This window comes from Scyliorhinus torazame, chromosome 12 (genome assembly GCF_047496885.1).
Source record: "Scyliorhinus torazame isolate Kashiwa2021f chromosome 12, sScyTor2.1, whole genome shotgun sequence".
Lineage (NCBI taxonomy): Eukaryota > Metazoa > Chordata > Chondrichthyes > Carcharhiniformes > Scyliorhinidae > Scyliorhinus > Scyliorhinus torazame.
This window is the reverse complement of record NC_092718.1, coordinates 152,337,208-152,481,386: the sequence shown is the minus strand read 5'-3', so window position 1 is coordinate 152,481,386 and position 144,179 is coordinate 152,337,208.

The following is a 144,179-nucleotide window of genomic DNA, read 5'->3' as shown; positions in this document are numbered from 1 at the left end:
TGTAACCATCACCCCTTGACATTCATTGGCTTCACCATCACTGAATCCCCCACTATCAACATCCTGGGAGTTACCATTGGAACTGAACTGAATTGAGCCATGTAAATACTGTGACTACCAGAGCAGGTCAAAGGCTAGGAATCCTACAGCAGGTAACCCACCTCCTGACTACCCAAAGCCTGTCCATCATCTACAAGGCACAAGTCAGGAGTGCAATGGAATAGTCTCCACTTGCCTGGATGAGTGGAGCTCCAACAATCCTCAAGAAGCTCGACAACATCCAGGACAAAGCAGCCCACTTGATTGCTATGTCTTCCACATTAAACATTCAAATCTTCACCATAGACGAACAGTGGCAGCCGTGTGCACCATCTACAAGATGCACAGCAGGAACTCACCGAGGTTCCTTCGGCAGTTCAGTCCAAATGCATGACCATCTAGAAAGACAAGGGCAGCAGATACCTGGGAGCACCACAACCTGTAGGTTGAATGCAAACAATGCAGTTCAAAGCTTTGAAAACGTCAAAGGGGAATGAAATTGAATGTGAAAAAAGCACTTCAAAGATTTCCAGCACATCAAAGAGAAGTATTTTACCTTCACCTGACAGATCATTGCTACTGATATGCTGGGAAAGACATCAAAGGCTTGAAGGCTACAGTGGGAAGCTTTTTACTTTCATCTGACAGATCTTTGAACTTGACATGCTGGGAGAAAGTGTAAAGCTTTTCAAGGCTACAGAGAAAAGATTTGCCACATGAAGGAAATTCGACATGTCCACATTGACTCTTACCAACTTTTACAGGTGCACTATAGAAAGCATCCTATCAGGCTGCATCACAGCCTGGTATGGCAACTGCTCGGCGCAAGACCGGAAGAAACTACAGAGAGTTGTGAACACAGCCCAGCCCATCACACGAACCCCGCCTCCCATTAATTGACAGTATACACCTCCCACTGCCTTGGGAAAGTAGGCAGCATAATCAAAGACCCCTCCTACCCGGCTTACTCACTCTTCCGACCTCTTCCATTGGACAGGAGATACAAAAGCCTGAGAACACGCACGAACAGATTCAAAAATAGCTTCTTCTCCAGCTGGCTCTTGACTCCTAAACGACCCTCTTATGGACTGATCTGATCTCTTCACACATCTTCTTTACTGAGTAGTAGTACACCTGCATGCTTCACCCGATGCCTGTGTCTATGTATTCACATTCTGTATTTTACGTTTGCCCTATTATGCATTTTCTTTTCATGTACGGAATTATCTGTCTGAGCTGCACACAGAACACTACTTTTCACTGTACCTGGATACACGTGATAATAAACAAATCCATTCCAGTCCAACCACCATCCCAGGAAATATCCCGACCTGAGCTCTTCCCCCCCCCGTACCCCCCACCTCCCTTGATAGTTCCCCCTCGGCACCCTGGAGGTAGGTGTTGAGGGTACTAACTCTGTTGTTCCCGCTCAGAGCTCACGTCACCTGATCCCCGCTTTTAAGCACCAGTACTGATTGGCACCCGTGTGACCTACAGCAAGGGGAGCATTATGGGAGGCCGCAGCATTCTGCTTCAGTCTCGTTCATGAGATTGAAATGGATGCTTTTTTTATATTTTAAAAAATAAATTTAGAGTACCCAATTTTTTTTTCCCAATTAAGGGGCAATTTAGTGTGGCCAATCTACCTAACCTGCACATCTTTGGGTTGTGGGGGTGAAACCCACGCAGACATGGGGAGAATGTGCAAACTCCACACGGACAGTAACCCAGGGCCAGGATTCGAACCCAGGTCCTCAGTGCCGCAGTCCCAGTGCTAGCCACTGCGCCACATGCCACCCTGCTTTTTTAATATTATTATTCATTTTTATATATTTTTTATTTTTTTATATTATTATTCATAATTCTATGATTCTATTTACAGGATGTGGGCGTCGCTGGGTAGGCCAGCATTTATTGTCCTTCCCTCGTTGCCCTTCAGAAGGTAGTGGTGAGTTGCCTTCTTGCGTTGCTGCAGTCCTTGAGGTGTAGGTACGCCCACTGTGCTGTTAGGGAGGAGTTCCAGGGTGTTGCCCCACCGACAGTAAAGGAACGGCGATATATTTCCAAGTGAGGGTGGTGAGTGACTTGGAGGGGAACCTCCAGGTGATGGGGTTCCCAGGTATCTGCTAATCTGTCCTTCTAGATGGTAGCGGTCATGGGTTTGGAAGGTGCTGTTTAAGGAATTGAGAGTTACTGAGGCAACAACTTCCAAACTCACGACCACTACCATCTATAAGGACAAGAGCAGCAGATACCTAAGACCCCCACTACCTGGAGGTTCCCCTCAAGTTAATGAGTTCATGCTAATGAGTTCTGATCAGGCTCTCGTTGTTTCTGGGCAAGAACCTGGGGCGTCATTCTCCGACCCCCCGCCGGGTCGGAGAATGGCCGTTGGCCGCCGTGAATCCCGCCCCCGCCCCCGCCGAAGTCTCCGCTCCCGGAGATTGGGCGGGGGCGGGAATCCGGCCGCGCCGGTTGGCGGGACCCCCCGCTGGATTCTCCGGCCCGAATGGGCCGAAGTCCCGCCCAGGAATTGCCTGTCCCGCCGACGTAAATCAAACCTGGTATTTACCGGCGGGACCAGGCGGCGTGGGCGGGCTCCGGGGTCCTGGGGGGGGCGCGGGGCGATCTGACCCCGGGGGGTGCCCCCACGGTGGCCTGGCCCGCGATCGGGGCCCACCGATCCGCGGGCGGGCCTGTGCCGTGGGGGCACTCTTTCCCTTCCGCCTCCGCTACGGCCTCCACCATGGCGGAGGCGGAAGAGACTCTCCCCACTGCGCATGCGCGGGAAACTGACAGCGGCCGCTGACGCTCCCGCGCATGCGCTGGGAAACTGACAGCGGCCGCTGACGCTCCCGCGCATGCGCCGCATTTCCGCGCCAGCTGGCGGGGCAACAAACGCCATTTCCGCCAGCTGGCGGGGCGGAAATCCCTCCGGCGTCGGCCTAGCCCCTCAATGTTGGGGCTAGGCCGCCAAAGATGCGGAGACTTCCGCATCTTTTTGCCGGCGCGATGCCCGTCTGATTGGCGCCGGCTTTGGCGCCAGTCGGCGGGCATCCCGCCGTTGGGGGAGAATTTCGCCCCTGATCTTGCCGGGGTAGCGCGCCGGGAGACTCGCAATGGATTTGATGCCTGGCGAGAATCCCGTTTTGGTCTCACGGCCGATTCAATGGTCCTGTAGGAATGGGGCTAAGGGCCCTGGAGAATTGCCCCCCATGTTACATCCGAATTTGGCTCACCCATAGGATGGTCTTTGACAGTCACAATAAAAGGTAAACTAGAAGCAAATTCCTAATTACATTGATTAAGGAAAGTCAAGCAAGTGATTATGCAGGCGGGAAATTCCCAAGAAGGATTCCATAGAGAGAAAAAACAGATTGTTGAAAAATACAAAAAAAAGACAAACAGCAAATCAAAACAGAAGTACTCTCTTATATTTTGCAAGTCAGAAAATAACAATCGCTAATCATAACACAACTAAATGCCTCAGCCAATATAAAGTATGAATTTCGGCACTGATTCCTCATTGCAAACATGTGCATTTACACATTCATTATCCTCCAAGATCTTGTGTATAAATCCAACCCCTCAAACAGCTTTCCACAGGCCATTTGATTAAAAGGCTCAGTTTTGACACAGCTCATCTGAACTGATCCTATTTGGGTCAGCTCAGTTTTTTTGAGCAAGCCTTGTAGGAGTCCCTGGTGTACAATTATTTCCATTTTTCTTCTTGCACTAAAACAGCTTGGCAATGAATTCAGAACTGGAGTTCTTACATTTTATTTTATTTTAATTGAGACACACTTCTTTAAAAATGCATGACACCACACAGCAGAATATTTTACTAAGCAACTTATTTTCAGTACTGTCAATTGTAATTACAAAATGCTATCAGTAATATTTTCACCAGTCCCAGTATTTCAAAAGAAAACTGCATTTTGACCTAGATCTACAGTCAAAAAGTATTTTGTTTGTTTAAAGCTATAAATGGGGTTGTCTATTAGTAGCAGGAATGCTTCCTGCTACTAATCTTCCAATTTTTCATTTGCGTTTAAGATGAAATTGTTGGCTGGAAATATTTCTCTGTCATTGGGATTTTTACCTTTCTTTTAACTAGGTGGCAATTTCTGGTGTTGCAAATTCACTTACTGCAAAATCAGCCACTATGATTTATGGGAGGCCTGCCCTCAGTTCCCATTTCCATTGAAGCAAGAAACAGACATGAATACAAAAAACAAGATGAGAAAACTTGCATTCTAACTGGTAGATGTATCTTCCCAGCAGCGACACTGTAAATTTATAACCTGGCAAAACTAGATTTAATTTCATGCCTCAAAAACATAAACCATCACAATATTGGTTAAGTTGGTTCTTGATACAATAATTTGCATCTGTTTGATGCCTTCAACATAGAAAAGCATGCCAAAGTGCTTCATACAGTTATAATAAAAGAGAATGCCAAAGGAGAAAGAGAGACATTAGATGGGGTGATCAAAGGCTTGGACAAAGAGGTGGGTCTTCAATAGGGTCTTAAAGGAGAAGAGGGCAGTCAAGAGTTGGAGGAAGTATTGGAGGCAGTTCCAGAGTGTGAGACCTAAGCAACTGAAAGTGTGGCTGCCGATGATAGATGGCAGATGCATGTACCAGAGCCAAAGCTGTTCATTACATGCTCAATAATCAATGATGTGCAGATTTAGTACAGTCCCCACCACTTAAATGTCCATGTCTGAAATGAGCAGCCACCCACATCAGCTATAATGTGATAACTATTATCCATTTGCTTTAGTATCAATTTTAAAGTTGCCGGATACAACGACTTGAGTGCACCGTTTATTTTGGGTCCAGCAAACTGTGTTAAATCACAAGTTTGTACCTTGCTAGGGTGCACTGAATACAAGGACAAACAGAGGTAAATATGTAAATAGCTTGAAGTGTTGGGTGTTCTGGATCACTTACAGGTCACCAAAACTGGAAATAGTGCAACACTATTTTATTGAATCATTAACTGTTTAAACATACTCAGACTGTGGGCTAATACGATACTAGCTTTAACTAAAGACCTTTGCCTTGTCCTAACCAGTCGATGCACTCAGCACATGGTGAATGTCTGTGTCACAGGCTGTGAGCTCTGTCCTCCTAGCTAGCTGCAATTCGAATGAGCGGGCACTCTGATGCCCCCTGTCTTTATCGTGCGTGTGCTCTCACTGGTGATTGGCTGCGGTGTTGTGTGTGCTGATTGGTCCCACTGTGTGTCCATCAGTGCGTGTCTGCACCATGATATACTGGTGTATCTTATGACATAGCTTTTGCGAATTTGCAATTACTACTGCTGTATTTAAATCCTTATAATCCATCTAAATATTGCAGGATACAGTTAGTACTAAGCACCGACTGCAATCAAATTAAGCCAAATTAAGCCAAAGTGGAGCAGGAACTGAGCAAAAAAGTCACCACTTCGAAGGAACATTCTTGTTATATACTAACAGCGCTATGACATTTTATAGCTCATCACGTGTAGTGAGGAAATTGCATTAACACAAACACACTCGCTATCAGTGGTGAGGATTGTATTTGATTTTTTTTTCATATAGGACCCCATAGCAGCTATTGCAACAAGGATTGGTCCTCCCAGAACAGATTACTTCAAGGTTAAATCCCAGGTTCAACTGATATGAAAACTAATTTACTCCCAAAGAGTACTTGTTGATGGTTCTCAATATGACCGTGGTTCTGGATTAGTGGTTCTCCAACTTCTTGAGGACCCCTTGCGAATATAACTACATGCCTGGGTACACCTGCAAACACTGGAACATTCCCGGGGGCCCTCAACTTGAAAAGATAGCATCAGCAATGCAACCAGCTATTTATGCAGAAAACATATTTTTTCTATGTAACTATAATAATGTATTAAATAAATGAACAGTTGTGGAAATGTAACATTATTCTGAAATATCACACGGGACGAGTTTGGAATCTATATTGTGGATAGTTACAGATGGAACCACCATTCATCAGAGTCAGTCTTACCTTCCAAAAGTGATACTTTATGTACAGCAATTCTTGAGCAGCACTGGCATCAACTGGAAGCTACACCCTGTTCTGTTCTGAAAGAGAATGCATCAGAGAAAAAATAGGAACTATACAAAAACATAAGTAATATGAAAAAATATCTCTGCAGGGTATTCATATTACAAGACGCAATTCAATAGCTACATTACTCAGAATTCTAGAAGTTAACTAGCCAATGCAGGTTGGAAGTTTCATGCTGTCATGCTTCTGTTGCAGGCCAATTTTTTTTCTCCAATCCACGGGGAGGAACAACTAGACAGAATTTTAATGCACCGAAACAGCACTTTGGCCCAGCTGGTCTATACAAGTGTTTATGCTCCACATGAGCCTTCTCTCACCTTACTAGCATATCTCATATTTCTTCATCCTTCACACTTAGAAGCATGTGTCAGCCCCCCAAAAAGTGCAAACCAGTTTAATACCACCTTCCAGATTCCCCTAAAATGCATCAATGTGATTCAGCTCAACTGAATTGAGGCATGTGATAGCAAGTTCCATATTTTACCCACTCTCTCCCTCTCTGGGTAAAGCCATCTCGGGATGAAGCCCACTTGAATGAATGAAAACTGCCAGTCGGGTGACAGGCAACGAGGTTTCCGATGGAGTCGAACCTGTTTGACCAACCTTTTATTGAGAAAATGTCCAGGCATTTTATAGTAGCAATTAAAAAAGCAAAACCTATAGTGTCAAAACCTTAGAGCTCAAGCCTATTCTGTTGAAACTGTGTAGTGCTCAGGCCAGGCCTTAAATACTGCATTATTGTTCTGGTCATCAGGGTTCAAGGAAAACATTTAAGCCTTGGAGATCAAAAAGATTGATCCCCACTTTTAGAGAAAAGGTCATGCAAATTTGGAGTTTTTCCAGTCAGCGCTCTTTCAAGTTAAACTATTGCAATTGGGTAAGGAGGCAGCTAGGTGATTAGTCATAGTCCACGAGACACGGTAGGCATCTCTCTAATTGATTATGTAGCCTGAGGGGCATTACTCAGCACCAAGCATGGGGGGCGAGGCAAGGAGGCAGCCCCGAAGTCTACCTCAGCTGGAACAGGAATTGAACCTGTCCTGTTGGAGTTATTCTGAGCCTCACATCTGGAGAACTGAACTAACCAGCCTCCAGGGCAAACGATTGAAGTAAACTTGGTGAATAGAAACATATTCAGCACCGTTTTCAGCAGTTACTCCTTTGTACAAACTGTCAGTACCTGAAGCAATCTTCCTAATGGGGTAACAAGTGCCCAATCTCCCAAACAGCAGAGCATTGGACAGTGTGATATTCCAGAAAGCCAGTTGTGAAGAATAGGACAGGAACCAATTTTGACTCAATTTTATAAGCATATATTTATAGAGATGAGCATCATAGCCATTCACTTCCTAACCCCACAACAAGTTTCTGCTTTCCCCTTTTTAAGAGGTTCACAGATGAATCCTATGATCCCCTCAGCCTGCATACAATTAAAAACAATGAGCAGATGTTGTGATAGCAAGGAACACAGGATTTCTATGCGACGGTCTACTTGTACATATATTTGTGATCAAATATGTAAGTCACACTTTTAGTCAATCCTTAGAATGAAAAATTACCACTTATTTTTTGAATGTTGCTATCAGATAACCAAAATCTGATTCATTATGGTCAGAATGAAACATTACCAGTCAAACAACAAAAGCAACACAAAACTAACCTTGGGCGTCATTCTCCGACCCCCCCGCCGGGTCGGAGAATGGCCGTTGGCCGCCGTGAATCCCGCCCTAGCCGAAGTCTCCGGTACCGGAGATTGGGCGGGGGCGGGAATCGGGCCGCGCCGGTTGGCGGGACCCCCCGCTCAATTCTTCGGCCCGGATGGGCCGAAGTCCCGCCCAGAAATTGCCTGTCCTGCCGGCGTAAATTAAACCTGGTACTTACCGGCGGGACCAGGCGGCGTGGGCTGGCTCCGGGGTCCTGGGGGGGGCGCGGGGCGATCTGACCCTGGGGGGTGCCCCCACGGTGGCCTGGCCCGCGATCGGGGCCCACCGATCCGCGGGCGGGCCTGTGCCGTGGGGGCACTCTTTCCCTTCCGCCTCCGCCACGGTCTCCACCATGGCGGAGGCGGAAGAGACTCTCCCCACTGCGCATGCGCGGGAAACTTTCAGCGGCCGCTGATGCTCCCGCGCATGTGCCAGGAAACTGTCAGCGGCCACTGACGCTCCCGCGCATGCGCCGCATTTCCGCGCCAGCTGGCGGGGCAACAAACGCCATTTCCGCCAGCTGGCGGGGTGGAAATACCTCCGGCGCCGGCCTAGCCCCTCAATGTTGGGGCTCGGCCCCCAAAGATGCGGAGCATTCCGCACCTTTGGGCCGGCGCGATGCCCGTCTGATTGGCGCCGATTTGGGCGCCAGTCGGCGGACATCGCGCCGTTGGGGGAGTATTTCGCCCCATTTCTCCACATCTTAACGGTAATTACCAGAGAAGAACCAATTAATAACATTCACTTGGTGTAAATTCAGGGAGTGAATTTTGAAGGTGGTGGATGGGGTACTGATCAAGCAGGTTGCATTACCTTGGATGGCAACAGGCCTCTTCAATGCTTTTGCATCCGCACTCCTCCAGTTAACTAGAGAGTATTCCATCACACTCCTGACTTGTGGATGGTGGTCAGGCTTTGGGAGTCAGGAGGTCAGTTACACAATGAAGAATTCCCAGCCTTTGACCTGCTCTTGTAGTATTTAAATGGCTAATCCGATTAAGTTTCTGATCAATAGTAATACCCAGGATGTTGATGCTGGGAGGTTCAGCAACACCAATGCTATTAAATGTCACTGGGAGATGGTTGGATTCTCTCTTGTTGGACATGGTTATCACTTCACACTTATGAAGCATGAATATTATTTGTGTGGCAATCACCCCTTTAAGGACAACACAGCAGAGTAAGGATCAGATTGCTACTTATGAGCCTGACTTTTGTCCAGGTCTTCCTGCACGTGGGCATGAACCCATTCATTACCTGAGGTGTTGCGTGGGGAACGGAACACTGCAACCATCAGCCAACATCCCCATTTCTGACCTTATGATAGAGGAAAGGTCATGAACGAAGCTGTAGAACATAGTTCTACACTGGCCTGAGGAACTCTTATAGCGATGCCCTCGGGCTGAGATGTTAGATTCCAACAAGCACAACCATTTTTGTTTGTATTAAGCAAGATTAAAACTCGTGGAGAGATTTTGCAATGATTCCTGTGAACTTTATAGGGACGGAAGTAGGCTACTTAGCCCCTTGAGCCTATTTTACCATTCAATGAGATCGCCGTTTGTGTAGTATAAGGGTCTGGCACATATCAGATTAATGTGGGACTGAGATTAGTACCGCCCACACCTAGGGGTTAGTTTGTGTTGGACAGAGCCACATGCAGTCACAAGCATGGAGTCAGCTCCTATCTTGTACACTTTACTATGGTCGAAATCCATTGGCCATGCTATGCCCGAAAAGCAGCTCACCAGAGCGCAGCTTAGCCGATAAAAGGCGGAAGACCCTACTTCCGGGATCTACCCAGCTTGCAACGCCTTCAGAGATCCAACACGATCTCACGAAACATTGCAATGTAAATCATGACCATTGTGGGAGGAATCACTTTTTGGCAAATCTGCATATTAGAGCAAGACAGCTAGTCTCACTCTAATGTGCACATTCCCGAGGTTTTTGAGGCTTTGACATTCATCCCCTTTGCCTCTGAGACCTCAGGTGAGTGCCATTTAGCACTGGTCTCCACAAACAGGGACCAGACATAACGGCACTTGTGGGGGTCTTCCAGGGTATCGGAGGCACTCAGCTGCATGCCCTTTGGGCAGGGCCGTTCCCCTGGTGCCACCTGGGCACCTTGGCAGTGCCAGCCTGGCACCTTAACAGTGCCCCTGCCAGCTGCCAGGCTGGTGCACAGGTGGCACTACCAAGGTGACAAACTGGCACTGTCAAGGTTCCAGTCGGCTATTTGTTGCCTGCGTGCAATCAGGCCGGGGGCGCCCTACGTGTGGGGAACAGGCTGGAGGTAGGTCGTGGGTCGCTTCGGGGGTCTCGGAGATTGGGATGCCAAGGAAAGAATTTGAAGGTTCATAAGGAGGAGGTGATAGCAATTCTGGAAAGTGTGAAAATAGATAAGTCCCCTGGGCCGGATGGGATTTATCCTAGGATTCTCAGGGAAGCTAGGGAGGAGATTGCTGAGCCTTTGGCTTTGATCTTTAAGTCATCTTTGTCTACAGGAACAGTGCCAGAAGACTGGAGGATAGCAAATGTTGTCCCCTTGTTCAAGAAGGGGAATAGAGACAACCCCGGTAACTATAGACCAGTGAGCCTTACTTCTGTTGTGGGCAAAATCTTGGAAAGGTTTATAAGAGATAGGATGTATAATCATCTGGAATGGAATAATTTGATTAGAGATAGTCAACACGGTTTTGTGAAGGGTAGGTCGTGCCTCACAAACCTTATTGAGTTCTTTGAGAAGGTGACCAAACAGGTGGATGAGGGTAAAGCAGTTGATGTGGTGTATATGGATTTGAGTAAAGTGTTTGATAAGGTTCCCCACGGTAGGCTACTGCAGAAAATACGGAGGCATGGGATTCAGGGTGATTTAGCAGTTTGGATCAGAAATTGGCTAGCTGGAAGAAGACAAAGGGCGGTGGTTGATGGGAAATGTTCAGACTGGAGTCCAGTTACTAGTGGTGTATCACAAGGATCTGTTTTGGGGCCACTGCTGTTTGTCATTTTTGTAAATGACCTGGAGGAGGGCGTAGAAGGATGGGTGAGTAAATTTGCAGATGACACGAAAGTCGGTGGAGTTGTGGACAGTGCGGAAGGATGTTACAAGTTACAGAGGGACGTAGATAAGCTGCAGCACTGGGCTGAGAGGTGGCAAATGGAGTTTAATGCAGAAAAGTGTGAGGTAATTCATTTTCGAAGGAATAACAGGAAGACAGAGTACTGGGCTAATGGTAAGATTCTTGGGAGTGTGGATGAGCAGAGAGATCTCGGTGTCCATGTACATAGATCCCTGAAAGTTGCCACCCAGGTTGAGAGGGATGTTAAGAAGGCGTACGGTGTGTTAGCTTTTATTGGTAGAGGGATTGAGTTTCGGAGCCATGAGGACATGTTGCAGCTGTACAAAACTCTGGTGCGGCCGCATTTGGAGTATTGCTTGCAATTCTGGTTGCCGCATTATAGGAAGGATGTGGAAGCATTGGAAAGGGTGCAGAGGAGATTTACCAGAATGAAATGAAAATGAAAATCGCTTATTGTCACAAGTAGGCTTCAATGAAGTTACTGTGAAAAGCCCCTAGTCGCCACATTCCGGCGACTGTTCAGGGAGGCTGTTACGGGAATTGAACCATGCTGCTGGCCTGCCTTGGTCTGCTTTCAAAGCCAGTGATTTAGCCCTGTGCTAAACAGCCCCTGCTGGTTGCCTGGTATGGCGAATGTTGCCTGGTATGGAGGGAAGATCTTATGAGGAAAGGCTGAAGGACTTGAGGCTGTTTTCGTTAGAGAGAAGAAGGTTAAGAGGTGACTTAATTGAGGCATACAAGATGATCAGAGGATTGGATAGGGTGGACAGTGAGAGCCTTTTTCCTCGGATGGTGATGTCTAGCACGAGGGGACGTAGCTTTAAATTGAGGGGAGATAGATATAGGACAGATGTCAGAGGTAGGTTCTTTACTCAGAGAGTAGTAAGGGCGTGGAATGCCCGGCCTGCAACAGTAGTGAACTCGCCAACACTAAGGGCATTCAAATGGTCATTGGATAGACATATGGACGATAAGGGAACAGTGTAGATGGGCTTTAGAGTGGTTTCACAGATCGGCGCAACATCGAGGGCCGAAGGGCCTGTACTGCGCTGTAATGTTCTATGTTCTAAGCTAAAGTCAGAGATTTTAAATTCCTTACTGCAGCAGAAGACATCAGGTGGAATTTTCCAGCCTCTGCCACCAACAGGATCTTCCAGTCCCACAAAAGCCAATGAATGTTTCAATGGCTCACCACATCTGTCACAGGGCTAGAAAATTCTGGCCTTAATTTTTTTTTTCTTTAAAATTTAGAGTACCCAATTCATTTTTTCCAATTAAGGTGCAATTTAGCATGGCCAATCCACCTGCCCTGCACATCTTTGGGTTGTGGGGGTGAAACCCATGCCAACACGGGGAGAATGTGCAAACTCCACACGGACAGTGACCCAGAGCCGGGATCGAACCTGGGAGCTCAGCACCATGAGGCAGCAGTGCTAACCACTGCACCCTTATTCTAGCCTTAATTGCAACTCCTTTGGAAATCTAGCGTACAAATCCCAGACTGCAGGATCAGCAGGATGAGCTCATTTAAAACAAATTCCAGGCTACAGCAAGTCCTGAAAATCTTTAAACAGCCAGAAGTGCAGTTTGAAAAAGCCCGTCGCTAAAATCTGACCAGAGCCCAAGCTCACTCCAAAATGTGACAAAAAGTAATGAATTGAATAATCCAGGAAAATCACAATTTTTTAAATCCAGCAAAAAGCAAGCAAAAGTCAGGATTCAACAAATTAATATAAATACTGAGCAAGAGAACTCTGCAAGCAATGTTGAGAAAAATATTTTTCAAGCTGAAGGCAATTGCCATTGTTGCTGAGCCTGCCAAAACGATGGCACAGTGGCACAGTGGTTAGCATTGCTGCCTCACAATGTCAGGGACCCGGGTTCGATTCCGACCTTGGGTGACTGTCTGTGTGAAGTTTGTGTGTTTTTCCCGTGTCTGTGTGGGTTTCCTCCGGGAGCTCCGGTTTCCTCCCACAGTCCAAAGGCTATCTGGAATGGCCATGCTAAATTGCCACTGAGTGTCCAAAGATTAGGTGGGGCTAGGGATAGGGCGGGGGTGCCGACCTAGGTAGGGTGCGCTTTCAGATGGTCAGTGCAGACTCGATGGGCTGAATGACCTCCTTTTGCACTGTCGGGATTCTATGATGATCTATGATAAAACTGCAAACATGGGAAATTCCTTTGTCTCTGAGTGAATGGTGTTGCCATGTTGAAATTTAGGCAGCCAAAGCAGTGCAGAAAAGCACCTGTACAGGTGAGATCAATGTCTTGCCCATTCAGCCCAATTCTTCCAGTGCAACTAAATTGGATAATAAGACAACTCCGCAGGCCAAAAACTTACTTGCACATGGTAGAAGCTAAATATATTCACACACATATTCTGTTCCTTGCAGACAGAAGGAGCATGTCCATGCATTGATCCTTTTTCAATTCAACAGAAACTTTGATGACATAATTTCCTGGTTCACTCTCCAAGGCAATGCCCTGACCGATCAGAGTCAACCTGCCTGGTTCTAATTTAAGCAAAAGCTTGGCAGTTAACTGTTCCCTGGTGCATTCCCCATGACAATGCCTCTATCAATCAGAGTCCACTTGCCAATTAATCAGCATTCTCTTCTCATGCAGTATAAATTATTGTTCCCTTACAATTAGTATTCTTGCATATCTGTCCTGGTGAGTGCAAGATGAAACGCTTCGGCAGAATGTCTTTTTCAGCAAAACTCAATGAGATAATAGCTGATTTGTGATTAACTCCTTGGGGCATTCGTCATTTGGATAAATATCAGAGGTAAAATTTATAATTGATCTAGCGTCAACTGCCGTTTACAGATTTATTTTGTTTGTACAAGTGTTTCCTAATTTCACTCCTGTAAGATCTTGTTCTAATTTTTAGACTTTGTCCCCCGAGTCCTAGACTCCCCTACCAGCAGAAATAGTTTATTTTTATCGACCCTATTCTGCTAAAGATCTTGAAAATTTGGAGTAAATCACTGCTTAACCTTATAAATTCCAGGGAACACAATTCCAGTTTTGTACAATCTCTCCTTTTAATTTAACCCTTTAGAGACCAGTAATTCATTAACTTTCCTGATTATTTTCTGCCGCTGTTCATGACATTGTAATGATCTATGCACTTAAGTGCTGAATATTTTGAAATCCCAGCACAGATCCTTGAGGGACACCACTTGGCACACCCTTCCAATTAACGGAGCTGCCCATTATCCTTACTCTCTGTTTTCTGTTGCTCAGTCGATTTCCTAACCAGTTCAATAATTTGCCTTCATTCCCCTGAGCTTCAACTTTATCTAATAATCTCTAATGAAGGACTTCATCAATTGCCTTCTGGGCAGCTATCGAAACAACATTATTGACAATGCTCCGTCCAGTACTTTAGCTGCCTCTTCGAAATATTCGACAATGTTTGTCAGACATGACCTACTCTTACAAATCCATGCTGGATCTCTCTGATTAGCTGAAAGTTTTGAGGGTTTTCAGTCATGTTAACATTATTTGACGACTCTAGTCATTTCCAACATATGTGTGAGGCGAATGGGTCTATAATACTGTTTTTTCTCTCTTACCTTTCTTAATGAGGGCTCTTTGAAGCCATATTTTGGTTAAATGTTGTCCTGGTATCAAGGGCAGGCATGGTCACATCACCTCTGGAATTCAGCTCTTCTGTCCACATCTGAACAAAGGCTGTAATGATGTCTGGCTCCAGACATCATTACAGCCTTTGTTCAGATGTGGACAGATCCCAAACGCAAACTGAGCATTTGTGAACAGTTTCTTGCAAAGTAAGTGTTTCTTGATAGTTGTGTCAATTTTACCTTCCATCCTTTTACTGATGATTGAGAGTAGGCTAATGGGGTGTAAATGACCAGATTGAATATGTACTGCCTTTTTCTGAACTGGACATGCCTGGGGAGATAAACGTCAGTGTTGCAGTTCCACTGTAGCAGCTGGCTAGAGGTATGACTCACTCTGGAATGCAAGTTTCAGCACTACATCGATACATAGAAGATAGGAGCAGGAGGAGGCCATTTGCCCCTTCGAGCCTGCTCCGCCATTCATTCCGATCATGACTGATCATCCAACTCAATAGCCTAATCCTGCTTTCTTCCCATCGCCTTTGATCCCATTCTCCCCAAGTGCTATATCCAGCCGCCTTTGTAAATATTCAATGTTTTAGCATCAACTGCTTCCTGTGGTAATGAATTCCACAGGCTCACTACTCTTTGGGTGAAGAAATGTCTCCTTATATCTGTCTGAAATGGTTAACCTTGAATCTTCAGACAGTGACCCGTGGTTCTAGACACACCCATCATTGGTAACATGTTACCTGCATCTACCCTGTCTAGTCCCGTTAAAATTTTATAAGTCTCGATGAGACCCCTCCCTCATTCTTCCGAACTTCAGCAAGAACAATCTCAACCTAGTCAATCTCTCCTCAAATGACAGCCCCGTCATTCCTGGAATCAGTCTGGTTAACCTTCGCTGCGCTCCCTCAAGTGCAAGAACATCCTTCCTCAGAAAAGGAGACCAAAACTGCACACAATACTCCAAGTGTGGCCTCACCAAGACCTGTATAATTGCAACAACACATCCCTGCTTCTATACTCGAAACCTCTCCCAATGAGGGCCAACATACCATTAGCCTTCTTTACTGCCTGCTGCACCTGCATGCTTACCTTCAGCGAATGGTGCACAAGGACACCCAGGTCCCGCTGCACACTCCCCTCTCCCAATTTACAACCATTCAGGTAGTAATCTGCCATCCTGTTTTTACTTCCAAAGTGAATAACCTCACACTTATCCAAGTTATACTGCATTGATTTCCCCACTCGCCCAACCTGTCCAGATCATGCTGTAGGATCCCTGCATCCTTGTCACATTTCACCCTCCCACCTAACTTGGTATCATCTGCAAACTTTGAGATGTCACATTTTGTTCCCTCATCCAAATCATTAATATATATTGTGAATAGGTGGGGTCCCAGCACCGATCCCTGTGGTACCCCACTAGTTACTGCCTGCCAATTTGAAAAGGACCCATTAATTCCTACTCTTTGTTTCCTCTCTGCCAACCAGTTTTCTTTCCACCTCAATACATTTCCCCCAATCCTATGCACTTTAATATTGCACAATAATCTCTTATGCAGGACTTTGGCAAACCCCTTCTGAAAGTCCAAATATACCACATTGACTGGCTCCCCCTTGTCAATGGGGCTACTGGTTACATCTAAATGTTCCGCTATAAAGTCCTTGATAATGGATTCAAGCATTTTTCCTACTACTCCTACTACCGATGTTAGGCTGACTGGTCTATGATTCCCTGCAATAGGGACATTGTCAGGATCCATGGCCTTTGCTGTACCCAGTGCACTCAGCTTTCCCTTGGCATCACATGGAGTGAATTGAATGGCTGAAGACTGGCGCCTGTGATGCTGGGGCCCTCAGGAAGATGTCAGGATGAATAATTCACTCTACACTTTTGGCTGAAGATGACGGTAAACCCTGCAGCTTGTACTTGCACTCACATGCTGGACTCCACCATCATTGCAGCTGGGAACCTTTGTGGAGCCTCCTCCTCATGTTCCTTATTTTGCTGCTGGAGGATGTTGAGGATGTGCTGTCCTATAGTGGCATGATTCTTAATGTAGGTATTGACTTTAGGCAGGAGTCATGAGTCATGGCATGAGTGAATATCTCTTGTTTGCAAGTAGTCAACCTTTGACTTACCCTGATAAGTCAAATATAAGTGAAAAAAAGGACCACCACACAGTGAAAAAGTCATGACTGTCATTCACCACCATAATATGCTGTCTGTAGTCACTCACCAACTTGACAGATCACAAAAATGGGCAAATGCAAACTTCTAAGTCAACTTCATCTACTCTATCAGTAAGTTTAATTCTACTCATGAAGTGCAAAATATGGGCGCGATCTAATGGCCACACTGCGCCTGGAAAGCACCTCGCCATGGCGCAGCATGGCCAGCTGGCATGGGCACTGCCCAGTGCCACGCTGGCATTTTCTGTGCACGTGCGATCAAGCCAGGGGTGCCCTGCGTGGGTGGTGTGCGGACCCTCCCTCCCATAGAGCGTTCGGGCTGGGGGGGCGCTTCGGGGGCCTCAGAGATCAGGACGCCATTTTAAAATGGCATCCTGATCTCTCGCTATTCTGCGGAGTTCCAGCGAGCAGAGTTTCTCAGTGTGCAAAATGGGACTATGTGCGGCCTCAGCCGCACGTTCCTCGCTGGGGCCCCTTATACAACCCGAGTCACGTTGCATAGCCACGTGTTTCTCGGCGCTGAGTGCTGGGAAACACGCAGATAAATGTGCTCGCTATGGTACTTTGTTCACAATTAGTTGAATCGCACCCTACATTTTATTTTCGTTTGTATTGTAATTTATTTGTCAGATGCAAATGCTAGCCAATGATATTTAATACTAGAGTTGGTAGCTCCCTCTCAGTCCACAGTTCTCTTAGCTAATGTATCCTCTATGCATTGCCTTGGAGGTTCGCTTTGATCCTACAACAAAAACTTGCATTTAAACAGTGCCTTTAAAAACAGTAAATTGTCCCACGGCATATCACAGAAGAATTATTTTTTAAAATAAATTTAGAGTATCCAATACATTTTCTCCAATTAAGGGGAAATTTAGCGTAGCCAATCCACCTAGCCTGCACATCTTTGGGTTGTGGGGGCGAAACCCATGCAAACACGGGGAGAATGTGCAAACTCCACACGGACAGTGACCCAGAGCCGGGATAGAACCTGGGACCTCGGCGCCGTGAGGCAGCAGGGCCAACCCACTGCGCTATCGTGCTGCCCCACAGAAGCATTATTGACCAATATTACATACTGTGGCAACTAAGGAGCCAGAGGGAGAAGCAAGAAACTTGACCTACATTACAAAAGTGACTACACTTTGAAAGTACTTAATTGGCTGTGAAGTCCTTTGTGACCTCAAGTGGTAGTGAAAGGTGGTCTGGAAATGCAAGTCTTCCTTTTTTATAAATTTTGTTTAAAAAAAAGTAAGTTTTAAGAAGCATCTTGTAGAAGCAGAGCGAGGTAGGTATCCGGAGGTTCAAGGAGGAAATACCTTGGGCTGGATTCTCCACTGGCGGGATTCTCTGTTGTGCCAGCAGCGCCCCCACGCCCAGGGAATTCCCGACGCCATGCAGCTGGCCACAACAGAAACCCTAGTGGCCGGCTGGCGGGATGGAGAATCCCGCCCTTAGCTTTGGGCCTAGGCAGCTGAAGGCATGACTGCCAATGGTGGAGTGATGAAAATTAGGAGAGTAAGAGAGGCGAAGGTTGGAGAATTGCAGAGATCTCAGGGGGTTGTAGCACTGGAGAAAGCTAGAGATTGGCAGCTTCCAAATTACATCATAGAACATCGAACATAGAAAATACAGCACAGAACAGGCCCTTCGGCCCACGATGTTGTGCCGAACCTTTGTCCTAGATTAATCACAGATTATCATTGAATTTACAGTGCAGAAGGAGGCCATTCGGCCCATTGAGTCTGCACCGGCTCCGGGAAAGAGCACCACACCCAAAGCCAACATCTCCACCCAACACTAAGGGCAATTCTGGACACTAAGGGCACTTTATCATGGCCAATCCACCTAACCTGCACATCTTTGGACTGTGGGAGGAAACCGGAGCACCCGGAGGAAACCCACGCAGACACGGATGAGACACGGATGTAAAATAGAGAAGTTTCAGACATGCAGGTCTTCCATTGGCTCACTATTACAAACATACAAGTTGATTGCTTCTTCCAGTAGCTCGAGGTTTTGTTTTTCAAATCCCTGTTCTCTTACCAAATATTCGCCCCCATCTCCACTGCTGTGCTTTACTTCCCATTATGGTTTGGGATGAGATCACACTAAATATCAAACCAAGCTTCCAATGTGAGACTACCCACGAGTATTGCCACAGGGGGTCAGTTGTTGTCAGACATCATAGATAAAACAATCAATCTGAGTGACAATAAACGTATCTGCATCAAAAGAGCTGGGATCAGAACTGACCTACAAAACTCAAATGTATGAAGCTGACTGCAATGTTTTCATCACAGCAAAAGACCAGCAATTCAAATGGTATTATCCACAATCATTTGCTTTGAATACTGTAATTTGCTTCATAAGGTCATACAATTTTAAAATCCTTTGAAGTCATTAGATGCTGAAGTGCCTGTGATTTATTACAGAATTAATGAAGGGAATTCAATTTTTTTCCCCTAAAGAAGCATGAACATAAATATCATGATGGAATTCATCCTGTTAAAATGCCTTTCATAGTTTCCACAGGGAAGTCTAGTGGAACTCTGCATAGTCTTATACATTATGGATCGGCTGATCCCAGTCAAGATTGTTCCAGATATTGAAACGCAAACCTTCGTTTTGTGATCCAGTATTAAGTTATTGCAAGTCTTGAATTACCATCAGTTAAATATTTGAGTGTAACACGGTGTTAATGGCATTTTGAAAATGTTGTAAAATGTAAAAATAAACGCATAAATTCTTTGCCATGCCAGTGGGATAAATATGTCTGTTTGAAATAACAGTGTGAAAGGCAGTGGAAAACATAATCATAAAGAATGAGCATTTGTTTAAGTGTTGCTACTAACAGAAGAACAATCATCTAATTTCTCAAATGGTAAATGGAGTCCCAGGCGAATGCTGTTGCGTGCAAACGCAAGATACCATAATCTCTGACCGACATTTTAGAAGAAAGATACATCACTGCACATATTCTTTGAGCAGAGAAGTTATGATTAATTTCTAAATCCAGTTTTCTCTCTCCATATCAAGATCATTTTAATAGTTTTGATGTGTAGCACATGCACAAAACGTATTATTTCTGTTACGATCACTGTGGGAATCCAAAAACCAAAATAACCAAATGAACCTCCCATGAAGGAATTACCAACAAGATTTCACTTTTTAGAACATTTACTTTACCATAAATCAGAATTAATATAAATTAAACATGAGTTAACAGGTAAATGATCCTTCACATAAAAAGGTAAATATCACTTTAAATAGTAAGACAAAGCTTACTGAATCATACGTATCCACATTACTCATCTCACACATACACTACAAAGTTCCAAACTCAGCCTCCGGTTTTGTAGGATCTCTTATTTCTCGCATAATGGGCGTGATCTACCGGCCACGCTGCGCTCAAAAAACGGCACACCATGGGGCAACATGGCAAGTAAATGACGGGAGACCCTATGCTCAGGATCTAAACGGCTCGTCACACCTAACGCGATTTTGCGAGACGGCGCATTGTGAAGCCCGCCATTGTGGGCGGGATCGCTTTCTGCCAAAACAGCTCATTAGAGCGAGGCAGCTAGTCTCACTTAAATATGCAGTTCCCTGAGGCAACCAAGGCATTGGGATCTATCCCCTTTGCCTTGGAGACCTCAGGCGCGCGCCATTCAGTACTGGTCTCCACTAAAGGGGACCAGAAGGAATGGCACACATGAGGCAGTGGATTGGAGGCCTCGATATGCATTCCCTCTCGGTACGGTGGAACCTTGGCACAGCTGGTGCCAGCCTGGCACCCTGGCAGCATCACCTGAGTGCCAGACTGGCACTGCCAAGGTGCCCAGATGGCACTGCCAAGGTGTCCAGATGGCACTGCCATCTGGCAGGAGCACTGACAGGGTGCCAAGCTGGCATTTTTTTGCACGGCGATGATTGAGTAGGGTGGTGCCCTGGCGGGCCTGAGGACCCCCTTACAATGAGTTGAGGGGTTCGGGGGTCACGTTGGGGGCTTGAGAGATCGAGGCACCATTTCAAAATGGGGCTGGATTCTCCGCTGTCGGGATTCTCCATTGCGCCAGCAGTGCACCCACGCCCAGGAATTTCCCGATGGCGTGGGCCTGTCCACAATGGGAAACCCCATTGGCTGGCTGGCAAGACGGAGAATCTCACCGCCGGTGGGTGTGCGCCGTACCAGAAAACTGTTGCGAGCCGGGTAGATCCTAGAAGCGGGGTCTCCCTGCTTTTATTGGCATAGCATGGCCATTGGATCGTGCCCATGGTTTCTATCTTGTGTTGTTGGCCTCTAGCTCTTCCCCTCAAGTGTAAAATGCTGGGCTGAAATTTCATCTCCTGACTCAGAGCAAACAAAAGTTGGGAGGGCCAAAGGGGAGATTTACAGGCTGCAATTCGGAATTTTCCTGATGAGTCCAACTGCCTGTTATTTTTGTCGACTAGGTGTCATTAACCCAGTACTCTCTTAAAATGACATTGGGTTGGCAATTTAAATTGCTTCTAGAAATTAACATTTTCTTGCCTTTGGTGTTTTTGTGCAGGCAGGTGGATTCCCAAAGGATGTGGGAACTTTGCCAGATAAGTGATTTTGTGAACCCTTGGGGGAAACCTGCTGATTCAGGAAACCATTGACAAGCAAGTTTTAAAGTTGTTGCCAATACCTGCTCATATCTCCCATGCCTTTTCCACACCCCTGCCACCCCCCCCCCAAATGCCCCTGAACCTCCTCACACCTCTCACTACCCTTTGCCTCCTCCATCCCCCATGCACCCTCCATTACCCCCATGGTCCTTTCCTGCCCCATCTACATCTTTCATGCTCACTCTCCCAGTATCCACTACGTACAGAAATAAAGAACCACTGGCAAGTCTGCGGAATGCTCCTGAAACTGACACTATCAGCAACGAGGCTTTGAAAACCTCCATTGAAAAAAGTATTCAGCTTACAACCTCAAACGTTTCAAGCAGCCACAGCCAATCATAACATCAATGTCAAATGCTTTCATCAACATTACACCTCTTAATCTTGTGTAAATAAACACACACATTGAAATACCACATCAGAGAGTGAATAGATTATTGCAAGGTAACAAAGATGTCCATCACACAAAGCCTACCCTGCAAGCTTGTCAACAGACCCCTGCTGAGTACATAATGATAATAATCTTTATTCATCTCACAAATAGGCTTACATTGACACTGTAATGAAGTCACTGTGAAAATCTCTTAGTCGCCACACTGTGACGCCTGTTTGGGTACACTAAGGAAGAATTCAGAATGTCTAATTCACCTAACAGCACATCTTTCAGGACTTGTGAGCGGAAACCGGAGCACCCAGAGGAAACCCATGCAGATACAGCGAGCATGTGGAGACTCCGTACAGACAGTGACCCAAGTCGGGAATCAAACCCAGGCCCCTGGCACTGTGAAGCGACAGTGCTAGCCACTGTGCTACATTAGACTGTATGAGCCATTCTTGAAGCATTCATAGTGAGGTCATCTGGAAAATAGATGTCTAGTCATCTGCCCTATCTGCCTCTTTGCCTGCCCTTGTTCCTCAGTATCTCAGAAAGTCTGAGAGAGTGGAAACAAGTGACAGGCTTGGGATCACGAGGTCAGGAAACAACTCACCTCCCATTTTCCGAAGCAGAGCCGACGATCTGGCCCACTCTCTGTGTGCCTATTCTATCAAAACGTAGCATAATTTTGGACTTGGTTCCGCTCAGCCCTCAGACTTCTCTGTACATCTTTTCTTGATAAATATGACCTCACATTTCATGCATAATCTTTGTAAATCTTTTTGTATCCACTCCAGGGCCTCTCTATTATATTTATAATATAGTGACAGATTTTTTGTCGGCATCCTTCCATCTACATTTGAATTATACATAGTACTTCAAGTGTGGTCTAACCTTGGTTCGCTACATACTTAGCATAATTCCTCTACTTTTCAATTCTATTCCTCTAGGAATAAACCCTACTGTTTTGGTTGCTTTTTAATAGCCTTATTGATCTGTGTCGCTACTTTCAGTGATTTGTGTATTTGCACTTGCAGGTGGCTTTGCTCCTTGGATACTTATTTTCTGAGGAAGAAGTCTTACAACACCAGGTTAAAGTCCAACAGGTTTGTTTCAAATCACAAGCTTTCGGATCGCTGCTCCTTCCTCAGGTGAATGACCATTCACCTGAGGAAGGAGCAAAGCTCCGAAAGCTCGTGATTTGAAACAAACCTGTTAGACTTTAACCTGATGTTGTCAGACTTTTTACTGTGCTCACCCCAGTCCAACGCCGGCATCTCCACAGCATATTTTCTGAGTAATATGCATCTTCCTTATTTTTCTTACCAAAAATATCTAAATGCCAAAACAGTTACGTGGGTCAAAAGGACAGTCTAGGTGTTGGACACTCAATGGTGGGATTTTCCATGGAACCTGCTGTGAAGGCTGCCCGCCATTGGCCGGCTGTGGGATCATCGTTGTCAATCGGCTTTCCTGTGAAATGCGCCACTCAGTGCCATGAAATCCATGGCGGGGGGGGGTGCACCATTTGCGCGACTGGATGATCCCGCTGGTGTTAGATGTAGCACACTCCTACATCTAACTCAGCACAATCTGAGTTAGACATAGCATACTCGTACATCTAACTCAGCACTTTGTGTGCGCGCCAATATTTATGCTATCCAAATTGATTTCGTATCCTGATGTGAGAGGGAAGACAAACAGAAAAGTTCCTTTATGAACTCCTCTTATTGAAGATAAATGTAGGAGGATCGATTGGCATCATCACATCACCCAGCAGGGAAAGTAAGTTATTCCCTTTCATTTTTGGGAACCGACTTCTAAACCCGTTTTTCTCCTCTCATGTATGAATGGATTATTCGTAAATCTAACAACTTCAGTCCGCCCCACAGCTTAGAAATCATCTATGTATGTTGAGTTGCACTACATTTGCTAGTAAAGGGAGGACTTGCCAAACTTTCAGGTGAACATATTGTACTAACCATTCACCACTGTGTTGCACTGTATCATGCTGTTGCCCATGTGGGCTCCACCTATGGACCATTGTACGATATTACACAGAATGTGTCATGTTGGTGCCCTTGTGGGCTCCGCCCCCTTGAGGGGAGGTACATAGAGCAGCTGCCCTGTAGGCGGCCCTCACTAGCAGAGCAGTCGCAGGCAGGCACTGTTCTCGTCGATTAAAGCCACTGTTCACTTCAACTCGCTGTCTCGCGTGAATTGATGGTCGCATCAAACTTCACCAATGATCTTTGGTGAAAAATGTGCATGTGAGCATCTGGCGGGAACAGAATTGGATTCAGTTTCAATACTTGCTCTCTGTCAGTACTTATTGTACATGCCCACATGTGGCACCCAGATTAGGAGACAGGTATGAAACTGTACCTCAGTGTGTGTGTGTGCATCTCAATATCCGCCACTAAGTTAAAAAATGGTTCATCTCTCCCTCATCTCTATTTATTTGCCTTTGCTCCATTTCCCTTGATACCCTTACACAACCCAAATCTGTCAATCCCAGTCCTTGAAAGTGGCCCAACATCCACAGCCATTTGGGGAATCATTGTCCTAGCTTTTTATTATATTTTCTGTGAAGAACGGCTTCATAATTTAATTCTTGAACGGACTGGTTCTAATTTTAAGATCATTCTCCGTTGTTCTTGATTCCTCTACTTTCTGTTTCTACTCTATTTGTCTGGTAAAGACCTTGAGTAATTTATTTCTCAATCTTCCTATGTCCAAGTGAATACAAACCAAATTTATACAATCTGTCTTCATAAATTAACAATAGTTCTCGATCTATACATTGATCAGTAAGTAGCAGCTATCGCTTGATACACAATGTGACACTTTTAAAATTGAAAATGGCCAACTATAGGAGTTACAACAGGTACTTATGAATGTTTAAGGAAACCTTCACATCCCATAAACCAAATTTGATATGTAACATTAAATAACAAATAGCTAGCGATGCATAGCTCTTGGAATATAGAATATGATAAACTATGTAATTAGTCCATTATTAGGAATTAACTTTCTTCAAGAATTAATTAATTAAATACATTTAATCTAAGCAAGGCAGTACTTTATAAATGCTAATAAAAAAGGGCAGCACGGTGGCACACGGAGGCAGCCCTGCTGCCTCACGGCGCCGAGGTCCCAGGTTCGATCCCGGCTCTGGGTCACCGTCCGTGTGGAGTTTGCACATTCCCCCCGTGCTTGCATGGGTTTCGCCCCCACAACCCAAAGATGTGCAGGCTAGGTAGATTGGCCACGCTAAATTGCCCCTTAATTGGAAAAAATGAATTGGGTACTCTAAAAAATAATTTTAAATGAATGTTAATAAAAGTGAAAAAATGTTATGGAAATACAGCATTTTCCGCATTAGAGACCTAGGGCGTCATTCTCCGACCCCCCAGAGGGTCGGAGAATGGCCGTTGGCCGCCGTGAATCCCGCCCCCGCCGAAGTCTCTGAAGGGAGAAAAGTCGGCGGGGCGTTAATGTCGCCGCTGCCACGGAGAATGGCACGGGTCTGCGCAAGGCAGCCGATTTTCGGCCTGCCGATATTCTCCCTTCCGGATGGGCCGAAAGTCCCGTCGACGTGATGACCGTTCACGTCGACGTAAATTAAACCTCCTTTTCATCGGCGTGACCCGGTGCTCCAGGCTCACGCCGACCAGCGTGGAGGTGAGTGACGGCCTGGGGGGTTGGCTCTGAGCAGGCAATGGCGTGGCCGCAGTCTGAATGCGTGAGGAGAGGTGTGTCTCGGGTTGTGTGTGGCGCGGCGGGGGGGGGGGGGGCGGTGTGTGGTTAGAGTAGGCTGGGCTCCGGGGGAGTGCCGGGAGGGGGTCCGTGCCGGGGAGGTGGATAGGGGGTCCGTGCCGGGGTGGAGGTTGGGGGGGGGGTCCGTGCCGGGGTGGAGGTTGGGGGGGGGGTCCGTGCTGGGGTGGAGGTTGGGGGGGGGGGGTCCGTGCCGGGGGTGGAGGTTGGGGGGGGGGTCCGTGCTGGGGTGGAGGTTGGGGGGGGGTCCGTGCCGTGCCGGGGTGGAGGTTGGGGGGGGGTCCGTGCCGTGCCGGGGTGGAGGTTGGGGGGGGTCCCGTGCCGTGCCGGGGTGAGGTTGGGGGGGGGTCCGTGCCGGGGTGGAGGTTGGGGGGGGGTTCCGTGCTGGGGTGGAGGTTGGGGGGGGGGGGGGGGGGCCGTGCCGAGGGAGGGGGATGGGAGGGCAAGTGAGTTGGTCCACCTGGCCAGGTGCCAGCCTCCAACAGTTGGACCCATGCGGTCCATGCCACCTGGCTGGGGGGAGGAGGGGATATGGGCAATGGTGACATGTCGTCGTTCCCCTCCCCCCCACCAGGCCGTCATGTTTTCAGATCATCCAGCGATGTTGGCCGCCGTGGTGGCAGCCGCTCATGTCTATGTTGCCCTGGATGAGGAGGAGGAGGAGGAGGAGCGTGCCAGAGAGGCGGCGCATGCTGCCGCAGAGGGGCAGGCGGCAGCCGCCCAGGCTGGAGGGACACCTGACCGACAGGACGAGGAGGGGGTGGAGGACGTCGCGGCCCCACGGCAACGGAGGCACCCGAGGGCGCCCCGTGTGTACCGGCCCCGGCAGTCATACCAGGACCTCACGGACCGGGAATGCAGGAGGAGACTCCGGATGAGCCAGGAAACCGTGGCACACATCTGCCACCTGCTGGCACACCTGTCACCGCGTGGCACTGGCGGGGGACACCCTCTCCCCATGTCCGTCAAGGTTACGGTGGCCCTGAACTTTTATGCAACGGGGCCATTCCAGGCACCGAGTGGGGACCTGTCCGGCATATCGCAGACTTCGGTGCACCGGTGCATCCGGGCAGTGACAGATGCCCTTTATGCCATGGCCCACCGCTACATCTGCTTCCCCGTGGACCGGGCCAGCCAAGATGCCCGGGCCGTGGGCTTCTCTGCCGTGGCCGGGTTCCCCATGGTCCAGGGCGCGATCGATGGGATGCACGTCGCCGTGCGGCCACCTGCAGATAACAGGGCCGTGTTCACTAATAGGAAGGGGACCTATTCGATGAACGTACAGGTGGTCTGCGACCACCGCATGATGATCCTGCACGTCTGCGCCCGTCACCCAGGCAGTGTACACGACTCATTCGTGTTGTCGCGGTCATCCATCCCCGGCATGTACGAGGGACGCTATCCCCGGCTGAGGGGCTGGTTGCTGGGCGACAGGGGCTACCCATTGCGATCGTGGCTGATGACGCCTATACGGAGGCCACGCAATGAGGCGGAGAACCGCTACAATGATGCCCATGTAGCGACAAGGGGAGTGATCGAGAGGTGCTTTGGCGTGCTGAAGATGCGCAGGTGCCTGGACCTCTCTGGGGGCACCCTCCAGTATCGGTCAGATAGGGTCGGCCGCATCATTGTGGTGTGCTGCGTCCTGCACAACATAGCCCAGCAGAGGGGCGATGTGCCGCAGGCAGAGGAGGGCGGAGTGGAGGAGCAGCAGGAAGAGGCCCAGTCCTCCCTAGATGAGGGGGATGGGGGCAATGGTCAGGGCAGACGGGGTAGACACAGACGGGTGGCTGTCCACCGTTACTGGCTGGCCCAGCGGGCACGGGACAGACTGATAGACGCCCGCTTCACTGACTAGATGGGCGTGGGAATCGGGTAGTATGGCCACAGACCGCACACCATGGCAACAGCCGACCACCCACACCCCCCACCCATCCACCCACCCAGCACCCTCACCCCCCTCCCCAACCCCACCCACCCCACCCGCATGCACACCACCCCCTCCCCATTGCCGATCCACCTGCGGCACAACGGGCCGGGCTCACACAGTTGCGGGTGGACGCATGTCTATAGCAGGCCATGGAGGATGATGACAACCCGCCCTGCGATGAGCTCCTGGCTCTACATCGTTGGACTATGTCTGACCCATGGCCACAGTACCACCATCCACCCGGACCATCCCTGCATGCGGCTGTGACACTGCAGCGCACGGTCCCGTCCTCTGCCCGGGGGATGTTGATGGCGGCCCAGGGGGAAGGGGGCAGACTCACCTGGGGCTGAGGTAAGACCACCCGTCACACACACACTTGCGCTCAACGTACATGACACGCCCGCACACTTTGGACAGAGCACAAAGGCAGCTTCTGTAGGTGTAACATTGACTTTAATAACCAAAGGAGTTCATGCACGTGCCCTAGCCCCTAAAACTCATCTGTGCCCTGCACCCGTGCCAACTTACTCAGTGTCTAATTGTTTGGCCTTACGGGCCCTTTGACTACGTCTACGTGGTTCCCCAGACGGTACAGCAGAACTGGAGGTGGACTCCTGTGATTCCTGCCCTCTGACACTGGATCCCTTTGGCGGCCGTTTCCTGGGGCGTCCTGGCCTAGATGGGCCAGGCTGCGGCCCGGGCGACTGGGATGGCGAGCTGCCAGCCTGTCCTGCCCGTTGCCCACCCGATGCACCTGGGATGGAAGGGGGGGGGAGTCCGAGGTGTCGCGGTGTTCCCGGACCTCCCCTACAGGGGGACCCGGGACGGACCACACCACCTCCTCCTCCCTCGGGGTGCCCGATGGCCCCCAGGCCTCTACATGGGTGGGGGATGCGAACGGACTGGCCATCCGACGCCCCCCCGACATCTGGCACTGCCAGTCCTGGAGGCCCTTGCTGGTATCGACAGGGGTCTGCAGGTTTGCAGCCATGGAGCCCAGGGGGTTGGCAAACCCTGTCTGTGACAGTGCGACGCCGGCTCGCACATGGCCACTGGCGCCGATGCCCTCAGCGATGGCCTGCAGAGACTGGGCCATGGCCTGCTGAGACTGGGCCATGGCCTGCAGAGACTGGGCTATGGCGTTGAGCGCCTCTGCCATCTGGCGCTGGCACTGGCTCATGGCCTCCTGTGAGAGGGCAGCCATTTCCTGGGCCACAGACGCCGCCTGCACGGAAGGCCCCAGGCCTCGCAAACCGTTCCCCATGTCTGACACCGTCGCGCCCATTGACTCCACCGCGGACGCCACCCGTGCGGTGTCGGCCTGGGTGGCACGCATGACCGGCACCACTCCCAGCTCCTGGACGTGGGTGGACTCCTCCACCTGCGACTGCAGCTGCCGCAAGCCGCCCGTCACCCTCTTCGCTCGTCTCCGGGTCGGTGGTTGCATCGGATCTATGTGTGGGTGTGGTAACTGCAGGAACCCGGGATCCATCTGGGCGGCAGATGTTCGCTTGGGCTGGGCTGCCCTCCGACCGCCCGGTCCCTCTGCTGCTCCTACCTACACCTGCTGTACCAGGACGGCTGTGTTGTGCGCACCAGTGAGTGTACCAGACGCCTCATCACTAAAGTGCCCAACCGTGGTGAGTGTTTCTGCGATGGTGGAGGGTGTTGGTGACAGCAGTGGCGTTGTGTCGTGCTCTTCGTCCCACTCTGAGTCCATGGCACTTTGGGGTGGGGGTTCGTCTCCACCCATCCACTCTGAGTCACTGTCCGGTATTTCGTCTTCCTGGGTAGTGCTGTCCTGGGTAGGGGTGTCCTGGGTAGTGGTGTCCTGGGTAGTGGTGTCCTGGGTAGTGGTGTCCTGGGTAGTGGTGTCCTGGCTCGGATGTGACGGGGGCCTGTGGCTGCCCCCCTCGTCGCTGGGTGGTCGCTCCCGCACGTGACGGGGGTGTCGTCTCCCTGTTGCTCCAGGTCTCTCCGTCTCCCGTGGTGTGCGAGTGGCATCCTGCGGGCGTCGCATGCTGAAGGGTCCGGGTCTCTCCGTCTCCCGTGGTCTCCGAGGGGCATCCTGCGGGCGTCGCATGCTGGAGGGTCCGGGTCTCTCCGTCTCCCGTGGTCTCCGAGGGGCATCCTGCGGGCGTCGCATGCTGGAGGGTCCGGGTCTCTCCGTCTCCCGTGGTCTCCGAGGGGCATCCTGCGGGCATCGCATGCTGGAGCGTCCGGGTCTCTCCGTCTCCCGTGGTCTCCGAGGGACATCCTGCGGGCGTCGCATGCTGGAGGGTGCGGGTCTCTCCATCTCCTGTGGTCTCCGAGGGGCATCCTGCGGGCGGTGTGCATCTGCGGGGATGGGTCCCTGGACGTTTGGTCCTGCGATACACAATGAAGCATGCATGGTTAGACATCAGGCAGTGATCAGGTGATACGGGGGAGGGGGATATAGGGGAGGGGGGATATGGGGACGGGCTGTCGGTGGCTCACTCGCTAGTACGCCCCCGACCTCTGCATCAGCAACCTCCCGGTCCTCAGGTCCGCCAGCCAGTTCCAGGGCCCTTTCCTCGTGTACGGTCAGTGGCCTCTCATCAGCGGGCCCTCCTCCAGTCCTCACATGCTCCCTATTGTTGTGTGCGCGCTTCTCCTGTGGGGGGGGGGGGGCAGGGGTAAAAGGCAACAGTGTTAGGCAGGTATATGAATGCACGCCATCGGTTGCGCGTGCATTGCAGAGGTTAAGGTTAGGGCTGGATTCACTTGGGGATATGGGGGATATGGGGAGGGGGGATATGGGGGAGGGGGGATATGGGGGAGGGGGGATATGGGGGAGGGGGGATATGGGGAGGGGAGATATGGGGGAGGGGGGATATGGGGGAGGGGGGATATGGGGGATATGGGGAGGGGGGGATATGGGGGAGGGGGGATATGGGGGAGGGGGGATATGGGGGATATGGGGGAGGGGGGGATATGTGGGAGGGGGGATATGGGGAGGGGGATATGGGGGAGGGGGATATGGGGAGGGGGGATATGGGGAGGGGGATATGGGGGATATGGGGAGGGGGATATGGGGGAGGGGGGATATGGGGAGGGGGGATATGGGGGAGGGGGATATGGGGGAGGGGGATATGGGGAGGGGGATATGGGGGATATGGGGGAGGGGGGATATGGGGGATATGGGGGAGGGGGGATATGGGGAGGGGGGATATGGGGAGGGGGGATATGGGGGATATGGGGAGGGGGGATATGGGGGAGGGGGGATATGGGGGAGGGGGATATGGGGTAGGGGGGATATGGGGGATATGGGGGAGGGGGGATATGGGGGAGGGGGGATATGGGGGAGGGGGGATATGGGGGAGGGGGGATATGGGGGAGGGGGGCTATGGGGGAGGGGGATATGGGGGAGGGGGATATGGGGGAGGGGGGATATGGGGGAGGGGGGATATGGGGAGGGGGATATGGGGGATATGGGGGAAGGGGGATATGGGGAGGGGGTGATATGGGGAGGGGGAATATGGGGGATATGGGGGAGGGGGGATATGGGGGAGGGGGGATATGGGGGAGGGGGGATATGGGGGATATGGGGGAGGGGGGATATGGGGGATATGGGGTAGGGGGGATATGGGGTAGGGGGGATATGGGGGAGGGGGGATATGGGGGAGTGGGATATGGGGGAGGGGGGATATGGGGAGGGGGGTATATGGGGAGGCTCACCCTGCCTGCTCTGACGAGGTCGTTCACCTTCTTATGGCACTGGGTGCCTGTCCGTGGTGTCAGGGCCACAGCGGTGACGGCCTCTGCCACTTCCCTCCACAGACGCCGGCTGTGGCGTGGGGCAACTCTGCGGCCGTGCCCGGGATACAGGGCGTCCCTCCTCTGCTCCACCGCGTCCAGGAGCGCCTCCACATCGCGTGACTCGAACCTCGGGGCTGAGCGACGGCCAGCCATCCAGTCGGGTGTTGCGGTCGGCTGTTCCGGTCGGGTGGGGGGAGCAGCACGGCCTTATGAGCCGTCACGCCGTGCAGCGCGTATGACGCTGCACGGCGTGGACCACTGCGCAAGCGCGGATCCCGTTACGTCGCTGCTAGCCCATTTCGGGCCGGAGACTATCGACCCATTTTTCCGACGTGACGCAAGTCGGATTTGCGCCGTTTTTTGCGCCGATTGGTGGACTTTCCGCCGATAACGGAGAATTTCGCCCCTAATATCAATATAAAGACTTGAATGCAAAATTAGATGCTAAAATAAAGTTTGCAATAAGCTCCCACACAATGTGGCCCACGTAAACCTCAAAATTACCAGTGATGTCTTCCATTTCTCACACCCATGGCCTCCCTCCATGGGTCACTTACTTAGAATTTACAGAACAGAAACAGGCCATTGGCCCACCACCAGCCTCCTGCACACTCCTACGTCTAACTCAGCACAATCTGAGTTGAAGTGGGATTTGTGTGTGAGCCAATATTGAGGCGATCCAAATTCATTTCACATTGGATCTATACCCAGATGTGAGAAAGCAGACAAACTGAAAATTTTCTTTGTGAACTTCTCTTACTGAAGATAAATGCAGTTGGATCCATTGGCATCATCACATCACCCAGCAGGGAAAACAAGTTATTCTCTTTCATTCTTGGGAACCAACCTCCAAACGCAATCTTCCCCTCTACCCAAGAATGGATTATTTGCAAATCTAACAACTTCAGTTTGTTCCACAGTTTAGAAATCATCAGGAATCGAGAACAAATATCCTTTTGTAATTTTCTTGAAGGAATGCTTTCACATTTTCTACCATGCTGCTCTGGGTTTTTATAAATGTTTGGATTTTCCAATCAGTGCCTGTCAATTCAATTTGCAGCTCGAGAATCATAATGACAGTCAGCCAACATTTTAACAATATGTATGTCATAGCATTCAGATAGTATTTGTTGACATACTGAAATATCTAAAACAGCAAAATAAGCTAGTTTGGTGCCAGCACTGCATTGTCAGTTGGCATTCAACATCAAGTACGTACTCTGCCAATTCCTTCTCATCTTGCAAAATATGCTTAAGATATAAAATATCTGTAAAACATACCTAATAATTACAGCGTATAAAAACATAAAGTAACTTTGCCATGAAGTATTTTACTTGGACTACAGTTTCTAAAAAGCTGGAGATAAAGGTTCGCCTGAGCCTTTTGTGAGGTTTCCCTGGAAATAACTGGAGGGAGTCAGTAACAGTGCCAGCACATGAATTCTATTGATGCTGCTTAGTTTGGGTTCTGCCAAAACCACTCAACTCAAGACCTCATCCCAGATTTGAATAAAAGAAAGTCTTGCATTTACTTAATCTTTCACAATCTCAGAACATCCCAAAGTATTTTCCAGGCAGTTTAGTGGTTTGATGTGTAGGCATTGTTGTAATGTAAGAAACATGGCAGCCTATCTGTGCACAGCAAAATCTCAAAGAAAATCTGATTTAGTGAAATTCGTCTGGGGTCAATAATCGGCCGCAACACCAAGGACGACACTCCAAAACCTTTTCAAATAATACAACGGGATAGTTAACATCCAACTGAGAGGGCAGGAGTATCGGTTTAAGGTCGTATCTCAAATATGACACTTCCATGAGTGAGGCATTCTATCAGTCATATAACCAGAGCCAAATTCCTACCTATTGATATGTTGGGGCAGGGGCCACCAGCAATCAGAAGCTGAATGGACTACACTATCAGAACAGCAGCCTGAGTACTCTGCAATGAGTGGCTTGCCTCTTGACCACTTAAAGCCTGTCTACCATCTACAAGATGCAAGTCAGAGTGTGATGAAATACTCTTCACTTGTCTGGATGAGCACAGATCCAACAACACTCAAGAACCGCAATATAATCCAGCCCAAGGCTGCCTGCTTGATTTGCAGCTCATCCACCACCTTAATCCACCATTGCCACACAGTGACTGCAATGTGTACTGTCAGTTCCCCTCAAAGTCAAGTACCATCCTGACTTAGAAATATGTCCACCTATGTCCACCTCTCGATCACTGTGATTGATTTGAAAATGTGGAATTCCCTTCCTAACAGCACTCTGCGTGTACTTACACCACATGGACTGCAGCTGCTCAGAACCACCTTTCCAAAAGGCCATTGGGGATGGGCAGTAAACACTGCCTAGACAGCAATGCCCACATAGAGTGGCATAGTGGTCAGTACTGCTGCCTCACAGCTCCAGGGACCCGGATTTGATTCCCGGCTTGGATCACTGTCTGTGTGGAGTTTGCACTTTCTCCCCATGTCTGCATGGGTTTCCTCCGGGTGCTCCGGTTTCCTCCCACAGTCCAAAGATGTGCAGGTTAGGTGGATTGGCTATGCTAAATTGCCCCTTAGTATCCAAAAGGTTAGGTGGGGTTACTGGGCTCCAGGGATACAGTAGAGGTGCGGGCTTAAGTAAGGTGCTCTTTCCAAGGGCCAATGGGCCGAATGGCCTCCTTCTGCACTGTGAATTCTATGATTCTATATCATGAATACATTTTTTAAACACATCATTTGACTGGGGAAACTCTCAACATGCCTAATATCTTGGTGCCCACCACAGAATTACCCCCCTCCATGTCACTGAAGAATGGATTATATACAGAATTTGCTACAACAAACTTACCAAAGAACAGCATGTCCCACTTGTGTAACCTTTACACAAAGAAGGACAAAAGCATAATTTCATGGTTGCACCTGTCGCCTGCAAGTTACCTTCCGATTTACATTTCAATGTAACTTGAACATGTATTGCTATTCCTTCATCATCTTAGGAACAATGCCGTGGAAATCCTATGTAATGCCAAAACTGGAATAGCAAAAGGATTGCAATGGTTCAAGGGAAGACACAAATGACTTCTCCAAGGAAATGAAAATAGAAAATAAGTGAGAACTTGTCGGCATGCCCACATCCTGAAATCTTTTTGTCTAAAGCAAGGGATGATGTGAGGGTTTGCAGCTGGGAGGGATATTGAAGTCAGATCCTGGGATAACTGGTAGCTGGGGATTGGGCTGAGATTCTCCTTCACCCTAGGCGAGCTGATTTTAGTAACCTTAATTCACAGCTAACACTGGGATGACTGCAACACGTTCAGGAATTTGAGAAATTCATGGTGGGAGGGAAGAAAAGAGAGCAGAGACAATTTGCAAAGAAATTGTGCTTATATAGATGTGAATGTGTCATGCAAAGAGAATATATGATGAAGATGCCCAAAAATATGATCCCTATCTCATTCATGGATTGACCAGAACACACTTGTAAACCAGTTCATGTCTCATGGCTTGTTCGGTACATAACAAAAACGACACTAATTAGTAGCTTACAAAAGGGTTTTCTGAGCTTATCTATTTCTGAGGCAAGACTGCCATTAAAATGAGTGGTTACAAGGGTAATTGGTATGCGAAACAGGAATGTCATATCACTGCAGTAAGGAATGCTCTTCCACTGCTGGGATTAGGGCAGATTAAAAAGAGCTTTATTCTGCATCTACCCTGTGCTAAATCCAACACAGGATTGCCTGATACAAGTGGTGATTGCATAAGCGTAGAAACATTTTCTAATTAGAGGAACTAAGTTATTTTTCATTGGCAGGAAGAGATATAAATAGGAGTTATTGAAATCAACATCTGGCCAATGCAAATTATTGCAGCACACCCCGGGGAAAAACAAGCTTCCTGTCCTCTCATTCAAAGAGTAATTGAGTAAACATAGGAATATAAGATTTAGGAACAGGAGTAGGCCATTCAGCCCTTCGAGCCTGCTCCGCCTTTCAATAAGATCATGGCTGATTTGATTGTGGTCCCAACTCCCATTTTCCTGTCTGCCCCCATAACTCTTGTCTATCAAAAGCATGTCTTGAATAAATTCAATGATTCAGCTTCCACTGCTCTCTAGGGAAGAGAATTCAACTGACTAACGACCTTCTGAGACATAGAAATTCTCCTCGTCTCACTCTTAAAAGGGATGATGTGGAGATGGCGGCATTGGACTGGGGTGGGCACAGTAAGAACTCTTACAACACCAGGTTAAAGTCCAACAGGTTTGTTTCGAATCACTAGCTTTCAGAGTGCAGATCCTTCCTCAGGTGAATGAAGAGGTGAGTTCACACCTCTTCAACCTATGATTATCCCTCTCTCCAGTCGCACCGTCTGAACCTGTAAAGACTTAATTACCTGCAAAGACTTGCATTCAAAGTACCATCTTGCATCATTGAATTTGTCTATATATGTGCTTGTGGAACCCACCTCTTCATTCACCTGAGGAAGGAGCTGCGCTCTGAAAACTAGTGATTCAAAACAAACCTGTTGGATTTTAACCTGGTGTTGTAAGACTTCTTAAAAGGGAGACCTCTTTATTAAACTATGACCCCCAGTTCTAGTCTCCCCCATAAGTGAAAGCTTCCTCCACCGGTATCTACCCTGTCAGGTCCTCTTAGGATCTTGCAGGTTTCATTAAGATCACCTCTCGTTCTTCTTAGCATGAAACCTATCCTAAAATAAAATCAAGCTACTTATCCATTCCTAGACGACTGGACATGAACTACATCTCTGAAACCTGCAGAGCAATTGAGCAATTCCTCTGAATTTTAGAGACGTACTGCACCACAGAGCCATCCCATATTTATGGAGATTGTAATCTGAAGTCTCCATCATATTCACCTAGATCACAAGTGTGGCAAAGGATGTGGATCAATCAGACTCATTGAGGATTACCACAGTCTCAAATAAACCTGACTTTTAAGTGTCCATAAGAAGTTTGATAAGTAACCTCCACGGCAGGAGCAGATCACATTCCCACACAGATGTACTACTTTCCACCTTGGAGAAAAATTGACCTAGCGCAACCAGATAAAACTGTTCATCATATCTTTTTTTCCAATTATAGGCTGTGCTTTTGACATTTTCTACGCAGTATCATTATGTTTCCCGAAATAGGAACTATTCTTTGTCCATTCTATGTTGTTGCTTTTTAACTACCCCAGCTATCTGCAACAACACCATGATGTTAATCAGAGTCAGACTGTCTGATATCAACTTTTGCATCCTTGCTGCAAAGGTGTGTTTAAAATACAGTTTAAAATATATTTGAACACACACTATATATACTATTACCGCTAGTTTTATGTGTCTTCGATTTAACAGCAGCAAAGATTTTGCTTCATAAAAGTCACTAATCTGAGTAGAGAGCAGTGAAATCTTTGCTGCTGTTAAATCCAAGACTCATAAAACGAGCGGTGATAGTATATATAGTGTGTGTTCCAGTACAATGTATGGAGTAATACTATTGCTCATCTCGGTAGCCGTTCTCTATTATCAAATTGTTAGGAAGCTATACCTCTATTTTTGAAATTTGGAGCACAATTTTCCCAAAAGGTTTATAAGTGTTGACCCCCAGCGGGAAAAGTGGTGAGATTCCCACGAGGGGATCGGCACGATCCAGATCGCAATCCATCCACCATTCGTCATTTTTTTGCAGCTAGGGGAGATTCCCGTCAGAGAAGAGATGTGCAGGACCTAAAGACACTGCCCAGGCCAGGCCAACTACCCAAGAGGTTAATTGCACCCCGATCTCCAGACAAGCCTACAGCCCTGATGTGCCATCAATTATACAAAGACGAGTTGTGGAACAAAACTGTGGCTTTAATAAACTAAACAAGGACCTGCTGGCAACTGATCCCGAACTGGGGCAGGGCCAGAGGTCGACCACATTTATACAGAGCCTGAGGGGAGGAGCCACAGGCGGTGCCAGCAGTGACAACAAACAAAATATACAATACAGTAACAGTGGTTTACCACAATATATACAAGACAGTAACAGTGGTTTACCACAATATATACAATACAGTAACAGTGGTTTACCACAATATATATAATACAGTAACAGTGGTTTACCACAGGCCCCCCATCCCCCATTCTCGTCAGCAGAGATCTGCACCCACTCGCAGGCATCAGCCCCCCACCCCAAGTGACTGACACCTGCTATGGGGTCGCTGAAGCCCCTCCCCTTTCAGACCTCCATTCCATGCCCTCCCTTTCATGCCCCCCCTTTCAGGCCACTCTTTTAATGTTTCCCCCTCCCCCTTTCATGTGCTCCCCCATAAGGCAGCACCCCCCCCCTTCCAAGCTACTCTCCCACAGGCCTCCCTTCATGCCCCCCTTCGGGCCCTGTCCCTGAAAACCTGGCACTGCCAATCTGGCACTGCCAGGGGACATGCCAGGGCGCCAGGAGACAGTGCCATGTCCGAAACACTTAGGGGTTCCAATCGCCTCTGAGTTCTTGAGAATGGCCATCATGTCGGGTCTCTGTTTTTGATGCGGGGTGGGGGTGGGGTGGGGTGGGGAAGTGTCTGGGTGAATCCAGCATACAACTGAAAATCCATATTTAAATGGAGATTTAAACATGCTAATGATAACGTCGCCGGCCAGGGAAAGTCTCAAAAGGGGTTATCCTTCATAGAATCACAGAATTTACAGTGCAGAACGAGGCCGTTTGACCCATCGAGACTGCACTGGAAAGAGCACCCCACCTAAGCCCACACCTCTAACCTATCCCAGTAACCCAATAACCCCACCTATCCTCTTTTTTGACACTAAAGGCAATTTAGCATGGCCAATCCACCTAACCCGCACATCTTTGGACTGTGGGAGGAAACCGGAGCACCCGGAGGAAACCCACGCAGACACGGGGAGAACGCGCAGACTCCGCACAGACAGTGACCCAAGCCGGGAATCGAACCCGGGACCCTGGAGCTGTGAAGCAACTGCGCTAACCACTGTGCCACCGTGCACCCCCCAACCCCACCCCGCCACATATTACATATGGCCCCTCCCATGAAATTCTCCAGCCATATCACGTTTTGAGCTTGGGTGCGCGGCGCCGGAGAATCGCCCCCTTCATTTTTAAAACCTCCAAATGACTGGAAATTCTGCAAGTTGAAATGAGAACAAACTACGTTAAAATTTGAGGCCACCCCCTGCCCCCCCCCATGACCACTACTGCCCTCCGCAAAGGGATTGTGAAGAGGGAGACATTTCTGGTAATTTACAGGCAGCAAAATTTAGCACTCTCTGAGGAAGCCAAATTAAATATGAAGTGCCGGATTTTAATCAACTGTGAGCTTATTAAGACAATGGAGAACTGCTGACCTGCCAGCATATACAATTTGCACTCCACCCAACTGGGAACGACACTCAAACAACCTCCCTCCCTCCCACTGTAATGAGGTTTCCAGGAGAGCCTCATATGTGTTATCCCGGCTGAGGAGGGATAAACTGGCTCCCTTTCGCCCAGCCCCCTTGGTTGATCACAAGAAGATTACTTTAAAAGGATCCCTTCCCTTGCGGATACCTTTTCCAATTTTCCGAGCCCAATATTAACGTTTTAAAAGGAGACAATTTAACTAGGCTTTCTTGAGTTAAAGAAAGAGTTTATTAGCTACTAAATGCAATAAAAATGATGCAGAACATGCATATATATTCACACAGATTAGAAATGAGGATTGAGTACACCAAGAAGTAAAAAAAACTGGATCGGTCTTGGTCTTGTCATATCATAGAATTTACAGTGCAGAAGGAGGCCATTTGGCCCATCAAGTCTGCACCGGCTCTTGGAAAAATCACCCTACTAAAGCCCGTGTCTCCACCCTATACCCGTAACTCCACCTTTGTTTTGGACACGAAGGGCAATTCACCTAACCTGCACATCTTTGGACTGCGGGAGGAAACTGGAGCACTCGGAGGAAACCAACGCAGACACAGGGAGAACGTGCAGACTCCGCACAGACAGTGACCCAAACCGGGAATCGAACCTGGGACCCTGGAGCTGACAAATATAAATTTCTTTACCCGTCAGTCTGGCCTCAATAAAAGTCGAGATGGATTTGCAGGTACAGCATTAGTTATTTAATTTGACTTGCAAGTCTGATTCATTTCACAGAGGCACAGGACACAGAACTAGTCTCCTAGACCCTTGGAAAACGAATGAAGAAGGAGACAAAGGGATTTCTACAAATACATTCAAATGGCATCAAGTTTCACATACACGATTCCCATAGGTCATCCTATACCCCTCCTGACCTGGCCATACATCCTAATTGGCTCACTTCCAATCCCTTCCTCTGGCCCCCTATGACCCAGCATCCTTTTCTCCTCCTTTGCTGGACACTCCTCCCCCTTGCTTTGCCATGCGTTCTGAAATCCTTTGTCTGTGAACTCACCAGAATGAGACTGGCCTATCTCTACATTACAGTAACTAATATTTCTAAAACAGTTATTTTATATCACATTCGTCAGAGCTGTGAAGCAACTGTGCTAATCACTGGTTGTCCATGAAGAGTGTTCTGAAGTTTGGCTGAGACGTTGCCCTGTTCCTTTCAAGCTGTGGCTGTGCGGACATGGCTTGCTTCAGCAAGAGAGACGGAGAGAGCTAGAGAGAGAGAGAGAGAGAGAGAGAGAGAGACAGACAGAGAGAGAGAGACAGAGGCAGACAGACAGAGAGAGAGAGAGAGAGAGAGAGACACTCCTGTGTCACACCGTGACGCATCCAACATTAGTCAACCCTGACCAAGTTTTTTTTAGCTGCCTTTCAACCTCGTCTTTGTATATTCCTGGAAAGTGAAAATCTAGAAACCAGTCTGGGACATTGCTCCCAGGATATCATTCCTGCTGAGATGACAATCAGCTTCATTATGGCCACAGGAAATGGCAGTTAGCTTCTGTAAGACTTTCATACTTTTGATGTGTCCTTGTCTGGGAACAGTGTGATTCCCTTGTCTCTCTTAGTATCACTCACCAGCAATTCAGCCAGTGACGGAATTTACATCCTCAGCCATCTCTGGCTTGCATGTCCACTTTTAAAACCACAGATCATATTTAAAAGTTCAGCATGTTTGTACGTAATTCAGGATTTTTGCTCCATCATGTTAGGAGTGTAGAAGATCCCTGTTGGCTTTTACTATCTTGAAATGTGTCAATTGTTTCTGAGATGAAACATCAAAAAATGTTCACCTGTTCTACGATACAATAACTTCAGCAGTCATGGTAATAGAATTCCTCTGGAATATACAGCCCGTAGGACTTTAAGAACTGATTTTTCAAGCCACAGGCAGAGATCATCAGAGGAGAGATTTTTTGAAAAGGACTTCAGCAGAAGGAGTAGTCTGAAGTGGTCTCTCTCTCACACCTGGGACAATTTCAAGAAGTGAGCATTCTAAAATCTACCAATGAACCAAGGTCTCTTAAGAATTGCAACAACATCTACATCCAATTGTATCTAAGGAACCAGCATATTTAAATGGGTCACAACATTTAACAATCTGTGCCACAAGGATAAGCAAATGACACCTAACCATATATATTTTTAAAAAATTTATTTGGACTCTACCTGTTCTTTCTTCTGATACCTGCGTGTGTGACATGGAGGCGAGATTCTCCGATATGGATGGCAAGTGTTTGTGCCGTCGTGAACGCCATTGCGTTTCACGATGGCACGAACAGGGCCCGGGCACGACCTATCCTGGCCCCCACAGGGGGCCAGCACGGTGCTGGAGTGGTTCACGCTGCTCCAGGGGTGGACGGCGCCGTCGGGAACCTGTCGTGTTGTAGCGGCCGCTTGGCCCACCCGGGCCGGAGAATCGCCGCTCACCGGTTCTCCGAGTGGCACGGTGCGAATCCCGCGCCGCTGGTTTCCGGGGGGGTGGGAGAATCGCGTGCAGGGGTCGGGGCGGTGCGTGAATCGCGCGCCGCCCCGGCGATTCTCCCACCCGCGTGTGGGGGGAAAATAGCGCCCCACACCTTTTAGGTTTTTTTTTCCTTAGGTTTAGTGGCTAATAAACCTCTCAGTCTTTGACTCAAGAACATCTCATTTGAGGTCCGTACTGTTCACTAATAGGTAGTAAAATAAAATCATTTGGATTCAGAAAAAGCATCTAAGTGAAAAATAAATTGAAAACTATAGTTATAACTACCCGAGATGGCTGAATAGAGGGGAGCTATTTCACTCCCCCTCACATGGTCACAATACTAGACAGCTGATGGAATCCTAGGAAATTTGGCAAATTGGATCTAGAATTGGCTGAGTGGCGAGAAGCAGAGGGTAATGGTTGAGTGGTGTTTTTCTGACTGGAAGCCTGTGTCGAGTAAAGTCTTTTGGTGTTTCTGGTTTATATAACTGATTTGGACATGAATGTAGTTGGGTTGATCAGTAAGTTCGTGGATGATAAGAAAATTGTTGGATGGTAAATAGTGAGAAGGATAGCATTAGATTACAGGAGGATATAGATGAGTTGGTCAGATAGGCTGATCAGTAATTTAATCCGGATAAGTGTGAGGTAATGCACGTAGGCAGGACAATCAAGGGAAGGGAATAGATGATGAATATCAGGATCCTGGAAGCACCAAGGATCAGAGGGACCTTGGTGTGCATGTACATCGGTCCCTTAAGGAGCAGGTCAGGTGGATAAAGTGGCTAAGAAAGCATATGGTATACTTGCCTTTATTAGCCGAGGCATAGAGTTTAAGAGCAGGGAACTGTATAAAATTGAACTGTATAAAATGGTGGTTAGGCCATTGCTAAAGTATTGCATGCAGTTCTGGAATCCACATTATAGGAGTGATGCATTAGCCCTGGAAAGGGTGCAGGGGAGATTTACCAGGGATGTTGCCTAGGCTGTAGAATTTTAGTTGTGCAGAGAGATTGGATAGACTTGGGTTGTTTTCCTTGGAGCAGGGGAGACTGAGGGGGGACATGATTGAGATGTATAAAATTATGGAGGGCATGGATAGAGTAGACAGGAAGAAGCTTTTCCCCTTGGCGAAAGAATCAATCACCAGGGGGCATAGATTTAAGGTAAGAGGCTGGAGGTTTGGAGGAGATGTGAGGATAAGCTTTTTCACCCAGAGGTCTGGAACTCAGTGTCTGGAAGGGTGGTAGAGGCAGATATCCTCATAGCATTTAGAAAGTATTTAGGTGTGCATTTGCAATGCCAAAGCATAAAGGCTATGGACTAAGTGCTGGAAATGGGATTAGAATAGTTAGGTGGTTGTATTTGACTGGTGCAGACATAATGGGCCAAAAAGCCTTTTCTGTGCTGTAGACCTATATGACTCTATGCACAAGCGATGTTTATGCTGTAGACCTCTATGACTCTATGCACAAGCGATGTTTATGCTGTAGACCTCTATGACTCTATGCACAAGCGATGTCATCTCTCAAGGTCATGTGCCCACAGTAACTAACAATGGACATCGCAAGTGCTGATAAAGGCCCATCGGGGTTAGTTGCCGAGAAAGATTGCAGGTCTCTGTATCCCATGTAAGCTGCCAGGCGGTTATGCAGCCATCCACTGTAATGCTTCTTCAACTAGGGAAATACAAGTTCACCAAGAGTGAGAGTCAAATGCACACTAAACCCACATACCACTAACATGGTACAATTTGCTCAGATTTATCCACTCACATCTTTTAGTCTGTGATTCTTTCATTCAGCAGATAAGAAATAACTGTTTGAAAGGAAAAGAAGATTATTCCTCAGACTCTCCAATGTGATCACTGGAAACACCCCATCGTATTAAAGTTGAAGGTCATGATAACCTTCACTGTCACTGGTAATATGTTATGAATGGCTGACTGCCTCGGCAGATTTTCATGGAGCAGATGGCACATTTCAATCACAGCCTCCCTTGTGAACCAAATCATCATAGCCAGGTAGCTGACTTTGCTACAGTGGTCCCACTTGCTGGGGGTTAATACCTGTAAGTGAAGTACTGCCTCCCCAACTCTCCCCAACTTCTTCCATTCCTTCCCTGAAACATAACCACCAATGGCTGCTATATCCGCACCCGCCTCTCTTTTTAAACAGAATTTAGAGTACCCAATTCATTTTTTCCAATTAAGGGACAATTTAGAGTGATCAATCCACCTAGCCTGCACATCTTTGGGTTGTGGGGGTGAAACCCACGCAAACACGGGGAGAATGTGCAAACTCCACACGGACAGTGACCCAGACCCGGGATCGAACCTGGGACCTCGGCGCCGTGACGCAGCAGTGCTACTCACTGCGTCACTGTGCTGCCTATATCCGCACTAGTAAGAAACAAAATCTCTGCTTGTACAAAGGTGAAACGTCCAAATCTTCCTTCTCATTATGCCCTTTAATGCCAGGTCAGTTATAGAGAACCATTTTTTTTGAATTGGCCATATATACATACACATGTGAATTGATGCATGAACACACCATTCAGGAAAAAACAAATCAGCTTTCCAGTGTACTCTTCAATCTGGGATTATGAACCACAAAGTAGCATGAAATATAGGCCGATGGTCCAGTGGCACTCTCCACTGACATCACAAAGTTGGCAAGCAAACAAAATACATCTCTTCATTTCTCAACAAAAAACAAATTTTGACAGCAAAATCTTCATTTTCAGGAGGACGTTCCAAAACGAACATCTTTCCACAGAAGTCTGCCCAGTTTGATCCACAAAAAGAGCTAGTAAGGTGATAATAAAACTGAGAAAATAATGCAAAGAAACAGCAAAAGAAAGGATGAGATATATCTGAAAAGGTAACTTTCTAAAGAAACTGAAACAAATGCTGGACATATGCAAATCTTCAGCTTGGTTAGTCAACAGACTCTGCTAAAGAAGCACATCTGTCAGTTCTACTCTGGTAATCTGCTCGACATTAGTGTACTGAGATAATGAAATACTTGCTAAACATGAGTATTTTATATACAGTAGAAGTGCTTGGCAGTCTGCAAGGCTCAGTGTAGCAGAAAGCAACTCAAGCCTGCTGATAATTCTAAATATTTTATAAAACCATCAAGTTGCCTGCGAGGCTCGAGTCCACAGCATAAAATTGCTCAATATTGCCGAAGAAGCATTCAATTCCTCTCCATTTCCTTCCAAGGATGCTGATATATATTGAACATGCGCAATTAACAATGATTCGCTAAACATTATACCAGGTATTGAGGTACACTTTTCACTTTTATCCATTTTTCGCCATGATTGACTGGTGTCTACGACACTGTCACCTGGATTTCCAGTCATTGAATTTGAGCTTCAAGTGCAAACCGGCTTTTTCTGATAGTAATTAACTAGTCTTTGAAGTGGCCGAGCAAACCACTCCTTATATCTAACCCTATTTTGGACAACTAGAAATTGGAAAATCATGTTGAACTGGCAGCAACACCCACATTCTGGGAATGAATAAAACATTTCTCAAGTAATTGACAAGGCTCCATACAGAACAGCTGGATGTCAATCTCAGCAAGCAAGAGCTGTCCAAATCATCCCTAAATCACAATGTTGGAATAAGTGCGGAGGGAGTATTCACCCAGACACATCTGTCCATCATGAAGAGTGGTTCATTAGTACAATGACTGACCAAGCTGGCCGAGTCTGGACGGACATATGCTGTCAGGCTGGGTCTGTTAGAGGTGGTGAGGGAAGAAACAAGTGGGGCATAGCTACCTGCTCTTGTCCTTTGTTGAGTTCACAGAAGCGGTCACACAGGAAGCTTAGTGAACAAAAGACTTATTTACAGAAGAACAAAGACTACGTACACTGGTCCCAGCCCACACCCGGGCTGGGGTTTTTATATTCTGGTTTGCTCTCCCGCTGATGAGGGGGCTCTGCTCCCTTAGCAGGGAAGCTTGTATTCCACGAGACTCTTGGGGAGCCTAATTGGCTTGGCCCGTGGGTATCATGTAAATTACAACATTCCTCCCCCTAAAAACCAAAAGCGGAGAAGCCCTGCACCTCTTTTCCTGCGACTGCCTCTAAGGAATCAACGGGGCAGGACCAGATAGAAAATAGAAAAAAATAGAAAATAGAAAAAATGGCGCATAACAGTTCAGCAATTGACGTTCCTCGTTGATGGACACGGCAGTACCACCATCGTCAGAAGACTCGCCACTGGAAGCGTCCAGCGGTGGCATCCCAATTTTGGGGTCTGAATCCTCAGCATCCACCGTCTTGGCGTCGAAAGCCCCGCGGGACGGTTTCTGCAATGACGGAGACATAGGGACATCCAGGGGCTGTGTCGGGCCCTCTGAATGAGTATTGTACAATATGGAGCTCCTACCGCAGAGATGATCAAGGTGCCTAGTTAATTCCCTGTCCCACATATAAACCCGGTACGACACCGGCCCGGTCTGCAGAACGATAGTGCCCGTAGCCCACTTGACACCGACTCCGAAATAGCGCACATGGACCATGTCGCCTGGAGTGGACAGCATAGGTGGTGCATATCCAGCAGGGCAATGCTCCAGCTGTTCCTGTCCATGGTGTAACTTCCCACCAATATGGGCTAACAGCAGGCTGAGGCGGGTCTGAAGCTGACGTTCCATAAGAGGTTCCACTGGTACCACGCCGGTGGCAACGTGTGTCGTGGTGCAGTAGCAAAAAAGGAACCATGCCAAATGGCCCCGTGGTCTGTTTGATCCTTCTGTGCTTGAATATCTGGGCAGGCAAACCGTTGGAAGTGGGGTGATATGGGGAAGTGCGCATGTGGCGCACTCCATTGGTCCCCGTGAAAGTTTCAAACTCCATACTGGTAAACGGTGTTCCATTGTCAGAGGCCAGTACCTCCGGAATGCTGCGAGTATGGAACAAGAGCCTGGGCCTCTCGACTGTCACCCTCGAAGTTGTCGATGACATCCTGTGGACATCCAGCTACTTTTAGTGTGTGGCGATAAGGAGGAGGAACATGGACTGCTGGAAAGTGCCGGCAAAATCAGCATGGAGGCGTACCCATGGGCATCCCAATCACTTGGTGTACAGTTCAGATTGTTGGGATGGAATGAAGCACTGTTCTACAGAGATGGGCGATCATGTCATTCTTGAACTTTCATGAGTGCTTTATATGTTGTGTCAGAAGTAATGTTAAATTGATATTTTTTCTCACTTCAAAATAATATATTATGTGCACACACACAAATTTCATGAGCGAGAATCTTCAGGTATTTATTCTTACAGTTACTTATGCTTTTCATGGGACAAATTAAATCAGGAAGCCATCTATTGATGAATCCTTGTTTCTCATTTCAGTAAAGTGCAATAAATCACCCTTTGGCTTGAAGGAGAAACAAATCTACTTTGACAGCATATGTCTGGCAGATTAATTCACCAGCTGTCAATTGTCAGCAAAAAGACAGCCTGAAAGGTTTCTAATACATTGCTGTAATTTCCTCAGTTGCAGTACTGCAGGAAGATCTAACAAATCTGTTAGTGCTGTTGCGTTAGCAAGCAGAAAGGAGTGAACAAGGCTGAGAGTGACAAAACCCATAACGGTGGCCTCCCACGATGGAAGTGAGGCTTTGTTAAAATATACAACCTTCCACGAAAAGCTCAGAAACAGCAAAGACACATGGGCCTTTGACCTAAAAGGAGTGAGTCAACTTAAAGTGGCTTGCACCCACATTACTGCTGCCCGAGTGTGACCAACAAAGCCATGCAAACAGCGGCAAAGTAGTAACATGAAAAGTCAGGTCTCAGGATTAAACTAATTCTTCACTGAATCACTAACAAATGGATCCTCAGTCTTTGTCCTTTGCGACTGTGTTTTGGGAAGATTATACAAAGTCTGAAATTGTCTTAGATCCTGGATGGACTATGGGTCTGCTGGAAACAGTTCGTGGAATAAATCACTTTGGAAAATTTGCCCAAACAATGTCATTTTGATGCTGGTGTTCTTGAGGTTTTGAGTGAACAATATAAAAATATTTTAAACAGAATAAGGTGCAAAATTCTCTGGTATCGGCACTATGTCTGCCGACCGGTGCCAAAAACGGCGCAAATCAGTCGGGCATCGCGCCGCCCCAAAGGTGTGGTATCCTCCGCATCTTGGGGGGCCCAGCCCTAACCTTGAGGGGCTAGGCCCGCGACGGACTGATTTCCGCGCCGCCAGCTGGCGGAAAAGGCCTTTGGTGCCCCACCAGTTGGCGCGGAAATGACATTGCCGGGCGGCGCATGCGCGGGAGCGTTAACGGCCGCTCACGGCATCCCCGCGCCATGCGCTGTGGAGGGAGTCTCTTCCGCCTCCGCCATGGTGGCGACCGTGAAGAAGGCGGAAGGAAAAGAGTGCCCCCACGGCATAGGCCCGCCCGCGGATCGGTGGGCCCCGATCGCGGGCCCGCCAACCGCCGCGGCGCGATTCCCGCCCCCGCCGAATATCCGGTGCCAGAGAATTCGGCAACCGGCGGGGGCGGGATTCACGCCAGCCCCCGGCGATTCTCCAACCCGGCGGGGGGTCGGAGAATCTCGCCCAAGAAGTGTACATTTCGTACCTTGTAAGTGACAATCTAAGTTGTTACAGATGTCCAGATGGTTGAAGGTAACGGTCTGTTAGACGCCATCAGCTGGTATAGCTAGGATTGCAAAAGAAAACAGGTACATTAGAAATATATAAAAGAATTGTGAAATGCATCTTTTAAAACGTTTTAGCCTCAGAAAAAGTTGTTTAAAAAAGAAAATCTACCTATTGCAGTATCCTTTCCGATTGATAACTGAAATAGATACCTCATTGTATTGTACATTTAGTCTTTGGTGCACAACATCATCTTTTTAAATTTCAAAGATAAGGATATATTTTCCTCCAGTCTTTAACACTCTCTGAGGAGTTCATGCCTACTGGATACAGTCAGCAAAATGATGAGTCTTATTGCAAAGAGAAAGGGACATGTTGCAGACCATAGGCCAATGGACTCAGGCAGCACAAAGAGGTATGAGATTTTGGCTGTATTGATTCTCAACAAAAAATGTAGGCACATTGTGTCATGATATGTAGACTGACATGTAACTAAGGGGTTAATCAGAACAACCGGCTGTGGCACGACCACTAGAGGGCATTACACAATTCATTATAAAACCAGACACACACTAGACCCTCCCTCTCACTCCTGGCAGGGACTGTAGGATTAGCACCAGAATAGTTTAGATCTCAGGCTGGGTCAACACATGTGGCCAAGATCCCAGTTGTACAGTTAGTCATTATCACTGAGTTACGAGAGTTAGATCAGCAGAGTGTCGAACTCATTTGTCTAGTTGTTGTTACTGAATAAATCCTTTCAACTTACTTCAAGAACTGGAGTGGCTTTCAATGCGTCTATGGTAAGTAGCAACTTATGTTAATCAAACAGCATAACATAACATGGTACCGGTAGTGGCTGCTGCATCCATCTAGGTAAATTCAGTAAGTTTAGGGAAACAATCAAGACAGCGATTCGACAACAGAAGCATCCAGAACGACCCTGTCGTATTCAGGCACGATGGACAAACCACAAACTCCTCATCACCTCAGGACCAACGGTAACCTTAGTGTTAACTGGCGCTTGTTTAAAAAAAATTCCAACTGTATGTCGAGGTGTCTGATTTAACAAACGCGACCGATGCTCGGAAAATAGCTCTCTTATTGACTACTGCTGGTGATCACGCGTTAGAGATCTACAACTCGTTTAACTATACAGATGGGCAGGACAAAACTAAGTATAAAACCATCCTTAAAAAATTTGATAGCCATTGCGAGGACCAGGAAAATGAAATCTTTGAGCGCTACATTTTTAAGAAAAGGATGCAAGGAACAGGTGAATCCTTGAACAGTTTTTTCACTAACCTCAGACTGCTAGCCCAATCTTGCAACTTTGGTGCAATAACTGACTCGATGATCAGAGACCAGGGGCGGGATACTCTGACCCCCCTGCCGGGTCAGAGAATTGGCAGGGGGGCGGCGTGAATCCCGCCCCCGCCGGCTGCTGAATTCTCCGGCGCCGGGGATTTGGCGGGGGCGGGAATCGCGCCGCGCCGGTCGGCGGCCGCTGGTGGCGGCCCCCCCAGGTGATTCTCCGGCCCACGATGGACCGAGTGGCCGCCCGTTTTCGGCGGGTCCCGCCGCCGTATGTTACGACAGGTATTTGCCGGCTGGACCTGGCTCCACGGGCGGCCTCCGGGGTCCTCAGAGGGGTGCGGTGGGATCTGGCCCCGGGGGGTGCCCCCATGGTGGCCTGGCCCTCGATCGGAGCCCACCGTTCTGCGGGCGGGCCTGTGCCGTGGAGGCACTCTATTCCTCTACGCCGGCTGGTGTACCGGTCCGTGATGGCTGGCGCGGAGATGAAGCCCCCCCTGCACATGCGCTGGGATGACACCAGTATATGCTGGCGCTCCCGCGCATGCGCCAACACGCGCCGGCTGGTGGAGGCCCTTTGGCACCGGTTGGCGTGGCGTCAAGCCCCTTCTGCGCCGGCCGGCGCGGCGCAAACCACTCCGGTGCTGGCCTAGCCCCTGAAGGTGCGGAGGACTCCGCACATTCGGATGGCCCGACGCTGGAGTGGTTCATGCCACTCCTTCGCGCCGGACTTGCCCTCCCCGCCGGTTTCCGAAGAATCCCGCCTCAGATAGTTTTTGGAATCCACTCTGATCCTCTCAGAGAGCAACTGCTAAATCTTAAACACGTGAATTTAGAAATCGGCATAGAAATGTGCACGGTGCATGAACACTCACAAAATCGCTACCTACAGTATAAGAGCGCTGAACATGGTGAAAAAAATCTCCCTCGAGGTCCTCGAGTGTGTCCAGGCCATCTCCCGATTGCAGTGCCCCCGTTTTTCTGACGGCAGCCATGTTGCGCGCACGAATTTGGGCCCTGCACATGTGCAGTACAAGAAAAAGTATGAAATGCTCACGAACCGTTCCGCGCAGGCGCACCACGAGCGAAGGTACGAAATGGCCAAAATCCGCATCGCGCATTTGCGAAGATGCACGGAACGTCACGATGGTGACGCGATGACGTGCACAAATTTTGGAACCGCGCACTTTAGAAAAACATGCCCTGCAACCGCCATACACTGTCTCAACTGCAGGAAACTTAATCATTATGCTGCCCAGTGCAGATCTGCACCTCAATTCAGAAATAAAAGACTGCTCTTCAAGCAGAATCGCATCAGAAGTGTGCAATTTCAAATGGATGAGCCTGATCAAGGTAGTGCAACGGATCCAGACGAGGAATACCTGGATAAACCATTCCAAGTCGGAATCATCACCAAGTTTCGCAAGTGAAGTCAATCCATGCCATTGGCGCTGAAGCTGAATGGAACACAGTGTTGACTGTCAACAACTGCCCCATTAAGTTCAAACTGGACACAGGTGACTCTGCTAACCTGATCTCGAAGCTCGACTTTACGAAGATCAAGAACACTCCCAAAATCCTTCCAGCAGCCTGCCAACTCCTGTACTACAATGGCAACGCAATCTCCTCACTGGGGTCATGCCATTTAGCTGTATCCAACAAAGACAGGGAGGCGAGCCTGAGGTTTGAGATTGTTCAACCTGACAAGTCATCGCTGTTAGGTGCGCAAGCCTGCAAGCAACTGAACCTCATTCAAAGAGTCCACACCATGACGTCTTCTCATCACGCTCTCCAGACCAGCAATGACGGACTACTGGAACAATACCCAGATGTCTTCAGTGGCATGGGCACACTTCCATATCAATATCAGATTCTGCTGCATGCTGATGTGAAACGTGGTTCACCCACCCAGGAGAATGCCCGCTTCCCTGAGGGAATGGTTAAAATCAGAACTTGCGAGTCTTCCGAAGAAAGGCATCATCTCCAAAGTCACTGAACCAACTGACTGGGTCAGTTCGATGGTGTGCACCAAAAGGTCCTCAGGGGACCCAAGGATCTCAACAAAAACATCAGGAGGGAACACTACCCGATCCCAAAAAGAAAAAGATCACAAGCGAATTGGCACACGCACGTTTCTTTACCAAGCTAGATGCATCCCAAGGATTCTGGTAAATCCAACTAGAAGAATCCAGCAGAAAGCTGTGCACCTTCAACATGGCTTTCGGCAGATTCTGCTACAATCGAATGCCATTTGGGATTATCTCGGCATCTGAAATCTTCCACCGCATCATAGAACAGATGATGGAAGGGATAGACGGAGTTCGTGTCTATGTGGATGATGTTATCATCTGGTCCTCGACTCCAGAGGAACATGTGTCGCGGCTGAAGACGGTATTCAGACGCATACACGAGCACGGCCTCAAGTTAAATAGATCCAAATGCAGCTTTGGCATGTCCACGCTCAAGTTCCTGGGCGACCAGATATCGGAACACGGTGTACGCCCCGACACGGACAAGATAAAGGCCATTGAAGCGACGAAGGTTCCCGAGGACGAGAAAGCGGTACTTCGCTTCCTTGGAGTGGTGATTTTTTTAGGCAAATTCATCCCAAATTTGGCCACACACACCACGTCTCTACGACAACTGATAAAGAAGTCCACCCCTTTCGAATAGAAGACAGAACAGCAGAACGAGTGGTTGGAGTTGAAGGCAAAGATCGCCACTGCACCTGTATTAGCGTTCTATGACCCTGATCGTGAAACCAAGATTTCGACTGACGCCAGTCAGGATGGCATTGGAGCAGTGTTGCTGCAGAAAGATGACACCTCGTCATGGGTCCCAAAAGCATATGCATCACGTGCAATGACACGTGCAATAACACCGACAGAGACTCGGTATGCTCAAATTGAAAAGGAGTGGCTAGGCCTTCTCATAGACATTTTGAAATTTCATGATTACGTCTACGGCCTACCAACATTCACCGTTGAAACAGACCACAGACCTCGGGTACACATCATACAGAAGAACCTGAATGACATGACTCCTCGGCTACAGAGAATTCTACTTAAACTTAGAAGGTATGACTTCAATCTTATATACACGCCTGGTAAGGATCTCATCATTGCCGACACGTTGTCTCGCTCAGTCACTTCACCAAGTGAAGCCCAGGTACAAATGTACGCAGACAACCTTCCTGCAACGGACGAAAAGATAAGTCTCGTCAGAGCAGAGACGGGCGCAGATCCCTTGCTGCAACGAGTAATTCACAACCTAAACAATGGTTGGCCGACAGGGCAATGCCTGCAATTCTACAACATCAAAGACGAACTGACAATGATCAACGGTATACTGCTGAGAATGGACCGAATAGTGATTCCGCTGCGTCTCAGGCCCATGATACTTCGCCAGATCCACAAGGGCCACCTGGGCATAGAAAAATGCAGATGAAGGGCTCGACAAGACGTCTACTGGCCTGGCATCAATCAGGACATCACGGACATGGTCTTGAGCTGTAAGACTTGCCAGAAGTTCCAACCGGCGCAGTGTAAGGAGACTCTGCAACCACACAATGTGGAAATCTCTCCTTGGTCCAAGGTAGGCATTGACCTCTTCCACTCCAATGGTCGTGACTACGTACTACTCATAGACTACTACTCGAACTTCCCTGAAGTACTGAAGCTGTCTGACCTCACCTCACATACCGTGATCAAAGCGTGCAAAGATACCTTCTCGCATCATGGCATCCCAAACACGGTCATGACTGACAATGGACCATGCTTTCACAGTCGAGAATGGACCGCATTTGCAAAGTGCTACAATTTCGAGCACGTCACCTCTAGTCCGCACTACCCACAGTCCAACGGCAAGGTGGAAAAGAGGGTGCACATAGTCAAACATCTCATCAACAAAGCCTTGGATTCTGCATCCGACATTCATCTAGCACTACTCTCGTATCGTGCTGCTCCCTTAGCATCTGGCATGTCACCGGCTCAACTGCTGATGAACAGGGATCTGCGAACAACGCTTCCGGCCCTACAACTGCCTAATCCAGATCTCCTACCGGAGAGACACAAGATGCAATGGCTTTGTGATGGTCAGAAGCATCACTATGACAAACATGCAACTGATCTGGACGCGCTATCTCCAGCAGACACCGTCAGAATCAGAATACCTGGTGGTGGTTGGTCTGCTCAAGCTGTTGTTATTCGACAAGCTACACCCAGATCCTACGTGATACAAATAGCTGATGGTACCATCGTCCGCAGAAATCAAAGGGCACTTCAGAAAATACAGCTGCCACTGATCGCCCCGTCACTGCCATTTGTTGAGGCAATCCCTCAAGACATCCTGACCGGCGTTTCCACTGGTCGTGAGACACACACAACGATCAAGCCACCGACGTCTCCACCGCCACCTCTCAGGAGGTCAAGGACGAGGCGGAAGCCTCAAAAGACTGAACCTGTGAACATTTTCTCTTCACTGTTTGCTCTGTATATAAACAATTGTACACATCATATCATTATATCTAGCTTTGTCACACAATTTCCCTAGTACCACACCTGTAATGTAAAAAGAAAGGGGAAGATGTAATGATATGTAGACTGACATGTAACTAAGGGGTTAATCAGAACACCCAGCTGTGGCACGACCACTAGAGGGCATTACACAACTCATTATAAAACCAGACAAACACTAGACCCTCCCTCTCACTCCTGGCAGGGACTGTAGGATTAGCACCAGAATAATTTAGATCTCAGGCTGGGTCAGCACATGTGGCCTAGATCCCAGTTGTACAGTTAGTCATTATCACTGAGTTACTAGAGTTAGATCAGCAGAGTGTCAAATTCATTTATCTAGTTGTTGTTACTGAATAAATCCTTTCAACTTACTTCAAGGACTGGAGTGGCTTTCAACGTCGTCTAAGGTCAGTCGCAACTTATGTTAATCAAACAGCATAACATAACACATTGCTCTCAAAATGCTGACTGGGTGCTTACATGGCTAAGGATCTTTCTCCACATCTTAAAATTACAAAAAATAAGAATTCTGATCCCAGAACAGACCACAACAATGGCTAGGATACTGGACAGAAACCCCAATATTTTATTTTAGTTTTGTAAGACTGCAGAAAGAATACCTCGCTCCAGGAGTGATTTCACAAGGAAATAGGGATATGGTATATTAAAACAAACTTTATTACTAACACAGTATTAGAATATCTTCAACATCACACCAGAAAATAACTTACAATTACCCCTTAAACAATGCTAATCAATACAGTGAATATAATACCCTTAACTGCTATCTTTATTCCCACTCAAACAACAAGAGAAGACCCGTCTCAGCTCTCAATCCACGATTAAATACCACTGGCACTCAGGAATACTTGCATTACAAGATGTTCTTTGAGAAAAAGAGATCTTTAACATTGCTTTAAATAAACGCTCCAATTGCTGTCAGAACCATGCAGAAACTCTGGCTATATTTCTTCAGAACCCGTTTCAGCAGGTTTGTTCACCTTTCCAACCACACTGCTTTTGTGTCTGCAGACATGTATTTTAACTGAACTTGCAGAGAGCAAACTGCTTGACTTGTGGTCACAGCTTCAGCTAGAATACCGACCTGCTTTCCGGGCAAGGTACCTGATAACTTAGCTCCTCCCAATAATGAAATCACCTTACCAAGCTGAAATCTAATTAACTCCACAGGGAATCCCCGTAATCTAATCAACATTCCATTAGCCCATGCCTTTTACAATGCTTTAATTGCATCCCAGGCTCCCAAAATACACTTGTCTTTCAAACTAGGATTTATTTTAAAACATGAGTGCAGCATCACACACACACTAACCGTGGCTTTTAACCCTTACTTCACCAAATACCGATAACACATCGGAAATTCCTATGTTCATCACACTAGGGAATGAAAAAGATAAATTTACTGTGAAAGAATGCAGTGAGTAAAAAACAATTGTTTTACAAAACAATAAATAAAACGTTTTATGAGAATGTTAAATTGCCGAGCCAAAGAAAGCATTTTCACATATTGTATTGACCTTTAGATACAGGGGACACGATACTTACATGGGGAAAAGCTTAATGTTTAGAAAGCACAAAAAGGTTGGAGTCTCACAGGTTATGTTCGAGTTTTGAGGTTGTTTCCAGCAGGGTAGATAAGTGGGAGTCAGTGCATTTAGTGTCTTTTTATATTTCAGGAATTATTCAATAAGGTTCCACATGAGTGGTTATTTAAAAAAATTATGTCTCCTATGATTGGAGGCAACATGCTTGCTTTGACGGAAGATTGTGTGATGGAACCTTCAATGCTTACATTTTTGGAGGAGGCAGAAGGAAAATTGAAAATGGAAACTGAATAGAGAAACCGAAGAGGGGGGCAGAGAAAGGAAACCGACTCATGTCCAAGGAAATGAAAACTCAAATTGAGATGGGAAACCAAAAGCCCTGGACGGACTGAAGCTGGTTGGGATTATATAAAAGGGCACAGATGCGTCCAAACTCAGGAGTTATAGATGATTAGTTCAGTGGTGCAGTACAGGCAAGCTGAAGAAGACAGAGGCCAGATCCAGAAGCTGAGAATACGTTGCTGCAGATGTTTTTGTTACTTGACGATAACATTAGTGGATCTATGCCATCCAAACCAAGTTAGAGGTTCTCCTGATGTGTGCCATTTTGGCGAAGCCCTTACCCATTTGGGAATTTGGCTTGGTTGTTTGCTGCTGTTAACTGGAGAGTAGACTAACTTCGAGAAGGTGGAGTTGAAATTCTTAAGAAGAATGGCAGATTTTGAAAGTCTTTGTGAATGAGTTTGATGACCTTTATGCTATGTGGGCTATCGAACTAAAAGGAAATGTCTTCGTTTAATCTGCCATCGAATGCATAATTTATAAATTAGAATGAACGCCAATTCTTGCTGATTCTGAATGCAGAGTTTTGGAGGTCATTTAAAACAGTATTTAGTGCTTGCTTTATTTGACTCCAGTAGTGTAAAAAATCTTTTTTAAACCGTGAAATCATTTGGTTTCATTCTTTTAGTAAATAACTGGGATTTGGGAATTATTTTTTTAAAAGACAATGACTGGTCACTACCAAGATTTTAATGATCGGTTGACAGACAGAAAATGGAGAGCCCAATAAACAGATTGTCTTGATATGAAAGATTTCTCCATATAAAGACCTCCATCACACAAAATATTTGGTGGGGATGGATTAAGTCAGGTCCACTGACTACAGAAACTAATCATTGGGGCAGCTGGCAGGCTGCAACCAGTGAAGTTACTCCGATCATTGTTTCTTGGAGTTCAGCTATTTGTAATCGATATTAATGGTTAGGACAAGGGGGCTGAGTGGAGCGTATTCATGTTTGCTGACAATACAAAGTTTGCAGGGAAAGTAAGCTGTGAGGGGGACACAAAGAGATTGCAAAGGATAAATACAGGTTAGGTGAGGAGACAAGAAGCTGGCAGATAGATTTTGAAGTGCGGAACTGTGAGGCTCACTTCGGTGGGAACAATTGAGTGCACATTTTAAATGGTGAAATTCTTGATGCTGTGGTTCCTCAGAGGCATCCATGTACACAAATCACAAAGTTAATGCATTGCACATTAAGCAATTAGGATAGCAAATTATGGCCGGAATTCTCTGGACGTTCATTGGTGGGGGGATTCTTTGGTCCTGCTGGCAGCGTACACCCACGCTTGGGGTTCACGGCTACGTTGGCTGGCTACAATCGGTAATCCCATTGACAGTGGCGGGAACAGTGAACCCCGCCACAAGCGAATGGCGTGTCACCTCCTGTTCCGAGAAATACGTGGGCCAGGATTCTCCGTCCCCGCGGCAGGTCGGTGAATCCCCGGAGGGGCACGGGAATCGCGCCACACCGCCCCGCCCCAAGTGCCCGCCGAGTTCGGCCGCGCCCCGCCGACGTGGGTTACGTATGGTCCCACACGGCGGGACCTCGGAGTTCTGTCTGCGGGGGCCATCCTGGTGGTGGGGGCAGGGGGATCTGATGCCGGGGGGGGGGGGGCTCCACAGTGGCCTAGCCCACGGCCAGGGCCTACCGATCGGCGGGCGGGCTATGTTCGTGGGGCCTATGTTCCTCCGCGCCGGGCCCCTGTGGGGCTCCACCATATTGCCCGGGGCCGGCGCGGAGACGGGAACCCACGCGCATGCGCAAACTCATGCTGGCTGTGGTGCGCATGCGCGAACTCGCGCCAGCCATGGCACTCCGGCTTTCGGGTGTCGGATCTGCGGAGATCACTCTGGCGCTGTACTAGCCCCCTAGGAAGGGGTGGATAGCTGCCAGGTGAGGCCCGTTGATGCCGGAGTGGCTCGCGCCACTTTTCATGCCGGCATCAGAACTTGGCCGCAGGACTGGAGAATCCCGGCCCTGGTTGGGGTATTGGAGAATCCAGCCCGAGATTTTAATCTTTATTACAGAGAATTTGGAATATGAGTAGTCTTACTGATATCACATTGACCTTGGTGCATCTGTTGTACTGTGTTTGGTTCTGTTTCCCTTTAAGGCAAGTGCATTCCTGCTTGGGTAAGAAGTGCGTTAAAGATTCCTGGGACAAGGGGACTATCCAATGAAGAGAGGGCAAACTAAGATGATATTCCCCAGAGCTTAGACGAATGAGAGCTGCTGTGATTGAAATATATAGAAATGCTAAGGGTATGCCAGTAGATGCTGAGCGGACCAGATTTTCATTACCAAGACAGATAGAGGTGGGAAATTTCCTGACTTTGTAAACCTGCTTCGATGTAAAGAGGACCATTACACTGAATGTTCACTTTGGGCGAAGAGAGATTGGGTTTGCCCACTGAACCTGGAAGTACATCACAGGCAGCCAAAGGGGCAGGCAAATGTCAAGGTGCGATGGTTAGAAGGCTCACTTCTGTTCTCAGGGACTTAATCCCAATTGTTTAAAAGCTGTTTGGCCCTCTAACCCATACACAACTAGCCTCTCCTAATGCCTCCTCATACCACCATGCCAACTCATGTCCCCCACCCACCCCCATGTCCCCCATAACCCCATACCACCTCCATAGACACTCACCCAGTATCCAACATGGGCAGACCTCAGGAGGCATGTGATGATAAAAAAGAATGTCCTATAATCTAATACTGCTTTTACTCATACACTCGTGGTAGTGCAAAATATTCTCTTCATGAAACCTATTCAAAGATATTGGGCGAAATTCTCCCCCAACGGCGCGATGTCCGCCGACTGGCGCCAAAAACGGCGCCAATCAGACGGGCATCGCGCCAGCCCAAAGGTGCGGAATGCTCCGCATCTTTGGGGGCCGAGCCCCAACATTGAGTGGCTAGGCTGGCGCCGGCGCCGGAGGGATTTTGTTGCGTTTGTTGCCCCGCCAGCTGGCGGAAATGGCGTTTGGTGCCCTGCCAGCTGGCGCGGAAATGCGGCGCATGCGCGGGAACGTCAGCGGCCGCCGACAGTTTCCCGCGCATGCGCAGTGGGGAGAGTCTCTTCCGCCTCCGCCATGGTGGAGGCCGTGGCGGAGGCGGAAGGGAAAGAGTGCCCCCACGGCACAGGCCCGCCCGCGGACCGGTGGGCCCCGATCGCGGGCCAGGCCACCGTGGGGGCACCCCCCAGGGTCAGATCGCCCCGCGCCCCCCCAGGACCCTGGAGCCCGCCCACGCCGCCTGGTCCTGCCGGTAAATACCAGCTTTGATTTACGCCGGCGGGACAGGCAATTTCTGGGCGGGACTTCGGCCCATCCGGGCTGGAGAATTGAGCGGGGGGTCTCGCCAACCGGCGCGGCCCGATTCCCGCCCCCGTCCAATCTCCGGTACCGGAGACTTCGGCGGGGGCAGGGGCGGGATTCACGGCGGCCAACGGCCATTCTCCGACCCGGCGGGGGGTCGGAGAATGACGCCCATTAAATCTCAAGTGGTTAATTTGTTATAAAAAAAATAAACAGAGCCGCCATCAAAGGCAGTTAATCTGTGAATTGACAATGTAAACTGTAAATGTATAACTCCCGTTGAGACAATCCTAGGTTTTAAAACTCAGCCAAGTATTCACAATGACATAATAACAGTCCTTGAGAAATATTAATGAAGAACTCATTGGAAACTGTGGGTAGTCAAATGTTTTCATTGTAAACTACACCAAATGACCAGTCAATCAAAGCAGTCAAATGACTTTAAAAAAAACCTTTTACTGCACAGATTAAATTCTGTTTAAAGAGCAAGAGATATAAAACCCTTCAGATCATGAAACCTGTACAGACCTTATCTGTCCTTTGTAACTCCCACTCTGCAGATTAAGGCCGTTAAAGCAGCCAAAATGGGATATGTTTGAACTCGGCTCGAAATTCAAATGGCCCTACTGAGTTTGGGTTTCCTGCCTATGTACAAACACACACGCACACACACACAATAGACCTGCCTATAAGACCCCACCCCCTTCTCCCTGCTGGCAAAAATTGGATCTGTCTGAAATGAGGACAGGGCTCCAGTATCCACGTCCTTCCCACAATTTTTAAAGGTCCAAAATGTTGCTCTCAGTCTGAGATTAAGGGGCTGGCCATTTAGGACTAATATAAAGATATATTTACACAAAAAATTGCAAATATTTAGAATTCTGTACTCAAATACTGCATATGTTAGAGATTGATAGATTTTGGGATAGAAACGAGTATACTCAAGGAATCAAGGGATATGGGATTAATGTGAAAAACTGAAGCTGAAAAGCAGTCATGATCTCAATGAATTAAGGAGCACACTTGCTGGGCTGAACATTTAATCCTGCTCCTATTTCTTATGTGTCTAAATTCTTCCAAACTCACAGGGAGAATAGAAATTATAGCCTGTGAAATATACTTGAAAACAATGAAAATTGCAGTGCTTCATCTGTTGCGATTTATCTCCCATGGTATTTCTTTACAGAAAGAGAGGGCAAGGGCAGGGAGATGACAGGACTCCTGATGGAAAGATTCCCTGCATTATGTTGACACAGCCCTTGGGGTTGAGAGAAAATAGAGAACAATGGTCAATGGATATTTCTCAGGTTGGAGGAAGGTTGTATTCGAGTTTCCCAGGGGTCAGTGTTGGGATCCTTGCTTGTCCTGATATATTATAATAATCTAGATTTTGGTGTACAGGGGACAATTTCAAAGTTTGCAGATGATACAAAACTTGGAAGCATGGTAAACTGTGAGGGGGATAGTGTAGAACTTCAAAACGACAGAGACAAGTTGGTTGAGTGGGCAGCTAGGAAGCAGGCAGAAAATGTTCAATACAAAGAAACGTGATGTGCTGCATTTTGGTAGGAAGCATATGGAGATAGGCCATATAAAATAAGGGGAACAATTCCTATGGGGTTGCAGGAACAGAGGGACCTGGTTGTATATGTGCAGAGATAATTGAAGGCAGAAGGACAGGTGGAAAGAGCAGTAATAAAGCAGCAGTTTCCGAGGCATTATTATTAGGAGCATAGGATACAAGAGCAGGGAGGTTATGCTGAACCTATACAAGACCAGTCAGCTGGAGTATTGTGCACAGTTCTGGGTGCCACACTATAGTGTAAGGGCCCTTCCTGTTGATTCCCTTGTTTCCCCTTTCTTTATTTTTGCTGTTATCATTTTCATCCATGGATGCTTAATGGACATGTATCTTTAAGTCAAACAGAGGAAGTAAAGAATTCAAATGTTACAACGTAGTACACTGTGCTAGCCTTCGGACAGCAGAACCCGCACTTTTTGGCACCCAAAAGGTCAGTGTGACTCAGTTCAATTGGTTGGCTGGTGGTCAATGAATTGGCAAAAGGCTGTCTTCGGCCTGGTAACAGGCGGTAATTAGATCCTACCTGAGTTGGATGATTTTTAAGAGAACAAAGGAAAGCACAGTCAGGTCCTGGAGGCTCAGAGGAAAGGAGCTGCTCTCTCTCTCTCTTGATCTCTCCAGAAAAACTGCACAGCTGCTGTTGTAGCCACCTGGGTTGGCCAACTCCCGACGTAAAATGGAGAACAGCAAAGGCTGCAGGGAAATTCAGCCAACACAGGCAGAAACTAGCAGGTGCAAGTTTACTGTGTAGTAAACTCTGCAAAAGCCCAGACAGCATCGATACAAGCAGCCATCTGCATAATAATGTAGCAGCCATCTACATACTAATGAGCGATCCCCGGGTACAATTGAAACATTTGGGATAAACAAAGCCAAGCCAGACTCCTCGGCACCAGCAGGAGCCAACACAAAAGAGGTTAATGGACACCTCAAGACCGTCCATCGATCAGGGAACCGCTCCAGTATTGGAGAAATCGAGCCAAGCGATTGGAACAAAGTCCAATCATTTGGAACCAGGTACAGGGTCCGCCCCAAAAGGCGGGAAGCCCCCAAGTTCAAATCGTCCTTCTTGACCGGGTCACTCATCAACGTGAACCAACCCTTGACAGTGACTGTTGCAGCTGCCGCCGAGATCCAGTAAGTCTTAAGTCAACGCTCGCTACGAGATAGGCGCTCCTAGCTACCAATCTGTACCAACTTTGAATCCCGCAGACTCAGAACCCGAACGAAAGGCCATTTGTTCCCCTGACCTGGTGGGCCAGTCAGAAGCTAAGTATAGGCCTGTTAATTGTAGAAGTAGCTTAGAAGTAGAATTTATGCATGAGTAGCGATTACTGTGTATAATAAATGTGCTTTGATTTGAATTTTACTAATTGGTGTAATTGACTTATTGATCATTACTTGAACTTGAACCTCGTGGCGGTATCATAGAATTTACAGAGCAGAAGGAGGCCATTCAGCCCATCGAGTCTGCACCGGCTCTTGGAAAGAGCACCCTACCCAAGGTCAACACCGCCACCCTATCCCCATAACCCAGTAACCCCACCCAACACTAAATGCAATTTTGGACACTAAGGGCAATTTATCATGGCCAATCCACCTAACCCGCACATCTTTGGACTGTGGGAGGAAACCGGAGCACCCGGAGGAAACCCACGCACACACGGGGAGGATGTGCAGACTCCGCACAGACAGTGACCCAAGCCAGAAACGAACCAGGGACCCTGGAGCTGTGAAGCAATTGTGCTATCCACAAGGCTACCGTGCTGCCAGGTATCATAAAGATACCTGACGACTCGAGAGCAAAGGTTATAAAACAGAGCCAATTGAACCAACCAAAAGTTAGCAACACTGTATTTCTGAAACTGCAAAGACATAAATGGACCTACAAATTTCACAGACTGAAAGCAGAAACCTTGAACTGAAAGATTGAAGAAGGGTGAGTAAGAAGATAACCATCGGACCCAAAGACTCGTATCCCTTTTACTTATTATTCTTACACTTCTCTTTTCCCCTCTATATTTGTTTGTCTGTCGTGTGTGCGCGCGTGTGTTTGTACATAGAGGGCGGGGGTGAGTTAAAGAGGGAGGGTTAGGAATTCAATAACAGTTAACCTGTTGTATTTGCTGCAAACCTGGTGACCCTAGTTACTGGGCAGCCAAAGGCCAAAGACTTTGGGTGTTTTCTAAGAATGATTTATTAATTTCAATTGTGTTGCAGCCCTGGGTAAAATGGGGCTGGAATTGACCGTGCATTAGCCCAGGGGGTCATTACAATAGGAAGGATGTGAGCGCATTGGAGACAGTACAGAAGAAGATTACAAGAATGGTCCAGGGATCAGAAACTTAAGTTGTAAGGATAGATTCAAGAGGTTGGAGAGAAGGCATCGAAGTGGAAATTGGATAGAATATTCAAAATCATGAGTGGGCTAGGCAGTGGTAGTGAAAACATGTTCCTGCTTGTTAAAAGGAGCAAGAATGGGTAATTTTGGAAAGGGATAGGTGGAGGGAGGGGCCTGGCTCTGCCAAACGTCTTGAAGTATAACTGGATGGAAAACATTGAGAAGGTGCGTGAGTGGGTCGTGGGGAGGGGTCAGTGTGGGGCGGATGGAGGAGGCATCATGTAGGGGGACATGAAGGCACTGGTGATGTCGTCCTTTCCGTTCTCACCGGCTAAGTACTCCACGAGCCCAGTGGTGGTAGCTATATTAATCAGCCCAGGCAGCATTTTAAGATTGAGGGCATGTTGTTGTGGGTGCCAATTTGTGGTAATCACAGATTTATTCTAGCAGGGTTGGATGCAACATATAAGATGTGGGAGCGGGAGGGGATCGCGAGGCTTCGGGATTTTTTTGTGTAAGGCAGGTTTGCAAAGTTGGCAGAATTGGAGAAGTTTCAGTTGCCAAAGGGGAATGCATTTCAGTTCTTACAGATTTGGGGTTTTGTTGGGAAGGAGCTCACTACGTTTCCATGGTTGCAGCCCCTTCATTGCTTGAAAAGATTGTGTCCCAGGATGAGATAGGGGAGGGTAGTGTAGCCATCTGGGATGGCCACTTTCAGTATATAAAATGGACAATGCAAAGTAACAAGTAGGCACAGAGCCTGAATGTATATTTGGAAGTCAGACTGTAGACGGAACCGAAACCCTGGGCCAATTTACATATTGATGGCCTCAGAACCGAACAACGGCCATTGTTCCTCTGACCTAAGTGGGCACCCGAAGTTAAGTATAGGTGTTAGTGATAGATATAGTTTAGCTTGTAGTGTTATTGTGCATGAGTAAATCAGACTGTGTGTAAATAAAATGGTATTGACTTTGAACTAACTAACTGGTGTATTGGCTCTTTGATCGGTATTCGGTTGAACATTGTAGCGGTATCGAGAGATACCTGGCGACTCTGAAAGCATACTCATAATTAGGATTAAGAAAGGCGACCTTATTAACTGCCATATTTATAGCAAGTAAATATAGCAACATTACTGACGACATCTGTCGGGACTCGACCTAGAAGTGACTTTGTCACTCCGCGAGAACCCAACTTTGAATTATAAATCCAATTGGAAAAAGTAAAAACCACAAGCGTAAGACCAGTAGCGATCAAACCTCCAAGATTCAGAAGTGTGTAATTTGCATGCATACCAACAAGGGATATAAGGTAACTTGATAGATTTTGTTGCGTAAAACTGTCGGGGGTTTTGTAGACCGGAAAATAGTTTGGGCCGTACCCGTATTTGCATCACCACTTTATTCCCCCCTGTTCCAAATTTACGGTAGAAACCCAGAGATTACAGTATAGATGGCAATGAAGGCAATGGAACGCCTTATGAACCCCCAGGAATTCGAGGTCGCAGCGACCAATAGAGCAGAGCAGTGTCCCATATGGGAAGAGTAAATTCGGAAATATCTAAAAGGGAAAGGATGGCCCCTTTGGAATGAATTTTGTGCAAATGAGGAAACAGGTCCCGGAAGTATAGGACTGACTTGGTGGGATAACCTGACCGAGATCCATAAAAAGAGTTGAGGAAAAGTTTGCAAGCCGATGGCAATTGTGTCCTGCTTGGCACAAATGCGAGGCATAGAGGAGGTCGTGAGGACACTCCGCAGAGAGATTCAGGACAGAGAGAAGAATAGGGAGGGAGGCGTTAGCGAGTGCGAGAAAGTTAACAGGCAACTTAGGGAGCAGTTAGCAGCGAAGGATAAGGAGGTGGCTGACGTCAAACGGGCACACCAATCTTGTCTCGCTCACCTAAGCAACTGTCAGTCACAGTATGATAAGGCCTACCAAGACACGCAATGCGCAGTGTTGGTACGAGAAAAGACAGAACTTCAAGTTGAGCAATTAAAGAAACAATGCCAGGATTTAAAAGCAGCCCTACGAGCACTCCACAGTTCCACGACGGAACAAAGGCAGAGTTCGGTAAACCACTTCAAATGCCGAAAGCAAATTGCAGACCTGCAATCCCTGCTCTCAATACAAAACGGTTTCCAAGATACATTTGGACCCCAGCTAGATCAGGAAAATGGCCCCTATTGGCAGGATTTAAATGAAACTGCTCATCGCTATGTACATGGAACATGTACTCCAGACAAAACCCAGAAGAGGAAAGCACCCCCACCCCCGACCGCACAGGCAGAGCACAACCCCATGAACCCGGTCACCACACAGCGCAGGGCCACAACAAACGGAGACCCAGATTTTCTGTACACTACCCCATTAACCGTCACCCAATTAAGGGACTCATGTGACAAAATCAAACCGTCCCAACCCACATCGAACCCACACCATTATTTTGCGAAGGTTAAACAACAGGCGAACATGTACGGCCTGGATGAAAGAGAGCAAGTGAAGCTCACAGTTTTGAGCCTCGACCCCTCAGTCGTGGCAGCACCCCCCCCGACCCACAAAATGTAGGAGGAGGCACCCTCCAAGAAATGCATGCAGCGATCCTAGATGCGATCGGCTACAATAAGGGAGATCCCGTAGAAGGCCTCAATAAATGCAGGCAGAAAAAGACCGAGCACCCAACAACGTTTGCTGGACGCCTTTGGACCCACTTTACAGCAGTATTTGGAGAGTTAGTCCGCGCCCATTTGACACCAGAAATTATGGCCAAATGGACTCGTATCCTAGTCTCTCACGTGACCGAAGCAGGACAGAGAGCTTGCGCCAATTACAACCCCTCAGACGATACACACAATGGGAAATGGGTTTTAAAAAGATTATCCTGAGCTCGGGAACAGTCCCTTCAGGGAAAGTCAGAATACGGAAAAGCAGATGAAGAGCAGGCAGATGCTAACATGCATCCAGTCAGGACACATCAAAACCCTGCGTGGGTAAACGAGGGAAGAAACAGCCCTCAGCAGCCTAAATCCCAAGAGTGCTACAATTGTGGACAGTTAGGACATTACTGGATTGGATCGGATTTGTTTATTGTCACGTGTACCGAGGTACAGTGAAAAGTATTTTTCTGCGAGCAGCTCAACAGATCATTAAGTACATGGGAAGAAAAGGGAAGAAAAGAAAATACATACTAGGGCAACACAACATATACAATGTAACTACATAAGCACTGGCATCGGATGAAGCATACAGGGTGTAGTGTTAATGAGGTCAGTCCATAAGAGGGTCATTTAGGAGTCTGGTGACTGCGGGGAAGAAGCTGTTTTTGAGTCTGTTCATGTGTGTTCTCAGACTTCTGTATCTCCTGCCCGATGGAAGAAGTTAGAAGAGTGAGTAAGCCAGGTGGGAGGGATCTTTGATTATGCTGTCCGCTTTCCCCAGGCAGCGGGAGGTGTAGATAGAGTCAATGGATGGGAGTCAGGTTCGTGTGATGGACTGGGCGGTGTTCACGACTCTCTGAAGTTTCTGGCGGTCCTGGGTCGAGCAGTTGCCATACCAGGCTGTGATGCAGCCCGATAGGATGCTTTCTGTGGTGCATCTGTAAAAGTTGGTAAGGGTTAATGTGGACATGCCGAATTTCCTTAGTTTCCTGAGGAAGTATAAGCGCTGTTGTGCTTTCTTGGTGGTAGCATCGACATGGGTGGACCAAGACAGATTTTTGGAGATGTGCACCCCTAGGAATTTGAAACTGCTAACCATCTCCACCTCGGCCCCTTTGATGCTGACAAGGGTGTGTACAGTACTTTGCTTCCTGAAGTCAATGACCAGCTCTTTAGTTTTGCTGGCATTGAGGGAGAGATTGTTGTCGCTACACCACTCCACTAGGTTCTCTATCTCCCGCCTGTATTCGGACTCGTCGTTATTCGAGATCCGGCCCACTATGGACGTATCGACAGCAAACTTGTAGATGGAGTTGGAACCAAGTTTTGCCACGCAGTCGTGTGTGTACAGGGAGTAGAGTAGAGGGCTAAGTACGCAGCCTTGCGGGGACCCGGTGTTGAGGACTATTGTGGAGGAGGTGTTGTTGTTCATTCTTACTGATTGTGATCTGTTGGTCAGAAAATCGAGGATCCAGTTGCAGAGTGGGGAGCCAAGTCCTAGGTTTTGAAGCTTTCATATGAGCTTGGCTGGGATTATGGTGTTGAAGGCGGAGCTGTAGTCAATAAATAGGAGTCTGATGTAGGAGTCCTTGTTTTTGAGATGCTCTAGGGATGAGTGTAGGGCCAAGGAAATGGTGTCTGATGTGGACCGGTTGCAGCGGTATGCGAATTGCAGTGGATCAAGGCGCTCTGGGAGTATGGAGGTGATGCGCTTCATGATCAATCTCTCGAAGCACTTCATTACGACTGAAGTCAGGGCCACTGGACGGTAGTCATTGAGGCACGTTGCCTGGTTCTTCTTTGGTACCGGTATGATGGTGGTCTTCTGAAAGCAGGTGGGGACCTCGGAGTGGAGTAGGGACAGGTTAAAGATGTCCGCGAATACCTCTGCCAGCTGGTCCGCGCAGGCTCTGAGTGCACGACCAGGGATCCCGGCCGGGCCCGTCGCCTTCCGAGGGTTCACTTTCAGGAAGGCCAATCTGACTTCGGAGGCTGTGATGGTGGGTATGGGTGAATTATGGGCTGCTGGGGCACTCGCCAGCGGATTGTTGGTTACCTGCTCGAACCGAGCATAGAATGCATTGAGTTCATCGGGGAGGGGTGCGCTGCTGCCAGAGATACTGTTCGGCTTCGCTTTGTAGCCCGTTATGATGTTTAGTCCTTGCCACAACCGCCGAGAGTCTGTCTGTGACTCTAGCTTGGTTTGACATTCTCTCTTGGCATCTCGGATGGCTTTGCGGAGATCGTACCTGGATTTCTTGTATAGGTCAGGGTCGTCTGTCTTGAACGCCTCAGATCTGTCCTTCAGTAGGGAGTCAATCTCGCGATTGAGCCATGGTTTCCGGTTGGAGAACGCACGTACTGCTTTCTTTGGCACGCAGTCGTCCACACATTTGTTGATGATGTCTGTGACGATGGTGGCATACTCATTTAAGTTGGTCGCTAAGTTCTTAAATATGGACCAGTCCACTGTCTCTAAGCAGCCACGTAAGAGATCTTCTGTCTCCTCGGACCAGCACTGCAAATCCTTCTTAACTGGATTCTCCCGCTTGAGTTTCTGCTTGTATGCCGGGAGAAGGAGCACCGTCTTATGGTCTGATTTCCCAAAGTGCGGTCGGGGGATGGAACGGTAGGCGCCCTTGATTTTTGAGTAGCAGTGGTCAAGAGTGTTGTCGCTCCTGGTGGGACAGGAGATGTGCTGGTGGAATTTTGGCAGTACACTCTGTCATGATATTCAGATAAACATATCATGGTGCAAACACACATACACACTGATGGACAGATCAACGGACCAATCAACACACACGCAACATCACAGCCAATTACCAGTGAGAGCACACGCACTATAAAACGGGGAACACCACAGTTCCTGCTCATTCCAGCAGGAGACAGCTCAGGGCACAGAGCTCACAGCGTGCCACTCAGACATACACCATGGGCTGAGTGCCTCCTTAAGGTAGTGTTAGGGCTAGGTCCACAGGTTAACGGGTAAAGTACGAACCACAGTCATACGTTTACAGATGTTGTTATCAAGAGTAATAAAACAGAGTTGTACCATCTACAACCGTGTTGGTTCGTTTGTATAGCGGAACACCCAACACGACACACTCTTTGAGGTTGGCCTTGTTGAAGTATCCAGCCATGATGAACAAAGCCTCCGGGTGTTCTGTTTCGTAGTTGTTTATAACTGTGTACAGTTTGTCCAGCGCCTTCCTCACTTCTGCCTGGGGTGGGATTTAGACTGCTGTGATAATGGCTGAAGTGAACTCACGTGGAAGATAATATGGGCGGCACTTCACGGTCAGGAATTCCAGGTCTGGGAGCAGTAGGTCACCAGGGTCACCACATCCAAGCACCAGGAGGTGTTGATGAGGAGGCACACCCCTCCACCCTTCGCTTTGCCTGATGATGCCGTGCAGTCCACCCGGTGAATTGAGAAGCCTTCAGGTTGTACGGCACAGTCCGGTGAGGCGGGGGTGAGCCATGTCTCTGTGAAACAGAGCACACAGCAATCTCTTACTTCCCTCTGAGAGGTAAGTCTGGCGTTAAGTTCATCCAGCTTGTTTTTGATCGCTTGGATGTTTGCCAGGGGTATGCTGGGGAGCAGGGTCTTGAAACCGCGTTGCTTCAGTCTAACCTTCAGACCACCGCATTTCCCTCGCTTCCTCGGTCAGTGGCTGCTGCTGGATGATCCTGGGATCCGATGGGAGATGTCAGGTCTTGTGGAAGGTAGGTGGTTGTGTCTGGCGGGGTCCAGGGCGCTGGCGGGGACCAGGGCGCTGTTTACGTATCTGGGGTCGCGTCTGGCAGAGTCCCAGGCACTGGCTGAGGTAGAGGAGTTGCTAGGGGGGCATGTTTGCGATCTGGATGGGTCCAGGAGTTCTGCGGGCGCGGGAATACCTTGCAGCGCGTTTGGGTCCTCGCGCGGGGTCTCTGCCATTTTGGGGGTCCTGGGTCATGGGCAGGGGCTTCCTGAGGCAGGTTGGGCTGGGTCCCATGGCCTGTACCCTCCCTGGGCGCTCCTGGGGTCGGATGTTGAAGTAGGCCTGGTCGGGCCTCCACGTGGATTTTTCTTTCTTCCATCACCAGGTAGGTTGGGTTGTTGGGCGGGCCTCTCCGGGTCGAGTCGCTGGGCGGGTCTCTCGCAGTCGCGTTGGGCCGGGTCTTGCCGTCGGGGGTCGGTTCGGGAGCTCCGGGGACTGGGCAAGACGATCCGGGGGCTGGCATCGATAGTTAGGCCGGGTTGGGAGCTCCGAGGTCCGGGGCGGCTCCAAATCGAGGTCGGTGCTTCACTTACGGTTTGGGCCCAATCTTCTTCCAGGTCGCGGAGGTCAGGTCGGGTCGGGTCAAAAGGTCTCCAATGGCGTCGGAGAATGTTCAAGCCTGCAAGAGAGGATAAAAGAGAGAGGTTAGTAATAATGTTAGTTTTAGAATTAATTTTTAAAAGATTGGAACGAGTATAAGTTAAGTAAAAAGTGGATCTGTTTGGGAGAGCTCGCAGAGAGTCGCCTCGCTCCGGCGCCATCTTGTAGCAGTTGAGAATGTCACGCGCCCCAGAAACAGCAGCGAATGTCAAGAGCCCCAGAAACAGCAGCGAAACCAGTAGGCAAATACCCTAAATAAGAACAGGACCAAGCCCATTCACAGTGTTGGTGCCTATTCCGAGAACGCAGACATGAACGGCACCTATTGACGGTGTTCGGACTCCCCAACTTGGGTCTGCGACACCCTTTGGGACAGGTCCGGGAGACCAGTAGTAGCAGGCACAGTACGGGGACACTCCGTAGAATTTCTTTGGGACACAGGAAGGTCCCGTACCACGCTAAATTCCTCCACAATGTTCCAACAGGATGCGTGGCCCACCACAGACACCATTACCCTCAGCGGCTTCACAGGACACTTGCAGCAGGGACACATTATGGCCCCTGTGGCGATTCAGATAGGCAACATTAAAACCAAACACCCCGTTGTTCTAGTCGATCTACCCCAGACAGCCGAACACATTTTGGGGATAGACTTTATGAGCTCCCACAATCTTTTGTTGATCCTGTCAATAAATGTGTGTGGAGAATGGCAAAGGCATTTTGACAATGACAAGCCCCCGCCACGCTCATAGTTGGAGACTACGCACACAGGATTAGCGCAGTAGGAGACTTCTGGTTTGATCCACGAACCATTAGTCAGGACAAAGACGTTAGAGACGTTTTCCAGAGACACAAAGCTTCTTTTGCCCAGCACAAGCACGACTGTGACAAGATCGCAGGTTTATTTAACATCACAGGACCCGACCCCAAACCCCCAAAACAGTACGGTTTTCCCCAACAAGCAGAGGGAGAAATCGCAAATGTCATCCAAAGTTTACTTGACCAAGGCGTACTTCGTTCAGTAGCCTCAACTAACAATGCCCCAATTTGGCCCGTCAGGAAACCCGATGGCTCATGGCGACTGACCATCGATTATAGGGAACTAAACAAAGTGACCCCATTAGCAGCCCCCACAGTAGCCACGGGTCCTGATACAATGTTAAAACAGGGACCCCAGTCAAAACTTTTCTCGATTTTGGACATCAGCAATGGCTTTTGGTCTATTCCATTGGATAAAGCATGCCAATACAAATTTGCTTTCACCTTCCAGGGACAGCAATACACGTGGACGGGCCTACCACAAGGCTTCCACAACTCTCCCTCCATTTTCCACCGACAGCTGGCAAATGGATTAGGTAAATTTTCCCGACCCGATTGCCTCATCCAGTATGTGGACGACTTACTTCTACAGACAGACACGAAGGGAGAGCACATTTCACTTCTCACCGAATTATTAGGATTCCTTCACAACATCGGATGTAAAGTTAACCTCAAAAAGGCACAGATTCTCCAAGAAAAGGTCATTTATTTAGGCACAGTAATCACCCATGGCAAACGCGAGATCGAGCAAAAACGCATTGACTCCATTGTTAAATTACCCTTGCCCCATAATGTTACAGCCCTCCGGTAATTTCTAGGACTGGTTGGCTACTGCAGGAACCACATAGACGGTTTTGCCACAAAGGCAGCCCCTCTTTCCGAACTCCTAAAAACGTAAGCCCCATGGGAATGGCTTCCACAGCGCACGGATGCCGTGGATGCATTAAAACGAGCCCTCAGCACAGCATTACAGGTCCCAGGCGCACTCTCCCCGTACACAATTGAGGTTGCAACCACTGACCGACCCCTTTCGGCCGTGCTCCTTCAGGAAAGACACGATCGTTTAGGCCCCGTAGCATACGCCTCACGGGTTCTCGATCTGGTAGAGCAAGGATTTCCTGCCAGTGAAAGGCACTTGCTCGCAGTTGTTTGGGCTGTTCAGTACTTTGCGTACATAACAGGACTCCACCCCGTAACCATTTTAACAGAGCACACCCCAACCCAATTTCTACTAGATGGTAGACTAAAGGACGGCACAGTCAGCCAAATACGCGCAGCACGATGGACAAGGACGGGACATTACGGTTAAACGGACTAAGACACACACGTTTCTAGCAGATAATTTACAGTACGCAGGCACCCCACATGAGTGTGAGATCATTGCCACCAGGCACAATACAGGACCCTTTGCACCCAAGTCAGCTCCCCCGAAACTAGGTACTACACCCCAGAGACCCCCGCCCACAGACACGAACGCTCCTCTTAAGATTTATGTGGATGTCTCCTCCACAGTTTTAAACGGTAAACGAATCACTGGTTGTGGTATCTATGTAGAGGACGTGCAAGGATGCGCATTAAGAGGAAATATCACTGAAATTGCCTGGACATCTCGGTTCGCAGGCAGCAGAATTAGCAGCCGTAGCCTACATTGTAGAGCACCCCGACTCGTTCCCGACCCCAGCCGACATATACTCCGACAGCCTATATGTCTGCAACAGCTTAACTGAGTTCCTACCCCTGTGGGAATCTAGAGGTTTTGTTTCCGCGGATGGAAAACCCCTACCCTCAGCTCCATTACTCCAGCATATCCTCAGGACAGCTAAAGATCGTAAATACAGTATCGTTAAAGTTTGTAGCCACCATCGTTCTTCCCCCCCTGGTAACGTTAAAGCAGACGCCCTAGCAAAAGCAGGTTCCAGACATGGTCACTTTTGGAATCGCCCCCGAGAGTGCCCCAGTACACGCGGTCCAGGTCTCACAGACCAATATTCAAGATTTAGCCCAAGCCCAGAAGGAAGACGAAAAGCTCAGGGAAGTTTTAAAAGGCAACTTCCCAGCCCCCTATGATAAGTACAGAAACGCTTTAACAGCACACGACGGCATAATTTTAAAAGACGGTATTTATGTGGTCCCCACCCAAGATAGAAACCAAATTATCTGCCAATTCCATGACAACCATGGACACCAAGGGATAGATGCAACCCTTGCCCACCTGCTGGTGGCCCAATTTAAAATCCAATGTGACTCATTACATTGAAAATTGTTTGATTTGCACCCAGAACAATCCAGACAGGTATGCGAAGAAATGTCAGCTCAGTCACACCTGCCCTGTTAATGGCCCCTGGACGTATTTACAGATTACATAGGACCCTTACCCCACTGCAAGAATGGGTTTAAGTATGTGTTGGTAGTAATCGACACCTTCAAGAAATGGGTGGAAGCTTTTCCATCCAGGACGAACAAGGCTAAAACGACAGCCAAGATTCTAACGCAGCACACCTTCACAAGATGGGGCCTTCCCCATAGTATCGAGTCAGACCAAGGCTCACATTTCACAGGACGCATCATAAAAATGTCCTCACAATTTTCGGCATACGAAAATTTCATATTGCCTATCATCCCCAATCAAGCGGAATTGTAGAACGTATGAATCGAACCCTCAAAGCAACCCTCAGGAAAATGGTGCAACAGCACAATACCACATGGGACACAGTTCTCCCTTTTGCACTCATGTTCATAAGGAACACGGTATCAACTTCGACAGGATACACCCCCCACACCCTCAAGACCGGATGATCCATGAAGGGAACAGAATACTTGTTCGGGCTTGATTTGGCCAGCCCCACAGTCACCGCCCTCACCCATGAGAAAGCAGTACAGCAGATCCTCGAAAACGTTAAAGCAGTCCAGCGCGCCGCAGCTGTTAGGCTGGGCACACAAAAAAACCAAAGTAATGTATGCTTTGATAAAACGGTACACCCCACAGAATGTTCAGTAGGACAGCAGGTCATGCTCTCCCTGTACAACCCCAGTTCATTTCTTTCCCCCAAATTCGCAGGACCCTTCTCAATTTCAGATAAAGTCAGCCCCTCCATTTATAAGATCACTTATCCCAATGGCAAGTCAGGTTGGTTTCACATAAACCAGCTTCAGGCTTATGGCACACAGAGCAACCACTCCCACCACATCTCACTTGCAGCAGCAGACGAACACGCCCCGCCCACGGACGACCTATTCCTACCCTCCCCTAACCAGTCCAGCCCGTCCTCGGACACCACTTCGACTCCACCCCCAGAGGCACGACTCCGCCTCTCCCTTCATTCGACCAGCACCGACAGCAACAGCACTGATACGTTAGACCCCATGGAACCACCACACAATTTCAATTCTGCACCAGGCCCCACTCCCAGCGACTCCGAACAGGATACGTTTGACCCCTTCGAGACCACTTACATAAAAGCACTTGAACCGGACCCACCGCCCGATGACAATGGATTGCCCCCTACCGCCTCCAACCTAGACACTAAGCATTGGCACCGCGACAATTCCTACAGACTCATCCGTAACGATGAGATGGACCCCACATCGCCCCAAGCAGCCGTGGCACACCTACTCCAGTCACGTGTTTGGCAACCGGGGGAAGATGATGACTCAGAGTCTGACTCCCACCAGACGAGCCCCTTTGCAACTCTTTTCGCGATAGAACAATGAGGTGTCCAGATGATGTAAAAAGGAACTGATTGAGATTTACGGTGTCCTTCTTTCTGATGGAGCCTGCCCGATTTTGCGATTTTTAAATGTTGAATGTTTGTATTGTGTACGACCCTTTGATAAAGTTTACCCATGGCCCCACACCACATTTTGATGCAGTCACAACTACTCTTTTGATGCCACATGGCAGTTAGAGGAACAAGTTTGTCGGCACACACCTATTGATACAGGGGTTGGTTTAGCACAGGGCTAAATCACTGGCTTTGAAAGCAGATCAAGGCAGGCCAGCAGCACGGTTCAATTCCTGTACCAGCCTCCCCGAACAGGCACCGGAATGTGGCGACTAGGGGCTTTTCACAGTAACTTCATTTGAAGTCTACTTGTGACAATAAGCGATTTTCGTTTTCATACAGTCATAACTATCTTCTGATTCGGCGGCAATCATAAGAGGCAGTTTGTCCACGACGAACACAAATTCTTTCCGTTCTTGTCCGGTCACCCAGGCAGTGGAATAACGGCGCTGGTCCCTGCCCTGCCTGAGGACCCCCATCTGGTCAGCTACGCTCGGGTAGTGCACCTAAGGCACTGGTCACCATCCTACCCGGGGATTCCACCCATTCTTGCCCCGCCGCGGCCCATACGCACCCCATTCGGAGCTTTTGGTTCGAAACTCTTTTACTGTTTTTAGTCTGTGATTTAAAGAATGCTCTTTGCCACACGTGTTTTTTGGGGGGCTTTCCGGCGACGCTTAGGTTGCTCTCCCACATGCTATTTACATCCTCAAACACTTGGATGAAACAATTGCTGCTGGACGGAGAAATTTTCCGCCCACTCAGCGCATCGATCACACAGGCTGAGAGATTGCTCGCACTGTGACAGTATTTTCTTTTTCAGATGTCTTGTCCCCAAAAATATTTGGTTCAAAAAAAAATGAGGGAGTCACATATGGTGACAGTTCTAATGGGCAATTGATGATAAAAGGAGAGACAAGACAGACATACGAGATCTTAAACAAGACAATAACAGATATTATGCTTGTGTCCACAGGAAATCCAAAACACCAGAAGACAGAGGAAGACCAAGAAAAAAGAGAAAAATGAAAACGGATATCATGACCTACATTTGGATCTTCGTGGGATCACTACAGTTGCGCGCGGACACGACCCCCCTGACCCCTACCCCACAGGCCGTGAATGTTTCCCATCCCTGCCATACACTACACCCAGAGACAGCCACTGACACACCAACCTGGTGCAACAACCTTATGGGATGGTGTTCTCTTTCATACATCATAGAAGCACTGTTAGTCATAGCAATACTCTGTAGTGTCATCCACAACACTGAGACTTCGGAAATGGCGAAGGAAAGCCTCCTGCATTCCGGTATATACACTCAGACCCCCTATTTTCGGATTCCAGCAAACCCCCCACTCTCTCTAAATAAATAAAGTGCATCGGCTAATTTTTTTGTTTGTTCTAATAAAGAAAGATGTAAAATTCTGTACTTGACCACCAAGATACAGACAAATGTAATGCTGCTATTGTATAGTTTATACTGTTTGTAAATTCTTTTGATTGACTAAACGGCCTGGAGATGGTTTAGAGAAGGATAGTTAGAGGTTCCCGTGTTTTAAATGAAAAAGAAATGTAATGCATGCTTGAATGTTATAGTGCCCTTAGAACTTTATAATGATATGATGTAAATAAAAGCAATTTAGGTAAAGGTTCGAATCCATAGGACAGAGTAGGATAGAACCTGTCCTTGATTGCGGTTGCTCGACTTAGGCAGAGAACAAATAAGATGCAGTAATATGATCCTTCACGCTTCGTGTTGAGGATCACAAGGAGGGTAGTGTAGCCATCTGGGATGGCCAATTCAGCCAAGCAACAAGCAGGCACAGAGCCTGAATGTATATTTGGAAGTCAGACTGTAGACGGAACCGAAACCCTGGGCCGATTTACATATTGATGGCCCATCTCCGATGAACAAAGACTGGTGCTCAGGTAGCCGATCCTGTCCCAGACAGTCCGGCGCCACTACCCCAGCAAGAAGACACAAACAAAGCAAGGCCAACGGCCACTTGGGACATGCCCAGCCATCAAGGCACCCGCCCCTTTATTGGCTCAGATCGATGGCAGTGATCGAGAAGCTTCTCAATTAATTGGGACCAAGTTTATGGCCCGCCTAAAAGCGCACGCAGCCCCTCCGAGTATAAGAAGGAACCACCACCAAAGGTTCAGTCTCTTGGATTTGGCTCTCAAGCGGAGAGACCCTTCCACCTGCACCACCAGAAGCAAGTAAGTTCAAGTTCAATGCTCGCTACCAGGTGGACGACCTTAGCTGTACTCCTGTTACCTCTTCGAACCCAACAGCCTCAGATCCGAACAACGGCCATTGTTCCTCTGACCTAAATGGGCACCCGAAGTTAAGTATAGGTGTTAGTGATAGACATAGTTTAGCCTGTAGTGTTATTGTGCATGAGTAAATCATACTGTGTGTAAATAAAGTAATATTGACGTTGAACTAACTAACTGGTGTATTGGCTCTTTGATCGGTATTCGGTTGAACCTTGTAGCGGTATCGAGAGACACCTGGCGACTCTGAAAGCATGTTCATAATTAAGATTAAGAAAGGCGACCTTATTAACCGCCATATTTATAGCAAGTAAATATAGCAACAGTAGGGACATCTACGGGCAGTTGATGGAGGGAGAAAAGGGTCTCATTAGGGAAAGTTAAGAGCAAGTAGGAAGACGAGCTGGGTGGGGTATTTTATGGGGGGTTTGGAGTGTGGCCCTGTGGAGGTAAATGCCAAATGCTCTTGTGCTTGATTAACTTTAATTCAATTTAAAGTAAGGCACACATGACAAAGGTGCATATGAGTCATTTTTTTCCCGGAGGTTGAGTACCGTGTGGGCAGTGTTCAGGAGGGCTGGCGAACCATTCTCACATCTTTTGGCCATGCCCGAAATTGGTGGAGTTCTGGCTGTCTTTCTTGGGACATGTCAGAGATTCAGGGGTGAGGATGACTCTAAGCCCGTGGATGCCGATATTCGGGATTTCAGGGGATCCGGGTGGGGAGAGAGGCTGATGTGTTGGCCTTTACCTTCCTGACAGCCCGAAGACAGATTTTGCTCGGGTGTCGGGCTCCAGAGGTGCTCAAAGGGGTGGGGTGAGGGAGTGACTTGGCGGCATCCTGCATCTGGAGAAGATAAAGTTCACCATTCGGGGGTCAGAGGAGGGGTTCTTCTTGAGATGGAGGTTGTTCAGCTGCCACTTTGAAGATTAGTGAACGTCAGAGGTTGGGGGGGTGGTGAGGGAGTGGGTTTTGTTTATTGTTTTGTGTTATAGTTATTATTGTTTTATTGGTTAGCTATAAAACAGGGTGTGTAGTGGGTTTAGGAGAGTGCGGTGGCTCTGTTATATGATAGTTGTGTAAGGACGGTTGTGCTTTGTGTTTTGATTAAAAATGAAAAACGCCTTGAACAAAAATATATATTTTTTAAAAGGAGCAAGAACGAGAGGACCCAGATTTAAACTGATTTGCAAAAGAAGCAAATGTGATGTTAGAAAAATATACGAGTAGAATGTGTCTGGAATGCATTGCCTGAAATCATGGTGGAGGCAGGTTCAATCGAGGCATCCAAGGTGGCATTACATGATTATTTGAGTAGAAACGATGTGCAGGAGTACAGGAAAAAGGCAGGAGGATGGCACGAAGTCATAATGCTCAATTGGAGAGCCAGTGCAGGCACGATGGGTCGAATGGCCTCCTTCTGCACCGTAACAGTTCTGTGTTTCTGCAATTCTACATTCAAAAGGGACGGGAGAAAGGTAAGCACTCTCTCATTGGCAATATTCAGGGAAGATTGACAGATTAAATTAATTTCCAAATAGTTTTAACGAAATTAAAGATTTAGATCTCAAAACCTGTGCAGAGCAGTGAGATACGGCGAGACGCTGTAGTTCTACCAAATTGTGATCTATAGACTTTCCAGAAGCTACCTCCTTATGGAAAAAGAGAATGGGGTTAAGAATTCTGGCAAACATCATTCTATGTCTACAAGCCTAAACAATCTAAATAGTGACCATGATATCAGTTTTGTTCCATGATATTCATGTCCATTACAAATTCAATCTCAGTGTCGCTATGTTATTTATTAACTTGATAAAAAAGACCATTCCATCCTTTCACCTCACTTTACCAAGTTTCACTTACACAACTTTTTTCTCCTTTCCATGACAGGGAAATAGCTTCACAATGAAAACGACAGATATTCTGATTTTCTAAATTCAGACTTTCAACTTGGAGACGATGCGGGGAGATTTACAAAAATGGCAGAAGGAACTTCAGTTATGTGGAGAAAGTAGAAAAACTGGGATTGCTTTCATAGAATTCATTCATAGAATTTACAGTGCAGAAGGAGGCCATTCGGCCCATCGAGCCTGCACCGGCTCTTGGAAAGAGCACCTAACCCAAAGTCAACACCTTCACCCTATCCCCATAACCCAGTAACCCCACCCAACAGTTAATCTTCCCTATCCTGAGGGCAGAGCAAGCTAAGCAGGAATTTCGCAGCATTGTGTTCAAAAGCATGAAGGGTATTGAGAAAGTAAATAAGGAGGAACTGTTTCCACTAACATTTGGGTCAGAAACCAAAGGACACAAATGGAACAAAGAACAAAGAACAGCACAGGAACAGACTCTTCGGCCCACCAAGCCTGCACCGATCCAGATTCCATATTTAGACCTACTATCTATTGCCCAAACAATCTGTATCCCTCCATTCCTCGCCCGCTCATGTGCCTATCAAGATACATCTTAAACGTTGCTATTGTGCCTCCCTCCATCACCTCCACTGGCAACGCGTTCCAGGCCCCCACCACCCTCTGCGTGAAAACCTTTCCCGCACATCTCCCCTAAACTTTCCCCCTCACACTTGAACCTGTGCCCCCTTGTAATTGAGTCTTCCATCCTGGGGAAAAGCTTCTGACTATCCACCCTGTCTATACCTCTCGTAATTTTGTAGACTTTTTTTTTGATAGGGGCGACCCAATAGAAGTCTACAAAAAGTCTAAAATGTAAAGTAACAGGCAAAAAAAAAAGGGAGATGAGGAGAATGATTTTCCACACAGTGAGTTGTTATGATCTGGAGTGCACTGACTGAAAGGGAAATGGAAGAAGGTTAAAACTTTCAAATAGGATTTGGATAAATGCTTGAAGGGGAAAATAAAACCACAGGGCTATGGGGAAGAGCAGGGGAGTGGCAATAATTGACAGTTCTATCAAAGATCTAGCACAGCAGGCATCTTCTGTGTTGCTTGCTTTTATGATTCTTGCAGTTCACCAAGATAACAGCTTAAGAACTGAACATGTAAACATATTGGATAGAGTTGGTTCGTTCTTTGCTACCAAAAGCATTACAAAATGGAAACAAAAATGGAAAATGACGGTGAAGCAACAGGCGGTCAATATTGCTGAGCATTTCAATTGTGATGCTTCATCACTATAACGAGAGACCACACTCAGATATTGACCTCTCTTACTCTTTCAGATGCAGGTCAGACTACCAAGCATTTCCTGCAGTGTGATTTTAGATTTCTAGCATTTTCTATTACATCCATAGCTGCATAAAATTCACGCTGCAAAGAATGAAAATAAATGGTTTGGAATCTTTTTTTAAATGAAAGTGACTAATTATATCAAACAATCTTTGACATTGTGCCCCACTTTTAGTTTGTTGTACATATCTAATCACATAGACAATAATAAGAAAAATACTGTGACAAATTTTCAGTGTGAACCACATTAATAAAGCCAAAATAATGGAGGAGAGAAGCCCCCAGTGACGATCATTAACTTTTATGGTGATAATTAAACAGACACCAACCTACATTGCCTATTCTTACTCTACATTCAATCTTTGTCACAGTGATAAACAGCTGGCACCAACAGTGGATAATTTATGGTCATCAGATGGTATTTTATAGCTCAAATACAGGTCACCATTTTACTGTGGCTTCAAATTTACATATTCTGTAACACCAGCCAAAAGTCTTAGCAAGGTTAAAAAAAACTCCAAAAAGTCAGCATGATTATGATAAATCAATCTCTAATCTCCTATACATTGATGTTTGAAATTACAGTTAAGAGAAAGACACGCTTCATAGGGATGGGTAATCCAGTCTGTGTAACAGTCAACTGTGATAAATAATGATGTGGGTCCCTGTTAAGATATAGAAATGAAATATGGGTCATTGTCATTCAGATTGTTGGATTAGATTTTCACAAAATCTGTCATTTATGAAAATAGCACGCTTGCCCTTTGTACAATTTACTGTGTCGCTAAACAAATGGAAGCTAGTGTTGTAGAACCGCCGCACTGGGGTTTATACTTGCGTTTTGGTGTGGCTCTCCTGGTCCACAGTAACAAAATCATTTTTAACTATCCAGAGGTGCAGTGACCATACGCACTGATGAAAATCATATCAAAATCACCAAGCTTTTAACTGACAATGCCATCAGCACAGATGCAACCAGAATAGTCTCTTGCAGTATTTTGCATTCCAGTGGTTTAGAAACATGAGGTATATCAACAGGGAAATCATACAAGTTATTGGGTGAAGAACAACTGCAGAAAAAAAAATCTTCTAAATATAAAAATATCCCTTATGATGTAAATTTTCTTCAAATGCTAAAAGGTTCCTGCGATACTGGTGTACAACATGGGACAAAGTTTTCCACTCCCTCTGTTGGCAGATTTTCAATCAGAGTGCCCATAAAATTCTCAGGTGTCCTACACACCGCCTTACTGCGCACCCAACCCTCACCTAAATTGAGATATCGAGACCCTTAAGTGGCCTACCATGCCCAGCTGCAATTTTGAGGGTAACAGCAGGAGTTCATAGACAGGAGGGGGAAGCTCAGCAGGTCACCCTGCTTGGACCTCAGGCGGGTAGGTGGAAGGGTGGGGGTGCAGCAATTCCAGGACCTGTCCACTTTCCACTTTCCAGGTTGGATGATTCCCCCCCCCCCCCCGGACCTGTTCACTTTCCAGGTTGGATTATCTCCCCCCCCCCCCCCCCCCCCGGACCTGTCCACCTTCCAGGTTGGGTGACCCCCACCCAAAGCTGGCTATTCCATCACAATCCCCACCATCCCCAGTCCACTCCTTTCATTCCTCCTGCAAGACACTGGGTTTACTTAGCCCTGTGGCGTCCCGACACTTTAACTGGTGCCACTACTTGTAGTCCCAGTAGTGGGCTCTGCTCTTTGTGCTGCTTCTGGGACTACAAAACAGCTGGCCAATCAGATTAAGGAGCAGAAGCCCCATCTCCTGCCAATTAATCAATGGAGCATTAAAGCCATTAAATTGCTGCAGGGCAGCTGGCATCAGTAGGGCTGTGTTCACCACCGACTCTTTGGGTGAGGGGGTAACCCCGGAATCCAGAAACTCCTGCCCACAGACTCTGATGTGTGGAACCAAACGTTGGATACAAAGAGAGCAAACATTTTAATCATGGTACCCAGACACAGGTGAGTGCTGTTATGATTGTGTACTCTGCTAATAAATGAATCAGTGTACGACAGAGCATCTAGTTCAAGACTAGTTGTTTAATGTTGAATAAACTGTGGGTATACCAAACTATTGCTCACCAAACTGTGGATCTTTTAACCATGCAACTAACAGATTTTGTAACTCTGATCAAGTCTGCTTTTGTCTGGTTCCAGTGTCTTGTTCCTCTTGCCTGACATCTAGTGGTCGGAGGCTAAATACCTTTATTACATACTTGCCGCTGGTTGCTTCAGAATAAATTGTTGATTTGTCAGAGTTATCATTATGATCAAGTCCACGTTTGTCTCGACATCCAATATTTTTTCTAATTCTGATTATGAATATGCTGGATAGTTCCTAACCTCCTTGTTTACACAAGAGAATTTCAGCAATAAGAAATAAGTACATTTTCTGAATGAACGTGGACGTCTGAAGAATGCACAGAATTAAAATCAGGAGGCCATTTGCCCCATCAAAAGGAAGTTTATGCTCAACAACAAACCAATTTGCTTCTTTGAAAGGGTGAAAGATATGGATGAGGAAAATGTAGTAGATATTCTGCAAGTGGACTTTCAGACGAACTTTGGCAAGGTGCCACATAAGGAAACTTGAGAGCAAAGTAACAGGATTGTTTTCAGGCAAGGCCAATAAATTGGATTAAAAATTGCTTCAAAAGTTTAAGAGATAACGACAACTTGTCTGGCAAGATTGAAGATATTATTTTGTCATATTTTCTTTTGCAATGGCTTCGTGAAGCATCTCAGGATGTTATATTCATGTTAATGGCTCTATATAAATATAAGTTTGTATTGTTGTTAATAGCACCCACAGTAGGGTCGGGATCGAACTGGGGTCCTCAGAGCCGTGAGACAGCAATTAATCATCTTAAATTCAAGCAATATTTTGAACACTTGAACTAAATTTCTTTCAATGACTGCTGCTATCGTGAATACAGGTTTAGATTTTCAACATCCTCGTGAAAATATGATTCCAATATCCTTGAAGTGCACAAAACTGCACATAGATATTCCAATGGTTGCCTAATCACTCTCCTCTGTGGATTTTATCATTACCTCCTTGTCTTCTGTATTGATTCCTGGGATGGCGGGATTGACCTATGAGGAGAGATTGAGTCAGTTAGAATTGCTGGAGTTCAGATGAATGGGGGGGGGTGGGTGAAGAGGGGGATCTCATAGGAACCTACATGGCACGGCTGTGCACGTGCCGCCGATAAGTGAGCATCATCGGGAGTGGGCTATCATAAAACGTGATTGGGCAGAGAATCGGACGTTGGGCCAAAATCTAGGTCTGTGCCTGGTCCCTTGTGGTGGTAATAACCAGGGTTTGCACTCTATGCTGGCGGCAGCATGAAAAACCAGCATTTTCATGCATTTAAATGTGATCAGCGGGTTGGGCACAGTATGCTGCACCTTTCAGCGATGCTCCCCCACCTCACAGGTGGAAGTCTCACAGGCGTGAATTACTACAAGTAGTTACAAATGTGGACTGGGCGCCATGGCTGCGGAGGAGGAGTGGAAGGCTAAAACAAACTATTGAAAACTGTCAGGCTTGTTGGGGGGTGGTGTTGGGGGGTGGTGTTTGCGGTGTCACGAGGCGGATTTCGCCATGAATCTGCCATTGTCCTTCAAAGATTGTTCCACTCAGCCGGAGTATACCAGAACCCAATTTTAATAGCCAGTTTCAACTCAGCAAATCCTTGTTCCTGTAATTTCCAAAACTCCTGTCCCCTTTTTTCAAACTTAAACCAGCTTCTATAAACATTTTGTTCATACAAAAGCAGTTCATCTGCTCTTCACAGTTGCTTTTCTCTCGCGCTCTCTCCATGTCTCTGTATCATAAAAACTGCGAAAGCCTTTGCTGTGTCAAGCCGCAACAACTGTCATTTTCAGTAGGTTTTGGTTTGGGCTTCTTTACCCATGATAATCAGATCACACGGGTCTGTCTCTGGGCAGAGATTTGCAATAACCACCATTCCCTGTCCATAACATCCTGTATCACCTTAAATTAAAGGAGACATTTTAAAACATAACAATCTTGTAGTTCAACATGCATAATAATATTCAATATCACTGTATATAAGGTTCATAATCCCATTTGTCCTTTGTTATGGAGGCACCGACTACCAACTGTTTAAAGAAACCACTGAATTATAACAGCCTTTGGGAAACAAGTTTATTATGCATTATCACAATGTGCATCCTATAATGAATAGTCCATAATGTGGAATGAAATGGACAATGAAAGCTATAAACAAAATGCCAGGTGCCACAGTCCAATGGACTTGTACAGTTTATTTAATCACATCACAGGCCAACGGGAGGGGAAAAAGAGAAGTGGAATACAAATCTACCATAGTTCAGTAATTATTATAGCCATAAAATGAAAGTTATCTGTAACAGAGATAGTGGTATTTCAGGCTATGAAAATATGCTAAAATGTAAAAGTTGAAATGAAAGTTGAAATTGTGGTGACACAGTCAACGTTTGAAAGAAAAAGAAAGAATACTCTGCGATAAATGGCTCATTTTCACACCCTTTAAAGTCTTTCATTCTCTTGTTTGGGTGCAGCTTTGGCAATACTCAAGGATCGAGATCAGCCAGAGACAGCAGTGTCCCCCCATGAACCCCCATCACCATAATGACAAAAATTGATCACAGTTATGTGTACATAATACAGACAAGCAGGAACTTAATTTGCACTATCTAGAGACGGAAGAAAACGTCGAGGGCTGCCTGCTTCACCCTCTGATCTTAAAAGGTAAACATTTGAACATCTTTAATCCTAAAGTTACTGTGCTCCTGCTGTCTAGTATTGCTTTTCAGACTTTGATGTGCGACATGACAGTTTGTCACTTGTGTTTTACTCCTTTTTTTCTTTTCTCTGGAATATTACCAAAATGTTTATTTTGAACAAAACCACTGTCTTAGTTGATCACACTATGGTAATTCTTCAATCACTGCTCGACATTCGAACTGCACAATTTGGCAAGAAGCATTAATTGCACAAACTTGGCACATGATCATTTTAACCATCTAATCCTGCTGCTTAGAGGCAAGGAGTAATAGCAGATGGATCTATTTTTTTGGAATCAGGTGTATTTGCATAATATCAAAATAAATCACAATATCTGAACAAACATTAGATGCTAAAACTGCTCACTCTTTCAGGATCAACCTGGAATGCAATAACTCTCGGCTGCTTTTTTCTACTGCAAATCACCCTCGTAGAACCCCTCCTGTCTCCTCCACCCTCACCTCTAACAATAAATGCAAGCTCAAGAGTTTCTTTGTCACTAGAATTGAGACCATTGAATCAGCCACCACAGCTGCATTCCACCATTCCACCAGGCCAAACCTCCCCTAAAGCTGCCCACACACTAATCTTGCATTTGCATCTTTCACTAGTTCCTCTATTATCTTCCCTCATGCCCTCATCGACTCACATTGTCCACCTCATGCTCCCATAATCCTATTCCCACTAAACTAGCAACCATCCAACTATCCCACCTGTTAATGATTCTCTCGATATCTTTTAAATCTGCCATCATCACCCTTCTCCTCAAAAATACTAGCTCTTGATTCTTCCATGCACACAAACTAATTCCCATCTCCAACCTGTCTTTCCTCTTCAAAATCCTTGAACGTGGTTGTTACCTCACATTATTGTCCAGGTAGATGGGATTGCTCTCCCCCCCCCCCCCCCCCCCCCCCCCGCACCCCCCCCCCCCCCCCCCCCCCGCCCCCCTACTGTTGCTAACTTATCGGAAATCCAGTATTGGGTGCACAACAATTTCCTCCAATTCAATACTGGAAGACTGAACATTGATTTGGTCCCTGCTTCAAACTCTATTCCCAACTACTGACTCCATCCGTTTCCCTGCCAGTGGTTTGAGATTTGATCAAACTATTCACAACCTTGGTGTCATATTTGGCCCTCTGATGAGCTTTCGACCACATATTCAAGCCACCACTAAGACTACCACTTTACAGCTCTGTATTATCGCCCAACATCGTCCCGGCCTCAGCTCATCTGCTGCTGAAGCTCTCATTCATGACTTCCTTACCATTGGAGTCTTTTCCAATGCACTCCAGGATGGCATCCCATATTCTACCTTCCATAAACTGGAATTCATCCAAAACTCTGCTGCCCATGTCCTAGATTCCATTCACCGATCATCCCTGTGCTCGCCAACCTACACTTCTTCCAGTCAAGGAACATATTGATTTTAAAATTCTCATCCTTGTTTTCAAATCCCTCTATGGATTCATCCTTCCCTATGTTTGTAATCTCTTCTTCCCTACAACCCTAAGATATCTGGACTCATCGTGACCATCACTGATTTTAATTGTTCCAACATAGTTTGCCTTGCCTTCAGTAGCCCAGAACCTAACGTCTGGAATTCCTCACAAACATCCCTCCTCCCCTCCAGCTTTCTTTCTTCCTTTGATATTCTCCTCAAAACCTACCTCACTGAACAAGCTTTTGGCACATAAGGGGCGGGATTCTCCGATATCAGCGCAATGTCCGCCGACCGGCGCCAAAAACGGCGCGAATCAGTCCGGCATCGCGCCGCCCCAAAGGTGTGGAAGTCTCCACATCTTGAGCTGCCGAGCCCTCACCTTGAGGGGCTAGGCCCGCGCCGGACTGATTTCCACCCAGCCAGCTGGCGGGAAAGGCCTTTGGTGCCCCGCCAGCTGACGCGAAACTGACTTTGCCGGGTGGCACATGCGCGGGTGCGTCAGCGGCCGCTCAATGCATCCCCGCGCTTGCGCAGTGGAGGGGGTCTCTTCCGCCTCCGCCATGGTGGAGACCATGGCGAAGGCGGAAGGAAGAGTGCCCCCATAGCACAGGCCCGCCTGCGGATCGGTGGGCCCCGATCGCGGGCCAGGCCACTGTGGGGATACCCCCCGGGGCCAGATCACCCCGCGTCCCCCCCCAGGACCCCGGAGCCCGCCCGCACCGCCGTGTCCCGCCGTCCCAAAGGTGGTACAATCCACACCGGCTGGCGTGGGTTGACAGTGGCGGGACTTCAGCCCATCGCGGACCGGAGAATTGCCGGGGGATTCCCGCCGACCAGCGCGGCGCGATTCCCGCCCCCGCCGAATCTCCGGTGGCGGAGAATTCGCGACACGGTGGGGGCGGGATTCACACCGGAATTGCCGGGGGCTGGCGTGAATCCCGCCCCCGCCGGTTGCCAAATTCTCTGGCACCGGAGATTCGGCGGGGGCGGGAATCGCACTACGCTGGTTGGCGGGCCCCCCCGGCGATTTTCCGGTCCGGATGGGCCGAAGCCCTGCTGCTGGAATGCCTGTCCCGCCGGCGTGGATTAAACCACCTCTCTTACCGGCGGGACAAGGCGACGTGGGTGGGCCCCGGGGTCCTGGGGGGGCGCGGGCCGATCTGGCCCCAGGGGTGCCCCCATGGTGGCCTGGCCCGCGATCGGGGCCCATCGATCCGCGGGCGGGCCTGTGCCGTGGGGGCACTCTTTTCCTTCCGCCTTCGCCACGGTCTTCACCATGGCGGAAGCGGAAGAGACCCCCTCCACTGCGCATGCGTGGGGATGCCGTGAGCGGCCGCTGACGCTCCCGCGCATGCGCCGCCCGGCAATGTCACTTCCGTGCCAGCTGGCGGGGCACCAAAGGCCTTTCCCGCCAGCTGGCGGGGCGGAAATCAGTCCGGCGCGGGCCTAGCCCCTCAAGGTTAGGGCTCGGCTGCTCAAGATGCGGAGGATTCCGCACCTTTGGGGCGGCGCAATGCCGGACTGATTTGCGCCGTTTTTGGCGCCGGTCGGCGGACATCGCACCAATTACGGAGACTGTCACCCCTTATTTCACCTCTGTCACAATTTTTCTATCTGCAAGTGAAGGCAGAAGGAAGTTGGCCAGCCTGGCAGTTTCACTGCATGGGCTAAAAGGCAGGTAGGAAGGGGATTCTCCTGACCCCCTCCTTTGACAGGTCTTTTCTGGCCATAGAGGACAATCCAAAAAAGGTATTTCCCCTCTCTAACCCTCCCCCCACCCCCTATCTCTCCTCGTCGGGGTCACCCAGCCATGCCTACACAAGATCCCTGGATTTATCAGACATTCGGTGACGTTTACGTTAATGATGGAAAGGGATAAGTATACACCGCAGGGCAAGAGTTATAGCTGGGGGAAGGGCAATTATGATGCCATTAGACGTGACTTGGGGGGGATAAGGTGGAGAAGTAGGCTGCAAGTGTTGGGCACACTGGATAAGTGGGGCTTGTTCAAGGATCAGCTACTGCGTGTTCTTGATAAGTATGTACCGGTCAGACAGGGAGGAAGGCGTCGAGCGAGGGAACCGTGGTTTACCAAGGAAGTGGAATCTCTTGTTAAGAGGAAGAAGAAGGCCTATGTGAAGATGAAGTGTGAAGTTTCGGTTGGGGCGGTGGATAGTTACAAGGTAGCGAGGAAGGATCTAAAGAGAGAGCTAAGACGAGCAAGGAGGGGACATGAGAAGTATTTGGCAGGAAGGATCAAGGAAAACCCAAAAGCTTTCTATAGGTATGTCAGGAATAAGCGAATGACTAGGGAAAGAGTAGGACCAGTCAAGGACAGGGATGGGAAATTGTGTGTGGAGTCTGAAGAGATAGGCGAGATACTAAATGAATATTTTTCGTCAGTATTCACTCAGGAAAAAGATAATGTTGTGGAGGAGAATGCTGAGCCCCAGGCTAATAGAATAGATGGCATTGAGGTACGTAGGGAAGAGGTGTTGGCAATTCTGGACAGGCTGAAAATAGATAAGTCCCCGGGACCTGATGGGATTTATCCTAGGATTCTATGGGAGGCCAGGGAAGAGATTGCTGGACCTTTGGCTTTGATTTTTATGTCATCATTGGCTACAGGAATAGTGCCAGAGGACTGGAGGACAGCAAATGTGGTCCCTTTGTTCAAAAAGGGGAGCAGAGACAACCCCGGCAACTATAGACCGGTGAGCCTCACGTCTGTAGTGGGTAAAGTCTTGGAGGGGATTATAAGGGACAAGATTTATAATCATCTAGATAGGAATAATATGATCAGGGATAGTCAGCATGGCTTTGTGAAGGGTAGGCCATGCCTCACAAACCTTATTGAGTTCTTTGAGAAGGTGACTGAACAGGTAGACGAGGGTAGAGCAGTTGATGTGGTGTATATGGATTTCAGCAAAGCGTTTGATAAGGTTCCCCACGGTAGGCTATTGCAAAAAATACGGAGGCTGGGGATTGAGGGTGATTTAGAGATGTGGATCAGAAATTGGCTAGCTGAAAGAAGACAGAGGGTGGTGGTTGATGGGAAATGTTCAGAATGGAGTACAGTCACAAGTGGAGTACCACAAGGATCTGTTCTGGGGCCGTTGCTGTTTGTCATTTTTATCAATGACCTAGAGGAAGGCGCAGAAGGGTGGGTGAGTAAATTTGCAGACGATACTAAAGTTGGTGGTGTTGTCGATAGTGTGGAAGGATGTAGCAGGTTACAGAGGGATATAGATAAGCTGCAGAGCTGGGCTGAGAGGTGGCAAATGGAGTTTAATGTAGAGAAGTGTGAGGTGATTCACTTTGGAAGGAATAACAGGAATGCGGAATATTTGGCTAATGGTAAAGTTCTTGAAAGTGTGGATGAGCAGAGGGATCTAGGTGTCCATGTACATAGATCCCTGAAAGTTGCCACCCAGGTTGATAGGGTTGTGAAGAAGGCCTATGGAGTGTTGGCCTTTATTGGTAGAGGGATTGAGTTCCGGAGTCGGGAGGTCATGTTGCAGCTGTACAGAACTCTGGTCCGGCCGCATTTGGAGTATTGCGTACAGTTCTGGTCACCGCATTATAGGAAGGACGTGGAGGCTTTGGAGCGGGTGCAGAGGAGATTTACCAGGATGTTGCCTGGTATGGAGGGAAAATCTTATGAGGAAAGGCTGGCGGACTTGAGGTTGTTTTCGTTGGAGAGAAGAAGGTTAAGAGGAGACTTAATAGAGGCATACAAAATGATCAGGGGGTTGGATAGGGTGGACAGTGAGAGCCTTCTCCCGCGGATGGATATGGCTGGCACGAGGGGACATAACTTTAAACTGAGGGGTAATAGATATAGGACAGAGGTCAGAGGTAGGTTCTTTACGCAAAGAGTAGTGAGGCCGTGGAATGCCCTACCTGCTACAGTAGTGAACTCGCCAACATTGAGGGCATTTAAAAGTTTATTGGATAAACATATGGATGATAATGGCATAGTGTAGGTTAGATGGCTTTTGTTTCGGTGCAACATCGTGGGCCGAAGGGCCTGTACTGCGCTGTATTGTTCTATGTTCTATGTTCTATTACTGCCTGTAGTCCCAGCTGTGGCCACGACTCTCTTCTGGCGCAGTTGGGACTACAGACTTGCCAACAAATCAGATTGTCCGGCAGCTCTCCAGGGCCTAATTTCCTGACCCTGAAGGACAGAAGTCTCACTCTCACCTTATTAAGACCACCCTTTGCATATTATTGCTGCAAGTTCCCCTCCAAGCCACACACCCATTGGAACGAGGTCACCATTCCTTCATTGCCGCTGGGTCCAAATCCTGGAAGTCCCTCCCTAACAGCACTGTGGGTGCACATGCACCACATGGACTGCAGTGATTTAAGGTGGCCCACCACCACCTTCTCAAGGGCAATTAAGGTTGGTCAATAAATGCTGGCCTAGCCAGCAACACTCATGTTCCATTAAAGAGTAAAATAAAATTAACTTTTTTCTACTGAGTGTCAGACATGTTCGAGAGTTGGTCAAACAATAGAATACCTTTAATCAGAGAGACCATTAGGTGTGAAAAATGAAAGCAGAACTGGCGCAGTGAGGGATGTTGTTCTGGAGTTAGTAAGAAGATAAATAGTTAAGAATAATCTTTATTGTCACAAGTCGGCTTACATTAACACTGCAATGAAGTTACTGTGAAAAGCCCCTAGTCGCCACATTCCGGCGCCTGCTCGGGTACACTGAGGGAGAATTCAGCATGTCCAAATTACCTAACAAGCACCTCTTTCGGGACTTGTGGGAGGAAACTGGAGCAAATGGAGGAAACCCACGCAGACACTGGGTGAATGTGCAAACTCCACTCAGACAGTGACCCAAGCCAGGATTCGAACCTGGGACCCTGGAACTGAGAAGCAACAGTGCTAAACACTGTGCTACCGTGCTGCCCGTGGGAATGGGAAGTTAGATACTTTCACCTGAAACCGACTGTACTGTACATATGGGTGATCATTTGACTGTGGCATTAATGCAAAAGGTAGTCCACTCTTCAGCCTGGGTATTGGTAATTTTGTATGTGCAAAACTTACTCAAAATGGAAGATAATGCATGGGTGTTGTTAGATATTGGCATTAACTTGGTGCCATTTTTAGAGCAGTGTGTACAGTTTATTATAGTTCATCCTGCTCTCATATGATGAAAATGAAACCTCCACGTATGCATCCTTGAACCTACCTTTATAGTACTCTTCACTATTCATTATAATCAGAGTCCCTGACCCTTTATGAGATGCTGCCATTGCAGTAGATAATAGGATTAGACAATGAGAAAGGACCTGATATCACAATCACAACCTTTATGAATGACTACACCGCTCGTGCTCATTTTATTATCAGAGCAGCTGCGATTTAAACATAACTATTGAATCAACTTACCAAAAAGGATAAGTCAATCAAGAAAGCAGGCCTGTTGGACCGACATACAACATGTAAATAATCACCCAGCAATGTTTTTTTTTGCTGTGTTTGGGGTTGGGAGGGTTGGAGGGAGCAGATGTTATTTTCAAGTTCTTTGCAGCTTCTAAATTATGCAGAGTTCAGTCGAACAGAGATTTATTTTTAAGCATTGGTGACCAATCAAGCTGGTTTCATTTTTGTTCCCTATGGCCTTATGTGTGTCCTGCTGGTTTGATATTCCCTTGCTACTGCTGTCGTGTCCACTGCCTCTGGCATACTTTTCTGTGTTATCCTTTTAAAATGCTTGTCTGTGACCATTTTCGAAATCTTTTTGTTGTTGCCACCTCCTGTGCCCCAGTTCAGAATCATGAAGACGCAGAAAAGCAAAAAGAGTATAATAAGGGGGACCAAGAAATTCAATTATGAAATTAGCATGAAACAAAATAGTAAAATATTTTTATATGAGAAAAAGGAGAGTCAGGATTGGAATAGGGCCATTTAATGATGGATCGATGTTAATGGAGGAGAAATGGCAGAAATATGGGACGCGATTCTCCGACCCCCCACTGGGTCGGAGAATCGCCGGGGGCTGGCGTGAATCTCGCCCCACCGTTCCCGAATTCTCCGCTACCGGAGAATCGGCAGGGGCGGGAATCTCGCCCCACCGGTCGACGGGCTGCCCCCGGCGATTCTCCGGCCCGCGATGGGCCGAAGTCCCGCCGCTGTCATCCCTCGCCAGTCGGCGTGGATTGAACCAGCTACCTTACCGGTGGGAGCAGACGGCGCGGGCGGGCTCTGGGGTGCTAGGGGCACACCGATCGGCGGGCGGGCCTGTGCCGAGGGGGCACTCTTTTTCTTCTGCCTTCGCCATGGTCTTCACTATGGTGGAGGCGGAAGAGACCCCCTCCACTGCGCATGCGCGGGGATGCCGTGAGCGGCCGCTGACGCTCCCGCGCATGCGTCGCCCGGCGAAGTCCTTTCGGCGCCGGCTGGCGTGGCGCCAAAGGCCTTTCCCGCCAGCCGGCAGGCGGAAATCACTCCGGCGCGGGCCTAGCCCCTCAAGGTGAGGGCTTGGCCCCTAAAGGTGCGGAGAATTCCCGCCAGAGTGGTTCCCGCCTCTTCATTACGCCGGGTAGGGGAGAATCCCAGCCATGAAATAAATACTTCCCTTCCGTATGCAGGGAAACAATGATCATGACCTTGGATGATTAAATTAGAAATTATGGCCGGGATTCTCCATTGGCTGACGCCGAAATTGGGAAATGCAATTGGGCGGAGAATAGGTTCTGATGCCAAAATCATGGCAGGCGCCAATTTGATGCCAAATCGCAATTCTCCACCACTTCGACAGCGGCGTCAATGCGTTCCAGAACGCACGTACAATTAATACCGTTTCCATACCATTAGCGGGGTCTCCACGATTCTCCTCTTTCAATGGGCCGAGTTCCCAATGTCATGGTTCACTTGTGCTTTTAAAAATCGTGAAACTGGCATCATGGCTGCTGAGGGAGAGAGAGAAGAGGTAGGACACAGAGAGGCCCGACTCTGAGCTGCTGGGCTGGGGGAGGGGGTAGATGAAGGGGGAACAGGCCGAGTGGCCGGGGTGACCCCCCACGGGACGTAGGCGGTGTCCATGCACAGACCAACATTACCGTGGCTTGCAAGGCAGCCATCTTGTTGTGCACCGACTGACCATTCACCTTCACCCCTGGTTCTGCAGAGTGACAATGGCCCTATGGGTGCCCCCACCCCTGCCAGACCCCCCCTCTGCCATCTCCCCGCCAAACAAGCCGTCACCCACCGGCGAGCCATCCAAGTAGCCCCTACGTTGGCGCGGAACGGGGCTGTTGAGTGTACCACTGGCTGGCACTGCCTTGGTAGCAGGGACACGTGCCAGGGTCAGAGGTGCCGGGCAGCGACGGGGCCAGGGATACGGCGGGGGGGCTTATGGAGACAGAGTTAACCGTGCCAACTAGGGCCACCATGTAGCCCGGTGGACCGGGGGTACACACCATACTAACATGCCCCCCTGGCAGACAATGGATATTGGAATCCAACCAGAAATGGTGGCTTTTTGGTGGTCGCCGCAGCCCTGGGGGATGCCCTGCGGCTGTACGAGCTGGAGCTTCTCGAGGAGGAGGAAGCTGCAGCAGCGGAGCATACAGCAGCGCAGCATGCCACAGAGGCACAGGAGGCAGCAACCCACCGTGGAGAGCTGACCCAACAGGCCGAGGAGGTGGTGCCATGGAGGTGCCGCATGAGACCTCGTGTGCACACCTGGCACCGCGGGGCTACGGTGTAGGACACCCGCTCTCGGTGGCGGTCAAGGTGATGGTTGCCCTGAACCTTTACGCCTCTGAGTCCTTCAAGCGCCGAGTAGGGACCTGTCCAGGATCTCACACACCTCGGTGCACAGGTGCATCCGCGCCGTCATGGAGGCCCTATATGCCCAGGCGGCTCAATACATCCACTTCAATGTGGACCGAGCCCACCAGGATGCCAAGGCGGTGAGGTTTGCCATCAACGTTGGGATGCTCCATGTCCAGGGGGTGATTGACGGGATGAGTATTCTCTTACGGGCACCTGCAGATGACAGGCCGCTCTACACCAACCGAAAGGTGTTCCACTCGATGAACGTGCAGTTGGTGTGCGACCATCAGCTGCGTATCGTTCACCTATGCACCTGATACCCAGGCAGTGTGCACGACATCTTCATCCTGGCACACTGGACGATTCCTGACATGTTCGAGATGTCCTCCGGCTGCGGGGTTGGCTGCTGGGCGACAGGGAGTATCCACTGTGGTCGTGGCTGATGACACCAATCCGGAGGCCACAGACCGATGCGAGGACCTGCGACAATGATGCCCATACAGCAACAGGAGCGTGATTGAGCAGTGCTTCGGTCTCCTGAAGATGCGGCTCGGGTGCCTGGACCGGCCTGGAGGGCGTCTCTGGTATGATGCTGGGGGGGTTGCCTGCGTCGTGTGGCCGGCTGTGTCCTCCACAACATCATGTAGCAGAGGGGCGATGTGCTGGAGGAAAAGGAGGAATGGCAGGCCTCGTCCGCCGGGGAGAATGTGGGGGAAGGGGTGGATGGGCAGGACATGGGGCCCAGGCAGACACGGGAGGCCGCACGACGTGTGCGCCAGGGTCAATACATACGGTACGCTCTGATTACCTCCAGTTTCACCAACTAGGCGGGGGGGGGGGGGGGGCATGCTAGCTGGCCATTCCATCACACGTAGCACCAGGTGTTTAATGTGAACAAATAGATTTTGGTTTGTGCCCTCGCCCCTATAACTAAACTCTGCCCTGCACCAGTGTCAACTTAACTGGTGTCACTCCTGAGGCTCCAATGCCACCTGGCGCTGCCAGCCCCGGAGGCCCGCTCTGGTCATGATCAGAGTCCGCAGCCATGGAGCACAGGGAGTGGACCATCTCCGCCTGGGACTATGCCTTATCACCCATTGACTGTGCCACCACTTTCTGGGTCTGTGTAACATCAACCAGTGACTGCACCATCTCCCTCTGGGACTGGGCCACCTCCCTCTGTGTCTCAACCACGTCGGTCAGCGCCTGGGAAATGGCGCCAACATTCTCAGCCATGGCCTGCTCTAACTGGGCCACACTCAGGAGTGCCGCTGCAATGTCCAGGTGGTTCTAACATACCTGTCTGGCACAGTTACCTATGAGGTGCAACCCTGCCCTGGGCCTCAGCCAGCACCTGCACAGAATGCCCCAGGCTTTGGACATTCTGATCGCCTCAATGTCTCCATCGCGGAAGCCACCCAGACCTGGGTAGTACGTATGGCCGGCAACATCTCTTGCTGCTGCATGAGGTTAGGCTCTTCCAACTGCACCTGCAGGAGTCTGGATGCTCGCCGACAACCCGTCATGTAGTCCCTGGTCCTACGGCTGCATCTCCACGATTGATGGACTGTCCGTTCCAGAAGCCCGAAACCCGGCTGGACAGCAGCTAGTCCCTGGGGTCAGCCTGCCATCCAACCGTCTGCTTCTAGGGTGTTCCTAACTCCACCTGCTGTCCTGAATCAGCCATGTGGTGAGCACCAGATAGTATCCCAGGAGCCTCTTCGCTAAAGTGCCCAACCGAGGTAAGTGTCTCTGGGATGGTGGAGGGTGTTGGAGACAACTGTGATGGGAAATCCATGTCATCATCCGACACGAGTCTCCGGAGTCTCGGGCAGAGGTCCGAGCTGCTCTCCTCGTCGCTGCTCGGCTCATGGGGGGCTCCGGCTGTGGCACTGGCTGGGAGCGGGGAAGGCCAGATGGACCTGCCCCATCTCCAGCTGTTTCTGCAAGATACAATACAAGATGATTGGACCGCGGGCCAGGGAGTGGTGGGGGTGAGCGTGTGGGTGCGGGTTGAGGGTTGTAAGGATGGGGGTGCTTTAGGGTGAGGGTGGTGTGGGGGTGAGGGTGATTTGGGTTGGTGTAAGGTAAGGGTTGCATCAGGTGTGGGCGGTATGGGGATGGTGTGTGGGTGAGTGTGGGAGGGCAGGTGGTGTTGATGGGGGTTGACACGTCACGGGTAACTGCAGCTAAGCGGGATCTCACTTCCTAGCCCGCAGCCAAACTCCACCTTGGCGACCTCCCTTTCCACCAAGATGCAGACCATGTCCAGGGCCCTCTACTCTGCCACAGTGAGGGGCCGCAAGTTCAGAGGACCCCCTCCTGTCTTCTCCTACTCTCGACGGTTGTGTGTGGCTTTCTCCTGAGGGGGAGCGGAGGGGGGGGGGGGGGGAGCGGGGGGTTGGGAGGGGGGGCGGGCACGGAAAACGAGCGTTCGACAGTCTGACACATGCAGCCCAGGGGATGGGTAGCTGGTGGCCTCAGTGGCGAGGGCACCCAGCCATAGCTGCCAGTATGGGTGCTGGCATGTGGTGCAGGATAGGGGTTTGCTCACCCTCCTTCCTGGGCCGAGGTACAGGGTCGTCCTCCATCCTGGAGGCTATCCAGCTCGGCATCCGGGAATGTTGGGGCTGCTCTCCTCGCTGCCATCTTGTTGGCTGGGATGGTGTTTGTGGGGAGTGGAGTGTGTATATGCGGCTGAAGCTTGTCAGCCTCCTGAGTGTCAGTCACAAAACCGGCGAGTCCAGCACAATTTTTCATTGGAATCGATTGTGTTCCACATGGCGCAGGTGCTAACCCCTTAACAGTCACTGAATCGGTGCAGGTGCGGCAACCAGTTTTGCGGTCGTTGAACTCACGAATTATGCATCGGTGTTAACACTTAGGGCTGGATTCTTCTGTCCTGCCCGCCACAAGAACGCCATGGGCGAGACGCGGACGATGGAGAAGTCCATTGACCTCGGGTGGGATTCTCCGGTCACGGGGCGGATATAGCGGAGAATCCCACCCTTAGAAACGGTGAATCCCGGCCTGAATCTTTTACATCCAACTTAGAGGGAAGATGAGTCTTGGTATAGCAGCCCACATCTTTACCACTAGAGTCCTGCAAAGATTCATCATTGGCCTCCTCCTACTTCTCACCTACATGTTGCCTTCAGCGACATCATCCAAACACGTATCAGTTTCCAAATGTCGACACCCAGCTCTCCCTCACCTCTATCACTCCCTATACATTTTACTCTTTCTAAATTGTTAGACTGCTTGTCCAACATCCAGTACTGGATGAGCAGAAACTTCTTCCAAGACCGAAGCCAGGGCAGCACGGTGGCGCAGTGGTTAGCACTGGGACTGCGGCGCTGAGGACCCGAGTTCGAATCCCGGCCCCGGATCACTGTCCGTGTGGAGTTTGCATATTCTCCTCATGTATGCGTGGGTTTCACCCCCACAACCCAAAGATGTGCAGGTTAGGTGGATTGGCCACACTAAATTGCCCCTTAATTGCTGTGAGACTGGACCAGACTGTTCACGACTTTGGCATCACGTTTGATCCAAATGTGACCTCCATATCATCGCTAAACTGCACCCCGCCTTTGGTCATCTGCTGCTGAAACCCTTGTTCGTGCCTTATTACCTTTAGATTTGACTATTTCAAAGACCATCAAACTGACTTCCTGTAGCACAATCAATCACTCACGAGACGAGATGAGAAGGAGTCAATCGATGGCTTTATTACGCAGACTTGTTCCCCAGCAGCACAGTTACAGAATGCGTTATAAAAGGACAGTTACAGAATGCAGCTGCTGGGAGAATCCGGGCTCTTATGCTCCGCCTTACTGGGTGGAGCCAGTAGGTGGCTGATCCAATCGGGACCCGGCGTCTAGCCACCAATAGCCTCTCGGCATCACAGGGTACCGTAATACCCCTAATGCGTACCACCACATTCACCCCTTGTTAAAAAAGAACCCGGCGGGGGTAGTGGGCCGTATGGTGGTAGGGGTTTACAGAATTGGTACCTGGGATGCCACTAACACAGCGGCTATGCTCCGATATCAAACTACCAGCACTATTTACAATGCCGCTTTTACTGGGCAACTGAATTATTTACAGAGGCATTTCTTGCTTTGTTATAATGATTCGATGAGTCGAATGGGTGCCCTGGTCATCCTCCCCGATCGTCTCAGCCCCGGCGGTGATGCAGGCGCTGGTTCGGGCACCATCGTCTCTGGGAGCGTAGCGATGTCTCTTCCTGCTTCACTACCCCTAGGCGGGGCCGGGGGAAGGAGCGATCCACCCGGGAAGGGGGCGGCTGTGGGGCACGCCGGTGGGAGGGAGGGGGTGATTGGTGTTGGGGGTGTGTGTGTGTAGATCCGGCGGGCGCCAGGTCCTGCAGAGAGACCGTGTCCTGTCGGCCGTCGGGGTACGCCACGTAGGTGTATTGAGGGTTCGCGTGGAGGAGGTGGACCCTCTCGACCAACGGGTCCAATTTGTGTACCCGCACATGTTTTCGGAGCAGGATGGGTCCCGGGGTGCCAGCCAGGTCGGGAGTGACGTTCCGGAGGACGACTTCCTAGGGAAGACAAGGAAGCGTTCATGAGGTGTTTGATTTGTTGTGGTACATAGCAGCGACCGGATGGAGTGAAGGGCGTCCGGGAGGACTTCCTGCCAGCGGGGGACTGGGAGATTTCTGGACTGTAGGGCCAGTAGTACGGTCGTCCAGACCGTTCCGTTCTCCGTCTCTACCTGTCCGTTACCCCGGGGGTTGTAACTGGTCATCCTGCTCGAGGCAATGCACTTGCTGAGCAGGAATTGACGCAATTCGTCGCTCATGAAGGAGGACCCCCTATCGCTATGTATGTAGGCGGGGAAACTGAACAGTGTAAAGATGGTGCAGAGGGCTTTAATGACCGTGGCCGCGGTCATGTCGGGGCAGGGGATGGCGAATGGGAAACGGGAGTACTCGTCAACCACGTTCAGGAAGTATGTGTTGCGGTCGGTGGAGGGGAGGGGGCCTTTGAAGTCCAGACTGAGGCGTTCAAAGGGACTGGAAACCTTTATCAGGAGCGCTTTATCTGGCCTGTAGAAGTGCGGCTTGCACTCTGCGCAGATTTGGCAGTTACTGGTGGCTGTTCTGACCTCCTCGATGAAGTAGGGCAGGTTGCGGATCTTCACGAAGTGATAGAACTGAGTGACCCTCGGGTGGCAGAGGTCCTCGTGGATGGCGGTCCACTTGTGCGTTGGCATATGTGCCGCGGGATAGGGCATCAGGAGGCTCGTTTAGCTTCCCGGGACGATACAAGATCTCATAGTTACAGGTGGAGAGTTCGATCCTCCACCGCAAGATCTTGTCGTTCTTGATCTTGGCCCGCTGTGCATTATCGAACATGAAGGCAACCGACCGTTGGTCAGTGAGGAGAGTGAATGTCCTGTCGGCCAGGTAATGCCTCCAATGTCGCACAGCTTCCACTATGGCCTGGGCCTCCTTTTCCACTGAGGAGTGGCGGATTTCTGAGGCGTGGAGGGTGCATGAGAAAAAGGCCACGGGTCTGCCTGCCTGGTTGAGGGTGGCTGCCAGAGCTATGTCGGACGCGTTGCTCTCGACTTGGAAGGGGAGGGACTCGTTGATGGCATGCATCGTGGCCTTTGCGATATCCACTTTGATGCGGCTGAAGGCCTGGCGGGCCTCTGTCGACAGGGGAAAGACAGTGGACTGAATTAGCGGACGGGTCTTGTCCGCATAGTTGGGGACCCACTGGACGTAATAAGAGAAAAAGCCCAGGCAGCGTTTCAGGACCTTGGAACAGTGAGGGGGAACTCCATAAGGGGGCGCATGCATTCCAGGTCTGGGCCTATAACTCCGTGTCGCACTACGTAGCCGAGGATGGCTAGGCGGTCGGTGCAAAACACGCATTTCTCCCTGTTGTATGTGAGATTCAGGGCGTTGCGGTCTCGAGGAATTTTCGGAGGTTGGCGTCGCAGTCCTGCTGGTCGTGGCCGCAGATGGTGACGTTATCGAGATACGGAAACATGGTCCGCAAACCGTACCGGTCAACCATTGGTCCATTTCCCGTTGGAAGACCGAGACCCCATTAATGAAGCCGAATAGAATCCTTAAAAAGTGATAGAGCCGCCCATCTGCTTCAAAAGCAGTGTATTTGCTGTCGCTCGGGCGGATGGGGAGCTGGTGATAGGCAGACCTAAGGTCCACCGTGGAAAAGACCTTGTACTGTGCAATCCGATTGACCGTGTCGGATTGGTACGCATCCAGCTGTGTGTACATATTGATGATTTGACTATAGTCTATGACCATCCTGCTTCTCCCTGGTCTTTACAACTACCACCTGAGCTCTCCAGGGACTATTGCTGGCCTGGATTATGCCTTCCCTCAGCAGCCGTTGGACTTTTGACCGGATAAAGGTTCGGTCCTGGGCGCTGTACCGTCTGCTCCTAGTGGCGACGGGTTTGCAATCCGGGGTGAGGTTCGCAACAGGGAAGGCGGGTCGACCTTGAGGGTCGCGAGGCCGCAGATAGTGAGTGGGGGTATAGAGCTGCCGAATTGAAACGTTAAACTCTGGAGGTTGCACTGGAAATCCAACCCCAGGAGTGTGGCAGCGCAGAGGTGGGGAAGGACGTAAAGCCGATAGTTCTGGAACTCCCTCCCCTGCACCGTGAGGTTCGCGATGCAGAACCCTTTGATCTCTACAGAATGGGATCCTGCTGCCAGGAAAATCTTTTGATTACTCGGGTGGATCGGAAGGGAACAGCGTCTTACCGTATCGGGATGTATAAAACTCTCCGTGCTCCCAGAGTCGATCAGGCAGGGCGTCTCGTACCCGTTTATGAATACCGTTGTTGTTGCCGTTTGGAGTGTTCGGGGCTGCGACTGGTCCAAGGTCACCGAAGCCAGTCGCTGTTGCTGCATCGGGGCGTTTTCCTCAGGCCCCGTGGGGCCGTCCATTCCGGGGTCCTTAGCCGTCAGCCAAGATGGCGGCGTCCACGGGTCGCACACGGTCGGGGGGGGGGACAAGATGGCGCCGCCCATTGATCGCACGTGGCCGGAGGAGCACAAAATGGCGGCGCCCATCCCTCCCGCATGGAGTCCGGACCCAAGATGGTGACGCCCGGTGGCCGCACATGGATCGTTGGGGGGGTTGAGGTTGGGGTCCTGGTTCTCGCCCGGAGATTTCGGCGACCATCCGGACCAGGCACACTGCTACAAAGTGCCCCTTTTTGCCGCACCCTTTACAGAGGGCTGAGCCGGGCAGCGCAGTCGGGGGTGTTTCGCTTGCCCACAAAAGTAGCAGCGGGGCCCACCCGGGTGATCTGGTGCTCTGGCAGCACAGGCCTGCAGGGAGCGGGGGGTGCCGGGGGTTCGGTCGCGGCGGGGGTCCACGGTGCCCAAGGGGCTGCCGTGCGGTCAGGGGCGTAGGCACGGGCGTTCTGCGATGCAACATCGAACGAGGCCGCGAGGGCCCGTGCCTCCTTGAGGCCTAGTGAGTCTCTTTCCAGCAATCGCTGGCGAATTTGGGACGAAAGCATACCTGCCACGAAAACATCCCGAATCAGTAGCTCCGTATGTTCATTAGCCCGAACCGGTGGGCAGTTGCAATTTCTTCCCAGTATTAGCAGCTCACTGTAGAATTCGTCCAGCGATTCCCCGGGGATTTGCCGTCTCGTCGCGAGCTGGTGCGTAAACCTGGTTGACAGGCCAAACATAGAGTCCTCTCAGCATGGCAAGCGCCGCCTGGTAATCGTCCGCGTCCTCTATGGGCGTGTAGATTTCCGGGCTCACCCTGGAATGCAGGACCAGCATTTTCTTGTCTTCTGTAACTGTGCTGCTGGGGAACAAGTCTGCGTAATAAATTGTTGCACAATCAATCACTCACGAGACGAGATGAGAAGGAGTCAATCGATGGCTTTATTACACAGACGTGTTCCTCAGCAGCACAGTTACAGAATGCGGCTGCTGGGAGAACCCGGGCTCTTATACTCCGCCTTACTGGATGGAGCCAGTAGGCGGCTGATCCAATCGGGACCCGGCTTCTATCCACCAATAGCCTCTCGGCATCACAGGGTACAGTAATACCCCTAATGCATACCACATTTCCAACATCCTACCCTCCATAAACTAGAGATCATCCAAAACTCTCCTAATCTGAACTAGCATCAAGTCCCATTCATTTGTCTTATCCTGTGCTTACTAACTTACACTGATCCCCGATTAAAAAGCACCTCAATTTTAAAATTCACATCCAGATTTGAAATCCTCCCTCCCTATTTCGAGAGTCTTCTCCAAATCTACAACTCTCTCAGATATCTGTGCTCCTGCAATTCTGGTCTTTTAATCATTCCCAATAGAACATAGAACATACAGTGCAGAAGGAGACCATTCGGCCCATCAAGTCTGCACCAACCCACTTAAGCCCTCACTTCCACCCTATCCCCATAACCCAATAACCCCTCCTAACCTTTTTGGACATTAAGGGCAATTTATCATGGCCAATCCACCTAACCTGCACGTCTTTGGACTGTGGGAGGAAACCGGAGCACCCAGAGGAAACCCACGCACACACGGGGAGAACGTGCAGACTCCACACAGACAGTGACCCAAGCCGGGAATCGAACTTGGGACCCTGGAGCTGTGAAGCGACAATGCTACCGCGCACGTGCCGCGGGACAGGGCATCTGGGGACTCGTTGAGCTTCCCAGGACGATATGTAATATCGTGTAGGTGGAGAGTTCGATCCTCCACCTCAGAATTTCATCATTCTTTATTTTGCGTTATCGAACATAAAGGCGACCGACCATTGGTCGGTGACGAGGGCGAACATCCTACCGGCTAGGTAGTGCCTCCAGTGCCGCACAGCCTCCACTATGGCTTGTGCCTCCTTCTCGACTGCAGAGTGTCGAATTTAGGAGGCGATGAGGGTTCGGGAGAAGAACGCTACCGGTCTGCCCGCCTGGTTGAGGGTAGCAGCCAGGGCGACGTCTGATGCGTCGCTTTCTAGCTGGAAGGGAATGGTTTCATCCACTGCGTGCATGGCGGCCTTGATGATATTGGCCTTGATATGACTGAAGGCCAACTGAGCCTCAGCCGTCAGGGGAAAAACCGTGGTCTTAATGAGTGGATGGGCTTTGTCCGCATATCTGGGGACCCACTGGGCATAATAGGAAAAGAGCCCCAGGCACCGTTTGAGTGCCTTGAGGCTACGGGGGAGGGGAAGTTCCTTAAGGGGGAACATGCGGTCGGGGTCTGGCCCTAGGACCCCATTTTCCACGACGTAGCCGAGGATGGCTAGCCGGGTTGTGTGGAACACGCATTTCTCTTTATTGTATGTCAGATTGAGGGCCCGGCGGTCTGGAGGAACTTCCTCAGGTTTTCGTCATGGTCCTGCTGGTCATGGCCGCAGATGGTGACGTTGTCCAAGTACGGGTATGTAGCCCGTAAGCCGTACTGGTCCACCATTTGATCCATTGATCTTTGGAAAACTGAGACTCCGTTTGTGACACCGAAAGGGACCCTGAGGAAGTGGAATAGCCGACCGGCTGCTTCGAAGGCTGTATAGGGGCGGCTGTATAGGGGCGGTCCTCTGGGCGGATAGGGAGTTGATGATAGGCCGATTTTAGGTCGACCGTGGAGAATACTCGATACTGGGCGATTTGGTTCACCATTTCTGCTATGCGGGGAATTGGGTACGCATCGAGTTGCGTAAAGCGGTTTATGGTCTGGCAATAGTCCACCACCATACGTTGTTTTTCCCCGGAGCGGACTACCAGTACTTGTGCCCTCCAAGGGCTGTTGCTAGCCTTTATGACCCCTTCTTTTAGAAGCCGCTGAACCTCTGACTTGATGAAAGTCATGTCTTGGGCACTGTACCGCCGACTCCTGGTGGCGACGGGCTTACAGTCGGGGGTGAGGTTCGCGAAGATGGGGTTGGTGCAACTTTGAGTGTCGCCAGACTACATACCGTGAGCGGGGGCAGGGGTCCACCGAACTTCAGGGTCAGGCTTCGGTGGCTGCACTGAAAGTCCAGACCGAGCAGCAGGGGGGCGCAGAGGTGAGGGAGGACATAAAGTTTAAAACGGGCGTATTTGGCGCCTTGGATAGCGAGGTTCGCGACACATCGATCCCAGGTTCGATTCCAGCTTGGGTCACTGTCTGTGCGGAGTCTGCACATCCTCCCCGTGTGTGCGTGGGTTTCCTCCGGGTGCTCCGGTTTCCTCCCACAGTCCAAAGATGTGCGGGTTAGGTGGATTGGCCATGATAAATTGCCCTTAGTGTCCAAAATTGCCCTTAGTGTTGGGTGGGGTTACTGGGTTATGGGGATAGGGTGGCGGTGTTGACCTTGGGTAGGGTGCTCTTTCCAAGAGCCGGTGCAGACTCGATGAGCCGAATGGCCTCCTTCTGCACTGTAAATTCTATGATAATACTCCGTGATTTGGACCGGATGAGACCCAGATGAGAGGGCGATAGTTTGGGAGGCGGGATAGGTGCGCAGGGAGCAGCGTCTTACCGTGTCTGGATGGATAAAACTCTCCGTGCTCCCGGAGTCAAAAAGGCAGGGGGTGTCGCGGCCGTTGATTTGAACCTGCATCATTGAGTTTCGCGGGTGCTTCGGCCGAGATTGATCGAGCGTGATCGCTCCTAGTTGCGGGCAGTCAGAGTCCTCGGTTGAATCGGACTTGCAAAATGGCCGCCGCCGTCGGTTGTACGTTTTGAGTTTTGAAGATGGCCGCCCCCATGACTCGCACGAGGCCGATGACGCGTCGGAAGTAGGCGTGTCTGGCGATCGCGTGGCTGCATTGCGGGGCCTGTGGTCCCGGGAGTTCGATTTCTGGGCCCGATGAGACTTTTGTTTCTGGCCTTTGGGCCCAGCCAGGCAGTCCTTCGCGAAGTGCCCCTTCTTTCCGCATTCGCCGCAGATAGCGGAGCGGGCCGGGCAACGTTGGTGTGAGTGCTGGCCTTGTCCACAGAAATAGCACTGGGGACCCCCAGTGTGAGAGGGTCGCCGCGCGGCGCAGGCCTGAAGCGTGGCCAAGTCTGGAGGGGATCGAGAGGGGTTCGCAAGGTCCGCGGAGTATGTGCGGAGATTATGGTGGGCCACTTCCAGGGAAGAGGCGAGCGTTACTGTGCCTTGGAGGTCCTTCGCTCCGTCTTCTAGGAGACGCTGCCGGATGTACGTGGATCGGATACCGGACACGAAAGCATCACGAATATGTAAGTTCATGTGGGCTTCTGCCGTCACCTCTTTATGGTCGCAGTTCCTGCCGAGCGCGGTGAGTCTCTCCAAGTATTCATCTAGCGTTTCCCCGGAGCGCTGGCGGCAGGTCGAGAGCAAATGTCTGGCGTGTACCTCGTTTATCGGCTTTACGAAGCGCTTCTGTAGGATTTTGACCGCCGTTTCGTACATCGTAGCTTTCTCGATCACGGAGGATAGTCGGTGGTCTACCCGGGCATGTAGTAAACTCAGCTTGCGAGGTCCGTCAACTTCAGTCTCTGAGGAATTCAGATAGGCCTCAAAGCACCGGAACCAGTATTTAAACATTTCAGTGGCCTCCGGCGACCGAGCGTCCAAATTGAGCTTCTCCGGCTTTAGACCGCTGTCCATCTTGATGTAGTCTGGTTATTAAATTGAGATACCCTCAATTACGACTCAGGAGAGGAGTTTGATAAAACAAAGGCTTTAATAACCAGAAAACCAGACAGCTGCCGAGAAGTGTGATCACTGCACGCTGCCTACTGAACGTAACCTTATATACAGCTTCCTGGGGGCGGAGCTGGAGGCGGAGTCCCCCAAGTTCACTCTCCTTATTTTAACCGTCGTCGACGCGGTGACCAGGTTGTGCGGGCGAGATTGGTCCAGCATCATCGAAGCGAGCTGCGGGTAGCCATCGGATGCTTTGGGTGGCGAGCATGTGCGGTTCCGATGTCGAGATGTCCGGGGACCCTGTGAGGAACAAAATGGCGGCGCCCATGGTGCGCACATTGTGGGGTCGGGACAAGATGGCGGCGCCCATGGTGCGCACATTGCGGGGTCAGGACAAGATGGCTGCGCCCATGGGGTGCACGTGGCTGAAGGGGGACAAGATGGCGGCGCCCATTGGTCGCACATGGACCCGTGAGGAGAAGATGGCGGCTCCCACTGTACGTCTAGCATGGGGGAGGGGGCGATTGCGGGCGCGATCGCAGCGACTGCGCGGGCCTAGCACACAGCCACAAAGTGGCCCTTTTGACTGCAGGCTTTACAAACTGCAGTGCGGGCCGGGCAGTGTTGGCGGGGGTGCTTCTGCTGACCGCAGAAGTAGCAGCGGGGACCCCCGGGGTGCGCGGATCGGCGTGCGGCGCAGGCGTATTGCGAAGGCAGAGCCCCGGCTGAGAAGGTCCAGGAGGGGTCCAGGAGGGGTAGGAAGGGGTAGAAGGGTGGGCAGCGCGGCGGGAGAGGTACGATTGTACGTTATGGGATGCGACCGTCATGGAGAGCGCCGAGGTTTTCATCTCCGCCAGTTCGAGCGTGGCCCCTTCCAGCAATCGTTCTCGGATGCGGTCCGACGCAATCCCCGTCACGAAGGCATCGCGCATGAGATTTGCATGTTCGGCGGCCGTGACGGCCTGACAGTCACAGTCCCGGACGAGTGGGATTAGGGCCCGCCAGAAGTCTTCGATGGACTCACCAGGTAGTTGCGAGCGGGTGGCAAGTACATGCCTGGCGAAGAGCGTGTTTGCCTTCTGCACATAGTGTTCTTTGAGGAGTTCCATTGCTTTTGTGTAAGTCGTGGAGTCTTGGATCAATGGTAACACGCTGGAGCTCAGTCTGGAGTACAGGACGTTGATCTTCTGAGCCTCTGTTGGCTTGGGGTCCGTCGCGTTGATGTAAGCCTCGAAACATGCTAGCCAGTGAGTAAAGTCTTTCCTGGCATCGGGCGAGTGTGGATCCAGCTGAAGGCGATCGGGCTTAATTCGGATATCCATTCTGTGGAAAATCTGACTGTAATAAATTGATGCACGATCAATTGCACAAAGATTAAAGTTGGGTACAACTGTGGCTTTATTACAGTCAGATCTGTGGCCTCCTGCTGCAGCTGGCGAAATGGCAGGGCACTGGAGGTCATGCATATTTATACAGTTCTCCCTGGGCGGAGCCAGCCGGCAGGAGCTACCGGCGAACCTGCAGTGCAGGTCCTACCTTACATCTCCTATTACAGTGGTTCACCACAGGAGCATGCAGGGTAGATGGTCTGTTTCTTCTCACCTCTACATGATGAAATAATTAATGGGCGGAGCCAATACTTTTAACTACACCTCCCCATTCACCAACAGTCTCACGTTCCTTGCCTTTCTCCTGTCACGGACCATCAAATTGTTCTCCTTGTGACAACCCAAAAATAGCCACAGGAAAATGCACATTCTAAGCTAATTTTTTAAATTAAATCTTACATAATACATACTGAAATAGACTTGTAAGAGATTCACTCTCCTTATGGACCAACAGTCGGTAGCCTTCATGTTTAATAACACACAGCGGGGCAAGATCAAAAATGATAAAATCTTGCGGTGGAGAATCGAGCTCTCCACCTATAATAACGAGATTATGTATCGCCCTGGCAAACTCAACGAGCCCCCAGACGCCCTCTCCCGAGGTACATGTGCCAGTGCACAAGTGGACCAACTCCGGGCGCTACACGACAGCCTTTGTCACCCAGGGGTCACTCGATTGTACCATCTGGTCAAAGCTCGCAATCTGCCCTCCTCTGTCAAGGAAGTAAGGACAGTCACCAGGGACTGCCAGGTCTGTGCGGAGTGCAAGCCACACTTCTACCGGCCAGACTGGTACACCAGGTACTGGTGTGCGCCTGGTGAAGGCTTCCCGCCCCTTTGAACACCTCAGAATGGATTTCAAAGAGCCCCTCCCCTCCACCGACAGTAGCACGTACATTCTCAGTGTGGTCGATGAGTACTACAGATTCCCCTTCGCCAAGGGCAGCACGGTAGCATAGTGGTTAGCACAATTGCTTCACAGCTCCAGGGTCCCAGGTTCGATTCCGGCTTGGATCACTGTCTGTGCGGAGTCTGCACGTCCTCCCCGTGTGTGCGTGGGTTTCCTCCGGGTGCTCCGGTTTCCTCCCACAGTCCAAAGATGTGCAGGTTAGGTGGATTGGCCATGATAAATTGCCCCCAGTGTCCAAAGTTGCCCTTAGTGTTGGGTGGGGTTACTGGGTTATGGGGATAGGGTAGAAGTGTTGACCTTGGGTAGGGTGCTCTTTCCAAGAGCCGGTGCAGACTCGATGGGCCGAATGGCCTCCTTCTGCACTGTAAATTCTATGATAATCTATGATCCCATGCCCCGATATGACGTCTGCCACCGTTATCAAGGCCCTCAGCACCATCTTCGCTCTGTTCGGTTTCCCCGCGTACATCCACAGTGACAGGGGATCCTCATTTATGAGCGATGAGCTGCGTCAGTTCCTGCTCAGCAGGGGCATAGCCTCCAGCAGGACGACCAGCTACAACCCCCGGGGAAATTAGCAAGTAGAATGGGAGAATGGGACGGTTTGGAGGGCCGTCCAGCTGGCCCTACGGTCCAGGAACCTCCCAGCCTCTCGCTGGCAAGAAGTCCTCCCTGACGCTCTACACTCCATCCGGTCACTATTATACATCGCCACTAATAACACACCCCACAAACGTGTTTTTACCTTCCCCAGGAAGTCCACATCCGGGGTGGCGCTCCCGACTTGGCTCGCTGCTCCAGGACCGGTCCTTCTCCGTAGGCACGTCCGACTCCACAAGGCATACCCCTTGGTGGACAGGGTTCACCTGCTCCACGCCAACCCTCAATATGCCTACGTTGAGTTCCCCGACGACTGCCAAGATATTCTCACTCAGGGACCTGGCACCGTCAAGTTCCACCCCAACACACACCCCCACCAATGCGCCCCCCCCCCACCTCCCACCGCGCCGCCAGTATTGACCCCACCAGAGCACCCCACCCTCCCCTTTCACGCACAAGAGGACGAAGACGACTTCTACACGCTCCCGGAGTTCCCCGATGACTGGCCAGCATCAGCACCGCCACCACCGCCATCGGTGCCACCTCCACCACTGACTTTGCCGCCACCGTTATGCCGCTCCCAACGAAGCACCAAAGCACCGGACCGGCTGAACCTTTGACGGACTCCGGACCGTCAATATGGACTTTGTTTTCCCTACCACTGTACATAATTGCACTAATTGTATATAGTTTCACGTCACCCCCCCGGACTCATTTTTAACAGGGGGTGAATGTGGTGAACCACTGTAATAGGAGATGTAAGGTAGGACCTGCATTGCAGGTTCGCCGGTAGCTCCTGCCGGCTGGCTCCGCCCAGGGAGAACTGTATAAATATGCATGGCCTCCAGTGCCCTGCCATTTCGCCAGCTGCAGCAGGAGGCCTCGCAGCTGACTGTAATAAAGCCACAGTTGTACCCAACTTTACTCTTTGTGCAATTGATTGTGCATCGATTTCCTGGTCTTCCAATTCATGTTTCACTTCCTTCTCATTCACGAACTCCTGCTCCTCAGCCTCTCACCCGATTGGTTGTGGCAAGGTTGTTTACTCATAATGGCTAGGCTGTGTAGCATTCAGATTAGTATTACAAACCTTCATGTCCAATCAGCTGAGTATTGCAAGGTTCTTCCACAGCAGTTCAGTGAGTGAGAGTGTTGCTTAAGGACTCTGATGTGCTCAAGAATGGTCCTTATGGTAGCTCGGCTCTCTTTTCGTATGGGTGGGTTCTGGATCACTGTCAGAAGTTAAGTAGATAACTGATGTTGTCCAGTAATCAGTCTTTGACTTGCCATCATGAGTGAAACAATGCTGGGGCAGAGGACTGAGGCAGATTAAAGGAACTGTGATTTATTGCCAAATGGGCATTATCTGCAGGATGCCTGTGATTGCAGACTATCTGCATACTGAGGGTGTGAAAGTCCTTTTGGTTTATTGGAAATAGACGAGTTCACATGAATCGTGTGTGTTAATGCGTGAGCAATCAATGGCCCTGTGTGCAGCGGGAAACCTACAATTCATGTAATCCCTTGTGCTCAGTCTGCCTGCTTGTCTCTGGTAAGAGAGACTGAGGTAAAGCTGTCTCTGTGCAAAGCAAGATTAAGTAGTCTTCTGTATGCAGCACACCCTGCAAACTGTGCGATGTTGCTTCGAGCTCCAGCTGCAGCGGCCGGGAAGATGCATAAAAGCTAAAAGCCATGGTCAGCCTGATGACCACTGAAATGCTAGCCTTTCTCTGCTGTTAGGCGACAGCTGTGGTTACAGCAGTTAGCAAATTTCACTTAAGACTTCACTGGCCCGTACTGAGGTAAATTAATTCCTCCCTAAAGATCTGGGTGGATATGGCCTCCTGCTGAGGGCACTTGTCCCTTCCTCCTGCCTCTTCTTGCAGCTTGTGACCGCTCTTCATTGTCCCAGTCATGTTCAGTTCCCAGAGGAAGCCCCACCAGGCTACCAATGTCTGGAAACAATTTGTTTCAGCTTATGTTTTTAAATGAACAAAAAGGTTTAAAACTTCAGCCCAGTATAGAACTGTTCCATATACCTACAGGATTAATATCATCAGCATAGACATAGACATAAAATTTACAGTGCAGAAGGGGGCCATTCGGCCCATCGAGTCTGCACCAACCCTTGGAAAGAGCACCCCAATTAATCCCACACTTCCGCCACATGCTCGTAACCCAGCAACACCACCCAACCCTTTTGGACACTAAGGGCAATTTAGCATGGCCAATCCACCTAACCTGCACATCTTTGGACTGTGGGAGTACACTGGAGCACTATTTAGCGTGGCCAATCCACCTAACTTGCACATCTACAGAGGTCTACAAAATTATAAAATTATGAGGGGCATAGATAGAGTGGATAGTCAGAGGCTTTCCCCCAGGGTAGAGGGGTCAATTACTAGGGGGATTAGGTTTAAGGTGCGAGAAGCAAGGTTTAGAGGAGATGTACGAGGCAAGTTTTTTTTACACAGAGGGTAGTGGGTGCCTGGAACTCGCTGCCGGAGGAGGCGGTGGAAGCAGGGACGATAGTGACATTTATGGGGCATCTTGACAAATACATGAATAGGATGGGAATAGAGGGATCCGGACCCAGGAAGTGTAGAAGATTGTAGTTTAGTCGGGCAGCATGGTCGGCACGGGCTTGGAGGGCCGAAGGGCCTGTTCCTGTGTGTGGTAGTATGCATTAGGGGTCATGTGGGACTGTGAAGCCATGATGTCATTGGCTGACAGATCCCGGGTCCTGGTTGGACGTTGACCTCTAGCTCCGCCCTGAAGGCGGAGTATAAGTACCTGGAGCCCTCTCCCGCAGGTAGTCTACTACTGAACTGCGGGGGAAACAGTCACGCTTAATAAAGCCTCATCGACTTCACTCTATTCGTCTCTCGGAGTCTTTGTGCGCTACAATTTATTAAGCGTGCCTAAAAAGGACTATGGAGCTCAGGATCATCCCGGAATGCCTGAGGATCAGCCCCCACGCAGTGAACGCGGCAGCAGCTTTCAAGCATTGGCAGACTTGTTTCGAGGCCTACCTCAGAACGGCCACCGGCCGGGTCACAGAAGACCAAAAACTACAGGTCCTGCACTCGAGGTTAAGCACGGAGATTTTCTCTTTCATCGAAGACGCAGAGGATTTCCAGACGGCGTTCGCAGCACTGAAAAGTCTCTATGTCCGCCCAGTAAACCAGATCTACGCTCGCTATCAACTCGCAACGAGACGGCAAAGTCCCGGAGAATCGATAGATGAATTCTACGCCGCGCTACTAATTTTGGGACGAGCCTGCAGCTGCCCGTCGGTGAACGCAAATGAACACACGGACATGTTAATGTGCAATGCTTTTGTGGCAGGTATGAACTCCTCCCAAATCCGCCAAAGACTTCTAGAAAAAGAGTCGCTAGGACTCTCAGAGGCACGGGCCCTAGCAGCCTCCCTAGACGTGGCCGCGCGTAATACCCGCGCCTACGGCCCCGACCGCGCGGCAGCCCATTGGGCTCCGTACGTACCCGTCGCGACAAACCCACCGCCCCACGGACACCCCACAGGCTTGCGCGGTCCAAACACCAAGTCGCACCGGGGGCGCCCGCTGCTATTTCTGCGGCCAGGCGAAACACCCCCGGCAGCGCTGCCCGGCCCGCGCAGCGATCTGCAAGAGCTGCGGGAAAAAGGGCCATTTTGTGGTTGTGTGCCGGTCCCGCGAGGTCGCCGCTGTCCCGGAAGAACAGGGAGCCCTGCACGCCGCTTACGCTCCCCAACCCCCCCAGCGCCGCATGTGCGACCCACAGGCGCAGGCACTCTGGGTCCCGACCACCGCGGTCCCGGGAGAACAGGGAGCCCTGCACGCCGCTTACGCTCCCAACGCCCCCCCCCCCCCCCCGCGCCCCATGTATGACCCGCCGGCGCTACCACTTTGGGTCCCGACCACCGCTCTCCCCGGAGAAGAGGGAGTTCTGCGCGGCTCTAACGCCCCCCAACCCCCCCCCCCCCCGCGCCCCACGTATGACCCGCCGGCGCTACCAATTTGGGTCCCAACCACCGCTGTCCCCAGAGATGAGGGAGCCCCGCGCGTTCTTAATGCTCCCCAACCCCCCCAGCGCCCCATGTGCGACCCGCAGACGCCGCCATTTTGGGTCCCGGCCACCACGAGGGGAGGAAGGGCGCCGCCATCTTGGACCACCCCAGACCTGTACGACGCATGGGGGCGGCCATTTTGTCCACCCCCGCCGCCATCTTGTGACCCCCCCAGCCATGTGCGATGCATGGGGGCGGCCATTTTGTTCATCCCGACGCCATCTTGGACGGCAACAACGGACCCCAGTGTCGACGGCTCCACGGGGTTCGAATAAGACGCTCCACTACTACAACCACGTCTCGCTTCAATAACGCTGGACCAAGCTCGGCCCCGGACACTCCAGACAACGACGACAACGGTGCTGATAAACGGGCACAAGACACCATGCCTAGTCGACTCTGGGAGCACGGAGAGCTTTATCCACCCCGACACGGTAAGACGCTGTTCCTTGACCACCTATCCCAGCGCACAAAAGATTTCCCTAGCTGCAGGATCCCACTCCGTACAGATCAAAGGCTTCTGCATAGTTACCCTAACGGTGCAGGGGAGGGAGTTCAAAAACTACAGGCTCCACGTCCTTCCCCAACTCTGCGCCCCCACATTACTGGGATTAGACTTCCAGTGCAATCTACAGAGCCTTACCTTCAAATTTGGCGGCCCAATACCCCCACTCACTATCTGCGGCTTCGCCACCCTCAAGGTGCAACCCCCGTCCTTGTTTACGAACCTCACCCCGGATTGCAAACCCGTCGCCACTAGGAGCAGATGGTACAGCGCCCAGGACCGGACCTTCATTCGGTCCGAAGTCCAGCAGCTACTAAAGGAAGGCATAATCCAGGCCAGCAATAGTCCCTGGAGAGCACAGGTGGTAGTAGTGAAGACAGGGGAGAAGCAAAGGATGGTCATAGACTATAGCCAGACCATCAACAGGTACACACAACTAGACGCGTACCCTCTCCCCCGCATATCCGACATGGTCAATCGGATTGCCCAATATAAAGTCTTCTCCACCGTGGACCTCAAGTCCGCCTACCATCAGCTCCCCATCCGCCCAAGTGACCGCAAGTACACAGCCTTCGAGGCAGACGGGCGATTGTACCATTTCCTAAGGGTCCCATTTGGCGTCACAAACGGGGTCTTGGTCTTCCAACGAGAGATGGACCGAATGGTTGATCAACACGGGTTGCGGGCCACGTTCCCGTATCTCGACAATGTAACCATCTGCGGCCACGACCAGCAGGACCACGACGCCAACCTCCAAAAATTCCTCCAGACCGCCAAAGCCTTGAACCTCACGTACAATGAGGACAAGTGCGTTTTTAGCACCAACCGGCTAGCCATCCTGGGCTACGTAGTGCGCAATGGGATAATAGGCCCCGATCCCGAACGTATGCGCGCCCTCATGGAATTTCCCCTCCCGCACAGCTCAAAAGCCCTGAAACGCTGCCTGGGGTTCTTTTCATACTACGCCCAGTGGGTCCCCCAGTACGCAGACAAGGCCCGCCCTCTAATACAGACCACGACCTTCCCTCTGTCGACAGAGGCTTGCCAGGCCTTCAGCCGCATCAAAGTGGATATCGCAAAGGCCACGATGCGCGCCATCGACGAGTCCCTCCCCTTCCAGGTCGAGAGCGACGCCTCCGACGTAGCTCTAGCGGCCACCCTTAACCAAGCGGGCAGACCCGTGGCCTTTTTCTCCCGAACCCTCCACGCTTCAGAAATCCGCCACTCCTCAGTGGAAAAGGAAGCCCAAGCCATAGTGGAAGCTGTGCGACATTGGAGGCATTACCTGGCCGGCAGGAGATTCACTCTCCTCACGGACCAACGGTCGGTAGCCTTCATGTTCGATAATGCACAGCGGGGCAAAATCAAAAACGACAAGATCTTAAGGTGGAGGATCGAGCTCTCCACCTTCAACTACGAGATCTTGTATCGTCCCGGAAAGCTGAACGAGCCGTCCGATGCCCTATCCCGCGGCACATGTGCCAACGCACAAATTAACCGTCTCCAAACCCTCCACGAGGACCTCTGCCACCCGGGGGTCACTCGGTTCTACCATTTTATAAAGTCCCGCAACCTCCCCTACTCTGTGGAGGAGGTCCGTACAGTCACAAGGAACTGCCACATCTGCGCAGAGTGCAAACCACACTTTTTCCGGCCGGATGGTGCGCACCTGATTAAGGCTTCCCGCCCCTTTGAACGCCTTAGTCTGGACTTCAAAGGACCCCTCCCCTCCACCGACCGCAACATATACTTCCTTAATGTGGTGGACGAGTACTCCCGCTTCCCATTCGCCATCCCCTGTTCTAACATGACCGCGGCCACAGTCATTAAAGCCCTGAACACCATATTCACACTGTTCGGTTGCCCCGCATACGTCCACAGCGACAGGGGGTGACGTGCTGCGCCAGTTCCTGCTCAGCAACGGTATAGCCTCGAGCAGGACGACCAGCTACAACCACCGGGGGAACGGGCAAGTAGAGAGGGAGAACGGCACGGTCTGGAAGACCGTCCTACTGGCCCTACGGCCCAGGGACCTCCCAGTTTCCCGGTGGCAGGAGGTCCTTCCGGACGCCCTCCACTCCATCCAGTCACTACTGTGTACTAGCACTAATCAAACGCCTCATGAGCGCCTCCTTGTCTTCCCCAGGAAGTCCTCCTCTGGAACGTCACTGCCGACCTGGCTGGCGGCCCCAGGACCCATCTTGCTCCGAAAGCACGTGCGGGCGCACAAGTCGGACCCGTTGGTCGAAAGGGTTCACCTCCTTCACGCGAACCCGCAGTACGCCTACGTGGAGTACCCCGACGGCCGACAGGACACGGTCTCTCTGCGAGATCTGGCGCCCGCCGGCAGCACACACACCACCCCGACACCAATCACCCAACCCCCCCCCCCTTCCTGCCACCGCCGCACCCCGCGACCGCCCTCTTCCCAGGAGGATCAGTCCTCCTCCCAGGCCCGACCAGGAATAAAGCCCAAGCTGAGACCGTAAGGCTCCCGGAGAAGACAACACCAGAACAAGCACCACCACCACCGGGGCCGAGGCGATCGACAAGGACGACCAGACCGCCCGACCGACTCGTGGCGTCGATCTAACAGTACAATGTGGACTTTTAATGAGAACATTTTGTCTTTTCCTGACGATTGCTGTAAATAGTTGAAACAAAAAAAAAAAACCTTGTACATACTGTTATATTGAAAGTTTTCCTCCCAGGACCAGCCTTGTAAACCCTTACCACCATGCAAAGCATCACCCCGCCGGGTTCATTTTTAACAAGGGGTGAATGTGGTAGTATGCATTAGGGGTCATGTGGGACTGTGAAGCCATGATGTCATTGGCTGACAGATCCCGGGTCCTGGTTGGACGTTGACCTTTAGCTCCGCCCTGAAGGCGGAGTATAAGTACCTGGAGCCCTCCCCCGCAGGTAGTCTACTACTGAACTGCGGGGGAAACAGTCACGCTTAATAAAGCCTCATCGACTTCACTCTATTCGTCTCTCGGAGTCTTTGTGCGCTACACTGTGCTGTACTTTTCTTTGGTCTTTGTTCTTTGTTCATCTTCGGACTGTGGGAGGAAACAGGAGCACAGCAGCCAAAATAAATAATCCATCTTGCAAGTAATAATAAATCAGGCTTACGGGGGGGGGGAGAGAGAGAAGAGGGACTTTCATTCTATTTAGCATTGTGCTGATGATCTATTTCATTTATAGTTCCCCTTTCAGAGGATATCACTTTAACTTAATTTGATCTATTTAATTTAATCTGTTCATTTGTTAATTTACCAAATTAATTACAGGTATGCTTAAATATAATATAGTTAAAGAGAACTCTGTGGTGTAACGGCCAGTGTATTGGAATTTTAAGCAGTGATCGATAAGAGATTCAAAGGTTGAGGTTTCGACTCCTATATAACTCACTTTGAATGCAGATGGTAAATATTTTGATTGCAGGGGCTGGATCATCATTGGCCCCCAAAATATTTTGCTTCAGTTTAAGATTCCATTAATTCCTTATCCTTTTGTCATGGTGCCCCTTTAAGAGGCCATCAATTTGCATAATTTGTTTATTTTGATTCATTCGTCCAGTTAATTTTACAGGTGCTCAAGGGAAACTATCAACCTGCACCTGAGGCTGGCCTCGATGGCCAATAACAGGTCCAGGCTGTGGGCGGTCGAGGCGATCTTCCTGCTCGATTTTCTGCCCCTCTTCCACGGTTACATTTTCAAATGGGTGCCCTCGGCGAGGCAACATGCAGTATCCACAGTCATGCCCGAGGCCTTCTGCGGCCAGTGGGCACGACAGGGGCTGAAGTGCCTCCAAAACGATACTCTAATATCCTTTAAAATGTTTCTTTCGTTATAGTGCCCCTTAGCAGCTATCAATTAGTTTAATTGTTTTCTTCCCCAATCGGTTCATTTGTTAATTTGTTAAATGTGTTTTACTCAAACATGAGCCACATTTTCAAGAGAAACAGCATGCAGCACCCCTGTACCACCATAGTTTCTGGATTCCAACCTGCCTCTATCTTCTGCGGCCTGGAGGAGCCAGTGTTGTATGCATACATAGATTGCAGTAGGTTCCACCCCCTTCTTGGTTTTCTGAAAGAGTTGCTCCTTACGTTTTGGTTACACTGCAGTCCCATGCTCCTGATCTCTACCTGGGTGGGGTGTGGGTGCAGACAGGCAGGTGGACATCCATGGAAGCCTGCTCTTGGGCCTGGCCAAGTTGACCTTTAATGGGTCCAGGCAGTGGGTAGTCGAGGAGGTCATCCCACCCGGCTGTCTGCTCCTCTTCCGCAGCTATGTTCATGAACGGGTGTCCTCGGAGAGGAAGCACTTGGCACACTTGAGGCCTTCCGTGAGCAGTGGGCACCATGGGGGCTGGAGTGCTCCATCAGCCCCAAAACCACATTTGTTTTGACTCTCTAAGGTTCCATTAAGATTTTTGTCTTTTTCCCCTTTAAGGAGCTGTCACTTTATTTTGTTAATTTGTCCACCTGTTTATTGTTTCTACTCGAAGGAGGATAAAGAGAAACTGCTGGCTGTCTATTCAAGACATAGCGTTAAATCATTGCCCCTTAAGGGGCTGTCACTTAAATTAGCTAATTAGGTGTCTGTGCTTTCCCAAAAAAAAGAGTATAAGGAGAGACGGGAACCTGGGTTATTAAGTAGGATGCAGAAAGAAAATGTAACGAGAAACGGGGGGATCCAGGCGCCCAAGTTAATGCTCATGCGGATCTGGGTTCAAATCCCACCATGGCAGCTGCCAGAATTTAAATAGCAAGTAGTCATGGCAGAGTGGTTAAGATTGACGAGTTATGTACTCTGGGATAACACAGGCTGCAACTCGATGCAGCTTTGACCAAAAGATACTCCAGACGTTGAAGTAAGTTCAATGTGATTTATTGAATAATTGGCACAGTTCTCTAGTTCGACTCTCCTGCTAATCTTGCTATAGTAACTCAGTCTAACTAACCAGTCTGCTCTAAGCCACATGGTGGGTGTGATGCATCTGATCTGCCCCTGTCCTTCTCTCTAAGTGTCACCTGTGGAAAGAGAAAGAACACCTGTGCCCTGTCCTTTTATATGGGTTGCACCCTTGTGATAGTGTCACCTCTGGGTGTCTTGACTGCCCATTGGTCGTGTCCTATTTTATGTGTTCATTAGCTGTATGTCTGCATGTCATGACATCTCCGGTCCTCCCTCTAGTGTTTACTTAGTTGTAGTGTATTTACATTAACCCCTTGTGTGTTTACAGTGATGCATATCACCACAAAGGCGATGGATTTGAAATTTATTGGCATTTCCCCATGCAGGTGCAAATCCTGTCGACTACACTCATCATTCCTGATTTTAACAAACTGTCTGCGACATTAATTATCAGTTAAATGGAATATAAAGAAAAACTGGAGAGGTGGTGACATAATGGTAATGTCACTGGACTAGTAATCCAGAGGCAGGCTAATGCTTTGGGTTCACAAGTTCAATTCATGGCAGCTGGTGGAATTTAAATTCAATTAATTGATAAATATGGAATTAAAAGCTTGTCTCAGGAATGAATACCGTCAATTTTCATAAAACCCCATCAGTTCAATAATGTCCTTTAGGGAAGAAAATCAAGCTTCCTTACCTGGTCTGGCCTGAACGTGACTCCAGACCCTCAGCAATGTGTTTGGCTCTTCAATGCTGTTAGCTAGTATCATAGAATCCCTATTGTGCAGAAGGAGGCCATTTGGCCCATCGAATCTGCACTGAACCTCTGAAAGAGCATCCTACCTAGGCCCACTCCCCCACAATCCTGTAACCCTACCTAACCATTGGACAAAATTTAGCATAGGCAATCCACCAAACCTGCACATCTTTTGGACTATTACCACTGCTGGTTGAGTCTTGAAGGACATGGATGCTAGACTGACCACTGGTGAGGGAAAATCCCACATGACCTCGTCCTCACCAACCTACCTGTCACACATGCATCTGTCCATGACTGTGTCGGTATGAGTGACCACCACACAATCTTTGTCTTCACATTGAGGATACCTTCTATCGTGTTGTGTGGTACGACCACTGTGCTAAATGGGATAGATTTAGAATAAATGCAGCAACTCATAACTGGGCATCCATCGGCACTTTCGGCTATCAGCAGCAGGGTTATATTCAATCACAATCTGTAAACTCCTGGCCTGGCATATCCCCCATAACCATCAAATTAGGGGATCAACCCTAGTTCAATGAAGAGTGCAAAAGAGTATGCCCGAAACATCACCAGGCATACCTAAAAATAATGGGCGTAATCCAATGGCCACATTACACCGGAAAAGCAGCTTGCCAGGGTGCAGCTTGGCCAATAAAAACAAGGAGACCTGGCTCCCGGGATCTAGCTGGCTTGTAAAGCCCTGAACGATTCAATGCGACCTCATGAGACGTTGCCCATTATGGGCGGGATCCTGCCCATTATGGGCGGGATCACTTTTTGGCAAATCTGCATATTAGAGCGAGACAGCTAGTCTCACTCTAATGCTCAGATTCCCGAAGCTTTGGGATGCATCCCCTTTGCCTCAGAGACCTTGGTACAGCACTGGTCCCCACAAACGGGGCCCAGACTGTCCGGCACTCGTGGTGGTCTCCCAGGGGATCTGAGGCCCCCTTTGGGCAGGGTGATGCCCTGGCACTGCTGGTGCTACCTAGGCACCATAGCAGTGCCTGCCTAGCACCTTGGCAGTGCCACTTGAGTGCCAGCCTGGCATTGCCAATGTGCCCAAGGGTGCCAACTGGCATTTTTGTGCATGCTTGATGGGGCTGGGAGTGCATTGCGTAGGTGTTGGGGGGGGGTGCAAGGGGGACCAGGACTCTCCCATAGTGCGTTCAGGCCGGGGGAGGGGAGATCAGGGATCGCTTCGGGAGCCTCTGAGATGGCGTCACGATCTCTCGGCACACTGGGGAGTTTCGGCAAGTGGAGCTCTCCAGTGTACAAAATGGGGCTATATGCAGCCTCGGATACGCATTCTCCATTCAGGCACTTTTTACAACTGCGAGCGCCGGGAAACACCCAGCTAAACATGCTCGCAATGGGACATTGTTCCCTTTTGGGAGAATTGCGTTCTATGTGTCAAGCTGGTGAAGCTACAACACAGAACTACTATAATGAGAAATTGCTGGTAGGTAGGTAGCCGACTGTTATGCTGCATTCTGCAAAGAAACATTTTACCAAGAAAAGTAGCCGTGTCTAGTTTCATTCTTTACCAACTGGTTTGGGATAAACAAAGCAGAGAAGCAATGAATGGTTATACAGGTAAAAACAGAACCAAATAAGGACAATTTACTGAAATAGGCATTGGAGGAGGAAGGGAAGGGAAGGTCCACCATGTCAAAGACTGCAGAGAGGTTAAGAAGGATAAGATGGAGTGACTTTGAGTCGGATTTTTCCAGTGCTGAAACCGTATGGAATTCTGATGAGGAGATTTAAACATGGAGTCGCAGGAAAGGTGGAAACAGATTTGGGAGGTCACATCATGTTCACAACTTCTGAGAGGAAATGGACTTTCAGTGGTAATTTTTAAGGACAGAGGGGTCAATGGTGGGTTTTCTGAGGGGTGCTGTACGTCCACTTTGAAAGGGTTGGGGGGGGGGAAGGTTGCTGAGATGAAAGTACCATTTATGATATCAGCCAGGTCAAATGTTAATCAGCAGAATTGAACTATTAGTTTGGACCGGTGAATATAGCACACGTTGCCTTCATTACTGTTATTTTGTTCGATAAATACATATTTGTAATAATAATAATAATAATCACTTATTGTCACAAGTAGGCTTCAATGAAGTTACTGTGAAAAGCCCCTATTTGTCAAATCCTTTTGGATACTGCAGTCCTCATTGTTCAGTCTGTTACTTGCTGTCCTGTCATCTTTTATGCCTCGTAAACAAAGAACACAGCAATTAACATCATACCATACGTAATCCTCATTACAATTTTTTAAATTCATAAATGCTGTAAAATAATGAAAAGGGACAAGTGAATATGAAATAAACGTGGTTCAATGCCCCAATGTTTTGAAGCAAACTTAATTTAAAAATATTAATGAAGGATCCATTGAAATCTAAATGCACTGAAGAATTTGGTCTTTTCAAAACAGCTCTTTTTAAGAGTACATAGCTATTAACTGGAAGATTTATCATCGATCAGGATATGTGTGTCCCAGTGACACAGAGATAGAAATAGGCTGGTCAACTCTATTGATCAAGTAAAAGGTAAATTTAATAGAAATGGCATCCTGGGGGCTCTGCCTACTGAAATAATTGGTACCCTAAACTGATTCATGAACAATCCAAGAAAGGTTACCCTTAAAAAATGTGAAAGAGTGTCATTGTTGTAACACACACAATAGCCTAACAGTAGATTATAAGCTAGAAAAGTCAGGCTTTATGCTCAACAATGCCCTTGATATTGATTTAATTACAATTGCGGATGAGACAACCACACTATAAAAATGGCTCCTCACTGGTTTTTAGTGAGCTCTCCAAGGATTCATTACAATGTGCCTGCCTGTAATTGAGACTGACACCAGTTCGAAGAGGGCCTATGAGTGCACCTCTGCGAAACTTAAAAACTGACAGAGGTAAAAATAACATGGAGTTCAAATTTCAAACAGCTTTTTTTAAAGCAATATTAACTATTTCCAATTTTGTAAATCGCAAGTATAACAGCGATATTCGATTAGCTGTACACCTCGATGTTGATCAGTTTGCACTTCAAGTTTAGTTAGGAGGTCATTTACATTCAATGTGTTTTTAATGTTCAGTAAAGAATGATATAGGTTTTTCTAGTTTTTGTACCACAGTAGTGGGATAAATTCAAAATACAAAACTAGCAGTAGTCATGGCTCTGGTGAAAGTAGTGCTTCAATAGATGGGTCCACTGCAAGGGAATACTGGGCGAGATTCTCCACTCCCCCGCCGGTTGGGGGAATCGGCTGGGACGCCAAAATTTCCCAGGACGCCGGGAATCTCCCAAGCGGCGGGAACGGCCCGGTCGAGTTCCGCAGGCCGGAGAATCGCCGGAGACACCCAAAATGGCGATTCTCCGGCACCCCCGCTATTCTCAGGCCCGGATGGGCCGAGCGGCCAGGCCAAAACGGCGGGTTCCCCCCGGCGCCGTCCACACCTGGTTGCTGCCGTCGGGAACAGCGCACGAACGCTGGGGGGGGCGGCCTGCGGGAGGGCGAGGGGGGATCCTGCACCGGGGGGGGGTACCTCAAATGTGGGGTGGCCCGACGATCGGTGGGCCATCCGTCTGCCATCTTCTCGCGGGGCGGACTTAGAGAGGACAGCAACCACGCATGCGCGGATGATGCCAGTTATGCGGCGCCGGCTGTGTCATCTATGCGGCGCCACCCTTACGCGGGCGACAAGGCCTGGCGCGTATAGATGACGCGGCCCCGATCCTAGCCCATTGTCAGGGCCTGAATCGGTCGGGATCGGGGCTGTTTCACGCCGTCGTGAACCTCGACGGCGTTCACAACGGCGCGGCCACTTCGGCGCGGGAGTGGAGAATCCCGCCCACTGTTCTTATTGGTATCTTGACATAGCGCTCTACTACTGTGTGCTAGATTTGATCTGATTTAAGAATCACAGCGGTCCACCTCGAACTGAAACGTCAATGTCACATTTCATGTAGCCAATGAAGGAGAGCTTTATCAAATACCCTGACCTCGGAGTTGTAATAAAATATGACTTTCACCCATTACCCAGAGTTTAGTTATGACAGTCGCGGCTGGATTCTACATGCTGGCTCCTGGAGCTGCCACATCTTTTTGGTCATACTCAGCCTACCAGAATACACTTTCCCAATGTGCTGTGGTGCTGGTTTATTACAGAATGACTATCTTTTTATCAGATTTCAGAGCTCATGTTCATGTTACCAATATTGGGAGGTGATATCACTATTTTTTATTGCTATAGTACAGTCAAACCTTTATTTGTGCTGTTCCAGGTATCTTTAAATAATCATTTTTTCAGGAAATGGACTTTGCACAAAGAGATGCAAATGAGGGGTTTCTCAGCAGAACACAAATAATGACAATAGTGTTATGGTATTTTTTACAACATGTTAGTAATATTTCTAACTGAAACGAGGGGCGAAATTCTCCGGTATCGGCGCGATGTCCGCCGACCGGCGCCAAAAACAGCGCAAATCAGTCGGGCATCGCGCCGTCCCAAAGGTGCGGAATCCTCGCATCTTGGGGGGCCCAGCCCTAACCTTGAGGGGCTAGGCCCGCGCCGGACTGATTTCCGCCCCGCCAGCTGGCAGAAGTGCCCCGCCAGCTGGCGTGGAAATGACATTGCCGGGTGGCGCATGCGCGGGAGCGTTAGCGGCCGCTCACGGCATCCCCGCGCATGCCTGTGGAGGGAGTCTCTTCCGCCTCCGCCATGGTGCAGACCGTGGCGAAGGCGGAAGGAAAAGAGTGCCCCCACGGCACAGGCCCGCCCGCGGATCGGTGGGCCCCGATCGCGGGCCAGGCCACCGTGGGGGCACCCCCCGGGCCAGATCGCCCCGCGCCCCCCCCCCCCAGGACCCCGGAGCCCACCCGCACCGCCTTGTCCCGCCGGTAAGGTAGGTGGTTTAATCCACGCCAGCGGGACAGGCATTCTAGCAGCGGGACTTCGGCCCATCCAGGCTGGAGAATCGCGGGGGGGGGGGGCCGCCAACCGGCGTGGCGCGATTCCCGCCGCCGCCAAATCTCCGGTGCCGGAGAATTCGGCAACCGGCGGGGGCGGGATTCACGCCAGCCCCTGCCGATTCTCCGACCCGGCAGGGGGTCGGAGAATCTCGCCCCATGAGTCTTATCTCTCGAGTCTAATCCCAATCACTAATCTTCCCTACAGTACAGAACAATTCGGCCCATCGAGTCTGCACCGACACTCTGAAAGAGCACTCTACTCGGCCCACTCCCCCGCCCTATCCCCATAACCCTGTAACCCCACCTAACCTGCACATCCTTTGCACACTAAGGGGCAATTTACCATTGCCAAACCACCTAACCTGTGTTGTGTTGTTAACCCTGGGGTGACACAGATTGCACACGATGCAATTAACTGATCAAGTATACACCAACCGAAGGCGTTGGTTCAATAAAAGATTTATTGAACTCGAGCAACAAAACACACAGCTGCCTGTGGGTTGACTCTCTACTACCCTAAGTAAACTAAAGCTAACTATCTAGACCAGGCTAGCTCTGATCCACGTGTTGGAGGTGTTGAATGATTTGTACACCCTGACTATCACTATAGCTATCACCAGTGGAAAGTGGCAGAGTGCTGATGCCTCGTGTGTTTTATCGGTGCAAGTCCCCCTCTGGTGTCCTGTCTTGTGATTGGTCATGTTCTGTTCTGTACATTGATTGGCTCACCTGGGTGTCTGTCACTGCCTGCTTTTACCTCATGATGTGCATGGGTGCATATTATGACCACCTGCACATTTTTTGGACTGTGGTTGAAAACCAGAGCATCCGGAGGAAACTCATGCAGGCACGGGGAGAACACGCAAACACCACACAGTCACCCAAGGCCAGAATTGAACCCTGGTCCCTGGCACTATGAGGCAGCAATGCTAATCTCTCTGCCATCATGCCACCCTTAATCACTAACGCTAAATTGTTCAGTGACAATAATGCGATGCAGGACCTGGTGTGGTGTCTGTCTAAACAGTCGTTTTTGATAATACATTCAGACATTCTGTCAATGGTCACGTCCAAGTTGCTCTTCATAGCATGAAAATATCAGGCACAACACTATTTAATCAAGAGCTACAGCAAGGACTAATTGAACCAGACAAGGAATTGTACAATGTGTCATATCGGTCTTTCATTCTTTCAAGAGCTAGGGACCAATCCCGAGGGAGGATGCATTCCAACCCCAGGTTCCATCTTTGGAAAAAGAAAGTGACTGCTAAGAAACTGGCAGCCCTTCTTGGGATCGATCCCTAGCTCTGTCAAAGTATGCCACATTGAGTCAGACTTCCTTGTGTAGTTCAGTTTGTCTATGCTGTCCATGCTGTAGCTCTCATACTCCTCAGTATTGTTACTAATATTTTCAAGCTAAGTAAAATATTTGAAGTTCATGCTTGGATAACCAGATCCCTTAAATCAATATAAAATCAAAATACTTGAATTTTTTTCCCCCATAAATACTTTTCAAATTCTGAGTCAAATACACTATGGTCAGATTCAAAGAACTGGTTCACATCAGAAGAATTACATTAGAGACAGCAAAAGTCGAGAATGTGGATAACTACAGGCGAAGCCTAATTATTTGACTTTTGGGGGTTATTGGTGTAAACACAACACTCTGGGAAAAGCACCAATGATAATGACAGACAATAAGACTGTGGAGTCACAGTAAATATTTGGCATTTGTGATGCATTAAATGTTCTAACTTCTTATATGAGCACCACGATTCTTCATACATCTCGGTGACGACTCGGTACAATTTTACCATTATAAGGCAACTGCTCACCCAATCACACATAGCTGCACAAATTTATTACTAGCTGGGGTTTCATGAAGTCCCAGAAGCTACAGATTTTCATTTCTTCACGTTCAGCAGCATGATTCAAACAGTTTTCAAGACACAGCCAACTTTCTTCCTGGGCAACAGGAAATTTGGAACAGTCACTTGGCATTTACTTCTTTCCTTGCTTCAGTTTCACCCTTTCGGTGTGAATTCTCAGGGATCAATCCAGCAGGTTGTTCCCTGCGCCACTCTCACTTCCACCTCCCCCCAGGATTTTCTGCTGTCCCTGTCTGCCTGTCAGAATGCTTCCTTTGCTTTTTGTTAAGCTTTTACCACTGTTGCTGACTCCATGTTGTCAGTTTGCCAGGTTTGCTGTCTGATAGATTAATTCTGTAGGTTGTTGCGGCCAACCTTCCTACCCAACGGGACCCATTTTCCTTCCTTCAGGTCCTCCTGCAGACTTTGTGTAGGTGGTTTTCATCTGAATGTTTTGTTTGGCTCCAAACTCCTGTTTCTCTGTTTCACAGTTCTTGTGTGGTGCTGCTTGATGCTGCAGGGGTTATAGTCTCGCCTCCTACTCCTACCCTCGTTTTTTTAACAGTCTTTCGTCTATGATATTTGCATCTATTAGTGTGAAATAAAATCTGCCATTTCCACTGTGCAATCTAAGGGAAATTCATCTTATCCTGACTCACTTTAGAAAGCATTGAGAACTGCCACTAGTCAAAGGATAAGGATAAACAAGCAATATAAATTACAGGTCACTTAAATTCTCGGGGTATCCTTTCATTTACATCGCAAGTTTAGTCTTGGTGCAAAACGATTTAAGCTTCACACTGACACTAAACTTATCAGTGTAAATCAAAAGTGTGTGTTTAACCTGATTTCATGGTGTGGGTCTCTGAAGGGACTAACATCACATCACTTCAGTTTGATACCACATGAAGTGTCAATCCAATGTCAAATTAAAGTATAATTTAGATGTTGCGTAAACCTCCTGACCTTAAGTGTTTAGAGGTGAAGTTCTGTCTCTCTCCCTTGTCCAAACATGTAGCCTTATATTTGGAAGAGAGCTTTGCAGGCCTTGGTACGTGCAAATTCATTGAGCTTTCTCTTGAACAGGATGATTATATTTCCAGCCAGCTAGGAGCCAAACAATGTCAATAAGGCTCTCTACCTGACTGGGCCTGAAACTGAAGCCAGTGGTCTTAATTGTTTGGGGATTACAAGCAGGAATCAATGAGTCTAGGAGATCCAATTTCATAAAGTGGGGACACAAATCTTCAGCTATATCTGGCGCTGGCAAGGTCCAAAGGCTGAATAAAATACAGTAGTTTTCTCCTATTTTTATTAAACTTAACTCTAAAATGAAACTTTTGCAGATTAATTTTAAAACATTCGAGGATTTCCAGTATTGTGTTAATTTTGTAAATGAAAATATGATTTTTTTTTGTCATAGCTAGACCTCTGTTATCCCTGAAAAAAGACCTTTAGTCTCCATAAGCCAGCTTTGTAAATAGAGAAGACATTAACTTGGTAGCGTGACTTTCTTTTCTGGCATGAATCAAGGAGTCCCAGCAGCAGGAAATTTTGATTTTTGTCATAGTTGAGATCAATTTCCGGCATTTGAAATGTATCGTGATATATACCTTGACCTAAATATACCTTGACCTAACTTATCAGTCCTTTCTTTTCCTCTGCTTTCTCTTTTTTGCATAAAATTATCACGCGTCTTTTGTTTTCTTGGTGAGATTCGGCCCTATCGAACATCTTTACCACTTTGGGGTGCTTTTATTATTCCAATCTTATATAGCATCACATAGAACATACAGCACAGAAAAAGGTCATTCAGTCCAACCAGTCAATGCTGGCTGCCTTGTAACTTATTGCAGTGCTGACAATCCTCACTAATTTGATGTAGTCCACACATTTAGAAATATTGATTGTTGATTCTAAGGCCTAAATCATGAACATAAATGTGAAATGATTCCAGCACTGACTGTTGCAGGATCCCATTTCCAACTTCCTCCATTCTGAATAGTTACCCTTTACCCCTACTTTCTGCTTTTTGTCTTCCAGCCAACTTGCTAGCCATACTGCTACTTGTCCCCTGACTCTGCATGCTCTGATCTTATTCATTAGTCTATTACATGGTACGAATGTGCAAATTCCACATGGGCAGTGACCCAGAGCCGAGATCGAACCCGGGTCCTCAGCGCCGTGAGGCAGCAACGCTAACCACTACGCCACGGTGCTGCCCCAAAGGAACAATTTATAATTAGAGGGATCCCAGCAACAATCATAAAGAGTCACCAGCACATGGATCTTTGAGGCTGGAGCAATTACAGGAATGGGAAGGAGACCTGGGGAGGCTGTTCCCAGGATCTTTTTTTTAAACTATCTTTATTGTCAGAAGTAGGCTTACATTAACACTGCAATGAAGTTACTGTGAAAAGCCTCTAGTCACACATTCCGGCACCAGTTCGGGTACACAGAGAGAGAATTCAGAGTGTTCAATTCACCTAACACGTCTTTCGGGACTTGTGGGAGGAAACCGGAGCACCCGGAGGAAATCCACGCAGTATCAGGGAGAATGTGCAGACTCCGCACAGACCGTGACTCAAGCCGGGAATCGAACCCGGGATCCTGGCGCTGTGAAGTAACAGTGCTAACCACTGTGATACCGTGCCTCCCCTCCTCCTTACCTGGGAGAACCTCCTGTAAACCTGTGGGACTGCAGTGAAACTATCTTTTCCAAGAATGGGAGGAAAAGCCCAGCCTTTCCAACCAAGCAGACGAGCGATGGGGAGAGTGGCCTCCAGTAACAGGCACTGTAATGGTCTTTGGTCATGCATGCCACCTGGCCCGCTGGAAAAGCTGCAGATATCAGAAATGATCTGGCAATAAAGTCTGAGCCTCCTGAGGCACTGGCCAAATGTCGAGAGACCTAATCCTCTCCAATAGACTCTGTGTTGGAGATCTCGCCTCAGAGCTGGATCTCCCTTCTGTACATCCCCTCTGCCCTATGGAGGAGCACATAGATGAAAAAACAGCTATGGTGCTGGTGCTAGTGTTGTTCCTGATTCTGATTTTTGTGCTGTTGCTGTTCCTCTGGTTCTTCATCAAAATAAAGCAGCAAAAACTGCTCTCAAGCTGCAGTGAAGGAACCGTAGGGAAGTGCAGCTCTGAAGGTGAGTAATTGGCAATCGTCTGTCAAGCAGAAAAAGCACTCTGAGAAGGAGTGCTGTGAGCAGCAGTCCTTTGGTTACATTGAAGTACCAAACCTGCACTGTGCGCTCTCCTGGTTATCCCTGGCGTAATGCTGACAGCTTGGGAAATAGGTCCACGGGCTGTTAAAGCCAGACTGCAGTTAAATAGACACTTAACTGCCTGTTTGCAAACTATAATTACCTTTGCAACAGCTCCAAGGGGGTTCCCGTTTCCTTCAACCCCTTGAAGTAAGACCTAGAAGAGGGTGGGATAATGTTGGGATGATGACACAATATCATCTTTAAGGGGTTAAGTCCTAGCCTTGCCCATGAACTCCCCAACCCCCCCCCACCTCCCCCGCCCCACCACCACCAACCCACCTTCCTGAATTAGTTAAAAGTAGAACATTCAATACAATTCAAACCGGATTGCTGCCTCGGCTCACCTGCTGCTGAAACCCTTCATTTGATGCCTGAGTAGATGAGTCCAATGCTCACCTGACTGGCCTCCCACCCTTCATAAACTTGGAGATCATCTAAGATTCTGTTGCCGCTATTCTAACTCGCACACAATCTCACTCACCCTTCACCCTACTGTTCACTGACCTACACTGACTCCCAGTCATCCTGGGACATGCTACCTGCCACCATCTCAGCGCAGCCCTAGCTCGGCGTGAGGTTGAAAAAGCTATCCGACAGCTGAAGAACAACAAGGCCTCTGACGCAGATGGAATCCCTGCAGAAATACTAAAATGCAGAAGAGATGGGCTCTTGACAAGAATCCACAACCTCATCACCCTTGTCTGGAAGGAAGAGAGCATGTCGGATGATCTCAGAGATGCCTTAATTGTGACCATCCTCAAGAAAGGAGATAGGTCCGACTGCGGAAATTAGAGGGATTTCCCTACCCTCCACCACGGGAAAGGTCAGCGCAAGAATACCCCTCAATCGCCTCTTCCCAGTGGCTGAAGAGCTCCTCCCATGGTCTCAGTACGGCTTCTGCCGATCAAGAGGCTCAATGGACATGATCTTCAGCACGCAACAAATCCAGGAAAAGTGCAGCATCAACCTCTGTACATGGCCTTCTTCAATTTTGCAAACGTCTTTGACTCTGTCAACTGTGAGAGACTGTGGAACATCCTCCTCAAATTCAGTTGCCCGCAGAAATTCATCACCATTCTCCGCCTGCTCCACGATGACATGCAAGCCGTTATCTTCACCAATGGAACCACTACAGACCCAATACTGGGGTCAAACAGGGCTACATCATCACACCAACGCTCTTCTCTATCTTCCTTGCAGCAACACTCCACCCATTCACCCTGAAGCTCCCTGCTGGAGAGAAGCTAACCTACCGGACAAGTGGGAAACTATTCAACCTCTGAAGCCTGCAAGTCAGAACCAAGTCCACTCTGACCTCAATATGCAGACAATGCCTGTGTGTGCTGACATTCCGAAGCCGAGCCACAAACCATCGTCGAGGCATTCACCGAGGCATATGAGACAATGGGCTTCAGACTAAACATCCGGAAACAAAGGGTCCCAACCAGCCTGCTCCTGCCACACAAAACTGCCCTCCAACCATCAAGACGAGCCCTTGGACAATGCGGATCATTTCCCATACCTTGGGAGTCTCCTCTCGGTGCGAGTAGATATTGATGGCAAAATCCAACATCAACTCCAAAAGGCCAGTGCAGTCTTAGGATGCCTGAGGAACGGACTATTCGAAGACCGAGACCTCAAACCCAACACGAACCTCAGGGTCTACAGAGAAGTCATGGTACCCAGCAGAGGGCAGTAGAGTGGAGCTGCTGATTGGCTGTTGTGAAGCAAATTTGCATAGGTCCGTGTGCTCACCCTATCTTGAAGGTGTACCTGAGCAAGAGACCGTAGCTGTTCAAGTGAAGACAAGCATCCAGCAGAGGGCAGTAGAACAGAGCTGCTGATTGGCTGTTGAGGGGGAAAATTGCATACGTCCGTGTGCTCACCCTAACTTGAAGGTGTACCTGAGCAAGAGACCCTAGCTGTTCAAGTGAAGACAAGCATCCAGCAGAGGGCAGTTGAGCGGAGCTGCTGATTTCCAGTTGCGGGGGAAATTTGCATACATCCATGTGCTCACCCGAACTTGAAGTTGAACCTGAGCAAGAGACCCTAGCTGTTCAAGTGAAGGCAAGCATCCAGCAGAAGGCAGTAGAGCGGAAATGCTGATTGGCTGTTGCGGGGGAAATTTGCATACACCCATGTGCTCACCCTAAGTTGAAGGTGTATCTGAGCAAGAGACCCTAGCTGTTCAAGTGAAGACAAGCATCCAGCAGACAGCAGTAGAGCGGAGTTGCTGATTTGCTGTTGCGGGGGAAATTTGCATATGTCCGTGTGCTCACCCTAACTTGAAGGTGTACCTGAGCAAGAGACCCGAGCTGTTCAAATGAAGACAAACGTCCAGCAGAGGGCAGTAGAGCTGAGATGCTGATTGGCTGTTGCGGGGGAAATTTGCATACGTCCATGTGCTCACCTAACTTGAAGGTGTACCTGAGCAAAAGACCATAGCTGTTCAAGTGAAGACAAGCATCCAGCAGAGGGCAGCAGGCCAGAGCTGCTGATTGGCTGTTGCGGGCGAAATGTGCATACATCCATGTGCTCACCCTAACTTGAAGGTGTACCTGAGCAAGAAACCCTAGCTGTTCAAGTGAAGACAAGCATCCAGCAGAGGACAGTAGAGCGGAGCTGCTGATTGGCGGTTGTGGGGAAATTTGCATACGTCTGTATGCTCACCCTAACTTGAAGGTGTACCTGAGCAAGAGACCATGGCTGTTCAACTGAAGACAAGCATCGAGCAGAATGCAGTAAAGCGGAACCACTGATTGGCTGTTGCGGGGGAAATTTGCATACGTCCGTGTGCTCACCCTAACTTGAAGGTGTACCTGAGCAAGAGACCCTAGCTGTTCAAGTGAAGATAAGCATCCAGCAGAGGGCTGTAAAGCGGAGCTGCTGATTGGCTGTTGCGACAGAAATTTGCATACATCCATGTGCTCACCCTAACTTGAAGGTGTACCTGAGCAAGAGACCCTAGCTGTTCAAGTGAAGACAAGCATCCAACAGAGGGCTGGAGGGCGGAGCTGCTGATTGTCTGTTGCGGGGGAAATTTGCATACGTCCGTGTGGTCACCCTAACTTGAAGGTGGTTTGTGGAGGAACTGTTGTCAAGTGACGCTTAAACCCGAAAGACTTCTTCAGTGCTTCCCTCCCTTCTCCCTCCTCTAACCAAAAAAAACCCAACCGCTGTAAAGATCAAGAGGAAGGCTCGAGGGCAGGTCGAAGTAAAAAGAAGTTGAACCATGACCTGCAGGTAATGGATTGGCTGGTGACTGGTAAGTAGTCTTTCTTTTATTTTCCCTCAGGTGTTATCGTGCGGGCGCAGAGGTTGCTGAATGAGTGCTTGCTGAGAAGGGGAGTGAATAACAGGTAAGCTCTTTCTTTCTTTTTCTTTTTTTTTTATCTAGAGAGGATGGCAGGGAAGGCAGTGCAATGTTCCTCCTGCAGAATGTTTGAGGTGAGGGACGCCGTCAGTGTCCCTGCTGATTGCATCTGTGGGAAGTGCACCCATCTCCAGCTCCTCAGAAATGGCGTTAGGGAACTGGAGCTGGATGAACTTCGGATCATTCGGGAGGCAGAGGTGGTCATAGATAGAAGCTTCAGGGATGTAGTTACTCCGAAGAATAAAGATAGATGGGTGACGGTGAGAGGGGCTGGGAGGAAGCAGTCAGTACAGGGATCCCCTGTGGTCATTCCCCTCAGTAACATGTATATCGCTTTGAATACTGTTGGGGGGTGGGGAGGCTTACCAGGGGTAAGCCATGGGGTACAGGTCTCTGGCACAGAGTCTGTCCCTGTTGCTCAAAAGGGAAGGAGGGAGAGGAGTAGAGCATTAGTCATTAGAGACTCCATAGTTAGGGGATAGATAGGAGATTTTGTGGGTACGAGAGAGACTCGCGGGTGGTGTGTTGCCTCCCAGGTGCCGGGGTGCGTGATGCCTCGGATCCTGTTTTCGGGATCCTTAAGGGGAAGGGGGAGCAGCCCCAAGTCGTGGTCCACATAGGTACCAACGACATAGATAGGAAAAGGGATAGGGATGTAAGGCAGGAATTCAGGGAGCTAGGGTGGAAACTTAGATCTAGGAGTTATTATCTCTGGATTGTTACCCGTGCCACGTGATAGCGAGACGAGGAATAGGGAGAGAGAGGAGTTGAACACGTGGCTACAGGGATGGTGCAGGAGGGAGGATTTCAGATTTCTGGATAATTGGGGCTCATTCTGGGATCGGTGGGACCTCTACAAACGGGATGGTCTACACCTGGACCAGAGGGGTACCAATATCCTGGGGGAGAAATTTGCTAATGCTCTTCGGGAGAGTTTAAACTAGTTCAGCAGGGGCTTGGGAACCTGAATTGTAGCTCCAGTATACAGGAGGTTGAGAGTAGTGACGTCATGAGTAAGGTTTCAAAGTTGCAGGAGTGTACCGGAAGGCAGGAAGGTGGTTTAAAGTGTGTCTTCTTCAATGCCAGGAGCATCCGGAATAAGGTGGGTGAACTTGCGGCATGGGTTGGTACCTGGGACTTCGATGTTGTGGCCATTTCGGAGACATGGATAGAGCAGGGACAGGAATGGTTGTTGAAGGTGCCGGGGTTTAGATATTTCAGTAAGCTCAGGGAAGGCGGTAAAAGAGGGGGAGGGGTGGCATTGTTAGTCAAGGGCGGTATTACGGTGGCAGAAAGGACGGTTGATGAGGACTCGTCCACTGAGGTAGTATGGGCTGAGGTTAGAAACAGGAAAGGAGAGATAACCCTGTTAGGGGTTTTCTATAGGCCTCCGAAAAGTTCCAGAGATGTCGAGGAAAGGATTGCAAAAATGATTCTGGATAGGAGCAAAAGCAACAGGGTAGTTGTTATGGGGAGCTTTAACTTCCCAAATATTGACTGGAAACGCTATAGTTCGAGTACTTTAGATGGGCCCATTTTTGTCCAATGTGTGCAGGAGGGTTTCCTGACACAGTATGTAGATAGGCCAACGAGAGGCGAGGCCATATTGGATTTGGTACTGGGTAATGAACCAGGACAGGTGTTAGATTTGGGGGTAGGTGAGCACTTTGGTGATAGTGACCACAATTCGATTACGTTTACTTCAGTGATGGAAAGGGATAGGTATATACCGCAGGGCAAGAGTTATATCTGGGGGAAAGGCAATTAGGATGTGATGAGGCAAGACTTAGGATGCATCGGATGGAGAGGAAAACTGCAGGGGATGGGCACAATGGAAATGTGGAGCTTGTTCAAGGAACAGCTACTTCGTGTCTTTCATAAGTATGTACCTGTCAGGCTGGGAGGAAGTGGTCGAGCAAGGGAACCGTGGTTTACTAAAGCAGTCGAAACACTTGTCAAGAGGAAGAAAGAGGCTTATGTAAAGATGAGACATGAAGGTTCAGTTAGGGCGCTCGAGAGTTACAAGTTAGCTAGGAAGGACCTAAAGAGAGAGCTAAGAAGAGCCAGGAGGGGACATGAGAAGTCTTTGGCAGGTAGGATCAAGGATAACCCTAAAGCTTTCTATAGATATGTCAGGAATAAAAGAATGACTAGGGTAAGAGTAGGACCAGTCAAGGACAGTAGTGGGAAGTTGTGCTTGGAGTCCGAGGAGATAGGAGAGGTGCTAAATGAATATTTTTCGTCAGTATTCACACAGGAAAAAGACAATGTTGTCGAGGAGAATACTGAGATTCAGGCTACGAGACTAGAAGGGTTGAGGTTCATAAGGAGAAGTGTTTGCAATTCTGGAAAGTGTAAAAATAGATAAGTCCCCTGGGCCGGATGGGATTTATCCTAGGATTCTCTGCGAAGCTAGGGAGGAGATTGCTGAGCCTTTGGCTTTGATCTTTAAGTCATCTTTGTCTACAGGACTAGTGCCAGAAGACTGGAGGATAGCAAATGTTGTCCCCTTGTTCAAGAAGGGGAGTAGAGACAACCCCGGTAACTATAGACCAGTGAGCCTTACTTCTGTTGTGGGCAAAATCTTGGAAAGGTTTATAAGAGATAGGATGCATAATCATCTGGAAAGGAATAATTTGATTAGAGATAGTTAACACGGTTTTGTGAAGGGTAGGTCGTGCCTCACAAACCTTAATTGAGTTTTTGAGAAGGTGACCAAACAGGTGGATGAGGGTAAAGCAGTTGGTGTGGTGTATATGGATTTCAGTAAAGCGTTTGATAAGGCTCCCCACAGTCGGCTACTGCAGAAAATACGGAGGCATGGGATTCAGGGTAATTTAGCAGTTTGGATCAGAAATTGGCTAGCTGGAAGACGACAAAGGGTGGTGGTTAATGGGAAATGTTCAGACTGGAATCCAGTTACTAGTGGTGTACCACAAGGATCTGATTTGGGGCCACTGCTGTTTGTCATTTTTATAAATGACCTGGAGGAGGGCGTAGAAGGATGGGTGAGTAAATTTGCAGATGACACTAAAGTCGGTGGAGTTGTGGACAGTGCGGAAGGATGTTACAAGTTACAGAGGGACATAGATAAGCTGCAGCGCTGGGCTGAGAGGTGGCAAATGGAGTTTAATGCGGAAAAGTGTGAGGTGATTCAATTTGGAAGGAATAACAGGAAGACAGAGTACTGGGCTAATGGTAAGATTCTTGGCAGTGTGGATGAGCAGAGAGATCTCGGTGTCCATGTACATAGATCCCTGAAAGTGTCCACCCAGGTAGAGAGGGTTGTTAAGAAGGCGTACGGTGTGTTAGCTTTTATTGGTAGAGGGATTGAGTTTCGGAGCCATGAGGTCATGTTGCAGCTGTGCAAAACTCTGGTGCGGACGCATTTGGAGTATTGCGTGCAATTCTGGTCGCCGCATTATCGGAAGGATGTGGAAGCATTGGAAAGGGTGCAGAGGAGATTTACCAGAATGTTGCTGGTATGGAGGGAAGATCTTATGAGGAAAGGCTGAGGGACTTGAGGCTGTTTTCATTCGAGACAAGAAGGTTAATAGGTGACTTAATTGAGGCATACAAGATGATCAGAGGATTGGATAGGGTGGACAGTGAGAACCTTTTTCCTCGGATGGTGATGTCTGGCACGAGGGGACATAGCTTTAAGTTGAGGGGGGATAGATATAAGACAGATGTCAGAGGTAGGTTCTTTACTCAGAGAGTAGTAAGGGCATGGAATGCCCTGCCTGCAACAGTAGTGGACTCGCCAACACTAAGGGCATTCAAATGGTCATTGGATAGACATATGGACGATAAGAGAATAGTGTAGATGGGCTTTAGAATGGTTTCACAGGTCGGCGCAACATTGAAGGCCGAAGGGCCTGTACTGCGCTGTGATGTTCTATGTTCTTTGTTCCATGTATGCATCAGAAACCTGGACAATGTACAATAGACACCTCAAATCCTTGAGATATCACCAACGCTGCCTCCGCAAAATCCTGCAAATCCACTGGCAGGGTAGGAGTACCAACATGAGCGCCCTGTCCCAGACCAATATCACCGATATCAATGTGCTGGTCACGCTCGACCAGCTGCAATGGGCTGGCCACATTGCCTGCACACCCGACACAAGACTCCCAAAACAAGCTCTACTCTGAGCTCCGCAATGGCAAGCGATCGCTAGGAGGGCAGACAAAATGCTACAAGGACACGCTGAAAGCCTCACAAAATAAATGCAACATCCCCATCGACTTGTGGGAACCGCTTGCCTTAGAACACACAAGCTGGAGGAAAGAGCAGACCACAGTGAAACAATAAACAAGGCTTTCTTAACATGCTCTTACAAGACCACTCAGCAAGGAACTAAAGTGGAAAGAGTGTGACAAAAATATATAATCTGCAATAAAAGGTTTTGTTTTTTAAGTGTTATAGGAATATAAGAAATAGGAGCAGGAGCAGATCAAATAGCCCCTCGAGTCTGCTCCGCCATTCAATACAAATGCGTTATAATGGCAGATATTTTTAAAGGAAGTATTTCAAATATTCTTGTGATAATGAATTATTGATAAGTAGTGGAGTTGTTTATGAATTTTGTTGTGTGTGTGCACAAAGATTTCCAACAATAAGTAGCTGATTCACAGACTGAGGGCGCAATTCTCCAGCCTCGTTATGCTCTCGCTCAAGCAAAACGAGGCCGTGAATAGCAGGAGAGGCCAAAAACGAGAACTGCGCCAGGTGCCAAACAGTTTGCGATGCAACCGGCCCGCTCCCATGGGCAAAATTAGGGTCTTGCCATACCGTGGCGAGAAACCAATTATCAACACTTAAGCCCCATTTCCATGCAATTAATGGGAGCCATCCCATATCCAACGGCCTCCCATCATTCATCGGCCTCTCCAGCAGGTGGTACCCCTTTATAAAAACGTCAACCTGGCGGAAGGGCTTCTGTGGGGAGCTGAGGAGGTGGCTAGCCATCTTTGCTCACAGGGAAAGGGTGCTGGGCTTGCCACCCCAGTGTTGAGCAGGGGGTGGGGGACCCTCAGCTGGGTTTGAGCCACCATGGGAAGGGGGGTAAGCGCTGTGGGGGGCAACCACTCACGACACTAGCATGCCAACCCCTAGATCGCGTGCACCCATTCCAGGTGCAACCCTTGTCCCGTCCATATGCCCCACCGACCACACACAACCTCCACCAACTGCCAAGGCTTCTGGCCGTGCAGCTGAAGGCTATTGCTAATAGGGAATTGGCAATCGTGGTTAAGTGAGCATTTCACACACCCAAGTGGATTCGTATGGGTGGGCGGGCCATGGAGCACGTGGGAGTTATTGCCTGGCAGCCCGATCAAACCTTGATGCCTGGACACTGTGCCTGAACACTGCGGGAGGCAACACCACACACACAACAGCCAACATTCGAACACTCAGGTGCTGGGTGATATGCCATGAATAAACACATGACGAGTGGTGAACGTAACTGAGGCTTTAATACACTAAACAGAAGGCCTCCTGGCCTCTGATCCCAAACTGGATCAAAAGCGGAAACCAACCACCTTTATACATGAGCCCGAGGGGAGGAGCCACAGGCAGGGGCCAGCAGGGACAAGCCCAGGCATGTAACAACACAATACAATACAGTGGTTTACCACATTCACCCCCTGTTTAAAAAATAAAACAGAGTCCAGCGAGGATGAAGTGGGCTTAAAGACCAAGTCTGTCAGGGGCCTTGACCTTCCGCCGTGATCGCCTCAGTCCCGGCTGTGGTGTGGGCACCGGTGTCAAGAACTGTGCGTCCGGGAGCGTGTTGTCCTCTTCTTCACCCAGTTGTTGAGTCGGTGGATGGGGGGGGGGGGGGGGGGGGGGGGGGGGGGGGTATGGACGGGGGTGGTGGTGATGGTCACTGGGGAACCTACAGGCGCCAAATCCCGGAGGGAGACTGTGTCCTGTCACCCGTCCACGTAAGCATATTGTGGATTGGCAGGACCTTCTCGACGAGGGGGACTGATTTATGGCTCCTCGCATGCTTCCGGAGGAGGATGAGCCCTGGGACACTCAGCCAGGACGGGAGCGAGACCCCGGAGGTGGACTTCCTGAGGAAGGCAAACATATGCTCGTGAGGGGTCTCGTTGGTGGCAGTGCTCAGGAGCGACCGGATGGAGTGGAGCGCATCGGAGAGGACCTCCTGCCAGCGGGAGACTGGGAGACATCTAGACCGTAGGGCCAGGAGGATGGCCTTCCAGACCGTCGCGTTCTCCCTCTCTACCTGTCCGTTGCCCCGGGGGTTGTAGCTGGTCGTCCTGCTGGAGGCGATGCCCTTGCTGAACAGGAACTGACGCAACTCGTCGCTCATGGAGGAGGAACCCCGATCGCTATGGATGTAGATAGAGAACCCGAACAAGGTGAAAAGACTGTGCAGGGCCTTGATGACGGTGGCAGAGGTCATGTCAGGGCATGGGATGGCAAAGGGGAATCTTGAGTACTCGTCAACAATGTTGAGGAAGTGCACATTACGATCAGTGGAGGGGAGGGGCCCTTTGAAATCGACGCTGAGGCGCTCAAAGGGGCAAGAGGCCTTTACCAGGTGCGCTCTGTCTGGTCAATAGAAGTGCGGCTTGCATTCCGCGCAGACCTGGCAGTCCCTGGTCACGGTCCTGACCTCCTCGATGGAATAAGGCAGGTTGCGAGCCTTGATAAAGTAAAAAAAACGGGTGACACCCGGGTGACAGAGGTCATTGTGGAGGCCCGGAGTCGGTCAACTTGTGCGCTGGCACATGTACTGCGGGATAGGCCATCTGGGGGCCATTGAGCTTCCGAGGTCGATACAAGATATCGTAGTTGTAGGTGGAGAGTTCGATCCTCCACCTCAGAATCTTGTCGTTCTTGATCTTGCTCCGCTGTGTGTTATTGAACATGAGGGAAACCGACCATTGGTCAGTGATGAGAGTGAATCGCTTGCCAGCCAGGTAATGCCTCCACTGTCGCACAGCTTCTACAATGGCTTGGGCTTCCTTTTCAACGGAGGAGTGTCGAATTTCAGAGGCATGGAGGGTACGGGAGAAGAAAGCCACGGGCCTGCCCGCCTGGTCGAGGGTAGCGGCCAGAGCAAAGTCCGACGCATCGCTCTCCACCTGGAACGGAATGGACTCGTCCACAGCGTGCATCGCGGCTTTGGCAATATCTACCTTGATGCGGTTGAAGGCCAGGCGGGTCTCAGCCGTCAGGGGAAAAAGGGTGGATTTAATAAGTGGACGGGCCTTATCCGCATAATTGAGGACCCACTGGGCATAGTAGGAGAAGAACCCCAAGCATCTCTTCAGGGCCTTGGGGCAGTGGGGGAGGGGGAGTCGGGCCCTAGGACTCCGTTTCCCACAACGTAGCCAAGGATGGCTAGGCGGGTTGTGCAGAAAACCTTCTGCACTGTAAATTCTATGATAATCTATGAAAACGCATTTTTCTTTATTATAGGTGAGGTTCAGGAGTTTAGAGGTGTGGAGGAAGTGCCGGAGGTTTTCGTCATGGTCCTGTTGGTCATGGCCGCAGATGGTGACATTGTCTAAGTACGGCATCGTGGCTCGCAGCCCAGACTGGTCAACCAGTCGGTCCAGAAGACCGAGGCCCCATTGGTGACGCCGAAGGGGACCCTGAGGAAGTGGTAGAGGTGGCCATCTGCCTTGAAGGCAGTGTATTGGCGGTCCTCTGGGCGGATAGGGAGCTGGTGGTACACGGACTTCAAGTCAACTGTGGAGATACTGCGCAATCTGGTTGACCATGTCAGATATGCGTGGGAGGGGGTACGCATCGAGCTGCGTGTACCGGTTGATGATCTGACTGTAGTCGATGACCATCCGGTGCTTCTCCCCAGTCTTGACGACCACCACTTGGGCTCTCCAGGGGCTGTTACTAGCCTCAATGATCCCCTCTCGTAGGAGTCGCTGGACCTACGACCTGATAAAGGCCCTGTCCCGGGCACTGTATCATCTGCTCCTAGTAGCGACGTGCTTACAGTCCGGAGGAGGTTAGCGAAGAGCGAGGGTAGGGCGACATTAAGGGTCGCGAAGCTACAGACGGTGAGGGGGCAGGGATCCACCGAACTTTAAAGTAAGGCTTTGGAGGTGGCACTGGAAGTTGAGCCCCAGTAATAGGGCAGCGCATAGATGGGGAAGGATGTAGAGTTTGAAGTTAGTCTACTCTACGCCTTGTACCATAAGGGTCGCGACACAGTACCTCCGGATTTCTACTGCATGTGATCCGGAAGCCAGGGAGATTTTCTGGGTCGCGGGTAAGATTGTGAGGGAGCAGCGCCTTACCGTATCTGGGTGTATGAAGCTGTCTGTGCTCCCGGAGTCGAAACGGCAGGCCGTCTCGTGCCCGTTGATCTGGACGGTCATCATCAATTTGATGAGGCCGGGACTGGTTGAGCGTGATGGAGGCGAGCTTCGGAAGGTGATGGGTAGGCCGGTCGGAGGTAGCAGCGGCAAGTGTACGATCAGGTGAGCAGGGCTCTCGGGAGGTTGCGGAGTGGTCCCAAGATGGCGTCAAAGATGGCGGCCACCGTGGGTCGCGCGTGGCGGGTGAAGTACAAAATGGCGTTAAAGATGGCGGACCCCATGGGTCGCACGTGACAGACGAAATCGAAGGTGGCGGTGCCTGCGGGTCGTACATGGCGGGTGGCACGGCAGCTGGGGGCGGCCCCGACAGGCAGCAGGCAGCGCTGTTGGGCCTAGAAGCTTTCGGGAGAGATCGGGCCTGGCAGGCTTTCGCAAAGTGGCCCTTCCTCCCACACCCGTTGTAAGACACGTTCCGTGCAGGGCAGCGTTGTCGGGGATGATTACACTGGCCGCAAAAGTAGCAATTGGGGGTTCCGGCTATGGCGGGCTGTTGCGCGGCACAGGCTTGCGCCGCACCCGGGTCGGATGATGGCGGTGCCCATGAGATCCACGAGGTGCCGCGCCGTCGGAGGTGTAGGCCTCCATGTTCTGGTAGGCCACCTCCAGCGAGTTTGAGAGCCGCACTGTCTCTGGGAGGCTGAGTGTACCCCCTTCTAGCAATCGCTGGCGATGTAGCTCTATTTCATGCCCGCAACATAAGCGTCCCTGATCAACAGCTCCACGTGTTGGGTAGCCGATACCGCCTGGCAGTTACAGCTCCGGCAGAGTACCCGCAAGGCACGCAGGAATTCTGCTCGTGACTCCCCAGGGCTTTGTCGTCTCGTGGCAAGAAGGTGCCTAGCGTACACCTCGTTCACAGGCTTAACATAGTATCCCTTCAGCATTATTGCCTCCGTATACGAGGGGGCGTCCCTGATGAGAAGAAAGACTTGCGGGCTCACCCATGCGTGGAGGATCTGTTTCTTTTGGAGGTCGGTGAAGTCTTCAGTGAAGGATCCAAGGTACGCTTCGAAGCAGCTTAGCCAGTGCTCGAATGTTGCAGTGGTGTCGGCTGCCTGTGGGTCCAGCTCCAGGAGATCAGGCTTGAGTGATGAATTCATATTAGATGTTTAGTGTATTAAATTGATGTGCCATCCATGAACACCGACGAGTGGTGAACGTACCTGAGGCTTTAATACATTAAATAGAAAGCCTCCTGGCCTCTGATCCCGAACTGGATCAGAGGCGGAGACCAGCCACCTTTATACATGACCCCGAGGGGAAGAGCCACAGGCGGAGCCAGCAGGGACAAGCCCAGGCATGTACAACACAACACAATACAACACAGTGGTTTACCACAGTGGGGCACAGCTCCGGGGTCATGTCCACTGCAGGAGGCTGGGTGGTTCCACAGGGAGGGCCTGGACAGATGGGCCAAGTGTTTGGAGGTCGGCCCGCATCGCGGAAGAAAGTGACAGAGGCATCATACTGGTTGTGCTCAAGAGTATTTATTGTGTTTTACAATTCCCCACTCTCCCGAAGTTACTGGGTGACATCCCCCAGAGAGGCAGACATTCTGTCGAGACCCTCAGCCATGGCCATCACCGACTGCGCCTCACCTTGGACACCTTCCCTAATGGTGATGACGTCATGCACCAGACTCTCCACTGCGGTCGCCAGCCTAACAGTGTTGGCCTCGGCGCCACGCATTGCCAGCGACATCTCCAGCGCCCAGAGCCTCTGGGATTCCAGGAAGCGACTACAGACCTGCTGGAGTGACGCTGATATCTTCCTCTGAATGTCCCGGTCACTCCCTAAAGTCTCCATCCGCTCCGGGAAAACCTCTTTCACAGTCTCAGCATCAGGCTGGGATCCAGCTGGGTCCTGGGGTCCAGCAGACCTCCAACTGCTGTCTTGCCTGGGGGTTCTTGCCACCACCTGATGTACATCAGCAGCAGTGTGGTGGTCACCAGAGGCCTGACCACTAACATATCCCCCCCCCCCCCCCCCCCCCCCCCCCCCCGCCGAGGTGCTTGTATCTGCACTGGTGGAGGGTGAGGATGACAGCTGTGACGCGACTATTACGGTGGCATCCTCGGAGCTCTCCTCCGAGGCGGTCTCCTGGGAGACTGGAGAGGGTGCCACCCGGGATGGGTCGGCACCGTCGGCTGGAGAACCTGTGGGAGAATGGACATGTGGTCAGTGGGAGGGATGGGTCAGTTAGTAAGGCAATAACAACTCACGTTTGACAGATCCTCTGGGTGGAGCCCTGTGGTTCCTCACCTCTGCGGCCTCCGCCAGCCTCCGCATTGGTGACCACCCTATTCTCGGACACATCGGTCACCTCTAGGGCATGCTCCTCCAAGGTGGCAAGGATTCTGAGGTCTGGCACCCCTCCGTCAGTCTGGGTGATTGTGGAAGGGCATCATTAGCCACACATGTGGTTCACAATGGTGGGAGGGGGGTTGTGAAGGGAGGGATTTGGGGGTTGAAGGGGGAGGGGGGTGGATGGAGAGTTGGGGGTCACATGGAGAGTTGGGGGTGATACTCCCCTGGGGGTGGAAAGGTCTCATTGGGGGGGTGGTGGGCATTGGAGTCTACTCACCCGTGCTGCCGTATTGACCATCTTCCTGCACTGCAGGCCTGTCCTCCTTTTTTTAAATATAAATTTAGAGTACCCAATTCATATTTTCCAATTAAAGGGCAATTGTAGCGTGGTCAATCCACCTACCCTTCACATATTTGGGTTGTGGGATGAAACACACGCAAGCACGCGAAGAATGTGCAAACTCCACATGGACAGTGACCAAGGGCCGGGATCGAACCTGGGACCTCGACGCCGTGAGGTAGCAGTGCTAGCCACCATGCTGCCGAGGCCAGTCCTCCTGGTCACACTCCCCAAGCTCACCCACGCCACTACTACATCCCAGGCGGCATTGGCTGCCCTATGGCTGACCCTCCTGGACCCTCAGGGGTACAAGACATCCCCCTGGCCTCCACAGCATCGAACAGCCTCCCCAGGTCAGCGTCCCCGAATCTTGGGGCTGGTCTCCTCAGTGTCATTATTCTGAGCTGGCTGGGGTTGGCTGAGCAAGTGCTGCTTAAGTGCTGCTTGACTTTGTTAGTGGGAGGCTGGCGAGTGCAGTTCTGGCGAATCAGCTGGAGAGCCTTCATTTGCGGCGAGAAGACCTCGTTAAGTGGATCAATTAATGTTGAATAGCATTGCCGGCCTCACTGGGCCGAGCACCAGGAAGCTCGCGGCAATTCCCGCTCGCTACAACACTTAGAAACCTTTCCAGACAATCGGATGGAAAATCATAATTTTGTCAAAGTCAAAACTTTGAGGTTTACAATAATTTATTGGATTAATTCTCAGCCACAAAAGTAGCCAAGATAGAATTGTGTATGATATAAAATTTGGTTTTGATCTAGCTTAACTATAGGTAGAAATTATTGTGTCCACTCATCATTACTCTCAGCTAAACTTTACTTGGCTCTTTGAAAATTCGAGCATGTGTGATGTATTGTGCAGCAGATCTCAGACAGGGAAGTTTGTGAGAGACACTGACTGCCAGCTTCAGGAATCTATGATTTTATCTTCCAGCTGAGGCTGG